The sequence below is a fragment of the Mauremys reevesii genome, linkage group 1 (genome assembly GCF_016161935.1).
Source record: "Mauremys reevesii isolate NIE-2019 linkage group 1, ASM1616193v1, whole genome shotgun sequence".
Taxonomy (NCBI): Eukaryota; Metazoa; Chordata; order Testudines; family Geoemydidae; genus Mauremys; species Mauremys reevesii.
This window is the reverse complement of record NC_052623.1, coordinates 59595793-59739971: the sequence shown is the minus strand read 5'-3', so window position 1 is coordinate 59739971 and position 144179 is coordinate 59595793. Positions and strand designations below refer to the sequence as shown.

The 144179-nt window shown below is 42.3% G+C and overlaps 1 protein-coding gene across 1 annotated transcript; it reads left to right on the top strand.

Moving 5' to 3' along the window:
- Positions 1-26678: 26678 nt before the first annotated feature.
- On the top strand, positions 26679-113958 carry FOXO1 (forkhead box O1). The gene is made up of 3 exons (XM_039510171.1): positions 26679-27814; positions 110757-112113; positions 112528-113958. The coding sequence occupies exons 1-2, from the start codon at positions 27203-27205 to the stop codon at positions 112098-112100; spliced, it is 1956 nt and encodes a 651-aa protein (XP_039366105.1). The 5' UTR covers positions 26679-27202; the 3' UTR covers positions 112101-112113; positions 112528-113958.
- The last annotated feature ends 30221 nt before the right edge of the window (positions 113959-144179 follow it).

Below are 144179 nucleotides of genomic sequence, written 5' to 3'. Positions count from 1 at the left end.
GGTAAGAAGGCAGGAGGGAAAGCACAAACGAAATCTTCAGGACAAATGAAATTCAAATGCCAAAACCAATGAGTTTAGCTTTGTTGCAAAAGCAAACGCATTTATCTGTAGCATAGCTTCTGTAGGACTGACAGAAGCAAAAACTTTTGTCTGTTAAATGAACAGAGAAGTAGTTCAAAACAAATTTGAATTCCTTGCTAGACTTCAAAATATTTTCCAGCAGGATGACTAGCTAGTGCTGTGTTGTAGTGAGCAGGCCTTTCACTGCTGGAATGGCATGTTTAAATTTGGCACAGGGGAGCAAATGAAATGGGGTTTGATGGGCGAAGCTTAGCCTACAGTTAACAGTAGCCTGCATCATTAAACCACACACGCACATATTGACACATATACAATTTTGGCTCGGCTGGCAGCTTTACAGAAAGAAGCCCATGAATGACTGAGCACTAAGTCTCAGTTACCCGCCTGTTCCCCAGGGGCTGATCACTTCAGGTCAGGCATGCAGTTTGCTTTTGGAATGTCATAGGGAAGCTTGCCTTGAGCTTTTCTGTCCCGCTTCCCAGCACTGTGAATAAACAGAGAGCTTCAGTCCGCCTCCACAGTTACATCAGTCTCCTCAAGCTCCTGCGGCTTCTAAACGCCTGACCCTGAATTTTAACAAAATAACTTTTTGTTAAAATAAACTTTTTCAAGTTTAAATTTAGATCGTAACATTATTTTGGGGTTTAAAATGTGCTCATTCTCATGTCTCAATTAGTTTATGTTGGTAACAATTCATTTTCTCCTTCCCTTCCCCCAGAATACGTCCCCAAAACAGATATGTTTATTCAATTATTCAGTTCAAATGGAGTGGGCACAGAGCTCTGACCTGCATTACCACCACTGCTTTGGTATTTTAAAATAATTTCCTTAAGGAAAAAAACACCAAACATTCTTTCAGCAATCTGTGGGCCGTCTCCTGCTCCCATTGAAGTTAATTATAGAAGTCCCACCACTTTAATAGGAGCAGGATTGGGCCCTATTTCAATCTGGTGTTCTCCGTTCCAGTTCTCCTTGCAATTTTTCTCTTTATTAAGTGTATTTGTTCCTACTCAGTCCTCCTCTGAGAGTCACACCCCAGTGTGACATCCCAATTGGTTGCTGTGGAAATGATTAGATGACAGAGATTTATGACACCACGTGAGGAATAAACACCAGAAGTAGATACACTCTAAAGAAACAAAAGTTTAGTGTTCATGCAAATAAAAATAGGAATGAAAATAAATTATATCAACCGAGAGCTGCCCGTTTAGAAACAATTCTGTGTTTTCCATGAAATAGCTGCAAAGACCGCTTTTGTGATCCACAAAACCCAGGAAGCATATGGAAGTGATTATGTGACAAGCCCAAATGTACTATAGGACTTTGGAATCTGCTTCTTGATGAGGCCCTGATTTAACAAGGAACATTAGCATGTGCCTAATTTGAAGCAGGTAAGTAGTTAAGGGGGTTATTCTTGGGTTTACTTAGGTACATACTTAGGTACCTGGCTGAATCGGGTTTGAGAGCCTCGACACCCAGCTCACTGTGCCTCATGTTAGGTGCAGTTGGCAGAGCTAGCAGAGTGAAGACCAGTGTTGTCTCTACTGTCCGACTCTGGGAAAACAGTGAGACCTGTTAACCAAGCCTTCTCTAGCCTGAGAGAAAGGGGAAGGGAAAATCTGCTACTCTCCTTTTCCAGCCTTGGTGGAAAAAACCACAATTTACTTTCCACTTTCTCACAACCAAAATCAGAAGAGCAAAGAGGATGTGGTGAGAGAAGATAGGAGAAGTTGAGGAGATGGGGTCTCCATGAATAATTATGTTGGGGTCTACTGAAACCATAAAAACAGCCCAGGCATTGGCTGCTTGCAGCATGGTACTCGTGTTTGTAAGTAAGGATGGTATTTACTTGGTTATACTGTAAATATACTGGGCTAAACTGAATTAAATGGGTTTACCCAGCTGCAACTGAGAGAAATGTGGCCCATTGGCTGTTATAAAAGGACATTGTCAAATGTGATTTATAATATTATTATTATTATTACTTCCATTGTTCCTGATAGAGCCATATTCAATACACCATCCTCACTCATGACACAGGCAAAGCTCCCAGTGAGTAAAGAAGGCTAAATCCATCTTGGAAAATGGAGGGTTTTTTTCCTTGCCAGTTTTGGTTTCTCCATTTAGCAAACGTTGCTATTCCCTTCCAACCCTGTTTTGAATGGAGCCAACGGCAGCCATATTGGCTTCCACTTCATTACAAACACCAGAGGATAGGGGAGGGGTTAATGTATGCCAAATAGAGAATGTCAAAACTGGTAGGAGGAAAAAATTACGCCCCCAAATCTGTGTCAATAGCTGCTAATACGAGCTATGATGCCAGCAGACAGATCTTGGAACAGTGAATATTAGCTATCTGAGGGAAACAACACCAACAAGGGGAGTTCACACATTGATTATTCATGGCTATTTATTTTTAGTGGCAAGTGTCTTCTGGGGGAAAAAAAGTCTTTTCTACCCAGAGCTGGTGTCAGATTCTGGGACACATGGGTAATGGAGAAGAATACTTCCAGTTGAAGGTCTAAAACTAATAATACATCATGACACATGGGTCATATTTACTGAGTGTACAAAAAAGGAGAATATACTGACAAGAGAACCAACCCTAGACTGATGAATTTGACTGACCTGGGGTGTGAGTGGGACAAAGAACTTGGTTGTTGAATTTGACTGGTCTGCGTTAGTTTCATGTGCATGTATCCATTCTACAGTTACAATCTCTAAACGTAGAATCTTTGGGGTGAGGAAGGGGGACTTTAGGATATCTGTCAGAGAAGCGCTGCCGTGGGAAAGTGACATTCCTTCTGGGCAGTGGCTAATTGGCTCCAGCACTGTCATGTTAATATCAGATGTGCCAGCAGCAACACTTTCAGGAATGACACTAAATAAGAGGGCAATAGCCATTAGTGCAAGGTACTTTGGGTAGGCAAAGTACCTGGCCTCTCTAGGGGGCTCTGATAAGGTTGCCAATGTTGGTTGGACATATTCCTGAAGGTTTCTTTGCATGCCATAATCTTTAATTAAAGATTAATCTTTAATTCCTGGAGACCCCAGGCTAACCCTGGAGGATTGGCAACCGTAGGCTCTGAATACTGAAAAGTATGGAGCTCACTGCTTGGAACTGAACCTTTCTGCTTTGTCTCAGATGTTAGCATTACATTTGACAACATGTTCCAGTGTTCCAAAACTACATTCACTGCAGGTAGCAAACGGCTTGTGGGGTTAAGTGGCCTATATTTTTTAATGTATGTAACCTGCACCCATGTGGTGTCATGCTTTGTCCCCCTCTAATGGGGGCTGGAGCACCTAGAGAGGCTGATGAGCTTTTGACAGCCTCAGCTAACAGGGAGGGAACTTTTGGCTCAGGCAGGAGAGGCTCATAGACTGAAAAATTTCAGCTTCAATAGCTGCTGCTGACAACTGACCCAGGGGCAAGGAGTTATGCTTATAAATAACTGAGCATGACAATCACAGACACGATGTGAACATCCCTACCTGCTCTTTGGGATCCTCTATGTTCCTCACAGAGACCTGATAGAACTCATATCCCCCTGCTTTAATCACTGCTACCCCTGAGACTAGAGTCTTCTAGATGAGGAAGATTAGAATGGACTCCTTTCAAAGCCAATCAGTGCTGCTCCCTAATTGCTGGTGGGGGAGGGGAGCAATGCATGACACAAGGCATACCTACCTTCTCTCTCAGTTATCAGTGCAGAGCACTAACAATAGGCTACTGGGCTGGCCACGCTGATCACATCTCTATTATTGTAAAATTCTATTAACTGCATGCTTTCCAAGGAATCACTAACTGGTAATGCTCTTTCATTTACCACTCAGCATCAGCCTGTGTTTGTAGTGAGAGAAAGGTGTGAGCACGCGTGGGAGCCAGAAACTCCTCTGAGTGCTAACGGTGACTCCTGCCAGGGCTTTGGGAAGGTCGCAGCGGAGCTGCCTCAACTTCCCCACCTGTTACAATAAGGATAAGGATGTTGACTTCTACCTCACAGGTGTAATGTGAGGATTACTCAGACAGGCCTTGGAAGGTGAAAAGCATTATATAGGTGCTAAGTACAAACTCCCACTTCTGCTTGGTCAGACATGCATCACGTGATTCATGACGGTCTGCTCATGATGAGGCTCTGGTTGGCTGCTACGAGAAACAATGACAGTTTTGCACATTCAGATAGCGCTAGGGTTGCTGGGTGTCCAGTTTTCAATTGGAACACCCGGTCGAAAAGGGACCCTGGCAGCTCTGGTCAGCACAGCTGATCGGGCCATTAAAAGGCCAGTTGGTGTGGGGCGGGCAGGCTCCCTACCTGGCTCCACACGGCTCCCCAGAAGTGGCAACATGTCCCTTGGCTCCTAGGTAGAGGAAAGGCCATGGGGGCTCCATGCGCTGCCCCCACCCCGCCCTGAGTGACGGCTCTGCAGCTCCCATTGGCCAGGAACTGTGACCAATGGGAGCTGCGGGGGCAGTGCCTGCAGGGGGAGGCAGTATGCAGACCTGCCTGGCCGTGCCTCCGCCTAGCTGCTGAGGGACATGTCGCCGCTTCCAGGAGCCTTCTGAGGTTAGCGCTGCCTGGAGTCTGCACCCTGAAACTCCTCCTGTGCCCCAACCCCCTGCCCCAGCTCCAAGCCCCCTCCCACATCCAAACTCCTTCCCAGACCCTGCACCCCGAACCCACTCCTGTGCCCCAACCCCTTGCCTCAAGCCCCCTCCTGCACCCAAATGCCTTCCCAGAGCCTGCACCCTGAACCCCGTCCTGCACCCAACCCCCTGACCCAGTTCGGAACCCCCTCCTGCACTCTGAACCTCTCGGCTCCAGCCTGGAGCCCCCTCATACGCCCCAAACTCCTCATCCCCAGAGCCCACACCCCCAGCTGGAGCCCTCAGCCTCCCTGCACCCCAACTCCCTACCACATCCTGGATCCTCCTGCACCCTGAACCCCTCATTTCTGGCCCCATCCCAGATCCTGCACCCCCATCACAGAGCCTGTATTGCCTCCCACACCCCAACCTTCTGCCTCAGCATGGAGCCCCCTCCCACATGTGGAACCCCTGAGCCTCACCCCTGAGCCCCCTCCGGCACCTGAAATGCCTCATCTCTGGCCCCACCCCAGAGACTGCACCCCCAGCTGATACCCTCACCCCATCCTGCCCAGCCCCAGCCTGGTGAAAATGAGTGAGTGAGGGTGGGGGAGAGTGAGCAACAGAGGGAGGGAGGATGGAGTGAACAGGGGCAGAGCAATTTGTGCAATTAGAGAGTTGGCAACCTTCGATAGTGCCTTTGCATTAGCTTCTACAATGATATGCTAAGTTATGAAAAAACAAATTCCTGACTGCATTGCATTGTTTCTTACAGTGCAGAATCATAGGCTATCAGGGTTGGAGGGGACCTCAGGAGGCCATCTAGTCTAACCCCCTGCTCAAAGCAGGACCAATCTCTAACTAAATCCCCAAATTGCCCCCTCAAGGATTGGGCTCACAACCCTGCGTTTAGCAGGCCAGTGCTCAAACCACTGAGCTATCCCTCCCCTGCAACAGACAAACATGAATGAGGAGTAAGTGCCCAGATGTGGAGGTAAGGTCACAATAATTACGCACGTGTGCACTGGCTGATATAGCAATGGGAAGATCTGGCTTTGCAAAAGCCAGAATAGTGGTTGGGGTTAGGCTTCATTGACAGTATAGGGCCTGAGTATCTCCTTCCTTACACCAGTTTTACACTGGTGTAATGCCTTTAATTCGATGGAGTTATTTCTTGCGTACGCTGGGGCAACTGCAGGCAGAATCAAACTTACAGGGTAGTCCTATATACAAAACATAAATTCACACGATGGCTTTCCTCTGGACTTTTTTATTTCCAGATCCACCAAAAGTAAGACCAAACGGGTATAGGTGCACTTCCCCTCCCACCTTTCATTTCTCTCTAATTCACATTTTGAAGAGAGAGGGCCTGATTTGCTGTTGTCCTGTACCTTGGTAGTGATTTACACAGGAATAAGGTGGGTAAAATGCTAGCTTTCTGTTTTTGTAGCATCTGATATCCATTCCACACTGGGGATAATGATTACAGAAGTTGTGGGTGCAACAAAAAACCTAGCACACTAAGTCTTAACACGCTTCTCACTTTGATACTCATAATTAGGCAGTATAGAGCAGTGACTAATTTAAATTGTTTCTGTGGCTCTCCTCAGAGAGGCTTTGTAGCATTGTGACTAGACTTATTGCTTATTTTAATTTGGCTGTGGAAAGCCATGGCTCCCCTTTGTGGCATTTGACAGAATTCTTTAACCCAACAAATGCAGACATGATTTTACTATGAACAAATCAAGAATAACAAATCAAGGGATAACCACTGATATCTGATACTTCAGGTGACACATATGAATTGCCTGGTTAGAGCAAACCGAAATCTATATGAAGAGACCTGAATCCTTTTTAACTGTGAAACTGAATTGTACGTGTAAAATAAAATGGCACGGCCCCTGCTTTTAACAGGAATAGAAATAAAGCAATGAATCCAGACTCTCTAGGAGAAATTCTGCTCTGTGTTATGGCAGTGTAAATATGGAGTAACTCCACTGTTGAAGTCAAGAGTAACTGAGTTCTGAATTTACTAAAATTGTTCTGTAAAAGATATGAAAATAAAAGGCTCTCTTACTCTTTTTTTCTAGGTATTAATTTACCTCAATTAGGCTATCAGAATAGTATTATCTAATACAAATTGCATACAAATTTAGGACAGAGTTAATTAAACTTAATTTGTACATAACTATGTACACTAATTGTTAAAAGTATCTTACAGTTTACTAGATAACATTTTTATCTGTTAACTTCCAAGCTGCTAGTACTAACACCAGCTACTCATGAAATGAGTCAGCTAACTTTCCTTTTAACCGTTTGTTTCTGCTCCCTAAAGGTGTTATGAAAGTTATGTGATGACAAGCTGATTGAGGTTTATTCTTTTAAAGCTTGTGTAGCAATTTTATAGTTGCAGTAGGTGCTTAAAAAATGGGTCAGAGTTATTCAGCAATTGGGTTAAATAATACACAATGGTTACCACTCAAATTTGATGACCTGTTTAAAAAAATTGACTTGGTTTAAAAAAAATGCTAGAAAAATTATCTTTACAATATTTTGAAGCAGGCAGATTTTGCTTTTTGTTTAACTTGATTTTTAAAAAATCTCATTGATACCAGAATTATCCCGAAACAGTCAAGGCAGATGTATATTTAAGCTAAGACAGACTATGAAAAAATATAGTAAATTATTAATTCTAATCAAACAAATCTGAATCATTAAAGGGCTGACAACATTCCCTAAAGGAATTGCATTAAAAGGCTGTTACAATTCTCATTTCTGTTCCACCAAAAAAGTAGAAATTTGGAACTGTGAACCAAGTACAGATTTCTTCTCTCATGTCAGCACAACGGGTTTCTGCTCTGATAGTTAGCTCTCACTTCCTGGGTGAAACTGCCATAGATGTCAATGGGACTTTCACCTACGAAGAGAGAACACAATAGTAATAGACTTAAAAACTACTCTGTAGATCCCATGGCACTTTTCAAAAGAGAATGTTAAGCCTAGTGACTGGGTCAAATTCCAACTCAGATAAAACTACATCCTGGCTACCTAACTTACCTCTTACATTTTCAAATGTATGTGGTATTCTTCTTTACTTCCTGTACCTAACCGTTGGGTAGTATTATTGCTATGCACAGTTGAACAGTTACTACATTTCATACACTATCCCCTCCGCACACCCTGTGAGGTATGAAAAGGAAATATAAATTTTAAAATGTATATAATCGTCTCTTCGTACCTCACAAGGATGGTTTTGCTTTGGTGTTTACAATGTGTTTGTAGATCATTGGATGAAAAGTGCTGTTAAAGCGGAAAGCATTAAGCATTGATATTTTTTCTAGTGCACTGTGATTTAATTATTCCTCTATCTGTAGTTTTGCATCAGATTCTTTATTTGTAAATATAAAAACAAAGCCATTAATTGTATCATTATCAGAGGCCATTTTGGCTAGAATGTTGGGACTTTTGCTTCACTGGTAAGTCAGGAACCAGAAACAAAATGAAACTTTCCGGGGAAGCATAACAACTACTGAAGGATGCCCCAGAACAGATAATTTATTAATCTGCTCAGGTATGTTAGAGAGGCTGTCACAGCTGATGGGAAGACTATAAATTTGAGCCATCCTAGGGCTGGCTACTCCACTGAAGGATGGGGAACTGCATCTAGTTACATCAGCTGTGATTTTGGCCCATGAAATAGACACTGCGTGTATTGTATCAGTTGAAGCATATTGCTTTAGTGTTACATACCTGAGCCAAAGCCTTTAAAGATGATCTCTTTTTATGAATTAGACCCAGACTGCATGATATTTTCTAATATTTTTCTTTTTGTTGTAAACGGCTTCTTTCAGGGCTGCTCATCTTAAATCTTTAATCCACAGTGTAATTAGGTTTACCACCCACTGGAATCCTTTGTTTGTCACCAGCATCATCATCAGATATACAAAGTTCTTATAGGCTATATGCTACATTGTCCTCTCCCTCAGAGAAATCAGTAGGAGGATGGGGACAGTGGCCAGGAAACTCTGTGAAATTAAACTGATGGAGTTTCAGGGCAATTATCTCCTGAGGTGGGAAGAGTCTTGGGTATTGGGGATTTGAGAAGAAAGGAAATACAGGATGAGTCATCTGTGTAGCTTTGCTGGCTCCACCCACCCTCCTTAGCATGGCTGCTCCTGCAAAAGCACTGCAATTAGCTGGGTCTCCTTTGCAGCAGCTCAACTCAAAGCAGCATCAACTCCCAATTGGATTTCCACGTAGAAATCCATGGAGCCAGTAGAAGACAATACTGGGAACAGTAGCTCGTCCACTGCCCTACCCAATCTTGCCCCGACTCCAGAATCCTGCAGTACACTGCCTCCACATTCAGAGGTGGATTAAGATTTATTGGAGCCCTGGGCACAAAGACCATTTGGGCCCTGCACACCCTGGGTGCCCAGGGGTGCCAGAACTGAGAGGACCAGGCCCGCCCACTTTATAACATGGGCATAGTAGCCTCAGTCAGGCACAGAGCGGCAGCAGCATGGGTGTAGTTTGAGGGGGGAGACGACATTACCACCCCCCCCCCAAACTGCAAGCCTCGGGCCAGAGGCGACAGGAGGAGTGTTGCCGCATGTGGTTGCTGCCTTGGGCACCAAGCCCAGGCGCCAGCGGTGGGAGCCTGTCCCTGGGAGCAGGAGGGACCTGGTGGGGGCAGCCTGGCAGTGGGAACTGGGCTCAGGCACAGAGCGAGCCCAGGTGGAGTGCGGCGGAAGCTGAGGCCCAGCCAGCAGCAGTTGGAGCTGCACTAGAGGAGCCCTCCCTGCCTGGCTCCTCACTGCCTGTGACCTTCCCAGGGCTTCCCGCCACCTCCCAGGCCAAGGCAGGGCCACCTCTCCCTGCAAAGCATGTCTGCAGGTCCTGGGAAGGGGGCATGAGGTGAGACCAGAGCCCCTGGCCCTGGGTCCCACCGGCAGCGGCGTGCCCCGGGGGGTGGAGACATGGCCGGGGGCTGCTCTCAGGCCCCCTGACCCCCGCCTAGGGCAGGTGGAGAGTCTAGGGCTCCCCACAGCGGCCCGAGCTCCCTAGGTAGCTCTTGCCATGGCCTGGCTCTGGCTTCTGTCCTGGCCAGGGGGTGGGGCTCTAGGGGAAGAGGTGGGGCCACAGTTCCAAGGCTGGTGGCCCCTCACTTCTACCCAGGTTCTGGTGCTCCTGCGGGGGGGGTCCAAATTGGCTAGGGCCCTTGGGCATGGGCCCCATGGGCACATAAGTTAATCTGCCACTGTCCACATTCCTCCAGCGTAGGAGTTTTCCCAAGGTCCATAAGCAGTGGGTATAAGAGGCCAAGGGAGGCTAAGCCTCCCCAAACAGCCGGCCCACCACCTTTGGAGCATGCCACCGCCGAAAGGGTGGGTGCCCCGGCTCCGTGGCCCTGCCTGTGCTCTGCCCTGAGGCCTCGCTTCCATTCCTCCTCTTCCCCCTGAGGCTCCACCTCTTCCCAGCTCCACTCTGCCCACATGGGGGCCTTGTGGAAGAGGGCAATGAGGCGCGTGTGAGTGGTGAGGGGCCGGCTGGCTAGGGGGCAAAGAGGTGCAAGTGGTGGGCGGGGGGGCCTCAGGGAGGAGGCCGAATGTGCGGGGGGTGGAGCATGGGTGGGGATTCGGGGGGAGGAGGCTGAGTGGGGGCGGGACCTCGGGTGGGGCTGCACTCCGAGAGTGCACAGCTTCCCCAAATGGAGGCTTCACATGTCGCCCATGCCAAGGTCCCAGGTAAGGTGGAAAAGCTGCCATGGGTCTGGAATGTGGATGGGTTGACAAATGGGCACTCCCCAGATTCTGGCATAGTTGCAGCCATCTTTTTTCCATCCATTTTCTCTCTCACTTTTCTGTCTGCTCTTTTTTCCCTCCTTCTTGGCATCTTTTCCTTTCTGTGAATTCTTATAATCCTTTACCACCTCTTTTTCTTTTTGCTCACCTTTCCTCTTCCTACCCCTTTTCCTGTTTCCCCTTCTCTGCTAGCTCTGATCCTTCCCATTCTGCCACTCTGCAGAAAGCTACAGATGAAGGGAATCCATTAGTGCAACCCACAGCTGAACTGAGGGCCCTTGGAGAACAGAAGAGAAACTCGAGTAGGCTGGCTGCTGCCTGACCGCTTTTGCAGACCGCTACATTAGTAGCAGCAAAGAATCCTGTGGCACCTTATAGACTAACAGATGTTTTGCAGCATGAGCTTTCATGGGTGAATACCACGAAAGCTCATGCTGCAAAACATCTGTTAGTCTATAAGGTGCCACAGGATTCTTTGCTGCTTCTACAGAACCAGACTAACACGGCTACCCCTCTGATACGCTACATTAGTGGCCACCATGGGGGCAGAGAGGGAAGGTGGGTGGTTTTTCAAGGAGCCACCAGCTGCATTATCTCAGATCCAGCAGCACTTTTGCAGTGTGCATGGCTGAATGGATCTGAATGGTTCTGCAACTTTCTCCATCAATACTGATCCCTTCCTTTGCCCCAGGTCTCCCTAAGCCAGTTTGGTGATTCCCACCTCCCTCTCCCAGGCTGGGAAACACCACCACACTTTTGCTTTTACTTCATCCCATGAGAGACCCAAAACCTTATGTCAATATTTTCTTTATAGGGCTGCTGTTAATTTTCCTTTAATATAATTTTAAAAGATAAATTCCAGTCATAATCTCCTGATAAATGTAAAACATTTAGTCTTTTTTCACGGACTTAGGGCTTGTCCACATGGAGATTTAGTGCATGGCAAGCTGTGATATAAATCTACAGCACACTAGCTTGCCTTGCACTAACTGGCTTCGTGGACACTGCTACTATGCACGAAATGTTTTGTAGCATGCTCTGATGTACTGCTGCTGGAAATTTTAGTGCACAGTAGCAGGGTCCAGACAGCCAGCTAGTGTGCTGTAATTTACCCCCCAGCTTGCCACGCACTAAGTTTCCATGTAGACAGGCCCTTATATGGGATGTGTTCCTAATGCAAGTTAGTGGAAAACCTTGATGCAGGCCTAATGTCAGGACACTACTGCCAGGTAAGTCAGTGGAGAGGCACTCAGGGCTAGATTCACAAGTGAAACTTAGGTGCCTAACTACCTCTTTAGGCACCTAAAGCCAACATTTAGGTGCCACTGGCATTCACAAAACCACTACTCAGCTGCTACTGACCCTGCAGGTGCCTAAGATTTTACTGATAAAGTTCTCTAAATATCTGCTGCTGGGCATGCATACATCTGCCTACATCCTGACATCACTGAATAGTTTGGTGCCTAACTCATGCCTAAGCCCTAGAGGAATGCACAAACTAGGTGTCGCCCTGCCTATCCCACCTGCAGGCTGCCTATGAGCCTGCCTACCAGTTTGGGCCTCACACAAAACACAGCCGAGGAAGGGAGTAGTCGTATGCTTCCTTTATGCCCAATAGCTCAGTGATAAGAGCACTCACGCAGGATGTGGGAGACCTGATGTCAAATCCCCATTCTTCCTGATGTGGAGCAAGGATTTAAACCCAGGTCTCCTCCCTCCCACTGGGCTATAGGCTATTCTGGGACAGGTTTCTCTCAAGGTCTCCTGTTGAAGCTGGTCCATGCCTCCTCCTTGGTTTTTCTTAAGAAAGGGCTGAACTGTTTTAGGTGCCTAACTTCGGGATAGGATCCATGGCTATGAATTCCAAGTGGTGGTAGGGTGACCAGGTGTCCTGATTTTATAGGGACAGTCCCGATTTTTGGGTCTTTTTCTTATATAGGCTCCTATTACCCCCCACCCCCTGTCCCGATTTTTCACATTTGCTGTCTGGTCACCCTACGTGGAGGGAGGCACCTCCCTCTGGTCCAGAGTTAGGTGCTTAATTCCCTTTGAAAGACAAGGCTTAGGCCACAACTGTCTCCTCAGCATTTGCTACTGGCTCGCTTAGGCAGCTCAGCATGATGCTTTCTGTGAATCCCATTCTTAAGTGCCGAACTCTCTCCATGCATTGTATAGGGAGCCTGATGCCTAACTTGGGGATGTGAATGTCACTAGGCAGTAGTACACATAAAAGTTAGGCGCTGCAATGCTCAGTGTTGTAATGTCTAGGTCTCCCTCCTGAATCTAACCTCACAGCAGGGGCGCCAAGACGGGGGGAGTGGAAGGGGGGACCAAGGGGCCATGGCCCTCCCGCTTCTTGAAAGTGGACGGGCCTGTCCTGTCCACTTTTTGACCGAGCCCAGCTCCCTGCCCCTTCTCTTCCTCCCTGAGGCCCTTTCCCCCCCGACCAGGCCAGAAGCTGGAGCCTGGAGCCTTGCCCAGGTAAGAGTGGCCCAGGGAGCTGTGGGGAGACGCAGACCCTCCACCTGCCCGGGGTGAGGGGGGCCCCCAGAACAGTCCCAGCCCATGACCCCACCCCCGGCCCCTTGGCCAGGGGGGATGGCGGGTCTGTGGCTCCTCACAGCTGTCCAGGCGGCTCTTCGGTCCCCGAGGTCCTGCCCCCCAGGCCAGGCTGGAAGCCGGAGCCAGGTCGAAGTAAGAGCCATGTGGGCAGCTGTGGGGGGCTGCAGATACTCCACCTGCCCTTGGCGGGGCGCCCGGGGCAGGGACATAGGCTGGGGGCTGCTCTTGGGCCCCCCCACCCTGGGGAGATGGAGGGGCCTGGGTTCTCCAGCCAGGATCCGGCTTGCAGCTTGGCAGGGGGCAGGGCCTCAGAGGGAAGGGGGGATAGGGGCAGGGCCAGAAACGGGGCAGGGCCTTGTGGCCCCCACACTTTTAGGCAAAATCTGTTGCCCCTGCTTCACAGACTCCTTCAAACGGGGCATCATAAACAGATACTACTGTGCATGTCAGGGGGTTCTTTTTAATATTAATTTCATTATTTCAAAATTATATGAAGAAAATCCCCAGAGGTAATTCATATGAATGAAAGCAGAAAGCAATTAAGCCTAAGGGCCAAATTCAGTGGAACTACTAGCAGAGTGAGTACTGCTAAAACTAAGGCCGGTCCACACTAAAAGTTAGGTTGATGCAGCTACATCACTGAGGGCTTGGGGCTATAAATATCCACATCTTTGAGTGACGTAATTAAGGCAACCTAACCCTGGTCAATTTTTGAAAAGATAACCTGTATTACATCACAGGCCTCTATGTTGACTTTGGGTATAAAATTCTTCTTCTTCAAACAGACATGTAGAAAACATTTTTTTTCAATGAAGTAAAGAGAAAAAGTAAAAACTAATTATCAAGCACTGCATTGGATTAAATCATGAAGCCTCCTCAGGATAAAAGCAACTAGAACCCCCGGATTATAGTGTAACTGTCAAATGACCTGTTTTTAGTTTATTGCTTAAACCTACTATTATTTAATATACAAATGCTATCATGTGATGCAAGTCAATTTTTCCTCCAGCAATATATCAGGGAAAAAACAAATGATGAATTCACTTAAAATGTTGAATGTAATATGTGAGAGAATATTATAATGGCTCATATATACGACAAAACAGAAACATGATACCCTGGAAAATACACACACTATTCATAGTATGTTTACTCCTGGGCAGATTGGCCTTTGCATATGGGTGGACCGTATGATTCTGTCAAAACTGAAACCTGATAAACTCTTACCTCCTGCTTTTACACTGAGTCAATGATTGCACATGACACATTAAAAAGGGATATAACTATGCAGGCATTACTTTTGTTGTTTATTTTATTGGTCCATAGTAAACAACATATGTAATTACTATGTATTTTTAGCATTTTTTCATATATTTTTTAAATGTTTGATATTGAGTTCAGATTATAATGGTTTATAGTAGAGCTGAGAGAATAATTTATGGCAATTTATTTGGTTGATTTACCTTCTTTTTCTGCTCATGACATGCATATGAGCAGATTGTGATTTCCTCAAATATATTCATCATATGAGTTCATTCAATGAATATCCTTTTAGTTTTTTTACTCAAATAATTGTTTATGTATAGTGGAAATCTGAGTTGTGTTAGTCACAATCAGTCATGTTATTGTTTCTCATCCCTGACTGGTATGAATACCTATATGTGTGAACTTAACATTTGGTTCCTGTGGGTATCAAAGGTGCAACTTTGAAATTTTCTTCCCATAAAATTTTGTTGCCTGTAAAATGTATTTGTTTGAATTGTTTGCAGAAATGGAATACAAATAAGTTATGAACATTGCTAAGGTGAATTCATCAACAAATATTTGCCAAACTTTTTTTTTTTTTTGCATTATTTCCCTAGCTCTAGGTTATAGTGATACCTGTCTCCAAACATTTCAAGCATGCTCTGCAGCTAGTACTAATTTAGTATTCAGGAAATGTCAGTGGACCAGGTAATTCAGATTGCAGTTATACTGGTGTAAATCCAGGGTGGTGTCACTGTCTTTAACAGATTCATTCTGGATTTACACCAGTGTAACAGAGAGCAGAATTTTTTGTCCTTCATGTCTAAGTTCTGTGCCTTTTGGTGTTGTTTCCTATGTATTTGTACAGTGTCTAATGCCGTGACCTGATCTCAGCTGGGACATCTAGGTGCTGCTGTAAATAATAAACACATTTTTTAAAATTAAACCAAATATTAGTCTTAATGGGCCAAACTCTGCCTGTTTTACTTCCACAATACTCCCACTTAAGTCAAACTTCAGTGTTCAGACCACTTCAACACTGATGGCTCAGAGACCATAGGTACTGGAACTAAGGGTGCAGGGAATGCTGTAGCACCCTCGGGTTGAAGTAGTTTCCATAATTCCATTATATACAGGGTTACAGTTTGGTTCAATGGCTCTCAGCACTCCCACTATGAAAATTGTTCCAGCACCTCTGGCTCATACCGACACCATAGTGTAGCTTACACCTAGCCCCCTCACAATCTTGGGGATGGGAGAAGGGAATAATGTATTACACATTTCCTAAGTGACATAAATGCTTTGTTTTGATGTTCTGCTCATGTATTGTACATAAAGGGCTGATTTCAGCCCTGGATTACACTGGCTCCTGCTAGTATAATTAAAACCCAGGGCCCGCGCCTGTGAAAAGGTAATCTGAATGGGAGTTGTAATGACAGAGGACATCTGCAAACCTTGCACTGTTAAGAGGTCTTCAGTCAGCCAGGGGAGAAGCCAAAGTGGATGGCACTGGCTGGATTATTTAAACAGACAGGTAAGCATTGAATCCGCATCTCTGCTGCCCAGGCTCCCATAGATCCTTGATCACAAACTGAAGCTACTCTCCTCTGACAGAAACTTGAGGGGGGGGGAGGAGGGGGAAAGAGGGAGAGCAGTGCAAAATGCACCTGGCCTTCCTCCAGAAATGAATCCCTTTTGTAGCACCGCAGCACTTATGATACCTGGCATTGTCTCTATTTTCTGTCTTTTATTAAAATAACTCTTTTTAAAATACATATACAAAAAGTGAGCTATGCACTGTATACAGTGCTTTCCATTGAATATAATCCTTACTTATCTGATGAAAACTTCAGAAAGTAAATTATATGTACAGTATTAAAAAGAATGCTGCTTCGACCCTTAATTTTGGTTGCCTCAAACAGGTGTCACTGCATAATTGAGTGTTCAGCATGTGACTAGAAGACTATGCTTTATGCCACTGTGGGCCCCCAAAATGACAATACAAAACAATCTTCAGCCATTTGTTCTGGGAAAAATATGAGATGATGCTGTGGATGATAAAGGAGAATGGTTGGGAATGGAATGTGTAGGACTAGAAAATGAATTGTGGTGCACCCATCACCATTTAGGGCATTGTGGGAGATGGGATGAACCTGGTACTGTAACGTCTCATGTTATGCAGTCTCTCTGTTAAACTGTATTGGGACAAAGAACAAGGCTGCACCTTTAGTAGAACCAAAAGAGGCTGTTTAGATGGTGGGAGAGTTTCCCTGAAAGTATTCAGTAATGTTGTAAAACTGGGGTTAGAGGCTAACATTATTTATTGTTTTGTGTCACAATGGTACTTGGATTCTTAAATTGGTGAATGTGAAGGGGCCAGACCCTCCAATTTTTTTTAGGCTGTGATTCGGAAAGCACTCATATTCAGGAAAGCACTTGTGCACCTGCTTAAATGCTTTTCTAAACTGGGGCCTCTCATAAGTAATTCTTATTTAGACAGCTCACACGGTTGAAGCCAGTAAGATTACTTGCATAAGTAAGGATTACTCATTTGAGGAAAGTATATAGGATTGGCCCATAGGTCTTTATTCTCTTAATAAAGATCTGTGGGGATGGAGTGGAATTTAGAGTATGCAATATGTCCAACGCCCATTGGTTTTAATGATGCAGTATTTGGTCTTATGTGTTCCTCGTGTCTATTCCTTGAATTGTCAATACAATGCAGCATTTTGGAAATTGGAATTTTTGTTTCTTGGTGTCTGCGTTGGCCATACTTCAACAATCCCACTAACAACAGGCAGCACAAACTATTTGATATTTATGTTCACTGATAAGAACTGACCAAGAAGTGAGTGTGTCAATGACAAGTGGCACAAACATGACAAAAGAATCTGACAGAAGAGGAGGTAAACAATATCAACAATGTAACTGCTTTCCTAATAGGAAAATGCAATGTTAATCCTGTAAAATGACCAAGGTAGAAAGATCAACACAGAAGTAAGCTTGGCAGAATTCAATTTTTTTATAATTTTGATGGATAATTTTTTATTTTAAAGCTTTTTTATATTTTTATTGATTTATATTTTCATAGTTGCATAGAATGATGGAGTCAGAAAATAATTATTTAATGAGTAGATGCTGAGATTCAAAAAGTTAAAGATTTATAACTGTTAAAACACAAATTGTCAACATCACATCTCAAAATACACAAAGTAAATATTCTTCAATTATACGCGAATAAGTTCTAAAGTAGCATTTCCCCCCTGCTTTGCCTATTTGTAAATTTCAATTATCTTCAATGGAAATATTTTTTCATTGGTTTAGTATGTATGGTGCAACTGACACTTACCTACATTTATTTATAAAAATCTAATCCTTCCAAGACTACTAATAAATTATTACTGTAAAATTCTAGTAATCACTTTCTATATGGGCCAGGGAATATTTTTTTTTAATATCAATTAGTGTAGGATTTTAGAATTCTTAAATGATACTCTGGTTTATAAAACCATTTGCTTTAACAGGATGAGTGCTACCTCGGTTCTTCAACCTCTTTCCAAACACCTGTGGAAGGAAAGAGAAAATGTTCAAATTTTCTCAACCACACCTTTTTTGACTCCCTGCTAAACATGTCCAGTTCAGTTGCTGTTTCTTAGGGTACGTCTACACTACGGGATTATTCCGATTTTACAAAAAACGTTTTTTTAAAACAGATTGTATAAAGTCGAGTGCACGCGGCCACACTAAGCACAGTAATTCGGCGGTGTGCGTCCATGTACCGAGGCTAGCGTCGATTTCCGGAGCGTTGCACTGTGGGTAGCTATCCCATAGTTCCCGCAGTCTCCTCCGCCCATTGGAATGCTGGGTTGAGATCCCAGTGCCTGATGGGGCAAAAAACATTGCCGCTGGTGCTTCTGGGTACAGCCTCACCCCTCCCTCCGTGAAAGCAGCAGCAGACAACCATTTCGCGCCTTTTTTCCTGGGTGAACTGTGCAGACGCCATACCACGGCAAGCATGGACCCTGCTGAGCTCAAGACAGCAATCATGGACGTTTTAAACACCTCGCGCATTCTCGTGCAGTCTATGCTGAACCGGGACCTGCAAAGCCAGGTGAGGAGGAGGCGGCTACGGCAGAGCGTCAACGAGAGTGATGAGGACATGGACACAGAATTCTCTCAAACTGCGGGCCCCTGCGCTTTGGAGATCCTGCTGGTAATGGGGAAGGTTCTAGCCATTGAACGCCGATTTTGGGCCTGGGAAACAAGCAGAGACTGGTGGGACCGCATAGTTTTGCAGGTGTGGGACGATTCGCAGTGTCTGCGAAACTTTCGCATGCAGAAGGGCACTTTCATGGAACTTTGTGACTTGCTTTCCCCTGCCCTGAAACGCCAGAATACCAAGATGAGAGCAGCCCTCACAGTTGAGAAGCGAGTGGCAATAGCCCTCTGGAAGCTTGCAACACCAGACAGCTACCGGTCAGTCGGGAATCAATTTGGAGTGGGCAAATCTACTGTGGGGGCTGCTGTGATGCAAGTAGCCAAAGCAATCACTAAGCTGCTGCTACGAAAGGTTGTGACTCTGGGAAATGTACAGGTCATAGTGGATGGCTTTGCTGCAATGGGATTCCCTAACTGTGGAGGGGCGATAGATGGAACCCATATCCCTATCTTGGCACCGGAGCACCAGGGCACCCACTACATAAACCCGCAAGGGGTACTTTTCCATGGTGCTGCAAGCACTGGTGGATCACAAGGGACGTTTCACTAACATACACGTGGGATGGCCGGGAAGGGTTCACGACACTCGCGTCTTCAGGAACACTACTCTGTTTAAACGGCTGCAGCAAGGGAATTACTTCCCAGACCAGAAAATAACAGTTGGGGATGTTGAAATGCCTATAGTTATCCTGGGGGACCCAGCCTACCCCTTGATGCCATGGCGCATGAAGCCATACACAGGTAGCCTGGACAGTAGTCAGGAGCTGTTCAACTACAGGCTGAGCAAGTGCAGAATGGTGGTAGAATGTGCATTTGGCCGTTTAAAGGCGCGCTGGCGCACATTACTGACTCGCTCAGACCTCAGCCAAACCAATGTCCCCATTGTTATTGCTGCTTGCTGTATTCTCCACAATCTCTGTGAGAGTAAGGGGGAGACCTTTATGGCGGGGTGGGAGGCTGAGGCAAAACACCTGGCCACTGATTACGCACAGCCAGACACCAGGGTGATTAGAAGAGCACACCAGGAAGCGGTGTGCATTAGAGAAGCTTTGAAAACCAGTTTCATCACTGGCCAGGGTACAGTGTGACTGTTGTGTTTGTTTCTCCTTGATGAAACCCACCCTTCCTTGAGTGACTCATTCCCTGTAATCCACCCACCCCTTCGATCACAGCTTGCTTTCTAAGGAAATAAAGTCACTCTTGTTTAAAAATCATGTATTCTTTATTACTTAATTATAAAAAGAGGGAGAGAACTGACAAGGTAGCCTGGGTGGGGTTTGGGAGGAGGATAGGAGGGAAGGAAAAGGCCACTAAAAATTTTTCATAATAATGACAGCCTTTTGGTTGGGCTGTCCACTGGGGTGGAGTGGGCGGCTGCACGGAGACTACTCCCACGAGTTATTACTCGTCTGGCAGGTGAGGAGGCAAAGGAACATGGTGAGGGGGGACGGTGGTTATACAGGGGCTGCAGCGGCACTCTAACATCCTGGTGCCGTTCTTGAAGCTCCACCATACGCCGGAGCATGTCAGTTTGATCACGCAGCAGCCCCAGAGTTGCATCTCGCTGCCGCTGATCTTCCTGCCGCCACCTCTCATCGCGAGCATCTCTCCTCTCATCTCGAGCGTCTCTCCTGTCCTCACGTTCGTCCCTCCTGTCCTCATGGTCACTGGCATCTTTCCTGTACTTTGCTACCACATCCTTCCACTCATTCAGATGAGCTCTTTCATTGCGGGTCACTTCCTTGATTTCCGAAAACATTTCTTCTCATGTCTTTTTTTTCCGCCGCCTTATCTGAGATAGCCTTCGGGATGGAGTAGGGAGGCTTAAAAAATTTGCAGCTGAATGAGGGAGGGGAAAAAAGGGAGAGAAGTATTTAAAAAAATACATTTTAGAGAACAATGGTCATACTCTTTCACGGTGAACAACACTATTCACCTTACATAGCACATGTGTTTTCACTACAAGGTCGCATTTTGCATCTTAATATTGAGTGCCTGCGGCTTTGGTGTTACAGATCACAGACGCAGGTCTGGGCGGCAGAATTTGGCTTGCATGCGGCCATGGTAAGCCATTGTCTTTCGTCTTCTGCAGCCTTCATATATCCAGCGTCCTCCTTTCCCAAATAGCAAGCAAAGCCCGTTGAGTGCTGCTTCTTTTCTGTTAACGTGCAGCAGCAGAAACCACCTCCCCTTCTAATTCTCTGGGATGATCGCTTTACCCCTCCCCCCACCGCGTGGCTGGTATCATGGAAGATCACTGCTAAACACCCCCCTTTCCCCCCCCCACACACCGCATGGCTGGTAGCAGGGAAGATCCCTGATAGCCAAACGCGGAAAAGCTCATCGCCAATTGCCCCCCCACACACACACTTGGCTACCTGCAGGGAAGGATTTCTTTTAAGCCACAGGCAAACAGCCCAGTAGGAATGGCCATCTCTGTCCCCTTACTTAAATTCCTGAATTTCAACCAGGTTACCATGAACGATATCACTCTCCTGAGGATAACACAGCGAGATAAAGAAGGGATGTTGCTTGAATGCCAGCAAACACCGGGACCATACACAGCTAGGCTTTGTCATGCAATGATACCAGATTACTTGCTACATGCATGGCGTGCTCAAGTGTCCTACCATGGAGGACGGAATAAAGCAGCGCTGCCCAGAAACCTTCTGCAAAGGCTTTTGGAGTACCTCCAGGAGAGCTTCATGGAGATGTCCCTGGAGGATTTCCGCTCCATCCCCAGACATGTTAACAGATTTTTCTGTAACTGTACTGGCCGCGAATGCATCCCAAGTCCTCAGGGCAAATTAATCATTAAAAAATGCTTGCTTTTAAACCAATTTTTATATTTACAAGGTACACTCACCAGAGGTCCCTTCCATGGCTTCATTGTCTGAGATAGTGGCTTGGGAGGGCTGGGAGGGTAATTCCGTCAGGGTGAGAAAAAGCTCCTGGCTGTTGGGGAGAACAGAGTGCTGTGTGCTCTCTGCAAGCTCGTCCTCCTCTTCCTCCTCATCTTCCTTGTCCACAGAATCCTCAGCCATGGCTGAGATTACCACCCCCACCTCAGAATCCATGGACAGGGGTGGGGTAGTGGTGGTGGACCCCCCTAGAGTTGCATGCAGCTCAGAGTAGAAGCGACATGTTTTCAGCCCTGCCCCTGACTTTCTGTTTGCTTCTTTGGTTTTCTGGTAGGCTTGTCTGAGCTCCTTAACTTTCACACAGCACTGTACTGAGTCCCTGTTGTGGCCTCTCTGCATCATGGCCTTGGAAATTTTTTCAAATGTTTTTTCATTTCGTCTTTTGGAACGGAGTTCTGTTAGTACGGAATCCTCTCCTCATACAGCGATCAGATCCAATACCTCCTGTGCGGTCCATGCTGGAGCTCTTTTTCGATTCTCAGGAGACTGCATTGTTACCTGTGCTGATGAGCTCTGCGTGGTCACCTGTGCTGGTGAGCTCTCCACGCTGGCCAAACAGGAAATGAAATTCAAAAGTTCGCGGGGCTTTTCCTGGCTACCTGGCCAGTGCATCCGAGTTCAGATGGCTTTCCAGAGCGGTCAAAATGGTTCACTGTGGAATAGCTCCCGGAGGCCAATACCATCGAATTGCGGCCACACTAACCCTAATTTGACATGGCAATACCGATTTGAGCGCTACTCCCCTCGTCGGGGAGGAGTACAGATATCGATATTAAGAGCCCTTTATATTGAAGTAATGGGCTTTGTTGTGTGGATGGGTACAGGGTTAATTCGGTTTAATGCTGCTAAATTCGGTATAAACGTGTAGTGTAGACCAGGCCGTACACACAGCACTGTAGTTTTCCTCTCTTTTCATTATGTCATCTTTGCTTCTTTAAATCTGGGTGCTCTCTCTTACTACAGGAAACCACTGTAATGTTGTGTAACACTGCTAAATAACTCTTTTCCAAAATGAAACGTGGCATGGAAGGTTTTAGGCTGAGGTGGGACTATTTTTCTTTCTATAGAATTAAAACAAATATTTTAAAATGTACTGGTTTTATGTAAATATAATTCAGAAATGACAACTTAAAAACAAATAAACCCTGAAATTTGACAGCCAGCCAGCCTATAATAAGGTTTAATCACCTTTGTCATTCTGGAAAATAAACATGACACATACTGTTGCAAATTGGATTGGATTTCTCACTTCTCACCATACATTTTGAAAAGTTTTTAAACTATAGACATTTATATGTGAATGTATGGTATATTGTACAAATTATACATGGTGGGCCTAAATTTTGTCTTATACTGGTTTTACCTCACTGTTATCATAGAATAGCATGGTTAGAAGGGATTTCAGGAGGTCATCTAGTCTAATCCTGTGCTCAAAGCAGGACCAATCCCCAGACTGATTATTGCCCCAGATCCCTAAAGGGCCCCCTCAAGGATTGAGCTTACAACCCTAGGTCTAGAAGGCCCATGCTCAAACCACTGAGCTATCTCAGTGTAGTTGTGAGGTAGATACACCCCATCATGGAGTGTTCTATCACGTGTGACAAATAATGGGTTCCAGCTCAAATTGCTAGAGTAGGTATTGCTATCCTAACCTACAAAGCGGGGCAGTGCTGCCTAGTAGTAGCCAGAGTCCTTGGGGCTGCCCTTGCTCTCAGGGGAGCGTGGCCTAATAGCCACAATCCTTGAGCAGTATATGTGTAGGGCATGGTAGGGGGACCTGGGCCCACCCTTCTCCAATGGCTCCTGACCCAGGGCCCTGTGAAACCAGTGATCCATGATTTGGCTCAGTTTCCTATTTTAACAGTCACTTTCCCTGGGTTCCTGCTTTGTCAGTTCTCCTGGGGGTGTCACTCATTGGCTCACTCTTGTCCTCCAGGGTCAGCAGGGGTTCTGCTGTTGATCCCACTGGCTTGGCCTCCACAGTCTGTAACTCCAGCCACTCCTTGGCAGGAGCTAGCAATATGTATCCACTCTCCTCCTCAGACAGGATAAACTGAGCTGGGCCACACCCTTTTATAGCCTGTCTTCAGGTCGAGTATGCCTAGCAGGGGCAAGGGGGCATGGCCTCTTCAGCCCACAGTGTGCAGTTGACCCCAGCTGGGTCAGTGCCAGGTAGATACACCCCACTGCACCCAGCTTAACTCTACTGACTTCATTATTGTTTTTCCTGATCAAAATCTATTTTTATAGGAGCAATGAGTTACATTTAAACATTGCCCGCCTTGATTTAAAGATAAGGGCAACAGCAACATATCTACTGGCTGGAAGGTGAAAGCAACCCTGCCTCAGTGGGCTCCTTGAGATTCAACACTGAGTGGTTGGGTTAGTAATGTTTTAAGTGTCTAGCTTTGTACTGTATTACATCTAATCATTTATTTAGAAAAAACACAGTTGGAAAGAAACAAGAAGCCACAATGCTCAACTACCTATTTAGGTACTTATATACCTCCCTTACTACAGTATTCAGTGTCTGAGGGATGGGTGAAGGGCAGCAATGCTGGCAAGGTAATTTTTTAGACTAAGCTCACACTCTTTCAATATATAAACATAAAATTATAAGAATTAAGGATGAACTGTCAGATGCTACTGGTGAACGTTGTGATTTATTATTCCATGTCAAAAGTACATTATTAAATGTACTGCTGCTAGTAAGGACAAACGGGATCTTCTAAAATTTGGAGTTGCCAATTTGTAGGCAGTGTTGAAATGCAGTCATGCATCAGCCTTTGTGATCTTTTCTCTATAAGAAAACATCTTTATTTTAATTTTAAATAGAACTTAAACTTCTATGTTCCCTGGAACATACTGGCCTTTGTATGTACATCCTGGAACCGATGTCTTATTGGGAGGGGAAAGTAAAGCCCTACTAAGTTATGTGGCCTTAGGGTTGGCTGAGAAAAGGAATACTAAATGTGTTAATTGTTAATTTAAAAATGTAATTATCTCAAAGTCATGTTCTGGCACACAATATAAAATATATATTCTGCAAAAACAGAGGCAACGTAAGTCAATGTTCACATCTCCTGGCAAAGTACACTGGCCAAAAGGGAAGATGGTGAAGTTACATCAGCAATCACTTTGGTCCTCACTTCTCCCAGGCTGCTTTTACTACTGAGCAACAACTGGCTGTCAGGAAGAACAGACCGTCTGCCTGTGTTAGAAGAACTGTCTTTTAATTTATCCCATAGATTTTGTGTGCAGGAGGAAAAGACATTGCATCATGCTTTTGTATGTTCTAAAATCTAAATCAAGGGCTGGCTCAGACTGACAAGACTGCAAAGAGTCTCTTATGCTCATGTTGACTGTTCTGTGTATGTCAGGTGGGTGGGTGGAGTAGTTCAATGGCCTTGTTGCTGCTTACAGCTGTCAGTCAGCAAGTAGTCTGGATCTCCATGTGGTCAGGGAGAAATCCAAAGCCAGGATAGACGGTGGTAGTAACAGAAGCTGACTGTGTGCATCAGATCAGACATTGCATAGTCCAGGGGTCGGCAACCTTTCAGAAGTGGTGTGCCGAGTCTTCATTTATTCACTGTAAGTTAAGGTTTCGCATGCCAGTAATACATTTTAATGTTTTTAGAAGGTCTCTTTCTATAAGCCTATAATATATAACTAAACTATTGTTGTATGTAAAGTAAATAACATTTTAAAAATGTTTAAGAAGCTTCATTTAAAATTAAATTAAAATGCAGAGCCCCCCGGACCAGTGGCCAGGATCCGACCAGTGTGAGTGACACTAAAAATCAGCTCGCGTGCCGCCTTCGTCATGTGTGCCATAGGTTGCCTACCTCTGGCATAGTCCAACACTGCTGGCAGAAATTCTCTCTCTGAGGGAGTTGGATGCTGGTTCTTACCAACCCTAAAACCAATTGTCCATTAAGGAGCTCTCCCTTTCAAAATAAAGCCAGACAATAAAGTCCCTCACATGTTAAGCGAAAGTAAGAGCTACCATACATAGCAGATTGATTTGATAGAAAATAAATGCCACTGACGGAGAGAGGATGTGCGTGCTTACATTTGCATGTCTTTCTCTATCTACCTTAGGTACTTGTATAGCTCCCATTACCATGAATACCTCACAATCCTTAAAGAGACGAGGTGGGTATTTTTTATTAGACCAACTTCTGTTGATAGTTTTTTTGTGTTTCCTACATGATGTCTAGGTAAGTTTCCTGGTTGTTTTCTTCCAATAGGCAGGTGCATGTGATGATTTCCTGTCTGAGATGGTCCATTCTGGAGTACATGAGGTGCGCTAAATGGTTCTTCAGTTTTTCACCAACCTAGTCTCTCTAATATCCTTGGACCAACACAGCTCCACCCCCCGCATATCACAGTCCTTAATGTATTACTGTAATCCTCACAACACACCTCCGAGGCAGGGAACCACTGCTACGTCCATTTTACACAGAGGGAAGCAGGGGTGCTGGAACCATTTGTTCAGCGGGGGTGCTAACAGCCACTGAACCAAACCGTAAACCCTGTACATGATGGAAACTCCTTCAAGCCAGGGGGTGCAGCATATATAGGGGGAACCCAGACACCGCCAGATAAGTGATTTGCAGCAACTCTAGGTTTGTGACAGAGCAGGGAATCAAATCCAGGTCTGGCGAGCCCTGGTCGAACTCCCTAACCTAGACCATCCTTCCTGTCATTTAGTTTTATTACCCGAGTGATAGGGGAAACACCCAGAGAACCGATTGCACGCAATAAATGGAATACCTTGCAGTGATAATTGCCACTTAATGACTACAGGGCAGCAGTCCAAGGGAAGCCCGCCTAGGAATCAGTGCAATGTGCATACAGAGCTGAAAACAAACTCTTGCAGCCAGAAGCAACAAAGAATCCTGTGGCACCTTATAGACTAACAGACGTTTTGCAGCATGAGCTTTCGTGGGTGAATACCCACTGTGGGTATTCACCCACGAAAGCTCATGCTGCAAAACGTCTGTTAGTCTATAAGGTGCCACAGGATTCTTTGTTGCTTCTACAGAACCAGACTAACACGGCTACCCCTCTGATTCTTGCAGCCAGGCGAGTCCCGCTGCTGCAAAACCCTGGAGCAAACTCCAAAGCTTCTTCTCTGCTCATTTTGTAGTAAACAAACCCTGCTGCTGCCTGCTCCAGCTACAGGCTCCGCACCACCGAGCCAGGCTCACGCAAACACTCTCCCCTCAGTGACTTACCAGCAGCCACACACACGAAACCCTCATGGAAAATTGGCCTCTGCATAATACGACAGGCAAATCGTTTCCTAAACGGCGTGGGGCGCCCATTGGCTCGGGCGGGCCCGTCAATCACACGGCGAAGGAGGGGGGAGGAGGCGGGCCCTGCCGCGGCTGCGGGGCGGGCGGGAGTTCCAGTAAGTCCCCGCCGGGCCGCCGCTGAGTCGCTGCTGCCACGGCCGCGTCCCGTACACTCAACAGGCAGCTGCGCGACCAGGGGGAGCGAGCCAGGCTGCAGCCGGCGGCCGCGCTGAGCCCTGCGGACCCCACGGCCGCGCAGCGCCGACCCTCCCCGGGAGCCTTGATGAAGTGGCGGAGCTAAGTGTCCTTCTCCCTCCCTCTTCTCCGGGCTCCTGCCCCGGGGCTCCCGCCCCCCCTCTCCGCTCGCCCCGGGAGCGCTGCGCTCCCCCCAGCCCCGCTCCGCTCCTCCCTGCGGGCTCTCTGCCGGCAGCCTCCCCGGCTGCCCAGCGGGCTCCCCCGTGCCGTCCCCTCCCCGCCACCACCATGGCTGAAGCGCCCCAGCTCGTGGACATCGACCCCGATTTCGAGCCGCTGCCCCGGCCCCGCTCCTGCACCTGGCCCCTGCCCAGACCGGAGTTCAACCCGTCCAGCTCGGCCACCTCCAGCCCGGCGCCGTCCTGCGGGGGGCAGCCCGACGGGGCCGCCTCTGCCTCGGCAGTCAGCGTCGATTTCATCGGCAACCTGAGGCTGCTGGAGGAGAGCGAGGACTTCGAGCCGCCGCCGCCGCTGCCCCCGGCCGCCGCGGGGGCAGCAGAAGGGGCCGCTCCCGGTGGCGGCTGCCTGTGCGGGGACTTCCAGTGCCAGGAGGCCGGCTGCCTCCACCAGCAGCAGCAGCAGCCCGGACCGCCGCTCCCGCAGCAGCAGCACCCGCCGGTGTCTGCCCTGTCCGCGGGTCCCATCCCCGGCCAGCCCCGCAAGAGCAGCTCGGCCCGCCGCAACGCCTGGGGCAACCTGTCCTACGCCGACCTGATCACCAAGGCCATCGAGAGCGCCCCGGAGAAGCGGCTCACCCTGTCCCAGATCTACGAGTGGATGGTCAAGAGCGTCCCCTACTTCAAGGATAAGGGCGACAGCAACAGCTCGGCCGGCTGGAAGGTGAGGCGGCGGGGCGTGGGGAGAGCTGGCCGGCCCGGGGCCCCGGGAGGAGCGGGGACACTTGCCTCTTCCCACCTCGCTTCTTTCAGAGGAGGCAGGAAGCTTCTTCCAGGGCGGTGCAGCGCACGCCCGGCCCCTCGCTAGTGGGGTGCGTGCCTGGGTTTAGGGTGCACTGGGGTTTGCGGAGCATTGCAACCCCCTAGTGATCGGGGAGCTGGAGGGGAAGCAGGGCGGTTGCAGAGCGCTGCAAATTCTGCTCCCTTGCCCCTGTAGGTGAAGTGCACGAAGTTAGAGGGCAGCGTAGTGATTTGCAGCCTGCTCGCTGCCTGTTCACTGACGCTGGGGTGGCCGGAGTTTAGGCAAGTTGGCTCGGTTTGCAATGTGGCTGAATACTTAAAAAAGTGCCTCCCCCCCGAGAGTTGGTAAGAGATAGGAGGACGCGGCTTAAGGGGGAGATGCAGGGGTTACGCTGTCACAGGTTGCATGTGTCTGCGGCTGTCCCCGGGGGCGAGGGGGTTCCTGCCACTTTCCCCGTTGCCTAAAAGGGCAGCCGAAGTTGCTTGTGCCGGGTTTGTAACTTAGCAGCCAGCCGGCTGCGGAGACTCGCTGTGTCATTTCCCTTTGCAGAGTTGGGACGAACTTAAAGTGACAGAGATTCAAGGGCTAGCCGAGAGCTAGAGAAGCGCAGTGTTAGGGTGCCACGTGCTGGGGGCGACAGGGCAGCAGACACTAGCTCATTTTGCCTGTACTGTGCCTGGTGTGGAGCTAAAGTTCAAGCCTGTCAGTGTGTGCAATGCATTTAAAGGGCCGGTGCTTCGTGCTTCAGATCCAGTCCTAAGACACATGGCAGCGCCCTTCACCCACTTTGTGAGACCTTCCCCTGTAAGTAAGTAGGGGAGTACAGAGTCCTTTCCAACACAAACTTTAATTGCAGTTAATCTTATTGAGGGAATTTGCCATTTTTTAAAGGTAGCTTAGCTGGAGCTAGTAGCGCTAGTGCTATTTCAGGTCTAAGATATAAAATCACCTTTTCATCCCATTGTTTATTATGTGCTCAGGCATTTGATATATGCTTCACCGAAGCAAATAGACAAGTCCTTGCCCCAAGGAATTTACAATCTAAATTCAGACATGACCCAATAAATAGGGGAGGGGGTCATAAACTAAAATGGGGAAGGGACATAGGCAGGACAAGGGTTATAGTAACACTGCATGTTTACCTAGTGTGCTGTGTGTTCATTGTAATGGCTTTGTTAAATTTAGTTTATAGGTTTTTTTAATTAGCGGGACACTCTTTCCCTCAGAATGAAGTCTGTCTGTCTAGGAGTAGCAGACTGCTAGGTGACCTGTTGATCATAGGATTTGCTACTCTGCCTTGTACAGACTGGAATGGGGTAGCAAGTACACACTAGCTGTGCATCAAGTCCTGATTCCGGCTTCAGGGTGGGAGTGATGATAATAACAAACAGCCAAGAGTTCTGGTCTTTCAGACTTCTAACACTGTTCAACAGTGGACATGTTCTCCTTAGCAAGTGACTTGACCTTTCTGTCACTTCACACATCACCAGCAGCTCTAAAAGTCAGCCATTAGCTGTAGTGATGGCTAGACATCCTGCTATATTTATCAGTTACATCTCTTCTAAGACTGGCTATTTGAATTGGTTTACAAAGTGCCACTTGTCTGAATACACTGATTATTAATGCACCGCCCTGTCCCATAGTCTTTACTGGGGACAATATTTAAACTGTTAATTTACTTCAAAGAAGTTAACCTTTGGTTTGATGCTGTATAAAGCATGCTTTGTATACTCTCATGACAGAGGTATATAGGGTTTTGTCACTACCTACCAGATTATTGTTAGAAGACGTCTTCTGTTTTTTTTTGCCTCTGTAAAGGGAGAAAAATCCCCCACACAGTGGATTACATCACAGTAATTAATTTAATACTGCCACAGTATTTTACAAGTTTTAGTGTTTTCTGCTGGCTGGATCATAATATAATTTCAGTCAGTATTAGTTAAACTTTGCAATGTTGTAGATTTATCAGTTTTTCCAAATACATTGTACTTGGGTTTCTAGTTTAGATAATACTTAAGGCTTTTTACGTATTGGGGTAGTTGTCCATCCAAACAATGTCTTTTAAATCCCCCCCCCCCACCTCGGGATATGGTATTAGGAAAGGTACATTTTTTGTTTTGTTTTTATAGGTAGACAGCATCCTGCAGAGTTCTTGTAGTATAAAATTACAAAAACAAAAGGACAGTACTTAGCTAAATTTACCGCTAGGAGCTAAGAAACCTAAAGGTTGATGTGTGTGAAGAAATTTGAATGATAAAGCTTTAACAGAAAGACCAACATTTTAAAATGAGATCTTTCAGGTGGTTGTGCAGTCTGTTGGTACAGATTGTGATTATGTCAAGTGCATTTTCAGTTTGAGTAAAGCAGTATTTAAAAAACTAGAAAGCCTAAAAAGAATGTCACTGACTAATTACTTTGTATTCTATTACTTATCTTTTGGTGGTGCATTGTTTTAACAAGCTGTACAAAGCTTCAGCTCTCAAATTAAGACTTTCCTGTTGCCAGCATTTGTTTATAGACTAAAAAACTGCTGCTGTTACTTTATTGGATGTGGAATGTTTGGGGTTTTTTGGGGCTGTCATAGTCTATGAACCCCTGTTTACGTATGGCTTTTTTAATGTTTGTTGTACTGTCTCCTTGGGCATAAGTCACTGTGATTCCTTTTTCTCCTCCTTGTGCATATTTTTGATGGGGTGGTAGGAAAGTTGTTAACCACTTATACACCCAGTCATTCCTAATTTCTTGCTTAGGTAGTAGCTGGAGGCTTTTTTACAACCCCCCCCCCCACACACTACAGGGTTAGTTATCTAAGTCCTGTTGAACTGAAAACCCTCATGCAGTCTTAACTATTGTCTTTCTACTGCTCCACCATAATATGTTCTAAGATATTCTGCTTTTAACCAGTTTTATAGCTGAGGTGACTGAGGCACAAGGAGTTCAAGTCACTTGCCTCATTTAATGTGATGAATCAGTGGCTCAGCTTGAATAAGGGTCTGTTTGGCTCAGGATCTGTTATTTTAGTACTATATTGTAATCAGTAGACTTCTTTAGGTGTAATTAAAACATTCTAAATTTCAGTCAGTTATGGGCCCTGAAAAAGGAGTGTTACTTGGAAAGTTGAATAGAGATTAGAGGGTAAACTTTTGCTGACAGGATACATAATGGTCTTGGGTCCATTTATTTATGGCCTGCAATACACAGTGTAGTATAGTTGCCTCTTTCTCAATTGGATTGCATGTCTTATTTGGGTAAAATGTCTGAAAAAAACTTTTCATATTGTTATAATTAGAGTTTAGATGCTTTTACAGTTATAAACCTAATGTAGTGAGCTGTCAAATTGCACACCTTGTTTTGAGTAGAAATTCAGAATGAAATGTTTAAACAAGATCTAATTTCCAATGTCTTCAACCTTAATTATGATATTCTGCATTGGTAACTGATTATTTAGGTCACTGAATATGTCTCCTCAGTTTCAAGTGTCTGTGATTCTGTAACTACCAAATTGTAATTTCAGTTGTTAAACTGCATTTTTCACTAAAAGGAATTTTAACTACGTCAACTTTATCTATCAGGTACTGAAAATAAACAGAGTCCAGGTCCAGTCTGGTGTATTTCTTAATTGCTAAAACTTCATCTCCATATTGTGAATAAAAGGAATGTGAAAGCCAAAGGCAATATAATTTTACATTACACAGAAATTGTACTTAAGTACATACACCTCTACCCCGATATAATGCGGCTTGATACAACAGGAATTCAGATATAATGCGGTAAAGCAGTGCTCGGGGGGGGGGGGCTGCGCACTCTGGAGGATCAAAGCAAGTTCGATATAACGCGGTTTCACCTATAATGCAGTAAGATTTTTTGGCTCCCGAGGACAGTGTTATATCGGGGTAGAGGTGTACTTAAGTAATGTTTACTAAAGCAGGTAAAATTGAACTCAGTTATATGTGTACATAGTCTGCTCTAGAGTTCCTGAGAATTTCTAGTCTGAAATGTAAACTCTGCCAGCCCCCCTCAAAAAACCAGTGCCCACATGCTTATCAACTCCTCTGAATGAATCATGCAACAAAGGAAGAGCCTAAACATTCTTTACCAAACCCTTTTGTACTATTGAACGCTAACAAGCACTGTTGATAACCATATTTGCTTAAAAAGAATTGTAGAAAGACCAAGATCTGTTGTAGTGATAACAAGAAAGTTACTGAGTGTGTTGTGAAGAAGCACAAAGATTTATGGTACTATTCCAGTCAAAACAATCTGTTACCCAAGTTATGCGGATAAGGGTAGAATGTGGTTAAGAAATGGAGTCTGTTGTGGTGGCAGTGGACTTACCTCTGAGGGAAATAAGTATGGGTAACTTTTTTCCTTATATAAGTCTGATGATTTTTGGTTAGATATCCTATATAAACTCAAACACCTGGTGTGCGCACACTGCATGATGTACAGCATTGGTTTACTTCAGAAAAGTTGTGAGATTAATTATAAAGAACATCTATCACATCCCCTCTTTCAGCACTTGCTGCTCTAGTTCTTTTATTCAGCCTTTGAAAATGGAATAAAGCCAAAAGTTGACCCTACCAACATTCAGATATCCTCAGAGTAATTCTTTAGACAGAATGTTCCGTTGAAACAGAAAATACTACTAACTTTGGATGGCTTTCTCTGATTATTGGGTATATTATTTAAGTCTTGTGGAGATTAAGATTGCATCACTGGTTACACCTTCTTGACTTCTGGCTTAGTGAAGGCTTGATCACCTAGATTTACCTGTTGTCCTGGCTATAGGAATGAGACTAGATGATAGCAAGTTGCAGAAGTATGAGTGGAAGTATGCCTGATAGGGTGAGTCCAAAGCATATGCTGAGTTGAATGTCTTTGTCCATAAGAATTGTTGTAGTGGTCATGACTAACTCATCATTGAATAAGTGTCTATACAAAGATGATTCTAGGGTGTGGTATTGATTCAAAAGGGACATAACACAATTTTAAATATTTCAAAAGCCTTTTGCAAATAGAGTACAGAGCACATTACAAAAATTAGAAAAACCTTAATTTGCTATCTGAATAACTGAAATAACAAAAATACATTCCACGCTGAAGTATTTAAAATAGGTTTTATCAAACGTGTTTTTTTTTTTTTTTAAATATGGAAGGTGATAGGATACTAGTTGATGGACACTGAATTTACTCTGCAGAATTGCTACATGCTCAAACAGTCATGATGCAAGAAGTGTAGGGATCTAACTTTGCGATAGAAATTGATACTTTCCTAACTGATTCGTTGCTATATGTCTTTAACTTTCAGTGAGAAGGGACAATGCCAACTTAAAACATATTGTAAATAAACATATTTGGTCTGATGTCAAAATAAATCTTTCATAGCCATAAATGTCTGTCCATTGCCACCTCATTTCACACAAGCCACTAAATAGCTCTCAGTAGTTATTTTCACTATCTTTAATAGGCAAGATTCATACCAGTGACTCAAGTGAGAGGCTCTGTATAGAAGAGTGCCTGCATTCTTATTTATGTGCTGAGATGTTATGATCAGGAAAATAAAGCCAGTTTTGGCAATTAGTACTTGTGGCAAACTTACGTGGCAAAGAGCATATTTGTTTTAAAGGGACGTATATGTATCTCAGATGCACAGGTTAGTTTAATGTAATATTGAAACAATTCTGGCAACTTGAAAGCTAGTTAGTTTGGTTTAAAAAAATAATTAAGTGACTTCAGGTCTGGGATCTCCTTACAACTTCTGTGGCTTTATAAACTCATTTTCCTATTCTGTTTCAGATAACAGAAGACAACAATATTTTTAAAGGCCCACACAGATAGGTGCAAAACTGACTATTTTGGGGCAACAGTGAAATTAATGGACAGAAAATGCTGTCAAATGCACATGAAAGATCTTTTCCATCTTTTAGTTATACCAGCTGTAACAGTAGTAGATTTAAAAACCTCTCCCTTCTGTATGATTTAAAAAAAATAATTACCAGGCCACTGTAGGTTGCACACAATTAAAGTAGCAGGAAGCCAGGAAATGTGAAAATTAAAAATTCAGACAGTAATGTTAATTTGATCATACTACAAATTCTATATATTTTAAATTTTACCCTTATGACATATATATGAATGTAATATTAAGGTATATGATTAAGCAAAAAACAAATCAAGACTGGAACATAATATGTATGTCCAAGGTGGCTTGAGTTAGTGTTTCCGATTAAATCTTGAATTAGAACTTACAATGTGCAGAATACTGTGGAATGCAACAAAATTGCATACAGTCTAAGATCACAATTTCTCTTCTTGATAAAGCAGATTGTTTTTGGTGTGGATTTTCCTATGTGTGTTTTATTAATGCTTATAATCTTCCTTATACAAACTGTTAATGCAGCAGCAGCCAATGTCCGTGTGCAAGTCCCCTCCTAAGACTGGGCAGTTTGAACATGCATTTCGTATCCTAAAAGGGAACATACTTTCATTAGCATCTATTAACAATCAGAGATGAACATTGAGCATGCTCTTAAGTGATTTTTTTTAAAAAGCGCTTTAACATTTTTATTTATTTCCTACCTTACTTGTCTCCTCCCCACCCCCATGCCCATGTACTCTGTGGTAAGATGGACCTAGGTTTTGTGGTAAAAGCCCTGGATTCTGTCACCCTCTCATGGTGAAATAAAATTAGGCAATCTGTATGTTAGCCATTGTGGTGTTTGCTTTTATAATACATTCAGTTTGGTTATGTCTTTTTCTGATTTTTTTTTCTTTTATAAACTATGCTCCAGATTTTTGTATTAACTGCATTGTAGAAGTTGTCAGGGGAGCTGGAGATTTTGGTAGCTATGGCTTTTGGCACACGGGACCGTATAGGAGAGGCAATCTGAGACAGTGGGATAAAGCTTCTAGTTGGATGTTTCTGATAAAATAACCCACAGTAAAATAATTGGCAGTGTTTTCTAGGTTTGAGTCAACACTATTGAGATAAATTGGGCAGTTCACGCCTTTATGAACTATTGTATCAGGCTGTCTGCAGATTCAAGATGACACTGCCTTGTTATTTTACGGACCATGAATGCTAGACACCCTTTTTTAAATGAATTCTTTGAGAGCATAATTGCTGACAAATTCCATGGCAATGGAATTGCAAAATACACAGGACACTGGTTATGACCATGCTGAGCTTCAGTCTTCAGCCACCTTTTTGTTTTGGGGAAAAAATGTGAAAACAGCGAATTCTAATGGAAGTGATTTTGTAACTCTGAGTATAGCAGGTACTGACCCAGCTAATTCATGCAAAGACATACCAAATCTTTCTTTCTGTCTTTCTTCTATACAATAGAGACTCTGAGCTGATGATAGGCATCTGTTTGAAGTCAGGAGGAAACCTCAGGTTAAGTCATACATGCAGCAGTTAACTGTGACTTTCTTAGCATTTGCTAGTTTACACTAGAGTAGTGATGAGTTGTGTAGAAATTTTATTTATGGATTAAAATGCAGGGCAGTTGAATTTGATGTGGTATTGTAAGAATTCTGTCCTTTACCACACTAGCCTGAACTTCTTAAATCTAAAATGCACAAGGGAACAATCATGCATGTATTGGAGAACTGCATTTATGCTTCTGCATATAGAATTTCATTAGTTTGGACTATTTAAATATTGTTTACTGCACTTTACCTACTGCAAAGAATATATTTGCTGAATTTATTCATGTGTCTTCATCCAGCAAAGTTGCTGTGTAGCTGTCTTTTAGGCTTGTAATGTGCATCTATCATATGTTAGCCCTGATGCAATGTAACATGACTGCTCTTGCAGTAGCTTTCAATTAGGTCATAAATGAGGATACAGTGAATGAAATCAAATGCTAAGATTGCACTGGAGACTGCTTCAGATTTTTCATTTCACTAGTCTTGGTGTCTATTTTAGATCTGTATATGAATATTGAAGAAACTACATGTCATGAAGTTGCTTAAAATCTGAGATGCTTAAGGGGCGAGTTTATTTGCTCCATTTGAAACACTGTTGCAATAGTTGCTAAAGATTTTGAAGTACTTTACTATTTGTGGATACATCAGGGGACAAGAGGCTCAGTTTGAAAAGTGTTTGCTGAAAATCTGCTGGAACTGTGTGCATCACTGCGTGGAGTGGAGTAGTCCTAGGATTTTGATGTGCAGAGGAAAACTGTTAAGGCTTATTGCTGAATAATGTGGGAGTTAAAAATGAGATTCAACAGAGGTAGTGAGAAGACCTGGCTATGTTTCAGTACTCCTTAAACTTGTGTTGGTTCTGGACTTGCAACTTACAAAGAGAATAGCTAAGTGGTTGTTGGCATATCATACCTGTGCTGCTGCTGCTTTGTATTGAGAAGGTTTCCTTATTCTAAGGCCAAGGCTAGTGACATTTAGGGCTGAAACTTCTCTGAAATCTTTTCTGAAATATTTGTTCTTGGTCTAAAAATTAATTTTTGGGCAAGCTAGAAAATCCATTCAGCTGTTTGGTTTGCAACAGCACAGAGTAATGTTTTCAGTGTTTATTGTGGCTGTCTTGTGCTCACATAATTCAAGCAGTTTAAGTTCCAAATTTCACATGCATGTACTGAATATAGTATATTGGGCGTGTGCAGTAAATTTTCCTTACATGAGTACTTATCCAGACTTGTATTTTGAGAACCCCATAATCTGCCTTATAAGCTAAAGATGGCCCCTTTCCTGCAGAGTATAGAAACTAAATTATATCTGTGCACTGTAATACATAGAAGCACTTGATTAAGTGATTAGATGTTGAAATACGTGAAGACAGTATATTACTCAGAAGTCCTCCCATATTAGACCTTCCCAGTGCTGGCAAATGTGAAAGGACTGTGTAAATCCCACTGCCACTGCCCTTTTCTGTCTCTCTCTCTTTTGAAAGGTATTAAAAGCTCAAAAACACTATTAAAGCTGTGCAAAAACTGAGATTTTAATTGCCCACCAAAAAAAAGGGGGAAGGAATTGAAAGCTGTTGTTCCCACAACAACCAGAGCTCTGTCATAATGGATGTAGAAAGCATTGGGGGAAATCAGATATACAGTAATGAAATATTTATATGTGCAAGCAGCCATTTTATTCTCCATGTAAACTATAACTTTGTAGAAAGTTAGAACTTTTATTTAAGGGGGCCAGATGGCGCAGTGCAGCTACTTTGCTTCACATAGCCTAAAGTAACTGGTGTGGGGAGATCACTCCAATGTAAAGCTGATCCTCTGCTGACATAGGCAATATGCGGCTCTGATGGCACTCCCTCTCCCTGTTGCCCCATTTTCTGTAATACAGAAGCATGCATGGGGGAAGGTGGTATGCCTGAAAAGCAATTATACCCTGTTATTTCTCAGCTGTGTTTTCTGTCCCATGCAGCTGGTCTAAATTTGATCAGTTCTTCAGTCCTTATGTTGCTCTAACCCAGCACACAGGCTCTTTTACAGAACGGCAGCTGGATCAGGGAGAGGTGACATGATCCTTAAGCAACCTTTTCATCCCTCCCACTTTGTACTCTACTGATCAGCTGGACTGTTGGATCTGGCCTAGTCTCAGTCTTAACGCTGCATTCATATAGGTTTTATGAAGTACGTAGAATTTTTCTTTTTTTATTTATAGTGAATTCAGCAGGGTTTTATTATTTAGACTGCCTTACTGCTAGACCACTTGTGACAGTCCTTATTTAACCTCTTGTAAAGTAACTTTTCCCATGGTCGTACATTCTGGGCTTTGTGAGTGTCTTAGGAGTGCTGAGGTGCAAGAATTGGTTAGATAAAAGAGTAGTTAAAATACAGATTACATCGACTTTTCAAATAGGTAATAGAACTACATAGATCTGATCAGATTTTGGGTTTACCATTGATACAGTCTGAACAATATTAGATAGTGCTAATTTGTGATTCCATATTACAACAAAAGTTAGCAAATTCTTTAATTCTCTCAGGTTTGACTCCAGAAATTATCACATGGGTGGAGTTTCACTTACCCATCACCATTTAAGCTAGGCAGTTAAATAAGATTGAACTGAAGCAACTTGTTCTAAATATGGTGACTTGTAAGCTCATTTGCATAAAAAATGCAGTCTAACATCTTGCAAGATCAGCAGAAATGTTTAAGGTTTTCTTAAAGGGAAGTGGATTAAATTAGGTGATTTTAATTACATGAATTGCATACCTATCAGTAATGAGATTAAGGTATTGGATTTGTTACCCACTGCGCTATAGAAGGCTGTCTTCCTATGCCCATAAGGTGAATAAGATAATTGCAAGTGGTGATTGAGCTAAAGCCACCTCAAATTTCATTTGCAAATTTTGTTGCCATTGAAGTACGTTTTGAGTCAGACATCACTTCTCTGCTAGTCCAGAAAGCAAATTTTGGCCTATTTTAAACAGCTGAAGGGAGAAAGAGAACACTTACAATGGTGCTACTTCAGAGTAAAACTGAAGTAATGCAGTAATGAATCACGGCTGAAGATTCCTAGTTTGTCTGCAGTGGGTGCAATTTGTATATGCCAGATTAAATCAATCCCTTAAATAAAGTGTGTTTTTTGCAAACTCAGTGAATTAATATATTAAAATTTCTCTAGTGTTTGGGACCCAGTTTCACTACTCTTAGAGGGGTTGCTTTAGAATGATTGTGTTATGGAATTACTGTAGTTCTAGGTCTCTCTTAAATTAGTGCTTTTAATTTCCATTCAAGGTATCTGATTTTTGGGTAAAGAGGAACTTTTAATTCTTTTTTAAAAATCAATAGCTGCAAGAATGAACTTTTTTTCTTCTCTGAAATATCAACAGAGTTTGACTGCTACAGGTCTATCATTACTAGCTCTGATTTGTTGAATGTAGTCTGGAGCAGCCATCAATAATTCCCCCTTGAATCGTTGTCAAATTCAAACCTTGGAAGAAGGAAAAACAGTTGGGAGATGCTTGTACCAGGGTGAACCTAAATCTTTTCACTCTAAGGAGACTTGAGATTGGCCACTAAAATATTAGTTAATTGAATAGCAATAGGCCAGTTCACCAATTCCTTTTAGTTAAGAGTTTGAATTATGAGCTAATAGCCCTTTTACGTCAGGATTTCAAGCTGGCTGGAGTCTTCTCAAAGACTTACTTTTAGTTCTTAGATTAGCTTGCAAATACTCTGGCAGTTCATGTGTATCTGGCACTGATATACTGTAGGTAACAGGAAGGAATAAGACTTCCTGTTATGTATTACAGGGAGTATGTTAATCATTTAGTGATAAATATATACCAGTTAAGACTATTTAAAGTAGAATATTTATGGTGGCTAGTCTTAAAAATATTGTGCTTTTGGTTGATTTCTGTTTCTGTTCTTTCAATAAAGCATTTTGTTTTTTTCTGATTGATCCAGCAAGGAAAGTAAATAGTTGAGGTAGAGTGGAAGATTCATGATAAAGAAGCAGTTCAGAAAGAGGTTTCTTGGTTAGGTTCCTTAATGTGAAATCTGGAGTTGGTCGGCTGTCCTGATAACAGAATGCTTTTTAAAAAATAAATAAATTGCCATGAATTTGATGATAATGAACATGAAGGATTAATCTGCTAGAGACAGATATGGTGCAGGTACTGGATTCTCTGCACAGCTTAGTCTCCAACTATTTCAGATTGCCTCATCTCTGTTAATCTAGACCTGGGCCTTTTGAACCAAGACTTCCTTGTGTAAAAATGGAGACTTTGGCTAGACCAGGGGTGGGCAAACTTTTTTTGGCCTGAGGGCCACATCAGGGTTCCGAAACTGTATGGAGGGCCAGGTAGGGAAGGCTGTGCCTCCCCAAACAGCCTGGCTCCCGCCCCCATCCACCCCTCCTACTTCCTGCCCTCTGACTGCCCCCCTCAGAACCCCTGACCCATCCAACCCCCTCTGCTCCTTGTCCCCTGCCCCCCAACCCCTAACTGCCCACTGGGACCCCACCCCCTATCCAGCCCCCCTGTCCCCTGACTGACCCAATCCCTGTCCACACCCCTGCCCCCTGACAGGCCCCCCAGGACTGCCACACCTATCCAATCCCCCGTCCCCTGTCCACCCTTCCTCGAACCTCTGCCCCATCCAACCGCTCCCTGTCCCCTGACTGCCTCCCGGGACCCCTTTCCCCTTATCCAGCCCTCCTGCTCCCCACCCCCTTACCATGCCAGTCAGAGCAGCAGGACTGGCAGCCGTGCCGTCCAGCCAGAGCCAGCTGCACCACCGTGCATCCTGGCAGGAGCTCGCAGCCCTGCTGCCCAGAGGACTGGCAGCACAGCGAGCTGAGGCTGCAGGAAAGGGGTGACAGCAGGGGAGGGGCTGGGGGACAGCCTCCCCAGCCGGGACCTCAAGGGCCCGGCAGCACAGTCCTACAGGCTGTAGTGTGCCCACCTCTGGGCTAGACCAATGTCCAGGAAAGTTTAGGGCGAGAACACAAATTTGTTTTAACCTAATCAAATTGAACTTGGATCCTTTGATTCAAACTTGATTTGAACCTAGATCTTAAGAGTTCATAGGGAAGAGGAAAAAAAACCCCCTTTTTTGAAGGGTGGGGGGAACCCAAAATGTAATTAGATGCCTAATTAGAGGCCACTTTGCTTTCTTTCCATTCATTAGGATGGCTTTGTGAAGCCATTCTAATCGAGGTCAGAGGTGTATAAATGTTGTTACAGAGGCTGTGTCTACACTAGAGAGCTTACAGTGGTGCAGCTGCACCGCTGCAAGCTCTCTAGTGTAGCTGCTCTAAACAGACGGGAGCGAGCTGTCCCCTTGGCTTAAATACTCCAGCCCCTGCAAGTGGTGGTAGCTATGTCCTTGGGAGAAGCTCTCCCGCCAACATAGCGCTGTCCACACCAACACTTAAGTTGGCATAAGTTATATCACTCAGGGGGTGGCTAATTCATGCCCCAAAGCGACATTACTTATGTTGACTTAAGTTGTAGCGTAGCCATAGCCAGAGTTATAATAAATTATTACATTTCAAATACAGACATAATCTGACTGCAAAAACTGCATGTCCTCCTTTATCACTTGCATGATAAGATGAACTTTTGAGCCCTAGTTTGAAATTAAAAACCTCAACATTCACCTATCTTCCCTCCTCATCCCCACCTCTCCTTTTTCCTTGAACATGTATATCCACATTTATCACTATAATAGACTTGTCCTCAAATTTCTACCACCAAGTAATCTGTGCTACAAGAACTGAACAGTTCTCTGCCAAAATTAAGGGTATTCATATTCTAACAGATGTGAATTGCCTCCAAGTGATTGCACAATAAGTATTCTATTAGCCTGACTGCATAATAGTAGTATGCACGTGCATAGAAATAGCATTTTTTGGTGGGAGGGGGAGAATATTTAGCAAAGAGAGCTAACGCATTCTTTACAACAGCTGGGATAGCAGTATTACTGGTTTTAGCCATTGATCAGACAGCCTCCAAAGATAAAGAATACAAGAAAAGACCATTTTTACTTGAGCAATAACAAATGCAAAAATCAGTTCATGAGGACTGGCCCTCTGGGAGGAGTTTTTAGTCTGAGGCACAGTGTCTAGGCAGTTTAGTCATCTATCTAAAGAAAATGTCCTGAGGTGTGGCAATTACTACTATGAGAATAAAACAAAGAAAAAAGCATTGCATAGAGATATTTTTAATAAATGATCGTTTCAGTTGAATGCACTGTGCGCTAGCCCATCAGATCAGTATATGAATGTTCAACATTCCATTCAACTTGTAACTTGTAACTTCCTACATTGTATTGTATTTCTCTGGAAGACAGTGCCACTGACTCTTCCCCTTTGTGGTCAGGAAAGCACAACTTTATTGCTTCTTTCATTTGGGCAGGTAAGTAGGTTTGATGGGGAAGGTGTTTATTAAAGTTACATGATGCAGACAGTCAACTTTTTCACTTCTTCTGACTTTGAAGCTTCACTTTGACATACCAACAATGGAGATATTGCTGTTTGGAAATATTGTATCTCCGTATTATATTGTCAGAATATCGATATTTTATTGTCAAGCAATGGAGAATACTACTTGGGTATCTGAATAGAAATCTGTTAAGCATGTTCAAGCTAGATCTTTTTCTGTGGGTTATTTCTGTGGAAATCCCACAATGGTCAATCCTGAGGAATTAAGAGAATAAAATCCCTAACTGAGTTCTGACTTGTAAATACTAGCATCAGTGCCATAAATAGTGAGTTGGGACATGCCTTCCACTCCGTTTAAGCCTCATGGTAAGTTATATAATAGGAATAATCGCTAAGAGTATGGGGGGGTGGCTCTTGTATCCCTTAGTAAAACAGCGGCAAGGCAACTTCTTAATCTTCTCTTGCAGTTTAGATATGACCTGTATAATGTAGCTGTACAGTATCTCAAATGCTTTTTTTCACGTCTTTACTTTTGGAGGTTTATAGTTAGCAACTGAGGCTGTAAAAAAGACTGAAGGCTGTTCTTGCACATGCACCACACAGTCAATAAAAACTGAGGTTTAGCTGTAACCATCCAAAATTGGCTGGGTCTTAGCTGATGTTGCACTTAGACTCTTTGCTTAACTTATAGTATTTACAAATTTTTGGCGCAATACTGTGTGTTATTTCTGTTGTCCCCATTCTTTGCTCCTGTCCATATTAATCCTGGCAATAGGAGTAAATGAAAGCTGATGTCTTCATATTTGCTGGGTGTTTGAGATTAAAAGAACAACTAAACTGCTTTTCAGAAGGCAGCACATATGAAAACACCTTCTACAGTGCAACATATTGTTTCCAGGCCACATTATGGCGGAATGTGACCAGCACACTGCACTGTGATCATCTTTTTAACAGGATCTCCAAAATGGTATGCTTCCAACTTCAAGGCTTCTAGGTTCTTCATATTCAAGTGCCTAAAGAAGTAAAATTACTTACATTTTGTGGGTCTGATCTGCTCCTTGGCTACATCTATCCAACCCCATTAAAACTAGTGGGGTTACAAAAGTATAACTGAGTGCAGAATTTAGCCTAGTAGTCTTTAAACCAGTGGTCTCCAACCTTTTTATGCACAAGATCATTTTCTGAATTTAAGTGCAACCCAGGATCTTCCCTGCCCTGCTCACTCCATTCCAATTCCCTCCATTGCTTGCTCTCCTCCACCTTCACTCATTTTCACTGGGTTGGCGTTTGGGAGGGGATGTGGGCTCTGGGCGGGGGCTGAGGGTTTTGGAGTGTGGGAGGGGCTCCAGGCTGAGCCTGGGGCAGCGGGTTGGGGTACAGGAGGGGGTGAGGGTTGCAAGCTCTGGGAGTGAGTTTGGGTGCAGGAGGGGGTTCTGGCCTGGGACAGTGTTGGGGTGCAGGAGGGAGTTTGGGGTGCTGGCTCTGGGAGGGGGTTCAGGGCTGAGGCAAAGGCTCAGGGTGCAGGAAGGGATATGGGGTAGTAGCTCTGCGAGGGGGCTCAGGGCTGGGGCAGTTGGTTGGGGTACAGGAGGGGGTACGGGGTGCTGGCTCTGGGAGGGGGGTGGAGGTTGGGGTGCGAGAAGGGTACGGGCTCCCACCGGGTGGCACTTACCTTGGGTGGCTCCCGGTTAGCAGCGCAGCAGGGCTAAGGCAGGCTCCACGCCACTCTCGGAAGCGGCCATCATGTCCCTGTGGCCTGGGGGGGGGAGGGGCGGAAATATGGCTCTGCACGCTGCCCCTGCCTGCAGGCACTGCCCCCGCAGCTCCCATTGGCCGCAGTTCCCCATTTCTGGCCAGTGGGACCTGCGGGGGCAGTGCTTGCAGGCAGGAGCAGTGCGTGGAAACCCTTGTCCCTCCTCCCCTGGGGCCTCGGGTGTCCTGGGCACTTCCGGGAGCAGCGTGGGGCCAGGGCAGGCAGGGAGCCTGCCTTAGCCCCAGTGCGCTGCCGGACTTTTAGCGGTGCAGGGGTGAATGCCCATTATAACATACCCATATAGCAGAGTGTTTAAAGCACTGGTCACTAACCAGGAGATCACGATCAACTGGCAGAGGCTCCAGGATCAACCAGTCGATGGCGATCTTCTGGTTGGTGATCACTGCTTTAAACACTTTGCTGTATGGATATGTTACGGTGGGAATTCACTCCAGAGTGCCCTGGTGTGGAAACACAATTGGATCTGTGCCTCAGTTTCCCTTAGTGGGCTTTCAGAATACTCAATGAGGCTTGTATACAGTGAACAGTGCCCCTTCATGGGGTCTAGCTTGTTTAATTAACTGCCAAACATATGTAAACAAGCCTTCTCCTTCTGCTGTAAGTCCCCAGGCTTCTTGACTGTCTGGATCTTTGCTCTCTCTCATATGCTGACTCATGGTGTCTCCCAGGCCTCCCTTCCTGGGGAGTTGTGTAGTCTGTCTTCTCTTGAGCTTTCTCTCTGTGTTCTGAGGCTATTCCTCTCTCTCTGGAAGCTTCTGCTCTCTAGGGAGATGCCCCTGGGTGTAGCTTCCTACCCAGTTTTCCTGAGAAGCTCTCTCCTTGGGAGCGTCCTCTGTGTTCTGGGCTCCTGTCTGAGTCCTCGTAACCCTTTAGGGCCCTGGGAGTTCCTTAACTAACTGCTGCTCAGCCATGTATCCAGTTAACTGTGCACAGGTGGATCTGGACTGGCTGGTTCTCCTTAGAAGAGACTTAACTGGGGGCTAGCCCTGGTGACAGAGTACTAGTCAGTTACTGTTATAGGAGAAGGTAATGCCATCTGGGTAGTGTTTCTCACAGGCAAAGAGTAATGAATACATTGTAGTTTATGAAAGTGCTGGTTAAGACATTACATTTTTTTGACTATACCAGTAGTTCTCATTTTGTACTGGTGATGCCTTTCACGTAGCAAGCCTCTGATTGCGAACACCCCCTCCTTATAAATTAAAAACACCTTTTAATATATTTAACACCATTATAAATGCTGGATGCAAAGCGGGGTTTGGGGTGGAGGCTGACAGCTCGCGAGCCCCCATGTAATAACCTTGTGACCCCCTGAGTGGTCATGACCCCCTGTTTGAGAACCTCTGGACTATACTGTTGTGCGTCCATCCCAATTTTTGCTTAATTTTCTTCAGGATACTGAAGCTGTGCTGAAAATTATGTGAAGTAAAGCTAACAGGCTTCAATCAATCAATAAAGCCCTTCAAAAAACCCTCAGTATTTTAAATATTTCTGTCTTGGAGAAACAACATTGACATTCTGTTAAAACTCTAAATAGTAAGATATTGGGGTAATTTTAAGGGTTAATTGCTTTTTTGATGATGGTAAATTTAAGACTGAGATTGTTCAATTGAGATTCTCATGTAATTGGGCCTATGTTATCTATTCTGCTAGTGAGTTAAAATGAAACGTTGCAAAATACTTGTTTTAAAATATAAGCTAAGCATTGATTCTTCTAGATTGGGATTTTAAATTTCTTTAATCCTTTTGGTTGTTGAATTCAGTTTAATATGCCAAAAGGATAAATAGAAGTCTGTGTAGGTTCGTTCTAACTTAGAACTTTTTTAACCTGTTTGGGAAACCACTTCTGAAGTGAGTTCTGTATATTTATTCTAATATGCTAGTACATGCAGTTACTTAAATATTGATTATCATTTTATTGGCCATACCTTTCCCCAAAGCCAGTAAATTGCAGATTTTCTTCAGAATGCCTCTCTTATACAAAGTACGTACAGCTTTTCAAATTGAATTGCCAGTTCATTTTTTCTCACAGCTACACATCGTATGTATCATGATACATGTTACTTCCTATGTTTTATGCTGTTTGGAGGTAGCAGACATCCAGGCACAGAATGTTTCAATGAACAGCCAGTCTTGTGGTGCTATAGATGCTACTCATGGTTGGAAGAGCTAAGTTTTACACAGTCTCTGGAACCAAAATTGCAAGTTGAAGTTGCTGAATGTCTGAGAAAGTATGGATTCATAACTGTGAGGAGTCTTGGGAAGTGATTTCCCTTCTCTCTGGATGTTCTAGTAATTGTTCTTTGTGACACTAGCAGTTTTCTCAGAGAAAACTGCATATAATATCAGTCCTTTAAATACTTTTTAAAAATACTGGCTAAGTGAATTTTCATGTAATATTTTAAACTTTTCCCCCTCACTTTCATTTTCTCAAAGCTCTAATTTCCTTATAAATAGACTTAACCTAATGCCTTTCTTTATACATATGTGAAAATACTAATAAAGGTCACTTTATGTTTTACTGACATTTTAACCTTTTAATAGAGATTTTTAGCTACACACTGTTTGATGTACCTCAAAACCATATTTAAAAACTATTGTTTAACACCTCACTCTAAACACCAGCACATACCAGTGGAGTGTACAGCTACATACAGAGTACATACTTGGGCTGGAGAAACCCAAAAAATTAATTCTGGCAAAGCTTATAAAACTCTGGCAGCTGTGTTTTCTTCTCCCAAACAAGATCATTTTAATTACCAAGAATGAAAAGCTAAGATTTTGTCCATTTGTAAAAGTTGTGCTATAGATAAAACTGAGACATGGGGAAAGCTCTACTTCCCGTAGCTGATGATGAATTTATGCTCTGAAGAAAATGGATTATTAACACTTGTAATTTTCACTAGTGTAACAGCAGATGCTGTTGTTCATAAAAATATCAAATTGATTTTTAATCACAAACTATTCGCCTCAAATTTATCCTACAGCCCTGGGTTCCACAGGTTAATTTCATGTTTTGTAAAACATTTACATTTTTTCTTTTGTATTTGTTATATTTTAGTTTTGAGTGCCTTTGTCATAAATATAAAGGGAAGGGTAACCACCTTTCTGTATACAGTACTATAAAATCCCTCCTGGCCAGAGGCACAAAATCCTTTTACCTGTAAAGGGTTAAGAAGCTCAGGTAACGTAGCTGGCACCTGACCAAAAGGACCAATAAGGGGACAAGATGCCTTCAAATCTGGGGACCGGGGAAAAGGCTTTGTTTTGTCTGTCTGTCTGTTCTGTGTCCTTGCTGGAGACAGACCAAGAAGGCAAGCAATCCAACTCAATTAGAATTAGCAAGTAATAATAAGGAAATGCATTAGCTTACTTTTATTTTGGCTTGTGATTTTCCTTGTCTAGAGGGAGGTTTATCCCTGGATTTGTAACTTTAAGGTTTTGCCTAGAGGGGAGATCCTCTATGTTCTTGAGTCTTTTGTTATTCTGTAAAGTACTTACCATCCTGATTTTACAGAGGTAATTCTTTATCTTTTCTTTAATTCTTCTTTTAAGAACCTGATTGTTCTTTTTTTCCTTGCTTTAAGATCCAAGGCTTTGGATCTGTGTTCACCTGTACCAATTTGTGAGGATATTATTGTCAAGGCTCCCCAGGAAAGGGGATATAGGAGGTTGGGGGATTATTCTCAAGCCTGCCCAGGAAAAGGGGTGTAGGGGCTTGGGGGATATTTGGGGAAGGTAGGGCTCCAAGTGGCCCTCCCTAAATGTTTGTTTAAATCACTTGGTGGTGGCAGTGTTACTTAATCCAAGGAATAGGGGAATTTTTAACCTAAACTGGTAGAAATAATCTTAGGGGGTCTTCATGCGGGTCCCCACGTCTGTACCCTAAAGTTCAGAATCGGGAGGGAACCCTGACAGCTTTGTATTATGGATTGGGGTAAATGGGAGCAAATGACTAGCCATTCTCTGTTCGAAGGGCTGAAACAGGAGTCAGACAAAACTCAAATTTAATTAGACCATTACAATTAATTTGTGCTCCTTCAACAATGTGACCGTACATATGAGTGTGGATTTATCATGGAAGTGAAATTAAGCATATTTTGTGAAACTGTTCCTTTTTTTGCAAAATTTGTTATGAATTACATCTTCAAACTGAAAAACATTTCACACTTAAATATTCATATGTAGTTTGGTGAGCCCAGTCTTAGCAGCAGTGTGGTGGTGGTGTAACAACCTGTAAGTGAAACAGCCTGTGAATGACATTTGAAACCTGATTAGTGAAATGCATGTTTTTTAAAAAATAAAGATAGAGTGAAAGTTCTTTAAATTTTCATTTTGTAATCTAAACTGAAATATAGGTAAGGAATCTTAGAAAAATTGTATTTAAATAATTTGTGGGGGTAGGCTTTTTTTGGTTAATAAATGTTAAATTTATCCCAAATTATGGACAGGTAATTACATTCTTCATTCTATTTCCCCATGTTAATTTTTCCCGTATTGTTACTTACACCTTCTTGTAGACTGTTTGAAATGGGCCATCCTGATTATCACTACAAAAGTTTTTTTTTCTCCTGCTGATAATAGCCCACCTTAATTGATTAGTCTCGTTAGAGTTGGTATGGCAACCCCCATTTTTTTCATGTTCTCTGTATATATCTATCTTCCTACTGTATTTTCCACTGCATGCATCTGATGAAGTGGGTTTAGCCCACAAAAGCTTATATCCAAATAAATTTGTTCATCTCTAAGGTGCCACAAGTACTCCTTGTTCTTATTCTTCATACTAGTGTCCACAGATCCGTTACTTCAGCCTGCTTGCAGCTGAGGGCAGAAGCAGACCTGTCTTGTCCCACCAACTGAAGGTCCCTCCATTTTTTTTTTCTTATCCCCTCAGTGGTAGGCAACTCAGCCAAAGCTCTTCGTTCAGAGTTGTTTGGAGGGAAATTCCAAAGTTCACTTCACAGTTTTAGATTAAGAGTTTCGTTCAGTAATATGACTAATTCCCAGCCAGGGACATCATCTCCTCAGCTCCACTTCTCCTTCTGAGGCATTTGTAGGGGCTGGTGCTCCTGCATTTTTCAGGGAGTGAGCAAGCTAGGCTGAGAGAGGCCAGAGGCAAAAAGAACGGTCTGTGTATTCTGCTCTCCACCCTATGACTCATTTTTGGGGGTGGGGGTGAGGAGGCTCAGCTGGCAGGTTGCAATTTCCCCCCTCACAGTAGATTTGAGTTATCCTGGCTGTGGAAGTTCTCAACTGGATGGAACTTCAGGATGTGGGGCATTCCACTGCTGCTGGTGCCTGACAGATCTGATTCTGCTTCCATCCTGCAAACAGGCTGTATTACCCATTGTAACGGATTTGTGAACTTTATTACTCAAAGAATGAAGTTTTCACATAAGCAGGAATACATTTTCCTATTGTTTAATGATTGGGACCTCCTTTCCCAACACATACAACATTTGCATTAGTGTTGTTCAACTAGGATAGTAGCACTAAGGGAAGTAGGCAAATTCTTGGCCACTTAAGATTTCCCTGTTGTATCATTTGCCTACTTAAAGAGCATCACTATAAAGCTGATGGAATTCTTTGTGCATGAGTACAGCTAGGTTTTGAAAATCTGTTTTCTGACCTCGGAGAGGCACAAAAGGAGAAGGGGCAGCCTTGTTTGTCACTGTAAAGTGAGCTGGTGTGTGAACCTCTGTCCTCTTCCAAACAGAGTGTAAGATCTGCTCTAGTGTTTTTCTTCTGCTGGTTCAACTAGCAGAGCAGTTTCTTTTACTTCACTAACTGTTGTATTTGGAAATCATTCAGCCTGTTCAGCATGCCTCTTGCTGTGGTGAGAGATGCTCTTGGTTAAGAGGGGATGGGAATGAAAATGGACATGAAGTCCTGGGTGTTTTATAAATTAAACATATAGAGATTCAGGAAATAGTGAAGAATAATCAAACTTCTGTACAAAATAACAGTGCTACTTTCAGGTCTGTAGTCCAGAGCTTGCAGGACTAACAATATGTCTATACAGTTCCTGGAGGACTGTGTGCACAATCTGTTAACTTTTAGATTAAGCAATTCATACTTTAAAATGATCATAACCTCAAAACTGATACAATTCTCAGATTGCTTTCATATCTCCATTACCAGGCTAATGGAGCAAAAAAACCCAAACCACTAAAATTTATGCTCTGTCACAGAATTGCAAAATGCTTATTTAGTCACATGTGCATGCTTTGTATGGACATTAACCACCAGGCATTTGTTTGAATCCAGAGATTGTCATGACAGCTGTTAGTTGCAACTTTTCCTGCTCTCAGAACAGGTGTGAGGAATGTACTTAACTGTAAATTATTTGGTGCTAGTTAGGAAGCCTAAAAGGCTGAATATTTTAAGTATTAGAACAAAGGAACTAAGAGTGCAGTCTTCTGGTAATCTGAAAATATTTCACGGACAAAAATCCCTCCCCCCAACTTGGAGGTGTGGCTTTTAAAAATGAAAGCAAAATTTTTTTTCTTGGCAAATGTAGTGGAGGAAGTGAGAAATAATTTTGAAATATGTTGAGCTAAACAGTGACTGGCATGTTATATCATATAGACAAGCAGAACATAAGGTATATGATGTTGGGGGCTTTTTGGTCAGTTTTAGCTTAGTAAGACCCTATTCTATGTCACTGTAAGCAAGAAAGTAAAATTTTCTTGTAAAGAACAAGTGTGTGTGTGTCAGGAGGAACATTTTAAAGACGTGTAATTTGTTACATAATGGAAAATAGTTTTGGAAAAGAAACTGTTGGAAATCCTATAGGTTTTACTCACTATTTTTTAAAGACAGACTTTACCTACAACCATAAAATCTTCAATAGTATGTTTTAAATGCACTTGAGAGTGAAAGAACAAAGTGTGAGTATTAAACAATTTCAAAATAAAAAGTAATCTAATCTTATGCAATTTTTGTTAAGGAAATGTCTGTGTAGTAAGTGTTCTAATACTAATTATTTTAAAATAAATATACATACTTCAGTTTGGGCCAGGGGTGAAAGTAACTTATCAGGGGAATCTTGAGTCCTGGACAGGGTCGGGGAGGGGGGGGCAGTGGCTCTGGGCCCCTGGAAGGGGCAGGCCCTCTGGTGGAAGGGGCGGGGCTGGGGCCTGACTCCCCCAGCCAGCCCTTTAGTGATTTAAAGGCTCCGGCAGTGATTTAAAGGGCCAAGGGCTCTGGTCACTGCCAGGATCCCCGGGCCCTTTTAAATCGCTGGGCCCCGCGGCAGCTGCCTCTTTTGTCTCTCTCTCCCCCTTCTACTCCCCAATCATCAGCCCTGCCGGTATGGTCAGCTGTGTACCGGCAGCCACTTTCTGCTTGCTTTCACCCCTGGTCTGGGGCAAAAATAGATTTAGAACTCCAATAGCAACTGGAGAGCAGCAGGCTTTTGTTTTAAGAGTTAAAATAAGACTTGCCATCTGTAGTGTTGCAATATGTCTGCTTATATTTGTGCTAGCCAGCATTAAAAATCTGTAAATTGGTGGACAGACTAAAACATAAATACACGTCTTGACTCTGAAATAATTGTGTAGTAGGGGAGATTTGAAGAATGGAGTGGTAAATGTTTGGCTAAAAGTGAATTGGCATGTATCTGCACTGGGCTTGCAAAGTTTCATACTCTAAATTTCTCTCCATTATGAACACTGGCTATTTTTTCTTCACTTTCTGTAGATCTTTCTTTGATTTATGACCCCTTTAAAGTGTGACTCTAGTATGAAAAGTGGCTTTAAAGTGACACTGGAATTCCTTGATTACAGTCTATGCCTTCCACATAAAATTTTACTCATTTTAGAAATACAAAAATCTCTTCATGAACCAGAAGCCAGAAATGAATGCAGCTCGATTTCTCATAGCAATGTGGTAATGCTATAGCTAACAGGAGTAAGAAGTAGTGAAAACTTATTTGTTTTGTTGGAGCAGTACGTTTCTATAACTAAGAATAAACAAAAGGAGCAGATCTCCTGAGTGAGGTACCATTTTTACATAGTCATTCTAATGTTCTACACAATTTGTGTTGATAAATTTCAGCAGAATGAAATACTTTTTTTGCATTTGGATAGTTTTTCTATCAGTGTCACACTTTAATATTTTCACTTATTTTGGCTTGTATGTAGTGTATGAATAGTGACTTAGTGTATGAGTAAGTGATACTTTGAATGTCTCAAAAGACCTCTGTGTGCTTTACAAAAATTAGTTTATCCTGAACACCCCTCTGAGTTAGATGTATTCCTATCCCCATTTTTACAGATGGGGAAACTGAGGCACTGAGGTAAAGTAAGTCTCCCAAGGTCATAAGGACTTTGTGGTAGAGCCAGGAATAGAACTAAATAAATCCAGTGACTTTACTGCAAGATCATCTTTCCTTCTGAATGGGTGCTTTAGAGTTAATAGGTTGCCATGGCTTAACAGGGGGAGATAGAGAACACCAGAACTGTTAATTATTTTTTTTTTTCAGCTAAAAGGCAGCAGGGGATAGAAACCAAAACAAAATGACTTGTCAACAAGCTATGGCACAGGGGTGTGTGTGTGTGTGTCAGCCCTGCAGCAATTGTGGCTCTCTGTCTTGATCAGTGAGACCCAAAAGATCAGTGGTCATGGTAAATTTGAGCTCTTATTAAACAATGTTTAAAGAACTGAAGAAACTTTATTCAAGCAATTGAAAATAATGCCTTTCTGAAGCTTTAAGAATGTCAATTTACAAGCTGCTGTTGGCCAAGAGGAGCTGCAGAACTTGAAAAGAAAAGCAGGAGAATATAACAGTTGCATCTATATTTTGAATACAGTATTGGACGTTGTTCCTAAATACCTTTATCTAATAGTTATGGAGTGAGTACATGACTCTCTCCTGCATGCAAAGTTGATTGTAGTCTGAATGGAAGGTTTGTTCTATACTACAGACTTTTGCTGATGTAGCTTTGTTGGCTAGAGGTGTGAAAAAAGTCACATCCCTAACTGATGTAGGTGGGTGTTGTGTAATGTTACAAACTGCTGACTGTCAGAATTTGTGCTTTGCTGGTACCAAGCATGCTCAGTAACATCTGTTGAAGCTGTTGCCCTGACTCTGTTCTTCCTGGGGTTATCAATGTGCTCCCTGCTGCTCACAGGAGCTGCAGGGGCCAGACTGAATGCACAGGAGGATCTAACAATGGGAGACGGGGAAAGAGGAGAGAGGGGCTAAATCAGGGATGGGTAGGAGCTGGTGTTGAGAATGGAGTTGAAGCTTTGCCAGATAGCAGCAAAGGGGAAATCCATGGGATGGGGAGGGGCAGAGGGGGTAACAATTACCCCAGGTGGGACGTACCATCTTTAGTGCCTGCAAAAATGGGGTGTTGGGGTGGGGGGGCAGAGAGACTTTTTCCCCCCTTGAGGGATGGTTCATCTCATCATGCGCTTCCCAGGGCTGTGATCTTAAAGGCACAATTCATCCCAGTGTCTGGACAAGTCAACGAACATTATTAGTTTGTGTCTGTATTAAAGGCTCATTGCAGTTCACAGTTTTGTTTTATCTGCTGTTCTGATTTCCTGAAGGGTACTGCCCTTTTCTTGCAAGCCACTGTAAATGGAGTGTCACTCCTTTAATTTATTTAGTTTTTTAAAATGTTATTTTTAATACTCTTAGCATTTCATTTATGTTCGTTAACAACGTGCAGATAGATGTCATTATGCTATTTAATTGATATTTTTATAGCAATAATCCTTGAAAATATTCATGGCTGCTAGTAGCATCAGCAATCACATTTCAGCCTTTCTAGTGTACCGACATAGTATTTAATTCTAAATTTTTGCTTTTTCATTTTTTGTAATGCACAAGTTTATTCTTTGGGATCATATGACATCAAGACTGACTGACTTTCCTGGGTTGATGACAAAAATGCTTCAGTTTCCTATAATCTACCAACGGGGATTGCCTTTGTCAACTATTACTTTGCCTCTCTGTCCGACACCCTTGTCCTTTTTCACATGTCACCACTTGTGGGTAGAACTTGGCTCCCAAATAGTCACTGCAGGCCAGATTTTTTAAAGGTTGAAAGAGTCAAGATGCTTTTGAAAATCCCACTAGTCACCCACATTCCTTTAAAAATCTGGCCTTATACTATCTTGTATGAAATCTTTCTCAAAGGTAAAGATTGACAACCACAAATATTCAAAGACCATGACTTATGAACCTAAAAGTCTTGAAATTAAAATAAATAAATACAGTTCTTTTAATTTGGCATTTTGTTTTTGAGCCTTTAGGGCACACTAACTTCATACTTTTTGTTACCTCTCCCAAAGAATCCATATACCTAAAACGGTTGTACATTCCTGTACCATTCAGTACTATTTTGGACTTCCAGTAACATATTATTTCCCCATACCTTTGTAATTGAAAATTTATTAACAATCCTTTTTTCTATAATTCTCCATCCTACAAACACTGAAGTGCAGTTTATTTTTCTATTGCTTCATTTGTTCATAAATGATTTTTCCTACTGAATTGTTTATACTTCTATTTGCATATTTTAATTTAATAGCCTTTTATGTATGCTATGTATTTTGTTATGATAGTTTTCAGTCATGTTCTTCATTCTGACAAGCTTACTGTACTGTACTACCAAAATCAAGGATTTTCTTTTTAAGATGAATTACCGGTACTCTGTTACTCCTTTGCATTGGTTGCCTTTTGGAGACACTAAAGTGCCTTGTCTCCATTGTGTTTTTACAGGGCTAATGCATATAAAGTGGTGGCACTCTTGTCCCATTAGAATTAATCAATCAAACCATGTTTTTGATGCTTAAACTGTAAAAATTCCTCTTTGATCACAGCATCTGCCTGTTTGCTAACCACACTTGATATAAACCTTATTTTGTACTAAGTATGTGCTCCCCGGAAAATGTAACTTACAAACACAACATTTGTTGTGTTTACACTTTTCTTACATGATGAGGGTAATATTAATGAGTCTGTTATTGCAATATCCATAAAGGTGTGAGGAGACAGTATGATAGGCTGAAACAAAAAATATTTTCAACGTACTTGAAACATTGTGATGATGTGCCTCAGCTGAGACACATCACCTGACCCGGAAACATCCATAAATATGGTGCATCAGTTACTAGACAGGATCTGTCTTTGTTTCTGAAGCTGCATGGGATATTTCCATTGTAGGCCAGCACTTGGCAGGTCGCTCTCTGTTTCCTCACCTTATAGCTGAGCTAATCAAAGCTCAAGAAGGGGAAATGGTATAAATATATCTGCTGAAGACAGCCCTGTGACATCAGTGGCTGATCATTGCAAGAACATGCACAATGTATGCCTGAAAGGCACTTCGAGAAGTCATCAAGTCCAGTCCCCTGGGCTGAGGTGGGACCAACTAACCCCCTAGACCATCCCTGACATGTATTTATTTAACCTGTTCTTAAAAAATTCCAACAGTGCGGATTCCACAACCTCTGTTGGAAGCCTGTTCCAAAGCCTAACTACCCTTATACTCAGCTTTTTTTCCCCAATCTCTAATCTAAATATCCCTTACTGCAGATTAAGCCCATTACTTCTTGTCCCACCTTCTGTGAAAATGGAGAACTGATGACCATCTTCTTTATAACCGCCCGTAACATGTTGAAAGAAAGCTCAGGGGAGACCCATTAACAATCTTTTCTCAAGACTAAACAGACAGTTTTTTAAATCTTTCCTCATGGGTCAGGTTTTCTGAACTGTTAATTATTTTTGTTGTTCTCCTCTGGACTCCTGTTAATACATCCCAGAGTGGTATTAGCTTTTTTCACAGTTGGATCATGTTGTTAACTCTTATTCAAGCTGTGATCCACTATAACCCCCAGTTCCATTTCATTACTACTGCCTAGACAGTTATTCCCCATTTTGTAGTTATGCAGAGGAAAGGAAGTACTTTGCACTTGTCTCTATTGAATTTCATCTTGTTGAATTCAGACCAATCCACCAATTTGTCAAGGTCCTTGAATTCTAGTCCTGTCCAAAGTGCTTATAACCCCTCCCAGCTTGGTGTCATCTTCAGATTTTTATAAGCACACTCTCCACTCCGTTATCCAAGTCATTAATGAAAATATTGACTAGTACTGGACCCAGGACTGAGCTGTGCAGGACCCCACTAGAAATATCCTCCCAGTTTGACAGTGAACCTAGTTTTACTATAGCTGGTGGTTAGGACATTCTGGTAGTAAATGGTGATGGGAGTACCCCCCCCCCCAACCACCAGAACTTATTACCGCCTGCATCAGGAGATGGGGAAAGGTGAGAGCTAGCAAATTGTGATAGGCGTGCCTCCATTCATCTCAACTTGCTACCCCTGGACCAGAACTACTACTGGTAGCAAATTGTAATGGTAGCAGTTTGTAACATTACACTGCTGTTGCCAGCATATGATGCATCTCCAGTAGGGTGCTTTGCTGACATTATTACATAGCAAAGACTCGGTAGTGTAGACGAGCCCTAAGCCATTTCTCAGTGAGCATTATAAATGTAATATCATATGGTGTGAAGTTTATACAGTCATAGATATTAGAGATAGCAATTCAATGCTAGATTGTTGGCTATTGTACACTGACCTAAATGTAAGTGTATTTTAAGTATGCAGAGCTATGGAGTTTACATTGAGCCTAGAGTTTACTTTCCTTTTACCTTTCATCATATTGCTGGTATTTATGCAGTACCTCTTTTCACTATGCTAAATATTTTCACCCCCTCCTTGGTATATGCACGCTTCATATATGTTTCAACTTAAAATGTTTGGTATGCACTGTAGAAGTGCATTAAGTCTGACAAATAAAAGATGTCCCCACCCCAAGCAAGGAACTTAAATTCAGATTTTGAGACAAGGTACATGCGTGATGTGTGGACAAACATGTAGGGGAAATGAGGGCTGTAGAAATAAGATGAGGTTGTTGAAAATACTGATGTTTGCATCTTGATGTATAACCTGTGGGACTGTTCTTTGTAGACACTGGCCCCAACCTTGAGTTGTCACTTAAGCAAGTTGTGATTTACTTATTCTGTATTTAATCTTTATTCATATCAGTCCCTTCAGCCCCTTAACCGTTTACTTGTTTGTTTTCCTCTGAACTCCCTCAAACTTGTCATCTTGGTGAGAAAGTGTCCAGGACTAAACTTGGTATTCCAGTTGCAGTCACATTAGAGCAGCGTGCAGCGGGATGAATACCTCTAGGATGTGATGCCCCAATATATGCAGCCTAAAATTCCATTGGCCCTTCTTTTATAGGGCCACATCCTATTGCAAACTGATATATTTGCTTATATATATAATGCTCACTTGGCATTGCTGCTTTCTGCATTTCCCTCTCCACCTTCCCCATCTCAAACAGATTTTGTTTGCTCATATTTTTCCCCAAAGATGAATGTCTCCATTTTTTGCCCATGTTTCTAATCTCTGTGTCTCTTTGTGATGGTATATCTGATGTACTCAGAACTCCTCCCAATTAAGTATTCTCGGTATGTTTCATTAGTGGGCTATTTATTCTGTCACTAATGGAGACAGGACTTAACAGATACTTACTGTACCCTACTAGATGCCTCTGCCTCTGCTTTGAGAACTTCCAGTTTACCAGCCAACTTCCAAAATTCTGTCCACTCAATAGAGACAAGCCTCTTAGGATTCCCCAACTACCTTCCATACTAGTGGATTGTAATCCATCCTCCAGGGTGGAAAAATTTAAATAATCAAGTGGAAAGTCTCAAATTTAAATAGTTGATTTTAGTCCCTTTTCCGTTTTGTACTTTGGTAATTTTCTACAGAAAACTGCATTTTCATTAACTGTTACAACCATTAAAATATACTGATTTAAACTAAATAAACCTTTGCATTAGATTTGATATATTTTTGCTGGCTAGGAGGGTACACTACAACTGAAGCAAGTATGTAGCTTAATATTTTCAGATTCTTAAGTGTACATTTTTACTATGTTAGAAAATGGTAAATGATATATTGCTTATATAATACAATTAACTTTTTGCTCATGATTTGTGTCAAGCTGCATTAAGATGGTAACTGGAATTTAATTAAACATACAGAACAGCATATAATTTTTTTGCTTATTAAATAAAACAAACCCCTAATACAGTACATGAGCTGTTGTGCCACATTTATAAAGCTTGACCTGAAAGTTAGTATCTGGGGGAAAACATCTTTCATTAAATAGAAAAGCAGACTTAACTCAGTTTTTAATAGAAGTTCATGGATTCAGCATAATTATTTCTTGTTTAAATATTTTAAGAGATTGTAATAGTTTAGGCCATAACATATTTTGTATTAAATTCAGATTTCATTTTAAACAGGTTTATTTTTAAAAAGAAAAAGAAATAATCAAATCCAATTTAAACAAAAAAAATCTGATTTTTTTCTTAAAAAAAATCTGATTTTTTTCTTTAAAAAAATCCCAAACCACCCCATCAGACTCCACTTACTAGATTTTAAAAACCATCATAATTTAATTTCTCTAAGCTAATATTGTAGATTTATGTGTAATGATTAGGGTTGGGAGAGCTGAGGAAAAGCAACTGTCTAGATATTAGCTATTGAAATAAAATATTACATGATCCTTTTTATTTAGCTCCACACACATTATTCTACAAACATTTTTTAAATACAGTATGAGATAAATCTACATATTTGTATCTTCACATGAATGCTGTATTTTCACAATGGAATAAAAGCAACTGTAGTATGTACATTGTAGGTTTAAAAAAAAGTTCTATATTGCAGGTAATTGTACCATAGAAAAAGTATAGATTCCATATTTTAAAAAAATGATATGGAGGGGAGGGTGGTTAAGAACCTAAGAACAGCCATACTGGATCAGACCAATGGTCCATTTAGCTCAGTATCTTGTCTCTCACAGTGGCTCGTCCCAGAGCTTCAGTGAGAGTGTACAAAACCAGGCAGTTGGAACAGTATACCCCATTCTTCCCCTTCTGGCCTCTGGCAATCAGAGGTTTAGGCTTTCCCTGAATATATGGATTCATCCCTGCCCATCTTTGGCTAATAGCAATTGATGGACCTTCCTCCATGAACATACCTATTTCTTTTTAGAATTCAGTTATGCTTTTGGGCATCACAGCATCCCATGGCAATGAGTTTCACAAGTTAACTGTGTGTTGTGTGAAAAAGTACTTCCTCTTGTTTGTATTAAACATGCTGCCTATTAATTTAATCAGGTAACCCCTGGTGGTTGTATTGTGGGAAGGGGTAAATAACACTTCTATTCACTGTTTCTGCACCATTCATGATTTTATAGACCTCTGCATATCCTCCTTTAGTTGTCTCTGTTCTAAACTTTAATCTTTTTAGTTTCTCCTCATATGGGAAGCTGTTCCATACCCTTGGTTGTCATTGTTGCCCTTCTCTGAACCTTGTCCAGTTCCCCCATATCCTTTTTGGGATGGGATGACCAGCACTGAACATGGTATTCAATGTTTGGGTGCAAAATAGTTATATAGTGACATTATATTTTCCATCTTCTTTTCTATCTTTTTCCTCCTAATAGTTCCTAACATTCTGTTAGCCTTTTTGACTGCTGCTATGCATTGAGCTGAAGTTTATAGAGAAATATCCACAGTGACTCCAAGATGTATCTTGAGTGGTAGCTAATTTAGAACCCATCATTATGTATGTGTAGTTGGGATTATTTTTTCCAATGTGAATTGCTTTGCACTTTTCAGTGTTGAATTTCATCTGCCATTTTGTTTCCGAGTCACCCAGTTTTGTTAGATTCTCCCTCTAGCTCTTCGTGGTCAGCTTTGGACATCACGATCTTGAATAATTTTGTCATCTGCAAACTTCACTGCTCACTTCCTTTTTCAGACAAATATGTTGAACAGCCCAGGTCTCTGCACAGATCTTTGGGGGACCCGACTGTTTACCTCTCTCCATTGTAAAAACTGGCCATTTATTTCTACTCTTCTGTTTCCTATCTTTTAACCAGTTACTGATCTATGAATTACTGATCTTATCCCATGACTACTTACTTTGCTTAAGAGCCTTTGGTGAGGATACTTGTCAAAAGTTTTCTGAAAATCCAAGTACACTGTTTCAACTGGGTCACCCTTATTCACAGGCTTGTTGACCCCCTCAAAGAATTCTAATAGATTGGTGAGGCATGACTTCCCTCTACAAAAGCCATGTTGACTCTTCCCCGACAAATTGTGTTTATGTATTTCTCTGATAATGTTGTTCTTTACTATAATTTCTAACAGTTTGCCTGGTACTGATGTTAGGGTCACTAACCTATAATTGCCTGGATTGCCTCTGAAGCCCTTTTTTAAAATTTGGCATTACATTACCTACATTCCAGTCATCTGGTACTACATTTAAGTAGTTCTACAGTTTCATATTTGAGTTCCTTCAGAACTCTTGGGTGAATACCATCTGGGCCTGGTGACTTATTGCTGTTAAATTTATCAATTTGTTCTAAAGCCCCCCTCTGCCCCCGCTTCTTGCTTTTGTCGTTAAAGCATAGGACAGACCCTTGGAGATCTGAATTCAGCTCATGGCTCAGTCACTGATTTCCTGTGTGACCTTGAGCAAATCAGCTAATCTCGGTGCCTTAGTTCTCTGCCTGTAAAATGATGATGCTTACTTTCTCCTTCCCTTTGTCTATCTTGTCTGTATAGACTGTAAACTCTTTGGGGCAGGGACTGTCAGGTCTCTATTCAGATCCTTGCACAATCCTTTCTATTGTAATTGGAGTCTATAGGTACAAGTGGTACTACTACTGCTAATATATATGTTAGCTATATATGCTTCTGTAGTAAATTGGAGACCAATTTTTAGTGCCTGGTCCAGTTTCCCTTCTATATGTGAGAAACTCTGTAAATTTCTCTGGGAATCTCTGCACCAGGAGTTGTTGCTGAACATGTACATTTCAGGTAGCACCCAAAGGTCCCAGACAGGATTCGGGTTATTTTATGCTGTGCCCTGCATGAACACCTAGCAACAGGCATTTCCTTGCCCTGAGGAACTTGCAGTCATGGGCCCTGATTCTGCAAACATTTAATTGAGTAACTTTTTAACATGTATTTATTTCATCAAGGCCTAGGAAAGAGAAAAAGAGAGAGCAACTCCTTTGAGTAAAAGGTTGCAGGATCAGGTCTTATGTTTTCCCTTCAAATGAAGTAGTCAGTTGTTTACACTGGTTGACTAGTTTAGTCATTTTGGCAGAAGAGGGTGTTTATCACAGACTTAATATTCTTGACTGTTTATGCTATTTGCTCTTCTACAGTTTTTCTTGGATATTGTTTTGTGGACCATATTGAAAACGTGCCTTTTCTGTTCTAATTTGATTGTAGTAAGGGCTTTGTTAATCAAAAATAAGAGCAGTAAGGCAGAATGAGTTAGTTATTTTTACATTTTCCTGTAAAAAACAGGCTCTGTAAGTGAGCCACAATGAGCCGTGATGTATTTCCTCCATCAGGATGGAAAATAAGCCACTTATTATTTCAGCTCTGACTCACAGTGATCCTGCTGACACTGAGACCTTTTGAAATCATAATCATAAGGAACAGGTTAGGGCAGCAACTTGGACGCCAGGCTAGGATTACCTACTTATTACGGGGTTTTACAACCTGGATGCTTTAGATTTTCTGCCAGAATGTCCTAAACACCACCTTGTTATTGTACAAGTACTGCTTGCAGGTTTTACTATAGGTGGTGCCAAATAGAAAGTTGCCTTCATTACAGGTTTTTTTACTATATGAAAAGATTTCATCCTTTTAATCCATACATATTTTACTGTTCTTAAAAGTGGCACCAGTAGATATACTTCCGGCTATACTGTCTTGTGCTGTGTTCTTAAACTAATCTGGGTTGGGCCTGATCAGTATGTAAATGGGAGATCTCCAAGGAAAACCCAGATTCTACAGGAAGAGGTACTGATGACACAGTAGATGGCACCCAGTGGTCACTGCAAGATCCCTTGGCACGTTTTGTAAGAACACAGCCTTAACCCCGGTATCCTGGTCTAATTCCAATTACATAATTACATTCTGCTTGCCTAGGTTCCCCCTGTAGCTTCAACTGGAGAAATTAAGCTTCGTTTCCATTCTTATAAATGGTCATGTAGTATTAGTGAAGAATGACTACTACCTTACACCTTGGACAGAGCTGTATTTCAGTGGTGGGCAAGTAATTGGATCCCCTTTTAAATATAGTCTGTAAAGAACTTTGGTAACTTTCTGGATAATAGGTGCTATATTTATTTCTTCAGATTTGTGTGTCTGTCCTGTTGCTTTACGTATTTGTACAAGTAAGTTTAAAATATGTGTACTGAGGATAAAAATGCCTAGAACACGAGTACTTGACAGGCCAATCCACTCTTCTCCCGCCCCTTCCCTTCCCCCCCCCCGGCCCAGTAAATGATGCACCTTTTACAATGTGCAATCTCTCGCCTAATTACCTCAGATATTCTTATTGCACCTTCTTAAAAACCACCTGAGGCTACTGATGACTTTCAGGCCATCTGCAAGGTTCAGCAAATGTAGGTTCTGTTGGAAACGGTATGGAGATTGAGAAAGGGACCGAGTTCCATATTGGAGGATGTCACAGAACACTCTTCCCAGGTTGCTGTTGACTAAAGCACCATTGCTGATCTATCTTTTGGCATCTCATAGAGATGGAGATATATTACTTGGTGCCCCCAGCATACTCAAGTCTATGCCTTCTAATGGACTCAAACACATTGAACAGGAGAAGTAGCTAGACAGAACTTGGTAGTATCCCTCATGAGAGATTCTTCAAGGCAACTGAATATAGCTCTGAGCACTCTCCGAAAGAAATGTAGTGGCTCAGGCCATTTTATTTCTCTCTCTTGGGCGTCCTTCATGTGTCATTAAATAAAAGGCATGATAGTACTGACTACATTCAGATGTAGTGCAGAAAGGTACTGTACCAGCTTTCACAGGTAGAGTAGCTCTGCCAGTATTTCCTTATTCCTTCCTGCAACAACAGTGCAATTCCAATTTTTCTGAGAGGATATGGCTAAATAGTCCAGAAATTGCTTGGTCCAGGTGATCTCCTTTAACTTGCCACCCAATCTAATTTGTCCCCAGGTTCCACAACTGAAGGGCTATTTTGTGTGTGTGTGTGTGTGTGTATACACACACAGTATGTTGAGTAGATTATATATAATCTACTCAACATAGTGTGTGTGTGTATATATATGTGTATATATGTGTGTGTGTATATATATATATATATATATATATATATATATATATATATTTATTTAACAAAATCACATAAAGGACAAAAATAATGGATGACAAATGGAGCTTGATTCATATGCAGCTGTGTACTTTTTAAAACAAAAGATTAAAGTTACTCACAGGAAACAGACTGAAGATGGAAGAATTGATTGACACTTCTGAAGACTATAGACCACTTTAATTTCATGATAGAGTTTATATTCGCAAGATTCAGGAATATCTGTGTGAGGAAGATTGCACAGGGTCAGATTCTCACTTTCTGAGAATTAAATTTGTTCTCAGATTTGTGCAGGGGAAAAACCCAAACACAGTTATTTCTCTGAATATTGAATAGTATAAACTAGCTCTCCTGGTGAATTGCCAGGTGTCATTCTGCTCTTAAACGGAAAATATTAGATTTAAAATCAGTAAAACTTTGTGCATATATATAATAGCTATCTTCTTGTCATCTGCCTTCTTAAACAGGTTAGGCCCTGTAGAATCAACTTATACTATACCTTTTGCTTTCATGGCCACTGTGCAACCACTGTCTACTTCATTAGAGGACTAAGCAGATTTTTTTGTGCGTTTGTGTAACACTATTCTTTAATTAGCTATAGAGTCCACTATTAATCAGTGTATCTTATTTCTTTTCTTTCTCTACCCCTGCCCACGTGAGTTGAGAGCGCTGTTCTCACAGCATTCCTACAGCCTGCCAACATTGGGGCCAAAGTAATTGATTTCTTAATCAAATGCAGATTTCCCATTAAGCCATCTAGAGTAACACAGTTAGGCCAGCAAGAAGAGTCCTTCAGTAGGTCCACTTTGTAAATTCTGTATGTTTGAGATCTTTGTATTAAAATCTCTGCTATGGGGTAGATGGCGACCAACACTTTCTTTGCCACATTTTAATTCGCATGCCTTTTAGTGCTGGTTTTGGCAATCTTAGTTCCTCAGGCTCTTCAGAAATGAAGAAAATGTGTGTGAGTATGCTTTCAGAACAGCACCTTCTAAAGAATTTTTAGTGAATATGTACTGCTGTTAAGCTGAAATCTGTGGGTCAACATCAGAGATAGATAAGTAATTTTGCCCTTCATGTTGAGTGGTAGTATTCCCTTTGCCTTTTCTTTCTTTGTACCCTTTCTGTCTCTTGGGTCATCTATGATACTACTTCAGTGATGGTGTGTCTACAAAGGTAAACAGTCAGTCTTGACGTATTTGATTGTATGCCATTGTCACAAATCTAATGTGGTGCCACCTCGTTGGTCACCCAGTAGATTGCAGTTAGGGGAATCCAAGCGATTAGCTCATAGCTTTTTACAATATAAAACTATATATCCAAGCCTCTGGATCCTGGGGTGTCTTAAATCTCTGGGGCCTGAATGGAGACCAGCCACTGCTCTAAATTTGGGGTCCCTTAGAACACTCTTTGGGTGCAGACCCATTGTCTGGCACCCCCTTTGGAGAGCTGGAACCTGCTGCCCAACTGCCTAATCCCTCTGGGCACAGGGCTGACGCTTCAGACGCTCCCTTACGTAAACACACCCTGTCCCAGAACTCTACCTTAAAGGTGTGAAGCCTTCTGGTTTACTCTCTTTGAAGCCATGCAGTAGTTGTGAAGCATTTAGCACATGGAGAAACTTTGCTCAAGTATAACATATTCTTGCTCTTTTAATTTATCATAGAAAGCACCAGAGAGAGTACAGATCATATAAAACATAAACATCCTAAATACAGTGCCCCTTAATACCGCCACCCCTTGCCTTGCTGAGGGGAGGGAGATGGGGACATCTGTGTTCAGAAAGGGAAGCAGGGTCTCATGCTGCATTGCTTCTCTTTCCTCTCTTGCTAGACATAAAATGGTCAAAGACCCAGATAAATCAGCTCCTCTCTGTTTATAACTTTTAACTACTTTTGTCAGGTGACATCCTACTCAGCCTCGTCAGGTGATCAGAAAACCTGTTATCCTGGTTGGGAGCCAGTCTTTTGTTCAGAGCTATTCCCTTGCAATGGAAGAGCCCTTAACTTCAAAACTACATTGTTTTCTTTTGCCACCAGCCTTTGGAATTTCAGCCCAATATGAAGGCAAACAGAGAAAGCAGAAGGCTGCCCATTCAAAAAGGAGTTTGTAGTTTGACAGAGTTCATAATCTCTCACAGGATTTATAAATCCTATCTACAGATTACCAAATAATCACAACCACATGTTTACACCACAGACTACTTTTCTTTTTTCTAGTTTTTCTGGGTGTCTTATAAAACCTCCCATGGCATTATGCAGGAATTTATTCATATTGTGCCATAGGTATATCTGGACCTTCCTAGATCATTAGGAAACATTACATTCTAGGTTAGATACTCCATGATGTAGGAAAACAATTAGTGAAACAAGTGAGATGGAAGGAAGGCTGGACGTGAAGGAAGCTTACAGAGTCAGAGATTGAGTTACCAGCTCTTGTCGTGTACAGCATGTTAGTTACTGTGATAGGGCAGGCCTCACCTGGAGTGCCCTTCAGTGAAAGGCCACAGCACAACAAATGCACCTGTCTCAGTTTCCCCTCTGAGACCCATGAAGAGGAATATTGTGTCTTCAAACCTTTTTGTTTGAATATAAAGTTCCACAGATCCCTTGTAGTAAAAACAATTGTTCTAAAATCCCCAGAGTAAAACAAGGTTGTAACAGAGCAACTCTTCAATCCCACTTAAAAGTCACCATTACCAGATCAAGTTATTAACCACTCTATCACAGTTCTTTTAGCCCACTTTCCAGGGCTCCTCCCTGAGATTTCCAAAATCTGCTCATCTCCCATGAGATAATAAATAAATAAATGTTTCTTCTAGAAAGATATCCTATATGTTTAAAACAGGAGTGCAAATAATTGCCTTACACACAAGTTAAGATATTGGTTTGATATGTTGCTTGTGTGTTAAATTTTTGGCATATATTTTACAATCGGGAGAACTTTGTGTTGCAGAGACCAAATTCTAGGTATTTAAATAGTCTAGTTACGGTACTAAAACCAATTTCTATAAAGGTGGTATAATGCATGATGAAGAGGAACAAATCTGACATTTATCGAACAGGAATCTGCTGATGATACTTCGTTCTACTGTACATGTGCTCAGCATATATCCAATTAGTCTTCAATGTGATTACCTCATAGCTTTTTACAATATAAAACTATATTTTATCACATTTTAATGCTTTAATATAACATTCTTTTAAATTTTAAATGCGGTTTAAAAACTAGATTTTTGGGGTAGAATTTTTAGAGGATGATCAGTATCCATTCTAAGCCATTTGCTTTGTGGTACAGTTTCTAAGAAAACTAGTGGACCTTTTGGGTACATGCAGATTAATGTTACTCTTCATTCTCCGAGCACTTCATGACTTTCAGATTTAGGCAGTTTTCATTTACACCACAAGAACTAACTTATCTAACATACCTTCTTTTTAATTTGTCATGGTTCAGGAAATAAACAGATGGCCTAAGGAATATTAAACAGAGGAGCCTACTGTTGGGGGAACAATATATTTATATTAGCACTAAACATAGATGATATGTTACTCTGAGTGATCTCTCTAGGAAGAATGTTTTCAACTACATCTCTACCCCGATATAATGCGACCCAATATAACACGAATTCAGAAATAGCGCAGTAAAGCAGTGCTCCGGCAGATCAAAGCAAGTTCGATATAACGTGGTTTCACCTATAACATGGTAAGATTTTTTAGCTCCCGAGGACAGCATTATATTGGGGTAGAGGTGTAAAAGGTATTCTACAACAACGATGTCAGCCCATCGTGGTTCAGAAAAAGCAAATATCTTTTCACAAACCATACCAAAATACATATTGACTCTGTCCGGTCACACTACTACTTTGAGCAATTAATTACTTTGTGAACCTGCCTTTGAACTTAAGCCTTTCCCCTAAAATGACATCCCTGGAAAATCAGAGAAGGTGGCAACAGCACAGAACTATTAAACTCACATAGCCATAAATCAGTGGTTTTTAAAATCTTTTTTGTTCTGTGGCATAAGGATAACATTCTGACATTGGATGTATGTTCACAATTAACAGCTTCTTGGATTCTCTAAAGATTTGACTGACTTCAGGATTTGACTATTGGCAGAAGCTGTCTCTTGTTGTTGTAGAACACATTTCTCGGCTACAGGGGCGCTTTTTTTTTTTAAAGAAAAGGCTAAATGTGCCTCATTAATTTTATAATAGGTTAGTTTGTAGATCCATTCAAAAAGTCTGTTTTTTAGGATCATAATTGGTGGAAAAACGAAGGGAAAATGTGTTTTGAATAAATTACTTCAATAAATTATTTTTCAAAATGTTTACTATGTGCGTTCACATATGGCTACAGATATTAGTCATATGGATTTGGAGCTTGTTTGAATTAGTAGTTGATATCGGACTGCTAATGTGAAAAAGAAATGATCTTCTGAATAAATTATATAGAAATGTGGGTTGCATGCCATGCCTTCTGTTACTTCAGGTAATTGATCTTGCTAGTTTTTATGGCTTTGAGACTTTGGCCTCTATCACATATGTCAACAGGAAGGTGGTACCAGGCCAGAACTTCTGAAAGACGCATTTATTTTGCTAGGCTGAATTGAAAACCACCCTCCCTGTCACTGGTTGGAGTAACCCACTGAGTCAGCCATAAAACATCAAAAAGTAACTATCAAAACGTATGAGAACATACTCATCTAGAGCCATGATATTGCACTCAGAGAAGGGAACGGGGAGAAGAGGTCAGTGACTAAAATACTGTAGAGAAACTTATGAGAGTGCAACTTCGTATTTGAAGTTAGAACTATGGAGCAAATTTCTTCTGCCTCCATGAGCAGTGGGTTCCAGATTTGGTGAAACTGATACAGGTGTGCAACCTCTGCTGCATCATCCCTCCCTTTCCACATGCCAATCCCTCCCAGGAATCTAATGAGGCATAGCTACTCTGACACATCCTCTCCCAGACAAACCTGCAGGAAATACAAGATTGTGCTGCTTGGATCAGTATTAGTTTGCTCCTTTTCCTCACTACCACCCGGGTGCTCTAAAACAACCTCAAGCCGGGGCACTGGAACAGTTTGTATAGTAGAGGAGTACTGAGATCCATTGACCCAAACTGTAAACCTTGTATATAATAGAAACCACTTCAAGCCGGGGGGTGCAGTAGGAGCCCCAGCACCTCTAGTTCCAGCCCCTATGATCTCAAGGGAAGATTTGGTGGCAGCAGTCACAGTGAGGATGCCTGTGACAGCTTGGCTATGGAGTTGTTACCATAGAGATACTGGGATAGATGTTGGGACAGGATGCAGTATTGAAACGCAGCTCTGGCCCCCCAGTGGATGTGCCAAAAATCCATGCGTTTCGTGGGTGGAAGGGGAGGGAAGAATCCCATATCCCCTAGAGGGAACTGACAGGAACTTCATGAGTGGGAGAAAGGAAAAAAATATGAAGGGGATGATCTGGAGTGATGCTCTGTTTTTAAATTTCAAATCAGAAGAATGATGAAACGAGGTGCTCTTGTGCACATTCTGCAGGCTATACTGAAGCACTGTACATTTGGTGATGAGGATTTGTGGCATGTTAGATGCCTTGCATTTCTGAGCAAGTTAAAATGATGTAACAATGATCTTTTTGAATACATTATCTCAAATCCTAAAATAAAAAAAAGTATAAGATGACTGACTGGCTTGTGCAAATATATAATACGTACACATACCACAAACAGGACAAAGTTCACATATAATCAGCAAACTGGCCTGTGAGTACAAATTGTAAAATGCATATGATTACTGTATACCTAAAGCTTCATGTTAGGTTATGGCATGCATGACATGCAAAAAGCAGCTTAAAACATATATTTAAGTAGTCTATTTTAAATTTTGTTTTAATTTGAATTAATTAGTTTTAATTTGAATCATTTAGATTGATGAAAGTCACTTGACTGGATTTCACCACCCCACTTTCTCCTTTACCCTCTTTAAAAAACAAACAAAAAACCCCAATCCCAATTAGAGATTACTAGCTGCTGTATGAGTAAGTTTCTTCAGGCCTTGAAAAGTGTGATCTGAAACCATGCTAAAATGAAGTCCTTGGGGAAATATAAAAGTAGCCACTCATTATTTTGCTGAGAAGTTAGTTTGCTATATAATCTTGGTGTTGCTACAAAGGAAGAAATGTTAACCATGTATAGTGCTTTTAAGACATTTAACATCTTCAGAGTGCTATACAACTCCTACTAAAACTCCTTTTCCAGAGATTCATTCAAAGATTCAGAGGCTCTCAGAAGGGTCCACTCTGATCATCTTGTCTAACAGGCCATAATTTTTTTTTCCAGAAATTGGATTAAAACATGTTTTTAAAAAAGATATCTAATTTCTTATCTTAAAAATACATGTTTAAAGACTCCAAGCGATGGTGAGTCCACTACCTCCCCTAGTGGGTGGTTCCAATATTTAATGACCTTTTACCGGTAGGCAGCTGCGGTACGGTTGCCAAATTCAAGGTTGAATTTGTCCAACTTCATCTTCCAGCCATTGGATCATGTTATGTCTTTGTCAGCAAGGTTGAAAAGCCCCCCACTATCAGATATTTTTCCCATGTATAAGTAACTACACAGTGATCAAGTCACATCTGTCTTCACTTTGATAAGATGAATAGATTGAACTCCTTAAGCCTCACATCATAAGACTTGTTTACTATCCTTGAATAATTTTTGTGGCCCTACTTTGAACTCTCTCAGCATGCCCCCATCCTCCTTGAAGTGTGCAGACCAGAACTGGACACAGTATTCTAGTAGTCTTATCAGTGCTGTGTACAGAGGCAATATCCCTTCCCTGTTTTTACTTATTTAGTTTTGTATATGTCCAGGGATAGCATTAGCTCTGTTAATGCCCGAGAATTCATATGGAGGCAATTATCTACAATGACCTCTAGGTCCTTTTCTTAGTCACTGCTTTCCAAAACAGTCTTCCATCTTGTTGGTATAGTCTGCATTCTTTGTTTCCAGATGGTATTACCTTGCATTTGGCTATAACCATTTACACAGGCAGTTCAGATCACTCTAACAGTAACTCAGTCCTCATTAATTACTACCCCACCAATCTTTGTCATCTGCAAACTTATCATCTAGATCATTGATAAAAATATTGAACAGTATTGTACCAAGAACCAATCCCTGAGGGACTCCTTTAACAGCCACACTCAGTGATAGCTTAACTACAATTAGAGATATGTCAGTGAGCAGTTTTTAATCCATCTAGTATATGCCCAGTTAATTCAATATAATGGAAGGTTTTTAGTCAAGATGTCATATGATACTAAGGCAAACACCGTGGAGAAATCCAAGTGGTACCATATCAATACAGTTCCTTTATCAACTGCCCAAAATCTTGTTTTTTGAAAAAAGATAACGGGTTTGTTTGGCAGTACCTACATTCCATGAAACCAAGCTGACTGGTATTAATTATATTTTTAGCCTCTGAATTTTTTGTTGATAGAGTGAATTAACTGTTTGCTTAGTGTGCCCAGAATTGATATCAGGATAACCAATATATAGTTCTGAGTCGTCCTTTTACCCCTTTCAAAATACTGAAATTAGGTTGGCAGTCCTAATATCCTTTGGAGTTTCCTCAGTTTTCCAAGATTTGGTAAAAATTAACATTAGTGGTTCAGAGAACTCCTCAGCTGCTTCCTTTATGACTTTTAGGTGTAACTGTGATCTGGGCCTGTTGAGTTGAAAATATTCAGACCTGGGTAACTTCAGCCTAGGGGACACTTGCTGGATATCTCATGTGGCCAATAGCAAAACTTCCTTAGAATTTCTAAAAATAATTGATTTTTCGTAACACAAAATCCTACACACAACACAGAGTAACTCAACATTGGACCTAGTTCTAATGGACAAAGAGTTAATTACTGAACTAAAAATTAGCAGTTGCTTAAGTACCCGTGGTTCTGGTCTTGTTACACTTTCTTTGTCCAAACAGAATATGGAACCTGCTAGTAACATGTGTACTTGAAACTTGAAAAGGGCCAATTTCCCCAAGCTTAAACCAATTTTTGGCATAACTAACAGGGAACAAACTTAAAGTGGAAAGTATTAAAAAAAAAATCTGGGACTTGTTCAAGGACATCCTGCTGGATGTCCCAAAAGCCAGGATTCCACAAAAAGTTACACTGGTCAAAAGACCATCCTGGCGAAAAGACGATGATGTGAAAGCAGAAATAAAACGTTAAAAAAAAAATCTCTGTATAAAGAATGGAAAAAAGGAGAAGTTAATGGCAATGAATGTTACAATTTTTTTAAAAAGTAAGTGTCTGATAGGGGAAGCTAAAGGAATCAATGAAATATTAGAGGCAAATAAGGTTAAAGACAATAAAAATATTTTAATAGCATTAAGAACAAAAAGAACCCTAAGTCAGGCAGAGATCCATTGTTTGATGCAGATGGTAACATCAAATAGTGATGCAGAAAAGGTGGAAATGTTCAATAGATATTTGTTCTGTATTTAGAATGAAGCAGGAGGATATATCCATCCCATATGATGATGTGGCTGGAATAGAAGGCTCTGAAATAAAGGATGTGAGGCAGCATCTGCTAAAATTAAACACCACTTTGAGGTAGCTAAGCAAGTATTCCCATTTTGCAGATGGATACACTGAGGCAAAGGGGTTCTCTGATTTTCCCTAGACTAGATAGTGAATCGGGGAGGTCCCAGGCCAGGAGGGCCATTCTGTGAGAGACCACTCCTCCTTTTCCATAATACTACACCTGAGATCTGCAGAGGTTCTTTAATGCTGTATGACTGTTGGATTAGGGTTCTCTGCTAATTTCCTCTTCCCTGTCTGCAGTAGCCCAGGTCAGCCTCTCTGTAGGCCAACCTTGTCAAGGCCAGCCATTGTAGGAGAGTTTTCAGGGTGGGAAATGCTGTTTGACGGATGATAAAACAGATCATCCCATTCTCATCTCATCATCTGCAGTGTACGTTTTATGTTTTTATTATAATTTGTGGGGTTGCTGCTTGCTCTTTTATTAATTGTACTTTAATTGTCAACGGTCCTACAATGTAAAATAGGCACCCATGTGGCTTAAAAATGTTGAAATAGGTCATGGAGCACTTCACTCATAGTCTTGTGCTCAGTCCTATAGCAGTTTCTGCTACATTAAATTGTAGTGCTTGTATTCACATTTCATTCTGCATTTAAGAGTATTGGGGTGTTCTGGGAACAAAATGGTTTGTATAAGGCAAAAAAAAAAAATCTCATTGGATGCTTCACCATAAATAATATTCAGCTGTAAGCTTCCATGCAAAACAGTCTGAATTATTATGAATAGTAGTTTAAAATTCAACTGCACGGCATGCATGTGAAAATGGCTTGCTGTGCTTTTGAAGAATTTTTGCAGGAAACAGAACTGATATGGGTACTGTAGTTAATCTCCTTTAACTGTTTATTCCCAAAAGGCCAATTTCCACTAGCAAAATTCTTGCCATCAGTGTATAACTTTCTATACTTGGATGTCTTTCTAATATACAGTGAAATTATGAACTACAGAAGATAAACTGTTGAACTCTTTCCATAAACCTATTTGTGTTCTCTTAGACAGCACTGAAAGGTGGTGTGTAAATCCTTTCTCAAGACTCACTGCTGATGTAATCTCTTGCAAGAAATCTCTCTGTTTAATGGCTAGGCTAAGGAGCAGTTGGGGGAAAACTTGGTTTGTTAGAGAGAGAGAGAGAGAGTGTGTGTGTGTGTGTGTGTGTGTATATATATATATATATATTTTTTTTTCATAGAATCTTCCCATCCGTCATGCATTGCTTGTCTCATTAGAGTGGTGTGTGTGTGGGTTTTGTTTTTGTTTTTGTTTTTTGGATCAGTGACCCTGTGTACTTCAGTGCCTCTTAAATACCTGGTACAACAAGGCCCCTTTTGATCAATGCCCATGGGTGCTACTGCAATATAAATAATAAACTCACAACAGCCTTATCAAGATGTTGTTTAATTGTTAGTTCAGCCATATGCCAAGTATTTTAGTTTAACAAATGTTCAAACTGGCTGTTACACAAAATGTGAAGACTTCTATGGAAGAACCAGGTGGTCATGTTTACCATCTAGTAGTACGTAGGTACGGCCTGGCTTTTCTTGCAAACAAAATGTGCATGAAGTGATTTTATTTAATAGCAGTTTGAAAATTTGTGGGCTTGATAAGTTTGAGACAGCAGGAATCTGATTATTTTATATCTAAGATGTAAAACATAGATTTGCAGGAGATTTAGAATTAACTATGCATTTGTGTGGTCTACAGGAAAGCAATTGTTAAAAATTATTTTAAAAATCACTTTTGGCAGTGAAGGAATGAATTAAGGTTTAATACAAATTTTCTTTCAGAGGAATTAGAAGAAGAAAAGCCTTCAACCATACTTCTTGACTTTTTTTTTTTAAATCTGAATTACTTTTTATTGTTCAATATTTGCCACTTCTCTTGGTAAGCATCTAGGAAAATCCAGATGTTCTTCCAGCCAAACTTTTTTTACTCTTTACTCCACCTTTTCCAGACCGGTTTGTTTGTTTGTTCCATATTAATTCTTGGTATATATGAGCACTAATACCATCCATTATCAAGCAATGAAAACTTGTAATGAAAGGCAATGATTGAGTTTCTAGCAACCTCTAAAGTTATACACAGGAGATATACAAAAGGATACTACTAAACTCCTTGCACTCTTCCATTTAAAAAAAAAATCAGAGACAAGGTGGGTGAGATAATACTGTATTTATTATTGGACCAACTTTTGTTGGTGAGAGAGACAAGCTTTTGTGTTTATACAGAGCTGTTCTTATCTGTTTCCACTAATGACACTTGAATAATCCACAGTTTGAATGGAATATTATCAGTCATATAATTAACTAAAATAGCTATTGAATACATTTATTTTCCTATTTTTTTATAATCAAATAATCATAGATTGTATTCTAGTGTCTATACATAATAATTTGAAGTGAAAGCATAATAACTATGGGGAAATGCTACAGAGTGTCAGTAGTTCTAAAAACTGATACGATTTTCTCTCTCAAATGTAGAATAGTAGTTTCTACACTTATGTTCCTCAAAGATGAAGAATGATGCTAATCAAAATGATATATAACTTTTTTCTAAACTTGAGTGACACAATTGACTATCGTGTGCTCAAGTGAAAATATAGTGAGAGTTGCTGCTGTTTTCAGCGTTGAATGGATTTTTTTTCTTCAAAGGTCTCCTTGCTAGAAAATGAGTTCATGGAAGATGCTTTTATAATTGCTACTTCCCTTTTCTTCATTATGGGCTATATTCTGTTGCCAAAGCCATTCTAGCTAGTGGGAATTGCTCCATGCTTTTCTAAGAGTAGAATTTGTCCCAAACTATTTTTTAATGATAAACTCAAGAAGGAGATGGAAATACTACTTCCTCCTATCTAGCAGCATCAGCACATAAATGTGAACACATCAAGGAAAAAATGAGATTAAAAATAGACCTTTCTTATGACCTTTTAGTATCAAATATTGAATTATTCTTTGTTAGGCAGAGACATCATTACAAAGGGTTATGCTGTCTTAAGAATTTGCATCCGATTGTCATGTGTTTCTTTAGCCAGTGGTGGTTGTTTCTATTATGCTTTTACTTTCCTGTCAGAATATTTTGGAAAGATTTTTTTTTTCAGTTTTCATATAGCTTTTTAGTTTGTTCACAAGACAGTTATTCTGGCAATGTTAATATTTGTGTCCTTCCTGTACAGTTTTATAGTGACCCTTCTCTCTTATCTGAAAAATCAGTTGATTTGTCTACTGCTTCAATATTTTTCTGTCATATAAACCATTTTTCTGTTGCAGTCTTATGTGGGGTGTTGCGCACACACTCACTCACTCACTCACTCACTCACTCACTTGTCCTGCAGCCACAGGTTAATAGGAATAGTATTACTCAGCAGGCAGTCTCTTCTTAGCACATTCCTTTCAGGTTGGAGACTGAAGTACTAGATGTTCTGATTATTAACATACCTCAAAACTCTTTCAAAAGACTCTTTCAGATGTTGGAAGTTTCTGTGGGCACGGAGAGAGAGGACCTCTAACATTTCTGAACAGAGCACCTCAGATACATATTCATAGCTGTTTGGGTCTTCTATGGTAACTTAAGTCTTATCCACACAATAGTTGAAATAGTGGAAACTGCTAGAACAGTACTAGCAATGACTATCTGTTGTTTTCTCAGTTTCAGACCTTGCATACATAAGAACCTAAATTACTTGGCCTTGAAAGGCTCAGGCAATTGTGAATTAATATTTGAGGAATGGTTCAGAGGCCATATCTTGGAGCCTGATCCTATTTCTGTTGTTGTAATTGGAAGCCTTGTTCCAAGTGATTAGGAAATTGTGAGACTCCAGTTTCTACAGCATCCTGTCCCATGACCATTCCAGCAGGGGTACAGAGGATGCTCAAATCAGGTTGTCATTTAAGATAGGGATATAAGTATATTCCTTATAGATGAACTCTGACTATCAGAATTATCAGGATCTTAATGGAGACCAAGGGGCAGATGACAACCTGAAGGAGAGAAGACAAACTGGTAATGCTGATCACCCAAGGGGAAGAAGGGAAAGTGCCAGTGGTCCAGGTGGATGGGGACATGAAGGTAGATGTCCCATAGTTTAGTTAAGAAACAAAAATCACTCTGGGAAAAGGACATGAGACTAGACTTACAGGTGTTTCCATTTGAAATTTGCATTAGCAAAAATCAGGGGACGAAAGACCCCATGCATTTTCATCCTCCTCTCTAGCCTTGATAAATGCAACCTTGCCCCTCTCATAATGATTCAGAATGTTGTTGCAAAAACCATTTCCCTAGCCTTTCATTTTGACCCTATCACCTCTCTCTTTGCCTTTCTCCACTGGCTCTCCCTCTCTGTCACCTCAAATATAAGCTACTTGTCTTCACTTCCAAAGTCCTTTAATTCCTGCCCCCATTCTACCTAACAACTCTCATTCACTATTGAGATACTGACTCCCACCTCAGATCAGCCCATGATGCCAGCCGCAATCACCCATTTACTAATTTTTCAACCAAGTACCTTTGTGCTTTCTCCCATGGTGCTCCTCATGCTTGAGAGGAGCTGTCTGTAAACTTCTGCAAAACTAACACATCCTTCTTCAGAAACTTCCTTAAAACGCTCCTCTTCCATGATGCCTATAAAAAAACTGAATAACAGGTAGGCTTCTGGTGTGCTGAGACCACTGTCTATATCATGCTGACCAATCTTGTCTCATGGTTTCCTTGTATTCCCCTTTTGTTTGTATCCATCTCTTGCCTTAGCTTGCAATCTGAGGATTTCTGAGTGAGGCAAGGATGGTCTGTTGGTTCTGTGTTTGTACAGCACCTAGTACTAGGGCTCTGGTCTATGGCTAGGGCTAGTAGGCACCATGGTAGTACAGATAATAATTAATGGTAAATCCTTGACCCCTCTCACCTAGAGGGTGGGAGACTGAGCAAATGGCTCCCTTGTCCAGAAGATCCTGACTTTCAAAGGGCAAATGCTGGTGTTAAGGGACCTGGAGGAACTTGGTGTAGTAACCCTCTTTGGCAATCTTTTTTACCCAGAGGATGTGGTCCAAATCCCTGCAAATTGCTACAACTAAGCTCCGATTTGAGAAGGGAACAGTGGCTGGGGTGGCCTGATTTCAATATGGCTGATTACTTTACTTTATTATTTTTATTAATTGTGTGCAGCATTCAGTGGGACATCAAACAAATATTGAGGCCAACAGGAGAGAAAATAGTATGATTATTCGTAATATATATTGGAATAAATCTGTTGTGTATTTAGTCCTGCTGTTAATCTGATTATATTTATAAAATGAAAACAAAGCTCCTAGCTGCTGCCACTCTAATACTAGATCTAGCAGTAGTAAAGGTTATAGTAGCTTTTTTTGTGTATTAATTTCAATATGTGCAACATTACTCTCTCCATATCTACAAATACGTGTATATGATAATTACAAGCCAAAATAAAAATACTAAGAGATGATGTTCTTACACTGCACCCAGCACCTTGTTAGCTTCCTGTCACAAGCTAAAAGCAGAAATGCACAAATTTTCTAACGTTCTTGTGAGAATTGAAGTGTCCAAAAGTTTAATGGAATTAATAGTGTTGGCAAACGAATATTTTTTTTAAAGTTGTTTTTGAAAGCACATTTTGCATTTGAAAGCAAAAAGATTAATCATTACCACGGTGTGTAGGAGTTTTATTAGCAATAAACCAAATTCCATGTTACTGTAGTGATCAGATATAGTCAGTTTTCCTTTAATATATTAAATATTGCTTTTGAACATGAGTTATTTCTGACTGACCATTTTCCTCCATGTTATGTTATACAGTTCTGATTTAACAGTGTCATTGGCTTCCTAGATTACTAATGGCTCTTCATCATCACGGCTACTGATACACTGAAGGCTCAGAAATGACTGTTTTAATGTTCTTAAGTATTCTTAATAGTTGAGAATTACAAAGAAAAATTTAGTTGTGATATTTTTCTAAGTGTACTTTACAAGAGCAAAATTGAGATTAAACTTTGTTCTGTAAAATAAACAGAGTATGAGGTAATTTCTATTTATTTAAACAGTTAAGAATGGCCTGAGACTGCCCCAGCAGCAGCCAGTGCAGCCCCCCCGGGCCAGCCACACTGGTTGCTGCAGAAGTCATGGAGGTCCCAGAAAGTCATGGAATCAGTGACCTCCGTGACAAACTTGCAGCCAGGGGCAGCTCTACACATTTCGCCGCCCCAAGCACGGCGTCATGCCGCGGGGGGCGCTCTGCCGCTCGCTGGTCCCGCGGCTCCGGTGGACCTCCCGCAGGCGTGCCTGTGGAGGGTCTGCTGGTCCTGCGGCTTCAGCCTGCGGGAGGTCCACCGAAGCTGTGGGACCAGCGGACCCTTCGCAGGCATGCTGCCGAAGGCACCCTGCCTGCCGCCCTCCCGGCGACCGGCAGAGCACCCCCTGCGGCATGCCTTAATCATGCTTGGCGTGCTGGGGCCTGGAGCCACCCCTGCTTGCAGCCTTAATCATAATTCACTTCATTGTCACCAGGTATTTTCCTGCTCTCTAACCTGAGTGTATGTAAGCATGCTTTTGTTCTCCTTTCTACCACCCAGAATGCTTATAGCACAGTTAACATAAAAATGAATTATTCTTAAATGAGCGATGCTAGCTTATTAGCTTGTTTTATTGAAGTACTGGCAAAGAAAAATAGTGACTCAGTGCCACAGCTCTTATCACATACATATAATATGTTTAGTAGTGCTGTGTTAATCAGGGTCCTCAACATAAATTGAGAACATAAGAACGGCCATACTGTGCCAGACCAATGGTCCATCTAGCCCACTATCTTGTCTTCTGACAGAGGCCAATTCCAGGTGCTTCAGAGGGAATGAACAGAACAGGCAGTCATCAAGTGAGCCATCCCCTGTCGTCCACTCCCGGCTTCTGGTAATCAAAGGCTAGGGACACTTGGAGCATAGGATTGTATCCCTGACCATCTTGGCTAATAGCCATTGATGGATCTATCTTCCATTAACTTATCTAGTTCTTTTTTGAACACCGCTATAGTTTTGGCCTTCACTACATCCCCTGGTGGCAATGAGTTCCACAGGTGCAGGGGTCAAATTTGGAGAATCCTTGGTGTTTTGGGTTGTTGCTTCTGTGGTAGGAATGGATGATATCAGTAATTTTTATATAAACCTAAGACTTAATTTTGACAAATTTTAAGTCTCCAAGTAAGGGTAAATACATATATAAAGTATTACACCCATAGATGTATTGCAGGTTTGGCTTTTGTTCCTGTTATTTCTTTCCCTTGGGCTCTGTTGAATGCAACCAAATCTTTAGCCTGTATGCTGCCTGTGATCATCTCACATCTCATAGGCTAAATAAAGTTTGACCAGGTCAATATTGAGACAAAACCTACAAGGGAAAAATGGCATATAGTTAACATCTGTGCCTCAGACTGTAATGCTCTTCCTATCAAGAAATCTCATTCTGCAGTTCTTGTTTCACTTCTCCTTCCATCTCATCATATTTTGTTTTTAAAAGTCTATATGCAAAATGTAACATGACAGTTATTTAGACGTGAATATGAAAATTTTGGTTTAAGTGCCAAGCTTGAAAATTTTGGTCATAGCTTTTTCGTAGAATCCTAGAATGGGAATCTCCTGTAAGTTTCCTAGACCATTCCTTGATCAATCCATGACTGTTTCCTACAGTATATTTTCTAGTGTTGTGTAAATTATTTTTTGCTAATAATAATAATGTATACAAAAGTTGGCTGCTGTCAAGCACAACTATTACTGGAATAAGATGTACTTAAGGTAAGAATTCATATATATTGGGAGTCTGGCATGTATTTAATATGTTTTTGTTTTAAAATACAATCTTCTGCTCTCTTGCTATTTGTTTCAACATATCTTGGAATCCCCTTCGATTCAGTAGCTTTGCAAACAAAAATTGGAATTAGGTAAGGTTGGCATATTGCATATGTAAAATTTAGTAGTTAAAAAAAACAAACGACCAACACAAAACAGATCTAATCTATGAACCAAGTAGCAAAATTCTAGATGAATTATTCAAAGACTTTCCACTATATTTTCTAAATGAGACTTTAAAAGCTTGCCTGTACAGTTCTGCTAGTCTTGGACCCTGAAAACGGTCTACAAGAACTTGCTTAAACATCTGTGTTTAGTCTTCAGTCATGCTCTGGTGACCAGCCCTAGAACTGTGACATGTTTTCATGCCTCAGCTCATATGATGCACTGTTGATGTAAAACTATTAATTAAAGGAACACAAAGATTATACATATGAACATGCAGGATTGAGGAAATTGGGAAAGTTAAGACTTCTATGGTTATAAAAACTTAGACTTAGCACATGCATAGCCTTTTGCTGCTTGTCTGCAGAGTAGTTGTGTGCTAGCACAGAACTCCGCATGCACGGACATCCAGAAGTGAGAGGCGCAATGGGTACCAGCACAAACTGTCACTTTCTGTTGCTCTGCCTGTCCACCCACATGCTCAGGAGACATCCTGTGTGGTGCCTGTCATAGCCAATTTTTGTCACCTTTGTTCAGTTTGTATGTGAAATCACGCTGAGAATTTATTTGGTGGCATGGTCCATGTGAAAATTGTACCTGGTCCCACAGAATGAAATGTCAAGATCAGGAATGACCAGTTTGGGGGCTCTCATGATATCTGACAGAGATTACAATGAGGGTAAAATAGCTACCTGATATTTAGTGTAGACTTTCTGTTTGTTCTTTTGTTTTGTGATTTTTGTTTCTGGTGGGTGGCTGGATTAAATTGCTTTCCTGTGTGTCTTGTATTTAGCTTTAATTAAGAGCTCAGAGGCTTGTGGTTAGCAAGAGCACTGTGTGCGTGTGGAGGGGGGATTGGAGGGGAAATTGTAGCACCACGTTAAATGAACATTCAGTTTGTTTGGATTAAATATTTATATTTGGAACTGAGAGTGGGTTATTCTTGGATGCTAATTTTTCAGAAATCCATCTGTGATATGTTGCCAGAATTTCTGGTACAAATATTTTGTCATATGCTCTTGAGACAATCTGGAATTTCAGTCCTGGGTGAAGTTTTCTGAAATGCTGCTTGAGATGTCATGGAAATATCTTTAGTTAAAATCACTAAGTACCGTATTTTCCGGCGTATAGGGCGACGGGGCGTATAAAACGACCCCCTAATTTTAGAGTTAAAATATAGGTTTTTGGGCTATACTCGCCCTATAAGACGACCCCCCCTTCCTAGGTCATCTTTTAAATCCCAGCCGCGGCGGGGAGTCAGAGGGTCTGGGCTGCCCGCTGCGGCGGGGAGCCCAGATCCTTTTAAATCCCAGCCGTGGCTGGGAGTCAGAGGGCTCTGGGCTGCCCGCTGCGGCGGGGAGCCCAGAGCCTTTTAAATCCCAGCTGCGGCTGGGAGTCAGAGGGCTCTGGGCTGCCCACTGCGGCGGGGAGCCCAGAGCCTTTTAAATCCCAGCCACGGCTGGGAATCAGAGGGCTCTGGGCTGCCCGCTGCGGCGGGGAGCCCAGAGCCTTTTAAATCCCAGCCGCCCGCTGTTATACCCGGCGTATAAGACGACTTCCGATTTTGGGGGGTTGTTTTTTAATATAGAAAGTTGTCTTATACGCCGGAATATACGGTAGTATTTCTAGTAGAAACTAAATACAGTCTTTAAACCTAAGCGGTAAACAAAATCTAAACAGTTCATTTTTGTAGTACCCATTGTGCTGCACCAATTTGAATACTTAGATATAGGTTGTTCTGTCTGTTCTCCTAGGGAGTAATCCAGGACTCAAACATTTGGTGTTCAGTTACTCCACCCTTTTTTTGTTGCTTTCTGTTCTTGTTGGCATTGTGATGAGAGCTTTTTTCCATCATCAGACTTCGTTCTCCTTCATCCTCTCTGAGAATGGACAAAGGTGACAAAAGTCCAGCATCTGTCAGGCAATGATATTGTAATATATAGCTTGATATAATTGCCTTGTATATAACCCTTTGCATTTAAAGAAGCATATTGAGAGTCTTAACACAGGGGTTGTAAACCTAGTTTTGCAACTGACTTGTGTGATATTAAGCAAGTCTCTGCTTCAGTTTCCCCATATAAAATGGAGACAATACGTACGTCCACTTGGTGGTTGTACAGCTTAACTGTAAATTGCTTTGACAACGCTGGATGAATTGCTCTAATCAGAAATCTAAACTTGTATTCACTCAAGCTTTGCTACATACAGTTTGTCATTCACATCCAGTTTTACATTAACAACTCTGTGGTTGTCACATTCATGAAGTGGATGGTGTAGGCAGTAATTGCTAGTAGTAATCCCACCAGTATCATGTTGTTCATTGGTTACTGCTGAAGTTCCACTGGACTGTTTTGAGGAGTCATTTCTTTCTTGAAAGTTTTTGGTTCTGCCAAGGCCTCTTAATGTAACTCAGGCATCCCACTCGAGTTTATGGTGAAGGTAGAATATATGTTAATTTAAAAGTAAAGTTTATATTTATGCATATTTTGATGGATTGAAAGTGCATCTCCATTGTGTGAGATGTTCTTACAATTATTAGATATATAAAATATAAAAATCCAAAGTGCAGGCATAAAAATAAACTAAGTTTTTGTGCATCTCCAACTGAACATCGTGAAACAGGATAGCCACCTAACAGAAGTGATGACAGGAAAACTGTTTGCTACTGGTGAAAATAAACACGCTCTTCTTGGTTAGTTTAGGACAGGGGTCAGCAACCTCTAGCACGCAGCTTGCCAGGGTAAGCATCCTGGCGGGCCGGGCCAGTTTGTTTACCTGCCGTATTGGCAGGTTCAGCAGACCGCGGCTCCCACTGGCCACGGTTTGCTGTCCCAGGCCAGTGGGGGTGGCGGGAAGCGGGGTAGGCGAGGGATGTGCGGCCGCGGCTTCCCGCCACCCCCATTGACCTGGGATGGCGAACTGTGGCCAGTGGGAGCCGCGATCGGCCAAACCTGCTGTTGCGGCAGGTAAACAAACTGGCCTGGCCTGCCAGGGTGCTTACCCTGGCGAGCCGCGTGCCAGAGGTTGCCGACCCCTGGTATAGGAGTTTACCTGTTCTCTTGGTTCTTCTGTTTAACTGACAGGGTCTGAAAATCCACTCCCAAGTTAGAGGGCAGGGGAAGGGTGAAGCCGTCAATATGTGCAAAATTTAATATTTCAGATATGTGAAACATTCATAACCCTGCAAGGTAACGTTCCAGCTGTTTGCAGATTCAGGGAGATGTCACTGCATAAGCTGACAGCTCCAATATCTGTCACTGCTCACAGCTTTCTCCAGCAGCAGCTTGAAATTAAGAAGCCTTTGGTCGGTTTCACATGTCTGGGAAAGCTATGAACAGCAGCAATAGAAACCCACTGAAGTTATTAATGGAGAAGAGAGAACTGGAAAAAAACATGGAACGTGAGTAAAATATCATCAAGACTTAAGGACAAAGAGATGCATAGAGAGCCCCTTCCAGAAGCCAGAGGGTGTTCAGGTGTGGCAGGGAGGACTTCAAATGTTCTATTCACATCCATTATCCATAAATTAATATGAAATATGGAGCCCTCATGTAAGTTCCATTGCGAGAACGTCTCGAGGAAGCCCCTCTCCTCCTCCTTTCCAGTAGCTGGGCCTGGCAGCTGGACAGCTGAGCTTCTCACCAGGTATTACCCATGGTCCTGACTGGTGCCCTCCAGTCAGTCTCTTGGTTTTGATCTCTGGATATCATGTCTGGCAAGTTGTCAAGCCCTGTTTAACTCCAATGCCAGGAGAGTTGTGAAGGATTTACAGTGCATAGTTTTGCTAGTCTTAACTTTCACTGATCCTTTTTTTTTTTTTAATTGACATGTTGAAGGGGAAAAGCAGGGGAGGAAAAATGCCAGGAAATTAAAAAATGAAGCTACTTGCTCCTCAACTAATATTTTTTGTGTTATTTGTTCTCTTCAAACTCACCCCATTATTTGATTCCCTTAGCTATTAGACCTACTATTGTTTTATTCACATATCCTTTGCTTGCATTTGGTATACATTTCTGTTAGTAACAAGTACACTTTATATGCCTAGATTGTGAGCATTCTTGGGCAGGGTCTGTCTTTATTAGTGTAGTGCCTATTAAAATAGTGCACTCATCCTTGTTTGAGGTCCTCAGGTACTGCTTCATTAATACTTACTAATCATGTGGTATAATAACAATAAACATATATTCATGCCTGTTAACCAAAATTATGGAGCTTGAATTTTTACTTTGTCCCTTTTAGTTTAAAAAACTGTACAGTGTTCAATACTTAAGAACATGGAAGTCCAGTGTCTAGAACATAATTTCTTACAATTAATCAATTTAATCTTATTTTTATTTATTATAAAGTGTAAGGGGGGCTGTTCATGTTTTGCTGAACAGGTGAAAGTGAGATTCGTAATATAAAACAGGAAGCAGATGGGTACTAATTAAAGTCCTGTTACTGATGAAAGGGTGACTGAGTTTGAAACAGCTGCTTTCCTAACTTAAACCTATTTTTGTGCATTTTCTATAAGGACAGACCTCCCTACATTTCATTGTTTTCTTAAAGCTGGAGGAAGTTGCTTGCAAATCTTGAACTCCTCTCCCCAGATTATTGAAAAAGGTGCATTTTTAGTGTTTGACAAAGGTGCCAGACTATTCCTCTCTCTCCCTATGTCACAGAGCAGGTACCGTTCACACATCCATGTTTAGCAATGAGTGGTAGATGAGATCAAGCTTCTCCATGCTACTGTCCAACATTTCTTAATGCAGTGATGTGGAAGAGATGTTTCTAGCAGTGATATGCAAGCTCCATTTCTCTGATTCCTTAATCACTATGCAGAATTTGCCAAACTTGCTAGCTAAGTGTCCACTCTTCTCTATGCATGATACATCATAATTAAGGCTAAGGTTTAGTCATGGGTATTTTTAGTAAAAGTCATGGACAGGTCACAGGCAGTAAACAAAAATTCATGGCCTGTAACCTGTCCATGACCTGTGTGGCTAAATCTTAGGAGGGGCGGCCCAGGGGTGCCACGGGTGCTCAGGGGGTGGGGGTTGGTGAAGCCAGCAAGCTCCCTACCCGGCTCCTCATGGCTCCCCCGGAAGTGGTGGCATGTCCCCCTCTCTCAGCTACTAGCTCTGTGCACTGCCCCTGCCCCAGGTGGCAGCTCCGCAGCTCCCATTGGCTGGGAACTGCGTCCAGTGGGAGTTGTGGGGGTGGTACCTGTGGGCGGAGGCAGGGCGTTGGAGGTAGGAGCTGAGAGGGAGGGACATATTGCCTCTTCAGGAGAGCCTCCCAAGGTAAGCACTGCCCAGAGCCCTCACCCTCTCCCGCACCTCAACCCACAGCCCCCTCCCACACACACACAAACTCCTGCGGCTGCTGTGGGGGAGGTTTGAGGGGAGTGGTGGCTCGAGACTGCCCCAGCAGTGGCTGGTGCGTCTGGCCCAGGGGCTGCCCGAGCTCCTCAGGCAGCCCCCGGACTAGCTGCACCGGCTGCCACAGAAGTCACGGAGATCCCAGTAAGTCACAGAATCCGTGACCTCCGTGACAAACTCGCAGTCTTAATCATAATTGACTTCCTGGTCACCAGGTATTTTCTTACTCTCTAACCTGAGTGTACGTAAGCATACTTTTGTACTCCTTTCTGCCACCCGGAATGCTCATAGTACAGTTAACATAAAAATGAATTCTTCTTAAATGAGAGATGCTAGCTTAACTGGTTTTATTGAAGTACTGGCAAAGAAAAATTATGACTCAATGCCGCAGCCCTTACTGCGTACATATATGTTTAGTGTTAATCATATGTCCTAAACACAGAGAACATAAGAATGGCCATACTGTATCAGACCACTGGTCCATCTAGCTCAGTGTGCTGTCTGCCGACAGCCGGCACCAGATGGAATGAACAGAACTGAGCATTTACCAAGTGAACCATCCCCAGTTGTTCACTCCCAGCTTCTAGCAGTCAGAAGTTTAGGGATACCAAGAGCATGGGGTTCTGTTCCTGCCCATCCTGTCTAATAACCATTGATGGACCTATCTTCCAGGAACTTATCTAATTCTTTTTTTAACCCACTTATACTTTTGGCCTTGACAATATCCCCTAGCAACCAGTTCCACAGGTTGACTCTGTATTGTGTGAAGTACTTCCTTATGTTTGTTTTAAACCTGCTGCGTATTAATTTCATTGAATGACCCCTGGTTCTTGTGTTATGTGATGTGGTAAATAACACTTCCTTATTCTTTCTCCACACCATTTATGCTTTTATCGACCTCTGTCATATCCCCCCTTAGTTTTCTTTCTATGCTAAACAGTCCCAATCTTTTTAATCTCTCCTCACATGGAAACTATTCCATACATCTAATCATTTTTGTTGTCATTCTCAGTACTTTTTCCAGTTCTAATATACCCTTTTTTTGAAAGGGGTTGACCAAAACTGCATGCAGTGTTCCAGGTTTGGATTTATATAATGGCATTATGAGATTTTTCTGTTTATCTATCCCTTTCCTAGTGGATCCTAACATTTAGTTTTTTTGACTACCGCTGCACCTTGAGCAGATGTTTTCAGAGAACTATCCATAATGACTCCAAGATCTTTCTTGAGTGGTAATTGCTAATTAAGATCTCCTGATTTTTGTATGTGTAGTTGGGATTGTTTTTCAACGTGCATTACTTTGCATTTATGAACCCTGAATTTCGTCTGCCATTGTGTTGCCCGCCCAGTCAGTCATAGAATCATAGAATTCGAGATCAGAAGGGACCATTATGATCATCTAGTCTGACCTCCTGCAAGATGCAGGCCACATAAGCCGATCCACCCACTCCTTAAGCAAGCGACCCCTGCCCCATGCTTCAGAGGAAGGCGAAAAACCTCCAGGGCCACTGCCAATCTACCCTGGAGGAAAATTCCTTCCCGACCCCAAATATGGCGGTCAGCTGAACCCCGAGCATGCGGGCAAGACTCTCCAGCCAGACCCTCTGGAAAAAGGCTAACAATATCCTGTCATTGACCCATTGTACTAATTCCCACTGTTTCCTTCGGTAGGCTGTTCCAGAATTGCACTCCTCTGATGGTTAGAAACCTTCGTCTAATTTCAAGCCTAAATTTCCTGACTGACAATTTATATCCGTTTGTCCTCGTGTCCACATTAGCACTGAGCTGAAATAATTCCTCTCCTTCCCTGGTGTTTATCCCTCTGATATATTTAAAGAGTGCAATCATATCTCCTCTTATCCTTCTTTTGGTTAAGGAAAACAAACCGAGCTCCTCAAGTCTCCTTTCATATGACAGGCTTTCCATTCCTCGGATCATTCTAGTAGCCCTTCTTTGTACCCGTTCCAGTTTGAATTCATCCTTCTTAAACACGGGAGACCAAAACTGCACACAATATTCCAAATGAAGTCTCACCAGCGCCTTATATAACGGGACTAGCACCTCCTTATCCCTACTAGAAATACCTCGCCTAATGCATCCCAAGACCGCATTAGCTTTTTTAACAGCCACATCACATTGCCTACTCATAGTCATCCTACGATCAACCAGGACTCCTAGGTCCTTCTCCTCCTCCGTTACTTCCAACTGGTGCGTCCCCAGCTTATAACTGAAGTTCTTGTTAGTCATCCCTAAATGCATAACCTTACACTTCTCACTATTGAATTTCATCCTGTTACTAATACTCCAGTTTACAAGGTCATCCAAATCTCCCTGGAGGATATCCCAATCCTTTTCCGAATTTGCAATACCTCCCAACTTGGTGTCATCCGCAGACTTTATCAGCCCACTCCTACTCTTGGTTCCCAGGTCAGCGATAAATAGATTGAATAAAATCGGACCCAAAACCGAACCTTGAGGAACTCCACTGGTAACCCCCCTCCAACCCGACAGTTCCCCCTTCAATACGACCCTCTGCAGTCTCCCCTTTAACCAGCTCCTTATCCACCTCTGGATTTTCATTTTGATCCCCATCTTTTCCAATTTAACCAGTAATTCCTCATGCGGTACCGTATCAAACGCCTTACTGAAATCAAGATATATTAGATCCACCGCATTTCCCTTGTCTAAAAAATCTGTTACTTTCTCAAAGAAGGAGATCAGGTTGGTTTGGCACGATCTACCTTTTGTAAATCCATGCTGTAATTTGTCCCAGTTGCCATCGGCCTCATGCTCCGTAACCACTCTCTCCTTTAAAATTTTTTCCATGATTGTGCATACTACAGATGTTAAACTAACAGGCCTGTAGTTACCCGGGTCACTTTTTTTCCCCTTCTTGAATATAGGAACTACATTAGCTAATCTCCAGTCAAACGGTACAATCCCCGAGTTTAGAGATTTATTAAAAATCATCGCTAACGGGCTTGCAATTTCACTCGCCAAGTCAGTTTAGTGAGATCTCTTTGTAACCTCTTTGCAGTCAATTTTGGTTTGAACTTGAGTATTTTATTATCTTTTGTAAACTGTCACATCACTGTTTACCCTCTTTCCCTGATCATTTATGAATATGTAGAACAGCACTGCACTCATTACAGATCCTTGAGGAACCCTGCTAGTTTCCTTTCTCCACTGTGGAAAACTAACCATGTATTCATAACTTTTGTTTCCTATCTTTTAACCAGTTACCAATCCATGAGAGGACCTTCCCTCTTATCCCATGATTGCATATTTTTCTTAAGAGCCTTTGGTGAGGGACCTTGTCAGAGGCTTTCTGAAGTCCAAGTACACAGTATTGATTGGATCACCCTTGTCCACATGTTTGTTGACACCCTAAAAGAATTCTAATAGAATGGTCAGGCATGACTGCCCTTTACAAAAGCTGGGTTGGGAGAGGGCTCAGGGCTGGTTTGAGGTTCTGGCTCTGGGAGGGGGCTCAGGGCTGGGGTTTGGGGTGTGGCCTCCTGCCGGGCAGCACTTCCCTCTGGCGGCTCCTGGTTGGTAGTGTGGCATGGCTGCTGCTAAGGCAGGCTCCCTGCCCCACGCCTTTCCCAGAAGGGGCCAAAGTGCCCCTGTGGCCCCTGGTGTGTGGGTGTGGGTGTGTGTGTGGGGGGGGAGTGGCACATGGCTCTGCACGCTGCCCCTCTCTGCAAGCACCGCCCCTGCAGCTCCCATTGGCCACAGATCCCCATTCCTGGCCAATGGGAGCTGCGGGAGTGATGCTTGCAGGCAAGAGCAGTGTGTGAAGGGAGACCCCTGTCCCCAGGTTCGCGCTGGCCACTTCCAGGAGCAGCATGCAGGCAGGGAGCCTGTCTTAGCGGCAGCCCCGCTGCGCCACCAGAGATCGCAATCAACTGGGAGATCCTCTAGGATCAACCAGTCGATTGCAATCGACTGATTGGAGACCACTGCTTTAGCACCTTGATGACCTAGTGGACCCGCAGATTTGGTTTGGCGGGCTTCCTGCTTTTGAAGTACTTAACTTTTTTTCTGTTAGTTTGTGTCTTACTAGTGGCTCTTCAAAATTTTTTTGGTCTACCTAATTATACTTGTGCACTTGACTTGTCAGAGGTTTTTATGCTCCTTTTCAATTTTCCTCACTAGGATTTGACTTCCAATTTTTAAAGGATGTCTTTGTCTCTAACCACCTGTTTTACTCTTTGTTTAGCCATGGTAGCATTTTTGGGGTCTTTTTAATTCAGGTATACATATAGTTTGAGCAATGGTAGTATTATGGTATTTTAAAAAAGTTCCCATGCAGCTTGTAGGTATTTCATTCTTGTGACTGTTTCTTTTAATTTCAGTTTAGTTAGCCTCCTTATTGTTATGTAGATCTCCTCCTTTTTTAAATTAAATGCTAGTGTGGTGGGTTTCTTTGGTGTTTCCCTCCCTACAAAGATATTGCATTTAATTACATTATGGTTTCTATTACCTAGTGGTTCAGCTATATTCACCTCTTGGACCAGATCCTGTGTGCCATGTAGAGACTAAATCAAGAACTGCTTTTACTCCTCCCTTGTGGGTTCCAGGACTAGCTGCTCCAAGCAGCAGTCATCAGTGGTGTCTAGAAATTTTATCCCTGCATCCCATCATGAGGTGACATGTTCCCAGTCAATACTGCAACTGTTTCCATTCCCCGTTGTTATTGGGTTTTCTGTTTTTATAACCTCTTTAATTTCCCTGATTATTTCAGTCATGGTCACTGTCCTCGTCAGGTATCAGAGGGGTAGCCGTGTTAGTCTGGTTCTGTAGAAGCAGCAAAGAATCCTGTGGCACCTTATAGACTAACAGATGTTTTGCAGCATGAGCTTTCGTGGGTGAATACCCACTTCTTCGGATGCAAGCAAGTGTCCTCGTCAGGTGGTCAGTTGTATATTCCTACTGCTATACTCTTTATTAGTCAAGCATGGAATTTCTATCTGTAGAGATTCTGTGGTACAGATTGGAGATTTTTACTATAGTTGACTCTGCTTTCTTTCACAGAGTGCCACTCCTTCACCAGTTTGACCTATTGTGTCATTCCTATGTATTTTGTACCCTGGTATTACTGTGTCCCACTGGTTGTCATTGTTCCAAGTTTCTGTGATTCCAATTATACCAATATCCTCATTTAATACCAAGCACTCAAGTTCACCCATCTTAGTATTTAGACTTTTAGCATCTGTATCCAAGCACTTACAACAGTTGGCAGTATTTTAGTAGTCCGCCTTCATGTAATATAAGTGAATGGAACTTTTTTGTTTGATTGTTTCTCTTCAGTTCCTACCTGTACTTATTAATGTCTATCCTCTCCTCTTTCATAGGATATAGAGGAACTCCTTTAATAAATCCTCCCCATAGGATATGTCCGTCTGAACCGTGTGCTTCTCTGCACCTGTCAGCTTTCCCCCAGCCCCTAGTTTAAAAACTTCTCTACAATCTTTTTAATTTTACATGCCAGCAACCTGGTTCAGTTTTGGTTTAGGTGGAACCCATCCTTCCTTTATAGGCTCCTCCTTTCTCAAAAGGTTCCCCAGTTTGTAATAAACCTAAATCCCTCCTCCCTACACCATTGTCTCATACATGCATTGAGACCTCGTAGATAAGCAAGTAAATGGTAAAACTCCTATGGACTTCAGTGTGGCCAATATTTTGCCCAGAATCTATTATAAAATTATTTAAGAATTATTTTATCATATGCTGTCACTAGCCAAGCAATCTGTATGAGCTTTCATTTATGCTGCTACTTACCCTGGAAAGTGTTTGCTTTTCAGCGTTGATGTAGAATCAACAGTCATTACAGTAAAATTTAAGTAAACGTGGCAAATATGTAAATTGGGATAACGTTTCATCAGACATTGGTTTGAGACATTATGAAAGGGGAATGAGCTTGAAAACTTAATTGGCTAGTTGTAACTGCAGGTGTAAGAAAAGTATGTTTTCCTACAGAGAGATATATGGGCAAAAACTTGAATTTCTCTGCCCTGTACTGATTGACTGTTTGCTCCAACTTTCTCCCTTCTCCCCCCTTCAGTCTTTTCACCTGTAATTCCATACCTGCTCCCTTTACCTTCTTCTCCCCTTCCTTGTCACTTCACCCTCTTTCCCTTATCTCCTCCTACCAAAAACCACCCCTTCAAAAAAAGAAATAAGTGAACGTTGTTTATTCTGCTTGTGATGTTCGTCTTCCCTGACCCCATGCCTATGTTTTTCAATTTAGATTGTAAGATATTTTGGCCAGGGTACTCTCTGCTACTCAGTGTTTGTATGGTGCCTAGCCCAATTCTTTGGCTATCCTTAGACTCTACGGCAGTAAACATAATTAATAACTAAAAATATTCCAATCTTAATTTCCAACTCAATGAAGCTCCTGATAGAGAGAAACCCAGATGTCTTTTGTCAAGAAGAAATAGCCCTTCAGTGTCAAAGCCACTACAGTGGGTGTAAATGCCTAGTTTGCTGCTCTTTAGTAGAACAAGTAGGAACAATGGTCTGGGTTCTTACCGCCTCACAAGTTAAGCAGCATTATTGCCTGGTCAGTAACTGAATGGTAAGTCAAGGAAAAACTCCACGTGTCCCAGGAAATGGTATTTGATTGAGAAGACAGCACTCTTTCCTTTCCATCATTATGGAACTAATGCCACAGTAAGGCATAAGTATGCAATGTGCTTCTGATACGATTTAAAACAGTCTAGAACAGTGTTTCTCAACCTTTTTGATACCATGGACTGGTCATTGAGAAACACTGGTCTAGAACATATCTGTTCCAATTCTGTGAGACTACTTGAAAGAAAAGAAGTGTTAACACTGGTCTTGGCCAAATTTGAAGGTGGGTTATTATAATTCAGCCTACCTGGAACACACTCTGTACGTTTAATTGGATATGCTAATCTTTGCTTCTTGTCCTAAATTGTTAAGCACTGCTTTGTGCAGTTAAATCTTGTGGTGATGGCATTTTTAATGGTTGGAAAATAATTTTATTCAATGGCAGCTTTCAAACTACAGTATACAGTAAGTTGTTGATAAATGTTCTGAATAATTTTGAGTTAATGCTATCTGTGGTTGAAAGGATTTGTTCAGCATGTTTTTCCTTTCCTCATTTTTACTACTTTTTAAATATAATTTATCACTGTTTTTCTAGATTTTTATTGGTAATACCTTTTTTAAATTAAAAACACCACACAAATAATAAAGTATTGTGTGATTGAAGCCATAATACCACTTCTTTAACACTGCGAGTATCATGCACATACTCTAATTGCATTACTATCTGCATTATCTGAATAATTTTAAACTGGTAGCATATGAAAGGTTCTTTAGTGTATAGTGCTGTTAGAATACATTTTGAATTTTAGTTAGTAGATAATCCTATAATATTTATATCTTTAGACTGTTCTGGCTGGAATTACTTACACTAAGTTTGACAGCATGTTAAAAGGTCAGATTTACCTTTGGACAATGTAGTCATTGACAATGAAGGCCTTGAATATGAAAATACCTATATTTGTTCAGGAACAAGGTCAAAGGTATTGACAATTGGACATGTAATTAAAGCTATATTTTTTTCCTTGTATAAAAGTACCTTTTTCATAGGGCATATTGATGTATTTAATGGGTAACATAAATTTTAATAAATATCAATGTTAATGCATATGTGAACCAAACAGTTTATAAGATGCTAGAAATATTTTGGAACAGAGCTGAGAAATAAATTTACCCACATTTGTTAAGTTGCTGGGCTTTATGTTGAAAAATTCCTAGAATCAAAAGATAACTTATTATACCATGGTCAAAAATTCAACATATCAGTAGTCAAAATTATTTAAAACTACGGCTGTAGCAAAAGTGAATTTTAAGATTGCTTCAACGTAGGAATACTGAAGTTGGTTATACACACTAGCACTGAGTGGCATGTTCTCAGATGTTAATACTTACAAATTAAAAGGCCGCCTTCTTGTTGCTTTGTTACATTGCTTTTATATCAAGCACCTCTTTCACAGTCGCCTGTCTTCCATGGAGCAGGTTGTAGCAAAATTGAGCTTTTCCTCTCTAAGATGGAGCGAGGCGTCTTGATGGCTATCACATGCAGCTTTTCTTTATAAACAATTGGAATATTTTGTAGTGTGAGACATTAAAATTTGCCAGGAATATTTCCTAATTTAGAATCTGCCTTTGTCTGCTGTGACACTTTATAGCAGTGGTCTGCAACCTTTTTATGCCCAAAATCACTTTTTTGAATTTAAGGGCAACCCAGGATCTGCCCTGCCCCTTCCCCAAAGCCCCACTCAGTGCATTCCCCCCTCCCTCCATCGCTCGCTCTCCCCCACCCTCAGTCACTTTCACCGGGCTGGGGCAGGGGGTTGGGGTTCGGGAGGTGGTGCGGGCTCTGGGCTGTGGCTGAGGGTTTCGCAGTGTGGGAGGGGGCTCTGGGCTGAGCCTGGGGCAGGGGGTTGGTGGTGCAGAGGGCGTGTGGGCTCTGGGAGGGCGTGTGGGCTCTGGGAGGGAGTTTGGGTGCAAGAGGGGGTACAGGGTGCTGGCTCTGGGAAGGGGGTCAGGGCTGAGGCGGGGGGTTGGGGTTGGGGTGCTGACTCCGGTGGGGGGGGGTCACGGCTGGGGCAGAGTGTTGGGTTGCAGGAGTAGTTCTGGGGTGCTGGCTCCAGGAGGGGGGCTCAGAGCTGGGGGTTGGGATGTGGCCTCCTGCCGGGCATACCTCCAGCAACTCCTGGTTGGTGGTGTAGCATGGCTGCCGCTAAGGCAGGCTCCCTGCCTATCCTGGCTCCATACCACTCCTAGAAGGGGCCAGTGCGCCCCTGGGGCCTTTTGGGGGGGGGTGGCAAGTGGCTCCGCGCGCTGCCCCTCTGTAAGCACTGCCCCCTGTTCCCGACCAATGGGAGCGGTGGGGGCGGTGCTTGCAGGCAGGAGCAACATGTGGAGGGAGACCCCTGCCCCCCTTACTTCCAGGAGCAGCGTGGGGCCAGGGCAGGCAGGGAGCCTGTCTTAGCGGCAGCCACGCTGCGCCACCTGAGATCGCGATCGACTGGGAGGTGACCACTGCTTTACAGTATCTCAGACTTTAAAGTCTATCAAGCGTCTCTACAGAAACTGCTCTAGCCATAGATTTGCCTGCCCTGAGTGGGGAATGAAGCCTTTCAGAAGTGAGAAGGAGGAGAGGAGTTTAGGAGAATGGGTCTGTGCCTTGACCCTACCAAAGCAGTATTGTTTGCTAGTTGTTAGTATGTTCTCTAAGCTGTCCCTTTCTAAATTTAAGTGTTTACTTCTCAATTTTTGAATGGTTTCATCCCTTTGAGGCAGCTGTAACAAGGACCCTGCCCTGCAGACTAGATCACAGAGAACAGGACTAGGAAGAGGGGAACAAGAAACAACAAGAATTTGGGAGGAAGGGAACAGGTTTTTTTCTCTTTTCTAAACTAGGAAAATAGTGTTTTTATTTGAGGAAAGCTGGGTTCCTTTTCTCTTAAGCCAAGTCTGAGAGTCCCAGCCAGTGCTCCATTCTCTATCTCCAGAACGCTCATCCATTCCTCAGCAAGCTCAGTCACTGCATCACTTCTGCTTTCCTCTGTGCATGTTCAGTAAACAGACAAAAATTCACAAGCTGGAAAGTTTGTTTTAAATTTTTAGTAAAACTATTTGTTTTTTCATGGCAAATGGTCCTCTTCACTTTTTTTTGTGAATCTCGTGACAGACCGCTTTTACTGAAAGTTAAATGTCCTCAACAGTGCAGGCACAGTAAAATGTTCTCAAATGCACATTTGCACACTTCCGATGCACCTTCTCTAGTGCTAGACTCTTAATTAAACTTTTTTGCTTTATTTTTTGACATACTCTGTAACAGTTTTCAAGTATCTGTTGATAGGCGACTCACTGCTACGTTGACATCTTAATGCAGCAGTGCTCACTGAAATAAATCTGGTTTAAGCTTGTTTTCCCACACTGACCCTTTAGCAAAGTTTGGGAATAGTGTTCAAATGTAGTGTAAACATGGTTCTTGCTGTACTGGTTTCTAGTGTAAAGAAGAAAAAATGTGGATGAAGTCAAATGGTTAAAACCATTCTGTAGCCTCTAAGCTAGAGGGGTGTTGAAGGGATGTCTGTACTGCTTAAAAACAGTTGTCAGATGGACTAATTAAAACACGATAGTTCACATGCACGTTTAAGACCCTTTTTTCATAGTATATAGTACCAAAGTTGGATAAACTCAGGCAGTAACACAAGTTGAAGGGCCATTTAAAAATTAGGTCTCAGCTGCATTACAAGGTTGATTTATACCTTTCATCATATTAGGAGACAAGCATATTGTCACTGGGTCTCTGAGAAGTTTATTCATAAGGCGAAAGGAATCTAAATTTGGTTTAAACATGGCTTTGCATCATCCACAATAGTCAGCCAAACAATACAGAAATTGATTTAACTGGAACAATATTTAAACTGAGATTAAACACTTCTCCAAAACTCTCCCAAAGGCTGAATGTGTAGCCTTAAGTTTCATTCTTATCACGTGCTTTCTTTTAAATGATCCTTGAAGGATTCTCCAATTGAAAGAGGTTAGCAAAAATTGACCAAAATGGGTGAGATGCTGATGTTTCTAGCTTTTAGTTTAAAATATGTTTTTGAAATAAGATATCTTCCACTGTTGTTTGCAGCGTTGTTGTAGACATGTGTGTCCCAGGATATGAGAGAGACAAGGTGGGTGAAGGAATATCTTTTATTGGATCAGCTGCTGGTAGTGAAAGAGACGTGCTTTTGAGTTTCACGGACCTGAAGAAGAGACCTGAGTGAAGCTCACCATTAGAAGCTGGTCCAATAAAAGATATTTCCTTATCTCTCTTTGAAATAAGCCCTACAGCAGGGATTGCTTCTGATAGATCAGCCTTCTGTATTCTTAGTCAGCAGAGTTAATGTCGGGAAGCTAAAATTCTCCTTAGAAAATCATTCAGATGTCCTTCCGGAACAAGGTTTTTAACAAACTTTGACCCTGATACCTCAAGGCCTCCTTATGTGATGTCTGGCTTTAAGTTTAATGCTGCTTTTCCCCTCCCTCAAACCAACTGTACAGGGGCCCCTGATGCTCTCTGTCTGTCGTCTGCCTTCCTTGAGAAGCCCTAAGCAATGTTACCAGTTTCCATGATGGTAGTGTGAGCCTAACAATGTTTTGTCAGGTGTTTTTCCTAAATCCCCAGCTCCTGAAATCATTTGACTATATGAGAATTTCACTTTCATTGTAATAAAGTAAATTTCTAGACCTGGTCATAGCAGAGAAAAGTTTGTAAACACAATTCATAAAAGCTCAAAAAACAGAATGCAAGTAACCCCCCCATCTATTATTTTTTAAAATATGATTTTTGAATGGTTGGGGTTGGCAATATGGATATGTGTGGTTCTGGATTTGATGGTACAGGAGCAATAATCAGAGAGAAGCAGGAGGGGGAGCTAAGCTCCTCCATTCTAAGTGCCTCATTTGAGGCAGAGGATGGAGAGGCTGGCAAAGAGGAAGGCAGACAGAGGTGTAAATTTAGTCTCCCCCACCCTGAAGGTATCTGTGCACAGTGAATCTACTGTGTAAAAAGGTAAGTCAGACACAAGAAGCAAGTGCAACAATAAACTTTAAAAGTTAAAGCTAGATTTGAATGCTGCTGTATTTTGGCACAACACTCAAGTGTTGTTGTAATACTGACAGATCCAAGTCTTTGGTGGGCAGGATTGAACCTGGGACCTCTGAAGCTTAGTGTGTGAGCCTCTACTGCCTGAGCTGAAAGCCAACTGGCTGTTAGCTAAGGCTGTAGAGCAAACTCATTAATCTCTCTGTCTCTGTGGTCTCAGTGCCATTAGATGGAACAGACCACCACACCCAGAAGGTGTGTGGGCTACATTATCATTTGGCATTTTTACACTATTAAAAGGCAACATGGCTTCTTTTGTGGTAACTTGTAGTACGGAATGGCTAAGCCTTTGGCTCACAGATTCCATGTCCTTATTTAAATCAGCCTTCCCACAGCCTTTTGAAAGACTGAATCTTTAAAAATAGCTCTTCTACAGGACCCATCTCACAAGATTGTTATTCTCGTAGTTTTTCCATGAAATTTCAAATCAGACAGTTGAGATAATGAAGAGCATTCAGTTACGTTGGATCGACGATTTAAGTATTTTTTTAAGCTGGAGATAAACTTTCATGCGTCAGAGCATAAAACAACCACTAACTGATGAGACTTAGGAGTAATACTTCCCCTGTGGACAAAAGATTACTCCATGATTATCCACCATGGTGTTTTTAGTACTTTTAAAGCATCTGATACTGGCTGTGTCAGTCACAGGATACTTGAACTAGTTCCTAAGATTCTTCTAATGCGGCTCTCTCCAGTTTAATATGCCTAGAAAATTGGGGCAGGGCAGAGCAGAGGCAAAGATGGATGTTAGAACTATCCTATATAGCCCCAGAAAACCTCATGAATAGATGCAGGTGACAATATCCATAGGAAAACTTATTCCCCTGTTGCTAATAATTTGACCCAGTCAAATCTCTGATCACTAGTTATTAGAGGTTATATAACATCATAAAATTTAGAGCTGGAAAAGATTTATTATATCTTCTAATTAATCTGCATGCAAGGGATTGCACCCTCAAATAGGTTTTCCATTGTTTTAGCTAGTTAACTTCTTGCATTTTTTATAACAAGTCTTTATGCTGTCTGCTGTGCCAAAAGTATTAGGCAGATGAATTGAGCAAGCTAGTTGAATGTGTTCCAGTTCCAAAAGAAGGGTATTTTTTGATATCCATACTCTGCTGTGATTGAATCAGTAGATTTTTTTTTAAAAGTTCATTTTGGCAGTCTATAGAGTCCTTCAATTTGGGATGTCAAACAAAATAGCAGAAAAACCTGTTTCTTCCCAGCAAATGGGTATTTTGAGGCTCACATTAGGATGATCCAAACGTAAGTATTTTTTTTTTAAATCAGGATCTTTACATCTTGTTCTCTTAACCAAAAAAACCAGGTTACTGTACCTTAGATGAAACTAGTGTCTTGCATTCTTCTGGCTGTGTGGCCTCTTAAATGATGATGATTGCTTTAAAATTATTTTGGAACTGATTCCTATGAGTTTTGGAGAAATCTTGCTTCCCCAAAAACTGACTAAATCAAAGCATTTAATGAAACTGGAGGGTTCTTCCCCATTATTTTGTATTCTCATGACTGGTCTGCTCGGAGGGGTGGCGGGGTGGGGTGGAACTCTCTCATGTTTTTGAACAAGGTTGTAAATCTGACTCTCTTTAGAATGGAAGGCTATCCCTCTCTTTATTGATGATTTTCCAGTCTTTGTCCCTCTTGCTGTTTCATAATCAAACTGCAGAAAAAGCTGGAAACTATCAGTGTCTCCTTCCTTTAAACACCCCACAAAAAGTCAGACACATGGAGTTTTTAGACTGCCATCTTGATGGCCTGTCTAGCTGGACTTACCTACATGAATGATTTGAGTATTTATCCTTGAAAATAGTAACTAAATTGGGAAAGCTCTTTATTCTGCAAATCCACAATGAAACCCATATGCAACGATATTTTTGCCCTAAAACTGACCTACAGATTTTCTGTAGTATGAACAACTATTTAGCAGCAGTGGATGTGAACACCATAACTTTAGGAATAGTATACTGGTAGGCATACCTATCAATTCCAACTTGACCAATAAGAAGACAGTTATTTCCAGTGATACCAAAGCACAGTTTACTCAGCTATATCCAGTTGTTTTTTTGTACTTTGATTTTTAAAAAAACAGATCTAGAGTACATAATTATTTTGTTCTCCGGTGTTAATAGAAAGTGCCTGTTGTTATAATACCATCTTTGGGAGCCAAGTAATAAAAAAAACAAATGGCTTTAAACTGTTTAGTTGGTGCAAAAGAAGGTAGTGGGAAGTAGAGTGGAGATGTGTCTGCAAAGCAGCATTGCATTAAGACAATGACTTCACCGGCTTGAACATTGTTAAAGGTACATGTGCAGTACATGTAGATGCATGCATACATATATTCTGTGTGTACTGTGTATTAAAAATATTTCTTAGAGCTCTGCCTTCTTAGTGTTACAAACTGACACTTTCTAGTTAATATTACTATCTTCACCCTTGTTCCTGTTGAATAGGCATTGCATTGCTGCTTAGCCACTAGGTTATATCCCACTGTAAAAACATTCAGATATTGCTTATTTCCTTTTTTGCTGTTCAAAACAACCTCAGAGATGTTATGACCAGGCCTAAACAATAACCTAAAGGAACAAAAATAAACATTTTAAATCAGAAAAGGTATGGCCTGCCAAATACTGTGAATAATTTATGAATGTATGAATGATCAACAAACAAAATGTTTGAAAACACTCTACATTCCTTGGGGGGGGAGAGGGGCTTTTCTTTTTTTATTTTTAAAGCAAGACAAATTTGGAAACATGCCCCAAATCTTTGAAACTAAAAATAATAAAATAAGCAAAGCATGGACCTTAATATATGGTCCTTTTTCTTTCAGCTGTTCAATGAATGCTTGGATATGAACTTGTTTGTAAACATTGTGCACGGGTAAACTAATGATACAGTAGTGGAAAATTGCTACAGTAACTCTATAAACAGCAGTTTACCTTTTAGATGTGATTGTTTAATATTAAAAACAAAACCTACAGAAAACTTGCATTCCTTTTTTTTCTTTCAAGTTTATTTTTAGGAGACTCATCTAGGCCTTAAAATATCCTCCAGTATCTTGGAAGCTGATAATCTGAAGTTTTAAATTTTAAAAATGAGTGTATCCCATTCCAAACGAATGTGCATGAATTGTCTCATTGAAGAGATCTTATGTGTCACCATTTGGCTATCTTTTAAACTCTGTATTAAATATCTAGCTTAAGTATGCAAAAGAGAAAAACAAAATTGGAATCCTTAAAATAATTAGCTGTCAGAAGGAGATGAATAGTTGTAAGGCCTTGACACTTGTGCCTTTATACTTAAAAAAACAAAAAACCAGCTAGTCTTTTGGGTCGTTAGGATGCCTTTTAACTGTCTGTCTGTCAGTATTTCCATTAAAACTGTTTCAGAAATGTATAATTTGCTGGTTTAAATGGTAAGGGGGAAAATATTTTGCTCAAGGCTCAAACGTGGCAGTTGGAATATGAATCTTACAGCAAAGTACACAGTTTGTTTTAAAGGATAGAATGTTGTCATGTATATGTTTTAAATAGGTAAACAGAAAAAAGCATAGATTTAACAGCTGGTACTTTGGGCTGAAAGAATGTCCATGGTTTGTATCCATACCACCTTGGGGTTAGGCCCAGTCATTAACTTTATGGGAGATCTTCCAGAGAAATGCACAAAGCTGCAGGTTGCAGTGTTGGTGTTTTGAGTAAGGTGGCTGTCTTTGCTTTGAATCACTGCTCCAGTCGGGTGTTGGATTCTACACCGTTGGAGATGCTTTCTTTTAGATGAAGGTGAAGACTGATATCCTGACTACCTCCGGATATTAAACATGCTGTGGTGGTTTTTGCAAAAATAGGGTGTTGGCCCGTGTCCTGGTTATATACCTGTTTCTGTTCAGTCTGTTTCCTCTTGCAGATTCAGTTGCATAAAGCAGTGTTCTCTTCCTGTCTTAGAATGAGGTGGTGATGGTCCAACAGTGCCTAGGATTCTCAGTCTTAGACTAGGGCCCCACTGTGCTAGGCACTGTACAAATGCAACAGAAACACAGCGCCTGCTTTGAGGAGATGACAATCTAAATACAAGATAAAAGAAAATAGATGGATACATAAATGGACAAGGGGAGCATAAAGAAATAACGAGATAACACTGGTCAGCATGAAAAGCAGTGGTCACAGCACACCATTGTCAAGATTTTTTTGGTAGGCCTAGAGTTGCTGTAGGCTGTTCAACAGCTGCTGTAGTTGCATTTCATTCCAGAGGTGGGTGAAGTGATACCTGTGTGTATGGGTGGCATATGCATGTGTGTACTGTTCTCCTGCACCTGTGTGCACACATTCAAGAAATGCAAAAGTAAAGGAATCCAGGCCACATTAGCTTTGTCCAGCTTGAGTGCCCATAGTATTGTATGTTACCGTTTGCAATTATTCATAGTTTTATCAGTTAAGTTGCATTTTAATTAATGTTGTGAGATCCTTGAGCACCCTGGGAGGGAGGGGGAGGAGCAGGGGTGGGAAGCACTGGGAGGGGAGAAGGAGGTGAGGAGGGGGGAGCGTGGCTGCCAGTGGTTGTGGAGCACCCACTAATTTTGCCCCGTGGGTGCTCCAGCCCTGGAGCACCCATGGAGTCGGCGCCTATGCCTCTCAGTAACCTGAATGCTGCAGTAGACAGGCTACAAAGGATCCGCAGCGTTCACCAATGTAACCTCACATTTGGTCACCCTACCTAAGGAACCTTATCATTGTTAGTAAAGGAAAGAGCAATCCCTATGATTTTCCTTTCCTGAAAGCCCTCCCAGTGTTAACTTAGCCTAACGTAATAAAGACAAGGTAATGACATTTTATTTTCATATTTCAATATATTTCTCATTTTATGGGCATACATTAAGATTAGACTCCCACTCTCTTGCATCTTCCGGGTGGGAGGGTGTTTCTAGTATTTTAAGAGTCCCCTGTAGTCAAATAGAATTGATATTTAGTTCACATGAGAACTTCTGCATGTTAATTGGAGCTAAAACACTTCAGTTAAGCTGCCTTAAAAAAAAAAAAACTTTTCTGTAAACAGTGCCACACTCTCTATTTGTGATGACTTGGGTGTAACTGGAGAGAGTGGCAAAGGTGAAATAGGCTGTCTGTTAAACAGGAAATTAGTGATTAACATTTTTGTCTGAGTGATCGTAATAATTCCTGCTGTCTGGAAAAACAAAACAAAAAAGCCACACCCATTAGTCTCCCATAATAGTCGTGGAATAATATTTTTAAATGATTTCCAGGGATTCTGGCACTGGATCATTATTCTGCTACTTTATTAATATATAGTGTCATCCTTCACAGCTAATCTGCAAATCTCAGAATCTTTTGTAGTCTGTTTTTATTTATATCATAGTTCAATATTTTATGAATCTCAATTCTAAGCAAAGTCTGTTTATATAAAGTATCCACTTAAGATACTACATCCGATCAAAGATTAATTTTCTTTAACTGAATCTTCAACAGTCACCACTCTGTAGTATTTGTTGGTATTTTCCCCATGTAGTTGTGTTGATGGTAGCTGTTATAAAGCTGTGTACAAAATTTTTAATTTTAAATCTTAATGTAGGCTGAATTTTTTTAATGGAGGGACTGCCTTTCTATATCTCACAAATGTCTCTAGCGATCATTACTGTGCTTTTACTGCAAATAATTCTGATTGTCCTATGTTACATTCCCTCCAGCGCAGTCTTATTCTTATTAAAAGTAAAACGATATATTAGCAAATGTTCATGTACATAGTGTACAATATATTCATATTACACTTAGTATGAAGCTGGGAATCCTTTTTATACAAAGAGTAGTTATAAAGGTTTAATTTGCACTAATTTGGATGATCTACATAAATCGCTATAGAAATACGTGTGACATGATAGCGGGGTTGTATCAGCATGAGTTTGGAATGGATGCATTACTATTCCTTTCTCTGTATTTGCATGGTGTGTACTTTCCATATCATTACTATTATACTTAATGCTTATATAATGTTTTACAGTTCTAGCGTGTTTGCATTGATCCTTTCCTCATCCCCTGTGAGGCAAATAAGAAAATGTTATCAATCCAGTTTTACAAATGGGAAAGCTGGAGATAGAGAGGTTTCTGTGTTACCTGCTCAATGCTCTCCAATGAGTTAGTGGCAGATGTGGAATTAGAAATCTGAAGCTCTTTGTAGAGTGTCGATGTGGATCCTGCTGTAGGTGCACGTGCATGCGAGATCAGTCTTTTGAAGAGCCATGCCCTTTGGGGTGTTCATGCACTCTCTGCCTCCTTGTGCTTCTGTGGGAGGGCCTAACGAGGAGGGCAGCTGTGACCCTCAGTTCCTTCTTACTAACCACGGCAGCCACACAGAAGCCAGCGAGTGTCCAACCTGCTAGTCTGTAGCCTCAACTACATCTTCCCAAACTCCTTCAAAACTCTTTTGTTTCATCTGTGAAGAACTGCTGCGAATGAATTTGATCTGTCTGGACTAAAAATTATGTGGTCAGGCTCCCCCACTCTTCCATAAGACTTTCGCTATAAGACACCTCGACATGGCAAATTGTGAACATGTGGGCTACAAGCCCTGCCTTCCTGTGACAGATTAATTCCACTGAAAAACGAGCTCAGCAGATGCCTCTTTTGTCCAGGAGCGTCTCATATAATAAGTAGAAGCTCAGTATGCCTGTTGTTCATAGTGAGAATGTGTAAGTCACAAGATGTGAGGTTGACACAAGGCTGCTGGAACTAGGGGTGATGACGGCAGCACTGCCCAGACTTGAAGTGGTTTCCATCGTATGCAGGGTTTACAGTTTGATTCAATGGCTCTCAGCACAATCATTATAAAAATTGTTCCAGTGCCACCAAAAACTTTAATCTCCTGGAACAATTTATGAGGTTTCTTCACATGGAGAAGAGAAAGTCACCAGAGGTTTGGTACTGGACAAACTAGCTTTGTCTAGCTTCCACGCTGGCAAACATGACACCTAAGACGAGCATTAGCATTGATACCAGCACCAAAGCAGAACCCACCAGCAGAGAAGACAACACCAGCACCAAACAGATGCTGATAGCTCCACTACTGAATTCCAGCACCACTGTGAACACAGAGGCAGAGAATCCAGGTGTGTCTCAGTGCCTTCACACATGGTCAGTCTCCTTAAGGCCTCATGAAAGAGAACCACTAAGCCCCAGGTGGCATGGAGAGCTGGTGATACTGAGCGGTCTGCAGGACAGAAGAATGCCTGCAACACCAACCCCAGTGCCAGTAATCCAAGGATGCAGCATCGATGCCTACACCTGAACCAAGGCTACTTGATATGCCCCTACAAGAACCAGGATTGTGTTTTGATACAGAAGCACTTAATGGTACCAGTGAAGATCCTGGTACTGAGAGCACCATATACCTTAGTGCCACCTCAAAAGGAAATCTACTCTTTTCATCACCAAGGCAAATGTACTCACCTCCTTTGAGCAAATAACCCTCTCATCTGAGATCCATAGGCGACACCACTGAAAGACCCATGGGCTCTCCCTGCGGGGCTCTGCTGCTGCTCCATTAGGAATGGCATTGACTAGCTAATATCAAACAAGTCTGCCACATCCTTATGGCATGTTGCTGGGGCCCTGTAGGATGTATTGGGGTTTGCCCTTCACATTCTTCTTGCAGCCGATCTCCAGTACACTCTAGGAACAGAAAGAGATCACTCTCCCCAGCAACATTCCTGTCCAGGCCACTGCCAGTTGTGTGGGGAACTGAGGAATGATTGTGGCTGCCTCACCATTTATGGACTCGTAAGATATCACGAGGAGGCAGAGGACGCATGCACAACTCTAATGGGCAGTGCTATTCAAAACACTTCGATCTTATGCACATGAGGTGCACACATAGCTATAGTGGGATGCACATTGACAACATCTTGAAGAACCATAGTTCTTGTCAGGTAAGTTACCTGTCTTTCCTACTTCTCAGTCCCATGTTTGCATCATCTTTCGGTATGGAGAAAATAAAACCAACCTAATTGTACGTGTTTCTCTTAAGCTTGTAGGCTTGTTGCTGTCCATATTTATTAATCCGGATATACTGCAGAGGAGATGTTTTAGATGTCCCTTGCTCCACCCAGTTAACAAAAAGTATGGCTTCAGAGAACAGTTTACTTTGTAAACAATGTGAAATCTACCAAAAAGAAGGGAGGGGAGATTGAGAGATTTTTCACCTCATTTTAAAATTAGTTGAAATAAATTATAGCTGAAAAATTTGTGCACTGACAGAAACAAATAGCTTCCATGAGTCCTCCTAAATTTTATTAGCTGCTATTTGCTCATTACAAAGTCAGTACTGTATTGTTAATTACAGTTGTACACTTTGACTCTCAAATAAGTAAATAATGGCAAGCACAGTCATAAACCATAGTCTGTACTGAAATACAACATAGCCAGTTTCCCCCCCCCTCCCCAAAGGTCAAATAGAACTGGAGACTTCATTAACTTTCTTTTAGGGTCACAGATATAGAATCAATCCCAAGGAGCACCCCACAGGTGGCAGCAGTCCTACCATAGTCATAATTAGCTTTTGATAAAATTCCAGTTTGTATGCTTTGAAATTTAACTGGCATACTTAGCTTTTGAACAGAAAATCAGTTTAAATACAATTTCCATTTCATGTCTTTCAAATCAAGTTTAAAGGTTTGACTTCAAATTAAATTTTAAAAAACAGTGTTTAAGTGATCCGCAGCAAAATAGCTATACATAGGAGCTTGGCTGGTGGTCAGAAATGAATGCCTCTGAATCTTGACAACCACACTTGCTCATCTTGCTGCCAAGTTCCATTGCTGAAACTATACTTTTATCAGTCATGTTTGTGTCTGGCAAAGGTCTGTAGACACAACATCATTTAACAGCAGTGCATATTTTCACAAGAGTTACCTCTTCAACACTTTTTCCAAGTTAGTAAATCATAGCTTCTTTAATGTCCTGCTGGCTGTGTGAAAAACAGGAATTTATGTAACAAGCTCTGTGCTGCAAACTTTTTCCTGTTAGGAAAATTTTTTTTATTGTTGGCAAAGTTAGGAGACAGCTCTGTTACTCAAAGAGTGACCTCAAATGTCCTCAGTACAATAATACCAGTTTATAACATTTTTGATGACTAAGGAATTGCAGTAATTTCTTAAATATTTAACACTTTTTTTTTTTAGGGAAGGAGGAGTTAAATGTTGCTGCATTTCTATGGCCTAGTGTTTTATGTGTTTGATACTTTTTTTTTTTTAAGTAAACACTAAAGCTGTGCCAAGATGGAGTATGTTTACAAAATACAATAAAAATGAACTAATGCAGGAGACTTTTAATCAACAGACTTGCAAAATAATTTTCTTTTAACATTTCTAAATCTGTAATTTTATCAGCTTTTAATTCAACTACATCTCAAAAGTGGTAACAAAGGACTGAGTTTGTCTGGATTTTCTAGGAGATCCAGATACTTGAAATGTGGTCTCCCATGTGGCAACAGAGAGTCTACCCTCTTGACGTTGAGTTGTTGCTACTCAAGAGTGCTTCAGATGCAGTGAGTTCAGCCTGTGGAAGGGGCAACAGTGAAATTTATGGTTGACCAAAGAGTGATATTTGGACTGCCAAAGGAGTTGTGTTTGGCCCTCATTGGCTTATAGCCAGTAGATAAGATGTGAGGTGTGGTGAAGAGAAGGGCATTCGGTCTGGGTCCAGCAAAGATGATGGTGGTTAAGAGGTACACAGCATCGACAGGCAGTATTATCACCTAGCAGGGTTGGGCCCTTATATGAGAACAAAAAATGGTGATTCCCCACTGTTCTAACTAGAATACATATCCTCGGATCAGAGATGAAAGATGTAGTATGCCAAAGAAAGGCATATCCTTATTCTAACCATTTCATATTAGAGAGCCCATTTAAAACGAACAAACAAAAACATCCCCTTCACAATGGAGGGTGGAACTTCAGGCATTAATATTGATATGTATTTTTAATTGGATTACTTAAAAAAAATTTTTTTTTTTAAAGTATAAACTTTTTTTGTTTCTAAAATTCTTCTAGATTCCCTGCAGCAGTGAGGCGGCTCACATTTGCAGCAGAGCCTTTGGCAGCTTACTGCTAGCTTTGTTTTGAAATCTTGAAGATCTTCAGTGTAACTGACCCTGAAAGCATCTCCAGCAGTTAACGTGGGAGAGGAGCCTGCCGCTGCTGACTCGCTGGCAGGCGTGTAGGTCTGCCTCTGCCGCTGTTGCATGGAAAAAGAGGGACAGTGTGCCTCTTGAGATGCCCCAAGTTGCTAGAGCCATTGCCAGGAAGGTATTGCTGCCCTTGCTGGCTTCTGTCTTTCTCCTTCAGACAGAACCAGAGAACAGACCACCCTCCTTAAACTGTTTTCTTTGGCCTCAGGAGCTGGAATAAAAAGAGAGTGGTGTTGAAGAGCTGGGAAATCAATATTTGCTCATCTCCACATGTGGTAGAGCCCCTCTCCACAAAGAGAATCCTCTGGCAGGTTCCATAGCAGCTAGAGACTTCAGAGGATTGAGAGACAATACTCAAGTTGCTTTCTGTGGTCTCAACTAAGTCAGCAAGCTAACTCTTCCATCTGGGTGTTGCTACAGGCAGTGAGATGTACTCATTAGCTGAGTGATGGTAACTTTTGAGGAAAGGGTGGTTGTATTAATTTCAGAGGAATAAGTGGGCCCAAAGAGGCAAAATGCTAACGTGGCCCTGTCAGTGTATAACACTAAGCACTTTAAAAGTCTCAGGGTTTTGAGTACATAGACCTCAGTCTGGTTAGTCTCCTGGCAAACACTTTAGAAATGTCACACCAGAATTTAGAAATGTATTGATTAGACTATGAGAGAGAGAGAGAGAGAATAAAAAATGAAACATAAAGCATTTCGGAAATGAAGTTGTTTGGCATAACCACTCAGTGTGATTAATTGTGATTAAAAGTTCCTTTTTCAGAGAGAAGATATTGGTGGTTCTCTTATTTTGTCAAATAATCCTTTGTGGGGAAGATAGGGTTAGTTCTCCTGTAAAATTTTGAGTTGACCCTGTGACTGGTGTTTCTGGTTTGTCAAAGGCAGGAAAAGTAACCAAGGGGAAAAGAAGAGCTAGTAAAGGTGGAGGACTGTGACTCTTTGTTGATGTTCTCATGACTCGTGGTGGCTGGTCAGTCACAGGCAGATGCTTTGAGCTGTCAGGCCACTTGTGACAGCTCTTCCTCTAGACCCTGGCTTGCTTCCCTGCTGTGGGATGTCATCTGGCTGCCTCGGTCAGGTTCCTCTTTCACCAGACCTTCTTGGGCTGGATGGGCCATCTTACTCCATTGTGCTGGTGCAGTTGAAAGGAGAGAGAAGATAGGAGGACAGGAAGGAACACACAAGAGAAGGAAGGACAGAGAAGAATCTCACATATATCAATCCGTGGTTCTCGCTGGTCCAGCAGTGGTGGTCAGGTGTCCCAGTTGGTGTCTTGAGGTCTGAGTGTCAAAATGACCCTTGCGGCTCACCAGAGAAGGGCACAATCTCTGGAGTGAAGCAGAGCCTGCCAGCCTTTCCTGAGGAATCCTCAAGGAGTCCATTTTGCCATTTTAATTCCTAAAGCCTCTCTTTAAGTACCTCAAAAGGGGGTGATGGGTGGAATAAGCCATCTTCTCAGGTCTTATTTTGCCCACCAATTAGGCCTAATTTCCAGCACACCAATTTTGATCCGTTCTTTTCCAGTTCCATTCTCCTGTTTAAAAGTCATGACAGTTCTTGGGTCTGATTGATAGGCCCTCTAATTTGCACTAATCCAGTCTTTCTGCATCTCTTCATACCCTTTCTGTCAATACTCACTGTTTTAGGTGGTGTAACATTTTGAGCTTTTACCTAGTTTATGGCCATTGCGCCCACAACTGGGGCTAGGCCGACTAGACAACAATTGTAACAGGGCCGTGGCCCTGCAGCAGCGTATGGAGTGGGGAAAAAGGTCTCTGGGTTGGGCAGGACTGGAGACAGTGCATCTGGAGACTTGTCTGTCCTCCACCTATCAGTGTCTGGGCTGCCAGATGGCCTTAGCATGAGGATGGTCTTTTGGGGATGCTGTCCCCTATTCCTCATGTGGGATCCTCAGTTATTGGGTTCCTGCCTGATGCTTCGTCCCCCTGTTGATCTTGGCTCATGTACTTGAGCAAGAATACCAGGAACATTTAGGTAGACACGCTGCCCCTTTTTTGCCTTCAGCAGGAATAGGGGCCTTGGGCGAGGCTATGCAAAATTGCTTATCAACGGCATGAGATTTTAGTGTGTTCTCTGGTTGGCTGTGGATCTCCTGGGTTCAGTGGCTTTTCTGAAGCTATTCATGTCTCAGAAGGTGACTAGAAGCTCTAGTGAAGATATCAGCAGTTTCTTCTCTTTGCAGAAGTACAGTCATCCTTCAGGGCTGCCCGGGGGGAGGGGCAAGTGGGGCAATTTGCCCCAGGCCCAGCAGGGGCCCCGTGAGCCCTGGCCCGGCGGCAGTCTGGGTCTTCGGTGGCATTTCGGGGGGGGGGGGCATTCAGTGCTGCCAAAGACACGGCGCGACAGAAGGGCCCCCCGCCACCAAAATGCCACCAAAGACCCGGACCGCCGCCGGGTGAGTACAAGTGCCACAGCTCCCCCACTTTTCCCCAGGCTCCCTGAATCCTCTGGGCGGCCCTGTCATCCTTTAACTCTTTGTGCCTTTGGGTATTAGAATAGTTAATTTCACATACTAAAATGTTCAAGGAGAAAAGATGGTTTTAAGGATGAAGTTTAACTCTCCATGAGTCATGTTTCCTCTCTGCTGTTTGTCTTCCCTCCTTCCTCATTGTTTAGCAATTGCAATTTTTATCTGTTTAACTTGGGACCTTATCCTGAAATTACTTATGCACGTGAATAGATTCTGAGAGTTCAACGAGGACTACTTGTGTGTGTTTGAAGGTTGGGGCTTACATGATTGTATTGTTGAGGCTGGGTCATGCTTTAGCTTTAAAGTTCTATCCACAACATTGATATTAATAAACTCTGGAATTCCTTGTAGTTGCTATTTTACAGCAATCCCATGTTTCTAGCATAATTTGAGTTTTATTTAAAATAAAAACATATTACAGAAAAATAGGTTTTTACTACTTGATTGTAATGAATCCAGTCTCATATGAGGCCCTGCATTTAGGCGTTTTTGTAAAGGGTAAATTTTTGAACCGGTGAATAAACGGTTTGTGTTAATTTGTATTTTGTCACAAAAGTATAATTATTCAAATCTTCTTTGTTTAGGAGTAACCCTCCTGAAGCTGATATATTACTGCAGGGTAGTATGTGTGATGAGAGGGGTAGATGGATAGAAAGGAAACAGTTGCTCATGTACGGGTTTAAAAATTTTATTTGTTTAATAAAATTTGCCCAAATGCAGGCTACACATTAGTGGGGACTTGTACAATCAAGTTGAGAACCAGTTCTTCAGTAAAACAACAAGGAGTCTGGTGGGACCTTAAAGACTAACAGATTTATTTGGGCATAAGCTTTCGTGGGTAAAAAACCAAAATGAGGTTTTTTTTACCCACAAAAGCTTATGCCCAAATAAATCTGTTAGTCTTTAAGGTGCCACCAGACTCCTTGTTGTTTTTGTGGATACAGACTAACACGGCTACCTCCTGATACTTGACACCATGCAGAATTCTTGAGTGAATTTTTCTGATTTTGGTGTCCTCTTATCATGTTTCAAATTGATGCCTTTGGCACATGCCAAATTCTTCTTCTTTTTATCATGTCAAATGCAATTAAAACATATGAAAATTATATGACAAAACATCACTAACTTGTTTAAGCCAGTTTTGAACCAATATGTATATTTCTAAACTAGCACCCTTCCAAGCTTTACTATAACACTTAGGTTTTCAAACTAAATGAAACATTGAAGGGATTTTTCTTTTCTCCTATGGAGGAGTTAAAATAATTTAAATAAGGATTTCTAGCAGAACCTGCTCATAGTGCCACGGGTTGTGTTTTAAGGAGATTTGATGCACAAAATGTTTTGAAATATAGGTTACATTAAGGGTATTAAGCAAAATATTCCTTTTCTAAAAAAAGATACTGGGTACATCAGTTAAGTTGAGTGTTTTGGAAACTTGAGTTTTGTACAGTAATTCAGTCAGTTATTTTTATAGCATCTTTCACACAAGTAGCATCAGAATGGTTTGCTCATTTAAGTGTTACATGCTGAGATAAAGAGAACTGGCCCTTTTCTTATCCCATATTTTATCTTTCAGAATTCAATTCGTCATAACCTGTCACTGCACAGCAAGTTTATAAGGGTGCAGAATGAGGGAACAGGAAAAAGTTCTTGGTGGATGCTCAACCCTGAAGGAGGAAAGAGTGGAAAGTCACCTAGGAGAAGAGCCGCATCCATGGACAACAACAGCAAGTTTGCGAAAAGCAGAGGAAGAGCTGCCAAGAAAAAGGCAGCCCTTCAGTCAGGCCAAGAAGGAAATGGAGACAGTCCAGGATCACAGTTTTCAAAGTGGCCTGCAAGCCCCAGCTCTCACAGTAATGATGACTTTGATAACTGGAGTACCTTTAGACCTAGAACTAGCTCTAATGCTAGTACAATTAGTGGAAGGCTTTCTCCAATCTTGCCAGAACAAGATGACCTTGGAGATGGGGATGTGCACTCTATGGTATATCCTTCATCAGCAACCAAAATGGCTTCTACTCTACCCAGCCTTTCAGAGATGAGCAATTCCGAAAATATGGAGAATCTTTTGGATAATCTCAACCTCTTGTCACCTAGTACATCACTGACCGTATCGACCCAGTCTTCACCAGCTACAATGATGCAGCAAACACCAGGTTATTCATTTGCATCACCAACCACAAGTATAGGTTCACCAAATCCAGACTACCGAAAATTTACATATGCTCAAGCTAGCATGAACTCTTTGCCCCAGATGCCTATGCAAACTCTTCAAGACAGTAAATCAAGCTATGGAACGATCAGCCAATATAACTGTCCTGCAGGACTCCTGAAGGAGTTACTAACTTCTGATTCTCCGCCGCACAATGATATCTTGACATCAGTAGATACTGGTGTTTCTCAGCCTAGTGGTAGAGTATTGGGCCAAAATGTGCTGATGGTCACAGATTCAGTGATATCAACATATGGTAATCAACCATCCCACAACAAAATGATGTCTCCCAGTGCCCACCCACACCAAGGACGTAATCAGCCAACAGTTGCAGTTAATGGTCGTGCCTTGTCACACACTGTGAACACCATGTCACATACTTCAGGTTTAAATCGTTTGTCCACAGTGAAAACTTCATTACAAGTGCCTATGAGTCACCCAATGCATATGAACACAATGAACCCTTATGCTGCTGTTAACAGTTGCAATGGCTATGGAAGAGTGGGAATTGTTTCTCTCCACCAGGAGAAGCTTCCCAGTGATTTAGATGACATGTTAATTGAACGGTTGGACTGTGACATGGAGTCAATTATTCGTAATGACCTTATGGATGGAGAAACATTAGATTTTAACTTTGACAGTGTGTTGCCTAACCAAAGTTTTCCACACAGTGTAAAGACCACCACTCACAGCTGGGTGTCGGGCTAGGAGTTAGCGCAAGGTAAATTCTCATACTATTTAAAAAAAAAATCTGAAAATGAATTTAAAGGAAAAGTACAGCCTTTAACAGATTTGGAAATGCTTAAAGTTCTAATGGTTTCCAGTGTCATGTGCCTGCATCTACCATCACTTTGTTGTCTAACTTGCTAGCTTTTTAAATGGGTTGCAAATTACATTAGACTTACGCATATGCAATGAGGATACCTAATACAGACTTCTAGTATTTGTTTCTACAGGTAGAGTAGTAGTTTTGGACATCTAGCCAGTAGTATTAAAATAAATATATATAATAACAATAGAGTGGAAGTTTTCATTATTGTCTGACTTAGAGCTATTTGGAGCACGTATTTTATATCTTTTGCTTATTTATGAACATTAATTTTGTTTCATTGTGTTTTTTCTGTTTTTTTCCTAGGCTACAGTTTAAAGCTCTTCGGACTTGTCTGACAACAGGAACTGAGAAAAGTAGTCCAAAGATGTCCTTCGCCCTTCTTTTAGTTTTCTTGATAAAACTGTTCTCATTTTTTCCTTTTGTCAGAATTGGCAGCAAACAGACTTTTCCTGTACAGGATGTTTGCCCAGTGTTTGCAGGTTATGTGCTGCTGTAGATAAGAACTGTGCCATTGGAAATTTTATTACTCTGAAGTGCCAAATTCACTACACCATATAATCACAGAAAATACTTTTGCATCATGTTGTGCTTTCGGTTTTTGTACAGTATGAGCTGTAGATGTTCTTTTTAAAAATATCTGTTTGGTCCAAAAAAAACCCTATAAACTTCTTGTAATACTGTGGTGGTCTCATGCCCTAAGTAAGTTTAACTTTTATTGAAGTTACCTGTGTTCTGCTGAACTGATGAATTGAGATAACTGTGGACTTTGTTTTGCAGCTATATGAACTGCCTTGTATTTGTTAAAATTGATACACATTTCATATGAGAAAAGAGCAGCCTGGTAAATAAGATCCAGCTAAGCTAATTGAATAGTCAAATGTTCAAAACAAACAATAGATTAAATGGCAATTGGTATGTTACTGATCTTTTCATTATGTAAATTTATGCAAAAATATTTGTGGGTCTGATTTCCAGATTAATGAATGTTATTATTGGACTTGAGAGAATATTTGGAATAGTTATAAAGCTATTTTGTTCTTATAATTAAAGTCTACTTTGTTATATAGCCTACCTAAAAATTTACATAATCTAAAATCTGGCAGCATTCATAACCTTCATTTATACAGTATTTTAACTGGATGAAGTGAACATTTTTATATATTTGCTTAGCACCTTAGAGTGCTACTAAAGAAAGACAAAAGCTTAATGAGTACCTTGAATACAAAACATTTCTGTCCCATATTTTTTGGCAGAAGAGTGATGTGTATAGACAGACATTTTCCGTTTCATGTTTAGGAAATATTTAATCGGTTTTATATATGCATTTTTAGAAACTTCATCAGCTTCTATTACCATTTTAACCCTGACTACCACAAAGTGTTAAGTATTCATTGTTAGATGCTTGTGCTGTGCTTCATGTTGTATTTATTTCATGGAGGTCTCATAATGTTTGTGGACTCAAAAGCAGGATCTTTGTTTTAAGAACATTCACATTTTGGTAAAGTTAATGACAGAATTTCCATTAGCATTAGTTTTTAGGGTCTGTCAGCATTTTTATCATCGCACCCTATTTTAGTGGGGTTGAAAGTTCTACTATAAAACTACATGGGGGATAAATCTTCCATTATATAACATTTCAGGGCAAGGACATATTTGTTCTCCATTTCTGGGAGTGGGGAAGATTAATGAAATAGCAAAGTTACATAAGCGCAAGAGTTTTAAGGAGAAGGGATAGCTTTAAGGCTTGGCTACACTTGCATTTCAAAGCGCTGCCATGGCAGCGCTTTGAAGCGCTAAGTGTGTAAAGCGCCAGCGCATTAGTTACTAAGGCTTTGGTCCTGCAAACCTTTACCTTTAGGTGATTAGGCCCATTGACAGCTATTTGAGGGTTTATAGGATTGGGCCTTTACTTGGTAAATATTTGCTGTATTTACATAGTTAAATTGTGTTTTGAGGGATGAACGGGGAGGTAAACCTGCCTGCCTGCCACTGATTACTGCACATCGTTTGTATTAAAAAAAAAACAAAAACAAACCAAAAAACCAAGGATTTTTATTCTGCACTTACAATATTTGTAACTTTTACAATAGGTCTAGAGATGAAAATGAATTTTTCTGCTGTACTATTTTCAAGTGATCCATAACTGGAAAGTGATTATAATCCTATTTTAACTCACATCTTCTCCATCGTCATTCTCCATGATCATTTGTGGGACGTGCCAGGAGAGAGAAGATTAAGAAAATATAAAAAAGTCTATGGTATTAATTACAGTGTGCGCTCAGTGCTGGCAGTTCACTAAAACAGCCTGCATTTGTCTAATATCTTCCCTATCAAATTAATTATATTTGAAATGTAATCACAGCTCTTGGCCATGGCATGAGCAGAAGACTCTGTGGGACCAGTTTCCAAAAAGCCTCCTTTTTGGTGCATGTGCAATCCAATGGCAGTTGACTAGAGTAAGTGAAGTACTGAGTCATATAATTATTTGACTTTTATGTGCCAATTTTGTGTGCAAAAAGAGGGACCCTTTGAAATTCGACCCTCTGGCACAGGAGCTGAACATGCTACGTTTAACAATTTACCTCTTATAATTTTATTGCTACTGTATAACTTACAAATATATTCTTTTTTTTATAGCTATGATGAACTTGAATGCAACGGTTCTTTAATTAAAATAGGCTGCAGGAAGTCCTGTTTGATCATTATCAGAATAGATACTTATAGATGGTGGGAATTTTGGTTCTGCATTTTCTTTTTATTTTGTTTGTGTGTCAAAGTTCTAATATTTTTGCTTGTAACTGTGGGATACTGTGAAATCTAATGAAGGGTAGGTTGTCTGTCTTGAAAGCAAACATTATGTGACCTCTAGTAATAAATTCTTTTAAGTAAAAGTACTGAACTTTTGGAGTAAATTAGTTTGTCAGAATTATTGTAAATGATTGCTTTGTGAATTGTGCAGATAATCTTACCTATGCAGCTTTGGTTTTGACTTTTCTCTGGTTTGTACTGTTATTAAAAGTATATTGTATTATAGAGCTGTTCAGATATTTTAAATATAAAGATGTATTGTTTCCATAATATAGCTATATGATATATGTTTAGGTAGTAGGTGCATTAATTGGAAAGCTCTGCTTTGATAAACTGACAAATTGCCTACATTTATAAGCAAAAGTTGTACTGCTTATTATTGGCTTAAGTCAACAGAGCATCCCTAAGAAGAGGAGAGAACTTAAAATTGGACCAATTCTAAAATAGTATAAATTTTGCACTTGTTAAACCACTGGATGTATGTTAGTACTTTTTTATTTTTTTACTGATTTGAAGTTCATATTTTCATTATGAAATTGCTAGGATTCTTAATTTATAACTGATTTTTAGATAAGATGTTGTCATGTTTTTTGTAATCATTACATAAAAATGCAGCGTGGTTTATGCAAACAAAAAAAACTTGGCATTAAAACTAGCCTCCTTTTTGAGGGTTGTTCCACAAACCAGCAATATCACCAGAGAATGGCTTGTAAATATGGCTAATTTTACTCGTGGGTGGTGTAACAGCACTTCTGTGTTCCACTGCTCTTATTCAGTAACATCGCAGAATTAAAGTTCATATTTGGATATTTTCAGAGAAGTGCCTGATGTACTTACAGACACAAGAACAATCCTTTACTGTTGTATAAAGCCATAAATGTATATAAATTATGTTTAAAAGGTTTTGTGTCCTTTCTTGTATACTGGAAATGAGATTTGTACCAGGATTCTACTTGTGATTAGCAGTTATCATATTCAAACACTGTAGTAATTACATTCCTTACCGCCTAATATTTTTAATAATGATAATCCCATTTTGACAATCTTGTTGGCATTAGCAATTTTATGTGGAAAAATACCTCATGGTACCAAGTCTTGGAGTTCAGCAAGATGATACCATATTAATAAGCAAACACTAACTGCAAAATAGCTAACAGATTTTCCAGTACTTTGTGTAAGGGGAATTATCTTTTGGAATTTCTTCTGGAATTGGAACTGTATCAGGTACAGTAACTTAATAGGGCTGTGTTAAGTATTTTATCACAACCTATTGTGATAAAACTAACTTGTTTATAACTCTTTGGGACTAAACACAAGAAGAATCCATGACTGAGTTGACAAGATATATTGTGTAGAGATACTTTGTTGCTGGAAGCTGCTTTACACAGCTCAAGCATTGTTGCCATTGGTTCAACAAGCCTAGTTCAGAGAAAATTGCAAAAATTCCTGAAATCCCTTCAGAATGCATATTTGTAAGTATAAGCTTTTAATAAAATTGCTATGACATGAGATGGTGATTAATGTATTAGAACATTATGTAATACATTTAGAAAATGTGAAACAAAAACTTACAGGAAGGAATTACTCTTAAATTAGCACATGTTACAGATTAGATCCTAAAATCATTAGATGTGGGAAGGGGAACAGGTTTTGGAGGGGGTGTGAGTGGGGTGGCAGCAGAACCTTTTTTTTAAAAAGATGGAACACATTATTATAACCTGAAGGTGCTTAATCCAGAAATAACCCATGTGGCTGAATAAATTTTGAAATGGAAGAGGAGGTGTTTTGTAGCAATTTTCTGAAGCCAAAGATCTGAAGTTTATTAGTCTGGGACATGGTGGTTCCAGGTGAACAGCTTCAAGTCTCTGCTATGCTTAAATGTTTAATTATTCAAATTTCCCTGCTGAAGAATTAAAAAAAAATCTATTGATCCTGTTTTTCCCTACTCTTATCTCTCCCTCCTCTTCCTCTTCATTTCCATCTTTTCACTTCTCCCCACCCCCCACAGGTCAGCAGTGCTTTCCCTCCCATAATAGCTGCAATTCATAGGCCAAATTGTATGGTTGACTTATTATGCAAATAGTCTTGTTATAATCAATGGGGGGCAACTCCCATGAATAAAGAGAGCCAGATTTGACCCTACTTCTTGTTAGGTTATGTTTCCAAACAGAACTGAGAGGGTCCGACTCCCAGTTTTATTAATAACTCCCTCTTTCCCCCTACAAACCAAGTAACACGTTTCTCAGAGCCCTGCAAAGGGAGGGGAGAGAGAAAGAGATTACACAAGGCTAAATTCAGCTTCTGTTCAAGTCACTGGCAAAAATACCCATTGACCTTAAAGCGAGCAGCACTGGACCCGAAGAAGAGAAAGAGAGACTAGTTTTCGCTTTCCTACATTTTGCAGTCCCATATTTCTGGGCCTTCCCTGTGTTGCTCCTGCACTTTTCAGGTAAATAGTGGTGCCTCCCTTACCCCCCCCCCCCCCGCCCCATTTAGCTTCATAATAAAGATGTTGTTTAAGTACCTCATTTTAACAGTTTGGAAATGCTGAGTTCTGGAGCAGAAGGATTATAGTAACCAATGAGTCAAGTGATTTGCTTATTCATAACAGTGCTGGAAAGAATTGTGCAGTTTATGCAAATTCTTGACTAGTAATGGCTGTCAGCCAGTTGCAGTGGACAGGTAGTTACAAACTATGACACTGAGAAATAACTCTACAGTGATTATACAGATCTGACAGCAAAGCCAATCAGAATACAGGGACTAGACTAACCGGGGAAGGAAAACTACTGTATAGGTCAGAAGCTGTGCAGCATCCTTGTACTCTAAGAAGGCAATTCTATTTCAGTACAATACATTTTGCAGAAATGCCGGCTAGATTCTTAGATTCAAATATTCTAATTGCAAGTACAAATAATGGCAACATTCATTTACAGCTGGTGGTGAAATAATACACATTTTGCAATAACTCCTTAAGGAAAATTAATTTGCAATGAAAATTGCCTTTATGCAACCCTCCTTTTTGAGTCATCTGTCACTCCCTGACCATTAAAAACAGTGTTACCTTATCTGGGGTCATGCTCTCAGACCCATGTGCCAAAGTGACACCTAAAAAAAGTAGGCCCAGAGGAATCTCCTTCCCCCTTTGTTACCATTGTTTCACCAATTTTGGACCGCGGGGGCCTTTGATGCGTTAAATTTATTGTTACTAGTTTTTGGTTTGAGTGCTTGTCAGGTCATGCAATCCTCTCTTGGTTGTGTGGGAAATGCACCGAAAGAACGTTGCCCTCACAGTAGCATGCGCTGTTCTGCCTGTGGTTGGGGTGGAGCAAGGCTTGGTTTGCCCGGACCAAAAGAAACTACCAACTGCTATTTGTTGGTAGTGAGTTTCCCTGTCTTGGTGATTCAAAGGGTTAAAAAGAAATCCTGAGAGCTATGGTACGGCCGATGCTCTGAGCTGCTCCTCAACCGAAGGTGTCAGTGTTTTGGGGTTGCTATGAAGCCCAATCAGTAAATGTCTTGGGGGTTACTGGTGATGATATTAAGTCCTTACTGTTACTGAACCACACTGCCACCTCTGATCAGTGTTACTGACAAGAGCTACTCTTTCCACAAGGAGTCGGCTTCCTCATTGTTTCTCAGTATCAGTGGAGGGTCCCCCAGAGAAACAAGAATTCACTGCCTAGGAAAGGATATGTTGTGGCCACCTCTGAGAGCTGCTGACAATTACTGATGATGATAAACTTCTTCCACTTCATATATACATCTGTTGAGTTAATCATCTTCCTCTGATACAATCTACCACAGTTGACCTTGACACATTGTGGTGCTTTGGGGGTTCATCCAGACAAATAAGGGGTTGTGCCTCCTCTAAGCCTGGATATGTCTGTGCTATGCAGCTTTGACTCGGAGCCCTGGTTACGTCTTACAGGGTGGCACTACAGCCCTTCTCAACCCAAGTCTCTGCCAAACCACCTCCCCTGCAGCATCCAGTCCCTCTCACTGGATCCTCACAGCAGTTGTCATGTTCACTGCCTCAAAAGAGCCAGATTGCTGAAGATCCACACAGTGACACAGCCCTTGGTAATAAAGCAAGAGTAAGTTTGCTAATAACACAGGTTTAAGTGATTTGCAGTGAGAGTGAAAGAGAAAAGAATGGTTACGAACAAAACACATTTTCTGGTGCCTCAAACTTAAAAACAAGTTACAATCTTTGCCAAAGCAGTTACCTTACTTACACCAAGTTATCAGCAGCCTTAATCCTCCAGACCTGGGGACTCAACTTTCATAGGGCTCGAAGGGTGCTGTGCCCCATTGTCCCCTCAGGGATGGATAATAAAATGGCACTTTGCCTTTGCTTGTATCTTCCTAAAGTTCACTGACTCTGTGTTTGAAGAGGCAGAAAGGCTTCCTGGGGGGTGCAGTCTCCAGCCCTCATCAAAATTCTTAACTCGTAATTTTCTCCCCCTTGCTCACCTGATTGCTTTGTTTACCTTCTGTGTAAAAGTGATTTTTTTCCTTGGCTTTGGTCTCACCGTATCTAATGTACACTGGAGACACAGTCAAGCCTGCAAACCAGTGTTGCTTTGTGTAGGACAGGCTGGGCTTAGGCACACATCTATAATTCTTTGTACACCTTCCATACGTGCATAATGTTTGCATATGACACCTGACCTGACACCTTTTAGATATAGATGATGACAACCGCGAGTTGGGGCTATGAATGTGCCAGGGCTGATGAGAGTTATGAGATGGTGTGCCCTCTGCCAGTTGGCATTAATGGGCTCTCTGGGTCTTTTTTTACTCTCTCTCTCTGTGGTTCTTTATTTTCCTGAGTGGGAGGGTTCAGTATCTCTCTGCCTCTTCGATCGCACCTCAAGTCCCTTTTGTGCTTATTCCTGTGTCTTTCCCTACTGAGTGGTCAAGGAGATTCCAGCTCCATCTCTGGAGCGGTCTGGACACACTCCAACCTCTGTCTGCCTGAGGAATTCCATCTGCGTGAGGAAGAAATTAGTTTTCCTTCCTTTTGTGAAGAAATATCTAATGTGGTTCCAGACCCAACTCCTGACCTCAGTTCTTACAAAGAGCTCATTCATAAGTTGGCTGTGAACTTTCAAAGTTCCTTTCTTCATGGTCATCTATGCAGTGTTTCTCAACAGCCAATCTGTGGACTGGGGCCGGTCCCCAAGATCTCCCGGACACAGTTTAGGAAAGCAGCAAGCTGGTACCTGGTATCAAAAAGGTTGACAAACACTGATCTATAATACCCCCTGCAGCCCATGAACAAGGTGTCCCCTCCAAACAGTCATGTTTACTCTTCAGCACAGTAGACAAGTTACGTGACGGGGCATTCAACCTGATGCTTTGGGCAGATAATGCGTTTCATTGAACTCTGATGCCACTAAGGCATTGCATGGCAATGTATAAATTGCTTATGAAATCATTACACAAGCTTCAGTTGTATTGAAAGCTTAGGAGGGTATAGCAAAATGAAAATATATTACAAAAATGGATGTCTTTGCACAGTAACAAGGTTATCACCCTTTTAGGACTAAACGTGCTGTAGGAGGGGAGCCTTTTTGGTCTGTGGCTGGCTGGGAAACCAAGGCAAACAGCAGCTTGAGAATCAAAAAAGGCTTTAGCTCTTTTTTGGGGGAGGCAGAACTAAGCCAGAGCAGAAGTTACCTTCTGTTAGATTTTAAAGTTGCATGCAGCAGTTGTCTTCTGCTATGGCACAATGTCCTTAGCTTTTCAGGAGCTGTTTGCTGCTGAGGTGGCCTGCCAGCAGAAGATGGTTACTAGGAGAAGCTATTAGACCTTGCAGGAGTTGAATTCTCAGCTTATGAGCCTAAATAAGTTCCCACCTCCTGCTGCCCCGTTCAAGATAGAGTGCTTCAGATGCCTTTTCAGAGATGGCCTTGTTGGGCAAGTTACTGTACTTGGTAAGTTGAATCATGAAATGGCCTGTCAGATTGCCTTCTGTGCCCTTTTAAGGGTAGGAATTGATAACCCACCAAACTTCTTGTGGAACACAGACATGAAAAAGGAAGCCCAGATGCTGAGCAGATAAGCTGGAAGATGGCAGGAAAATTGCCATTTTTGTAGAGCAAGGTGACATGTGAGGGGCTTTGGACAAAAGATAAATATTCGGAGCAGCTCCATGACTCCTTAATTACATTTATAGACAGGATTCTGCTTCCTAATAATGAAAGTCAGATCTGGGAAAAGACAACTCTGGACAGAGCTGGAACAGCAGCTGGTTGAAAATGTGCCAGGTTCTTTTAAGGCCTGAAATGGGACTGTCAACATTAAAGGTTATTTTCCCCATTGAGTGAGCTTTTAATTCATTAGAGGTGTAAGCCAGAAACCCCTCAGTCATTCCATTCCAATGAGGATTCCAAGTGAAACTCTTTGAGGGGGACGGGCTATTGATCCTTGATCCTTTCTGTGTGGGTTGCTCTCAAGTAGTTCTCACCTGAGAACCTGTGCAAAAAGATGCTTACAACCCCACAACTCTTGCTAAAGCCAGGTGCAACGCGGACAGATCCTGGTTTTCAGTGGGCGGGATTGAACCTGGGAAGCTCTGGAGTTAAATGCATGAGTTTCTACTGCAGGAGCTAAAAGCCACCTACCTCTTAGCTAAGGCTGTAGCAGACTCATTAATCGCTAAGTGGTCTCCATACCACTAGAGGGGACAGAACACCATACCCAGGAGGTGAGTGGGTTACACAGTCAGACAGTTGGTTTAGTAACTGAAGGTGTTAGACCTCTCTCAAACACTCCTTTCCCTATCCCTGTCTCTCTCTCAAAAAAAATCACCCCTATTAATCTTGCAGTCTTGCACTGAAGGAACTTCCACACTAATGTATTAAGAAGGTTTTTGTTTAATGCAGCCACCTCCCTCCATTATGCAGTGACGGTAAAAATGCATCCAATGTGGGTTACTTGTTTCCAGGGTGGACACAGTAAGAGCTACAGCTCTATAGTCTTTAGAATCTTCAAGTATCTGCCTGTCTTTCTTTTAGTGATTCTAGAGTGTGGATATAGGCAGTCAAATTGGCAGCACTACTTCTGTTCATTTTTTTCCTGTAGGGTGGGGAATGGACATAGCCAGAGCTGTTTGCCATAAATCATTTGAGACAAGGTGATAGAGCCTCAAGTCTTCTCTCCAATTTTCAGGCTGTGATAATGAACTCTTACTTTTTGTATTTTACTTGCTGCTAGAGGTACCACTTGAGTTCAGAATCACATTGTGGTAGAAGGCATTTAAAAAAACACACAGTAAAAGCCAGTTCCTGCCCCGCCAACCCTACATCTAAACAGCCAAGACAAACAAAGGGTAGGAGAAAGGAAGTATTTGTTTTTCCAACTAGCTGTACCAAGGATACAATGGGTACAATGAGGAGATGGAGTTCCACATTTTACATATCGAAAAACCTGGTGAAGAGCATCTGGCTCTGACATCTTGCAGAATGTTAAAGTCACTGTCTCAGATATACTGGGGCCTTGGAAAGAATGTGATCCAAGCTACTGAACAGTTAGCTGGTGAGAGAAGTTCTGGAGTTAATTGTATGTTTGTGGTGGCAGCTCCCATAGCACTGATAGTCCAGCTCAGCAAGAGCAGAGTCTTCAGGACAATGAACTATGCAACTTTACCTAGTATTTTAATGATGTGGATGCATGAAGGATGGGATGGAGTTTGATTTTTGGATCCTTTGTTCAAGCCCTTGTATTTTTAACAAGATCATGCTGGAGCTGAACCAGCTGGTTGATAAATACTGAAATAAAGATACAAGGGGGAAAAGCCCCATTATCCAGTCCTTAGCCTGTCATGAAATTTAAAGTGTGAGGAACTACTGAAGAAAGATCAGACCTGACTCTTGGACTCTAACAGTGATCAATGCTGCTGGGACTAAACCTGCACTGTTGCTCACCAGGCCTATGCACAGGAAACCACAAGAGCTCACTAAAGGAGTGAAAATACAGTGCTAATGAACTCCCGCATATATTGCAAACTTGGCTTTCTTTGCCCGGATCTCTGCCCAGTGCTGCTTCCTCTGTGAGGCATTTCCACTGCGCTCAGATGTGATAGCTGATCAATGCTGGCTTTTGCTTAAAAACACAAAGGATTTTTATATATTTTTAAATTTCATCAGTCCATGCTCTATAACCCCAAGAGCAACATGCTTGTGAAAGGTACTTTCTTAGCTATAGCTTTCTTTACTACCATAGGTGGAAAGTTAGAGTCTTAGCAGCTGGAAACATGGTGTGTAAGTTTTAGAACCTCCACTATATTGTTTGTTGTTGTTAGTTTCTAGGAGTGTCTTCATTGTGCTAGGCACTTCCAAACATCATAGAAAATATTTTCCTAAAAGGGTTTACAATCCACAATGCTTGTGTATCCCTTGTGAAGTTTGGGCGTGGGGTATATTTGTTTCCTCCCAGTTTTACAGAGCTTGCATGTGCACCACCTTACAGATACATCAGGCATCTGCATATACTTTTAGTCTAGGCAAATACTGAGCTGGAAACCAGGAGCTGATGTGCAACATCTTTCGCTGCTATTTCTATTTCTGTGCGGTTCCTACTTCTTATTGAGCAAAGCCTCCTATACCCTCACTTAAGCAGCAGTTGAGTATCAATCCTTTGCAACCTTTTATAGGTAAGTTAACTGAGAGTCATAGCTGGCAGAGATGGGACTAGAACCATTGGCTCTAAGTACCCATCACATGGCCTTTCAGAATGAATGTACCGAATTGACAGGCTTGGCGCTGCTAAGTGTAACCGCTAGAACATAACTCCCACCCACAGTAAGGGGCAACAGTTACTCCTGTCTAACAAATAGTGATCTAACCCACTAGCAAAGTATGTGCCACATCTACCTCTAAAGGCTGCACAACAAAGAAACTAATAGTTACTCCTTCTGTTCAATTGGTAGCAGTCTGTGTTCAGATCCTCCTGATGGGGATGTGTGGTTGCATGTGACAGAATTTCTGATTTTATCCAGTTTTCTTTATGAAATAATAATTTATTTGACTTCCCCAGAGGGAAAATATCCTTTAAAACAAGTGTTACAGTTTTAAAACATCGTAATTGGTCAGTTATGAGTGACACACAACAAAACAGATGGGTCACATTTCAGTCACTTATCACACGTGAATGGTTGTTACTCATAAGCAGGCTTGAAGGCTGAGAGGTGTGATGGGAATGGCTAGATTCACAAAGGGATGAAGACATCTAACTGCCTCTTAGGTGCATAAGTCCAACATTTAGATGCCACTGACATTCCGAAAACCCCTGTTCAGCTGCTGCCTCACCCTCTAGGCTCCTAAATCCCCCTAGGTGTCTACATTTCTGCTGGAAGCTATGGGCAAAACTGATCAAACTCTGATGCTACCTCACAGCTAATAAACTGCTCTGAGCCCTCCTTCATGCTTAAGCCCCAGCAGGATTCTCAAACTCTGTGTTCCCCCACCTATCTCACCTGTGGTACCTGCTCCTGTAGGCATGGTCAAAAGGTGACTGGGATGAGTAGGTCCACACAGGGAATGTATGAGTCACAGTCTAGTGGTTAGGCTGCTCACCTGAGAGGTAGAAGACTTGGGTTTAAATCCTCTTCTTCCTGATTTGGAACAGGGATTTGAACTCAGCTCTCCCATATCCCTGGGGAGTACCCTAGCCAATGGGCTATAGCATCACTCTTTCTTTGGTCTAAGGATATATAAACAGGTTTGCCACATCCCAGGTGATTGCTCTACCCACTTGGCTTTTGGGTATAATGAGGCAGCAGCTCTATTTCTGTGGGGTTTTTTATGAGAGAGGGACAACCTGGCTTAGGTGCCTAACTCCAGGAGAAGGTTTATGGCTGAGAATACTGAGAGGAGATAGGTGTTTACGGCCCTGATCAATGGGAATTAGACACCGAACTACAAGGGCTGTCAAGCAATTAAAAAAATTAATCGCGATTAATCGCACTGTTAATAATAGAATACCATTTATTTAAATATTTTTGGATGTCTTCTACATTTTCAAATATATTGATTTCAATTACAACACAGAATACAAAGTATACAGTGCTCACTTCATATTTATTTTTTGATTACAAGTATTTGCACTGTAAAAAAACAAGAAATAGTATTTTTCAATTCACCTAATACAAGTACCATAATGCCATCTCTTTATCATGAAAGTTGAACTTACAAATGTAGAATTATGTAAAAAAATAAATAAAACCATTCAAAAATAAAACGTAAAATTTTAGAACCTGCAAGTCCACTCAGTCCTACTTCTTGTACAGCCAATCGCTCAGACAAACAAGTTTGTTTACATTTGCAGGAGATAAATCTGCCTGCTTCTTGTTTACAATGTCACCTGAAAGTGAGAACAGGCATTCTCGTGGCACTGTTGTAGTCGGTGTCACAAGATATTTACGTGCCAGATACACTAAAGATTCACATGTCCCTTCATGCTTCAACCACCATTCCAGGGGACATGCGTCCATGCTGATGATGGGTTCTGCTCGATAACAATCCAAAGCAGTGCAGACCAATGCATGTTCATTTTCATTATCTGAGTCAGATGCCACCAGCAGAAGGTTGATTTTCTTTTTTGGTGGTTCAGGTTCTGTAGTTTCCGCATCAGCAGGGGCGGCTCTACAAATTTGGCCGCCCCAAGCAATCATGCCCGGGAGGCGCCCCGCGGAGCGCGCGAGGACCTCCCGCGGGCATGACTGCGGGAGGGTCCTGTCGCTACTCTTCTTTTTGGTGGTTCAGGTTCTGTAGTTTCCGCATCGGAGTGTTGGTCTTTTAAGACTTCTGAAAGCAAGCTCCACACCTTGTCCCCCTCAGATTTTGGAAGGCACTTCTGATTCTTAAACCTTAAATCTCACATTGGTACCTTCACATTTTGTCAAATCTGCAGTGAAAGTGTTCTTAAAATGAACATGTCATCATCCGAGACTGCTACAACAAGAAATATATGGCAAAATGCGCGGTTTAAACAGAACAGGGGACATACAATTCTGCCTTATGAAGTTCAGTCAGAAATTTAATTAATGCTTATTTTTTTAATGAGCGTCATCAGCATGGGAGCATGTCCCCTGGAATAGTGGCTGAAGCATGAAGGGGCATATGGATGTTCAGCATATCTGGCATGTAAATACCTTGCAATGACAGCTACAAAAGTGCCATGCGAACGCCTGTTCTTAGTTTCAGGTGACATTATAAATAAGAAGAGGGCAGCATTATCTCCCTTAAATGTAAACAAACTTGTTTGTCTTAGCGATTGGCTGCACAAGAAGTAGGACTGAGTGGACTTGCAGGCTCTAAAGTTTTACATTGTTTTTGTTTTTGAGTTCAGTCACGTAACAAAAAAAAATCTACATTTGTAAGTTTCACTTTCACGACAGGAGATTGCACTACAGTACATGTCTGAGGTGAATTTAAAAATACTATCTTTTGTTTAGCATTTTTACAGTGCAAATATTTGTAATAAAAATATATACTTTGATTTCAATTGCAACACAGAATACAATATATATGAAAATGTAGAAAAACATCCAAAATATTTAATAAATTTCAATTTGTATTCTATTATTTAACAGCGCAATAATCTGCGATTAATCACTATTAATTTTTTTGAGTTAATCACATGAGTTAACTGCGATTAATTGACAGCCCTACTAACTACCTTTGTGGATCTGGGCCCTAAGCCTCACCTCTTTCCTCTGCATTTCTGTCTTGGCTCATTTAAGTGGCTCCCCATTCAGCAAGCTGACTTCTAAGAATCCTTTTCTTAGGTGCCTAACTCTCCCCATCCAATGCATGGGAAGCCAGGATGAGTTATTACACAGATTGAATCTATTTCCCCATGTTAAGTATCCTCACACCTCTTGTCAACTGTCTGAAATGGGCCTTCTTGATTATCACTACCAACGTTTTTTTCTCCTGATAATTGCTCATCTTAATTAATTAGCCTCTTAGAGTTGATGTGGCTACTCCCACTTTTTCATGTTCTGTATGTGTGTGTGTGTGTATGTATGTATATATATATATATATATATATATATATATATATATAGCTCCTTACTATATGTTCCATTCTATGCATCTAAAGAAGTGGGCTGTAGCCCACAAAAGCTTATGCTCAAATAAATGTTAGTCTCTAAGGTGCCACAAGTACTCCTGTTCTTTTTGCAGATACAGACTAACATGGCTGCTACTCTGTAACTCAGGACTGTGAATTCCACTGGGTGGCAGGGTATCCAGGCACTGGGTGTTGCAACACCTAAGTTTTCTTTGTGAATCTAGCCCTTAGTGAAAAAGTGGCCATCTTCCCTGATGGTAGTTGATGGCGTTAGTGCTATCTGAATTATTGGGAGATGGCAGCCATCTTTACTAGGGGCAGGCTTCCTTTTTACATGGTAAAACTAGTGAAATGGCAGCCAGCTTCCTTAAGAGAAATCTCATCCCTGTAGGAATGGTTTTTGAGGTTCTCAGAAGCATGGCTTTAGTATCAAGGTTTATATGTAATGTGTCAAAATGCTAGAAATCATGCTAGTATCTCTACAGCAACTGAGCTGAAATGAAGCAAGGTTTTTGCTTCTGGCTGTTTGATGTGGCTGCATCAGGAGCTCTTTAATGAGCTGAAAATCCAAAAAGGAAGCTTACAAAAAGTGGAAACATGGAGAGATTGTTAAGGATAAGTTCAAAAGAATGACCAAGCATGAAAGGACTAAATCAGAAAGGCGAAGGCACAAAATTAGTTGCACCTAGCAAGAGTATAAAAGGCAATAATAATAGGTTCTATAAATATATGAAGGGCAACAGAACAACAAAGGAAAGTATAAATCCACCATTTAGTGGGGAAGGAGAACTAATGATAGACAACACCAAGAAAGCAGAAGTGTTTGATGGCTACTTTGTCAGTCTTCACTTAAAAAATTAACTGTGGATGGCTGCTTAATACAATTGGTATTAACAGCAAAGAGGAGGGAACAGGTTAAAGGATATTTTGATATGTTAAATGTATTCAAGTCAGCAGGGCCTGACAAAATTCAACCTTGGTTACTCAAAGAAGTAGCTGAAAGCAATCTTAGAACCCTTAGCGATTATCTTTGAGAGCTCATGCAGGAAGAGTGAGGTCCCAAAAAATTGCAGAAGGGGAAATATAGTATTTATCTTTAAAAAGGGAGAACAAAGAAGACCTGGATAATAACATACTAGTCAACCTAACTTCAATTCCTGGAAAGATGCTGGGACACATTATTAAACAATCAATTTGTTAGCACCTAAAGGATAATACGGTGATAAGGAATAGGTAACATGGATTTGTCAAGAACAAATCATACCAACCAGGCGCTGATGCGCTGCGCCACCTTTCGAGGCGGGTCCCATTTGGCTCGGTTGAGCTCCGCGGCATGCCAGCGGCAGATCCACGGAGCCGGGACGAGCGGACTTGCCGCAGGCAAGACTGCGGCGGAGCTCAACCGAGCGGGAAGAGGGGACCCGCCGCAGTCATGCCTGTGGCAGGTCCGCTTGTCCCGGGCTCCGGTGGACCTGCCGGCATGCCGGCGGAGCTCAACCGAGCCAAGATGCCGCCCCGAAAGGAGCGGCACACGCGCCTGCTTGGCGCTGGGGTCTAGAGCCGCCCCTGAATACGGTGATAAGGAATAGGCAACATGGATTTATCAAGAACAAATCATACCAACCCAACCTAATTTCCTTCTTTGATTGGGTTACTGGAGGGAAGTGGGGAGCCATAGACATGATATATCTTGATTTTAGTAAGTCTTTAGACAGTGTCCCATATAATATGCTCATAAGCTAATTAAGGAAATGTAAAGATGAAATTACTAGAAGATGGGTGCAAAACTGATTGTAAAACCATACTCAAAGAGTAGTTAGCAATGTTTCACTGAGAGGACATGTCTAGTGGGATCCCACAGGGGTTAGTCCTGGGTCCAGTACTGTTCAATATTTTCAGTAATGCCTTGGATAATGGAGTGGAGAGAATGGTTATAAAATTCACAGATGACACCAAACTGGGTGAGGTTGCCAGCCTTTTGGAGGACAGGATCGGAATTCAGATGACCTTGATAAATTGGAGAATTGGTCTGAAATCAATAAGATGACATTCAAGGAAGACAAGTGCAAAGTACTACACATAGGAAAACAAAAATCAAACGCACAAATACAAAATGGGAAATAACTGGCTAGGCAGTAGTACTGCAGAAAAGGATCTGCGGGTTATAGTGGACCACAAATTGAATCTGAGCCAACACTGTGATGCAGTTGCAAAAAAGGCTAATATCAGTTTGGGCTGTATTAACAAGAATGTCGTCCGTAAGACTCAGGAGGAAATTGTCCAGCTCTACTCTGCATTGGTGAGGTGTCAGATGGAATATTGTGTCCAGTTTTGAGTGTCTCCTTTTAAGGATATGGACAAACTGGAAAGAGTCCAGAGGAGAACCACAAAAATGATATAAGGAAAAGATATGGAAAACCTGACCTATAAAGAAAGGTTAAAACAACTGGACATGTTTAGTTTTGAGGAAAAAAGAACAAGGGGGAACTGATAATTTTCAAACATGGGAAGAGCTGTTATAAAGAGGATGGTGATCAATTGTTCTTCTTGCCCAATGACGGTAGGACAAGATGCAGATTTTAAAAATAATTGCTCTAGTCAGAGACTTCAACAAGCAGATGTTTGGAATATGCAGCAGAATCCGGGCAGTGTTCTGGCTGTTAGATTAATGAGGAGAAATTGTTATGTTGGCAGTTTGACCCAGTGATACATAGAGAAGTATTTTGAAAAATGGATCAGAACAAATATAAACCCTATTTGTGTGTGGTGAAGAGAGAGAGCGCATTAGAAATTTTGGGGAATTATGTGAAGTGTGATAACTCTATTAGAAGTACTAAAGAACTGATGCCTGATGATTGTAAGTGAGAGTTCTTGGTTATTTATATTGTTCCTGGGTAGAGCTGCTGGGCTCCAACACTCATCTATTTAATCTCTTACAAAACTGCATGTATATTTTGCGTTCGGTACATGCCTAGAATGTTTGGTGTATCTACACTTGATCTATAAAACTATGGATTATATACTTATGTGATCCTCGGTGAATAAATACATTTGTAGATTGGTTAAGATTAACTAAGTGGCCTGATTTGAAAAATAGATAAAGTAGGCCGGGAAAGAACCTAGTGGTAAAATTAGTAAGGTAATGCTCCCTGGATTCAATACAAAGAGATTTCCTAATGAAATTCCAATCAGATACTGGTGATAATGCTTATCCAATTGGCAAATCTCATTTGGTAGATTTCAGTTTTCACATCTAACTAGCACCTCAGAAAATTCATATCTTCTATAACCCACACACCTCCTGGGTCTGGTGCTCTGTCCTGTCTAGTGGCACCGCGACCACTTAGAGAGAGAGATTAATGAGTCTGTTCTACAGCTTTAGCTAATAGTCATGCAGTAGAGGCACATGCATTTAGCTCCAGAGATCCCAGATTTGGTCCTGTCCGCCGACAAGCAGGGTCTGGAGGAGATTGGCCGATGGGGTCTCCTGTGACTGTGGGGCCTATTTCCGATCCTCTGTCTGTTCATGCATCCGGGCAGAGTTCCTCCTTGATGCCTTTGAGGAGCAGTGGGCGCTGTCCGACGTTCTCTGCTCAGTGTCCCAGTCAGGTTCCCTTTGTTTGACCCTTGACCGCACTCCTGTTCCTGTTATTTCATTAGTTGTCCCCCGGAATCATTTGGTTTCCAGGCCCAGTGGATCTCCCCCCGCCTTAGGCTGTGGGGAGGTCCTTTAGCAGTGGGCGGGTGGAGGATCCCAATAGGACAAGCAGGGTCTGTCGGCGTTACACTTACATAATTGAATAGCAATAACAAAGTCCCGACCAGACTTTTTGGAGTCTCTGGCACTTCTCTCTTTTCGGGATAAAAACTCGGCTTCCAGAAGAGTGAGAGTTTTTTTTTTTAGACCATCTTAATTTCCTTTGACACCCCTCCTACCTAATGAACCTCTAATAGTGTTGTCACTCGGACTATGCTTGCTGTGCACTAGATCTCATTTTCAGAGAATGCCAGCCTTCAGCACAACAGTCTAGTGGTATGTGGCCAGGTGCAGCAAGTTATAGTTTCCCATCTAATGACCAGTTCAAACATAGTTTTGCGGTAAGGCGTGATCATGCCCGCAACACATGATACTTGGACTAGGTCATTGTTGGGATATTTTGCTCTGTTTTATTAAACTGTCCTTAATTTGAACTGGCTGGTTAGAGCAATAAAACTCAGCACCTGTGAGAAGTATATCAGATGCTGAGGGGACCTTTGTGCTTAGGTTAAGCCTGATATCTTGGGTCTGGGATTTACAGCCTTGGAGAGTTGAAGCTATAATACTGCATTTGTTGGAAAAATTAAAGCTGCTAAATCCATTAACGCTCCAGTTTTAAGGTATCAAATTCAGCATTTTTTTTAGTTTCCAGCCCAATTCATTTCCAACAGAAATACATTTTTAAAGAATCCGCGTAGTTTTCCTACAGTCTGTGGCTATAATACCTACTTCGTAGAAGGGTTTGGAAGCTTAATTAATTTGTTTGTTAGACATTTGTAAGGAGCTTTGAGATTTTTGGATGAAAGGCACAATGTATGTGCAAATTATTATTACAAAGGCCCTCTTATTTAAAATGCCAACGTTTTCCCTCTCCTCTCTGTGAAGACAATGGAGAGTAGGTCTGTTTGGTACAAGTTTTTTAGACAGGAGAACTGAAGGAGCCGATCAGCCAATTGATGAGATTTTTTTTTCAGAAGTTAAACTTACAAACGTAGTGCGTGTTTGCCAGTCAGGAATTTTGGGTTCAGCCTGCCCTGTGCCTGTGAGCAGTGAAAGGAAAAAACTGGTTGAAAACATCATGTAATGACAAGCTACAATTTTCTGTCACCAGGAGGTACAGAAAGCAGCCAGAAGTCTTCTGTTCCTAGCAACTTTTCTTAGTAACACTGTCCTATGCCTGTGGGGGCTTTTATGTGGCAGCTCAGCCACTTGTTAGTGGATTGGATTCTTGGCTGGCGGCTGCTCTTAGATGATATAATGGTGATCCAAGTTCTTTGAGTTATGTGGTATATTGCACAATATATTTCATGCAGTTGTTTGAAAATAATCATGTAATCTCTTTAGGGTACTTCTTTTTTTTCATACCTTTTAAACCACATTGTCATTCCTTGGGACTCCTACTGCTTCAGTATCCGATTCCTAAAGTGTTTTGGAGACAGGATAAACTTACATTTGTCTTCTGGTCAGCCATGGAACTTTAATAGCCTTTAGACTAGTTTTAGAATGCTGAGGTGCAATTCTGTGGCATTTCAACCCAGGTGAAACAATCAGATTGTTTACAATAGTGACAGTGAATGTTTCCTTCCATAGAGTCATGTTAAGACAAGTAAAATAGCCTATCTAACTTCTCTTTCTCATTCTCCTTCAGTTTCTTACCGAGATGGAATCTCGAGAGCTGAGAAGTAAGTAACCTGAGTGAGTGTTGTTTGTATAGATTAAAAAAACCCATTCCTGGTAAGTATCCTTTTTAAAATCTCAGTTTTACCAGGAGCATGGACAAATTTCTCAGAAACGCCAGCAAGACCTTATCTCCCTCTGGTTGTACCTTTTCTAGCTAGTGAGTGTAGAACATCGATGCTTCTGAAGCTTTTTGAATAGTTTCCCAAAGATACTTCTTGGAATCAGCCTGTGCAGCTCATAAAACTCCATTATGAGGCAGAGTGTTGTCACTTCACAGGTAAGACAGTGTAAATAAATAGTAAATAAATTCTCTAGTGCAGTGATTCTCTCCCCGCCCCACATTTTGATTTAAATTTTTTTGTGGACCCCCAAGCTCCCCTCTCCACCCCTTCCCCTAAGGCTCCACCCCTACCCCACCTCTTCCTGCCCTCACTCCACCCTGCCCCTCCTTTCCCTGCCTCTTTCCACCCCCTCCCCCGAGTGCACCTTGTCCCTGCTCTTCCCTCTCCCTCCCAGTGCCTCCTGCACACCTCTGAGCAGCAATTCCCTTGTGTGCAGGAGGCGCTGGGAGGGAGGGGGAGGAGTTGATCAGCGGGGCCCACAGACTCCCTGGAGTACCCTCACAGACGCCCAGGGGTCCGCGGACACCAGTTTGAGACATGTTGCCCTAGTGTAAATAAAACCTATCCCTTTGTCTTTCAGTGTAAGTCAAGAAACTCAAAAGTATTTGCAGTTGCAGATCTCTTGCTGGAATATTGTTAGGCTGAAGTGAGTGCTGCTAGCTTATCAAGCAGGCCAAGCGCTTGTTTCCAATGTACCAGGCTGAAGCATTCACACATTGCTGCTCAAGATCCAGCATATGCAAGGAAGAATTTGAAAGGTTGCTTTACTTCTGTTTCTACCCGATATGGTATTGCCTCCTCTGTAGAATAGCAAATGCACCAAGATCCACAATATACAGTATAAGTAAATGTATTATCAGTATGTGCAGAATTAAAGATACATTACCAGAAACCTAGCCAAGTGTATTGAGGCAGTTCTGCTTTTAATACCTCTAGGAACTGTCTTTTCAGAATGAGTGAAGGTCATACATGAAGGCACAGTTAAAGGGGGAAAGAGAATGGGGTGGGGGGGTGATCCATCCCTATTAACTGTGAAAAACAATAATGTTCTGATTGTAGCTACTCTGTATATGGCAGACTATGGTTCCTGTAAACTTAAGCATTTGTGAATCTGTTAGAGCATCTTAGTTTAAATCTAACTCATTTTCCATATCTCACAGAATTGCCTCTTCTAATGTAGAAAATGTAGCCTTTAGCCATAAACTCTTGACCCACAAACCCACTGAAAAGGATTCTGCTCTTCTGAGAACTGGAACTTGAATATTGACAAAACGTTGTTCACCTGGATGGCTATGAGGATAAATAAGTTTGGCAAAAGCTTAACATTTACATGGCTTTTTTGGTGTCATTAACTCATGGAACTAAAATTTGTTTAGAATGTTTGCTTTTGACACCCCTGGGACTTGGACGATGAGCTCTGAAGAGGAAGGAGTAAAGTATAACATTAGCTCCCTGCAGCAGGTGGACACTGCACAAATCAAGCCGCCTTATCTGAGACTAGCCATGAGAGGCATCAGGCAGGGCAAAGGTTTTGAAGTGTGCTGCTGTCTGTTGTAAGAAATGAGGCAGACCAGAACATGTTGCTAGATGTTTAGAGAAGTAAGGGAGATGGCATCTAAAATTTCAGTGATCCGTTTCTGCTAGGTACAACCATTGCCACAGGCCAGACAGTAGGAACAGAGGGACTCATCAGTATTAGTGAATTAATGCAGTTGATAGGTTGTCTTACAGTCAAAGCCTTTGCAAAGGAGGTTAATGCGGTTATAAATATTGGATGACCACTTGAATGTTTTCACGATTAGAGTGTACCAGGACACAGTACTTTCGGAGACACAGGAGGAAGGCTAAGGACCTATCTGACAGTCTGATTGTGAAGGCACAATAGCTACCTAAATGAAAATATCCTTCTAAGGATATTTCATGCTGGAAGTGGAGTTCTTGTGTGGGAGGAAATGGATATTATCCGGTGGAAGCTATTGCCAAGATCCTTCCATTATTCACAGGATCAACATACTCTGAGCTCTGGGGAGAGGCACTTCAGCAAACAGGGTTGTAGTCCAGAAGTTATTTCACTATCAGCCTCTGGCACAATGGGTCATTCAGAAGACTTCAGGAGACTGTGAATGGAATATTCACTGTCCAGTACTGTGTTGGGAACTACTGGGGCACTCTACCAGGGAAGTTTGATGTCTGTGAGAATAGAAGCCAGGACTAAGGTCTGGAAAACCCTCCCACCTACAACAGGTTGCTTTATAAATTGGGCGTTTGAAGCCTGGGCCTTTGAGGATGTAGCCGTTGAAAGTGGTTATCAATCCCATGCATGAATTTAGCAGCATAACAGCCCTGTTTAGCGCCCTGTGAAGAGAAGCAGTTCAGAGATTTCAAGAGAGCACAAACACTAACAAGAGAACTCCTTGCTGTACCCTCGTGATGACTTTAACAATGGAGACACCTTCCCCTCCCCCTCCCTCCCCAATCAATGTGCAGTTTAGAAACTCTCCTCAGCTCTCCAACTCAGGAGACCCCTAGGCAGGAGAACTTTAGAAAGTGGCTAAAAACAGGAGACAATGGGCCAAAATAGAATGTGTGATAGGTCTGAGTAGATTTAGTGGACCAAAGAATTTGGTTCGTAAACTGTGTCATCATTTGACAGCTAGCAATACGGACCTCTGGAGAGGGAAAATAAGGATGTCTTGAAGACTTATTCTTTTTAAAAAAGAGGTTAGGAATTGATGTAATTTTTGGAGCGAGAAAGTGAAAAGAGTCACTCCCCTTTCCCCCCCCCACTAAAAATCCAGGCTAGCTGGAGGGTATGAGGCAATGTTGTGAATTTCTGTGTGTGTGGTGTGTGTCTGCTTGTAGAGTAGAAGTAACAGGAAGCAAGGCTTTTAGAGCTTCTGCCAGAAAACCTCAAAGCTTTTGATGGTATTTTAAATGTCAAGTATATTTTAAAAATGAGGAAAGTAGCAGACTTTGTTCCGGAGAAGACAATAGAGACTTGATGGTATTACAGGAAGTCATGTGTGAAAATTACATAGAAGTTCGTGGTATAATACCCTGTAAAAAGCGAGTTCCTACCCCTTTAACTCACACCTCCTTAGGCGCATATTCCAAGGCACATAATAAAGAGTGTGTCATTCTGGTTAAATTGCAGAGTTTAGCATTGCTATTTAAAAAGCACTAAAAGAGAGTCCTTTTCTAAAAGCCTATGGCAGGATCTTCCACATGGCAAAGGTCTTTTTTTTTTTTTAATTAAGGTTGAACTTGTGCTTACTTGTGTGCACTTCACTTTGATTTACAATAAAATCAAGAAAGCTGGTGGGACAAGCCCATCATATCTAGCCTGGAAGATTCTCTGCACACTGGAGAACTAGTGAATGTGAAATAGCTATAGTTCCTATGCAGCAGGTGTACCAACAATTTCTTATCTGTGCACCTTTTGTGGCATTAGATGTACTTCAAAATAAGCAAGCAAATAAGAATTCCTACGGTGACTGCTATATCCTGGCAGTTTTCTTGGAGTGGTAAAAGCTTAGATTGCATGTTTAGATTGGATATACTGTAGGAAGCTTAGAATCCAAAATGACCCTGAGAATTCTACTTCAGCAAGCTGTCACTCCTTAACTGTTGGCCTTATACCAAACAACGATGATTCTATCTTGGCTGCATTCAAGCAGAACTTATTATAATCCACCCAAGACTAAATTGCATTCAGATAATTGGACAGCAGAGACACTGAATTAAAAAGTACAACTGTAACCCTGTTAGAGTATAAAAAATGTATCTAGGGGTCTTGAACTAGTGCCCCTACACACTTTATTCTGCAGCTTTTTAAGTATATTTTTTTGTCTTTGCAGAAAGGGTTGAGGAGAGAGTTTGAAGTGATCATGGACCTGCTCTAAAGTCCTGTTTTTAATTTTTTTCTTTAAAAATGTTATTCTTTTTCATAAGCATTGGAACAATGCATCACATTTTCATGCCCTGTAGTATTCTGAGGTTGAACAGGGAATACAAAGCTGATTGCATGTAATTTTCAAAATACGCTATCGTCTATCTAAACTAAAAGAGAGAATAACAAACTATCTTCAATACAAAAGACCACTGGGAATGGAGTCTTTGTTTTGTTGCTGGGAAGTATCTATCCTGTTCAAGATTTATGAGTCAGTAAATGGAGAAGGCATCCTGTGAACTTGATGCATGTCTTGCCCTCCTGAAAGTGTCCCATTATATGAATTGCAGAGAGAGGAAGGGAACACTGAAATCACCTTTTTTAAGTGCTCTCCTTTCCTCATTGAGCAGGCTGGAACATGCCAAGTTTCAGGAGTCACCAAATGTTGAAAACTTTATACAGAAGGAGGATGAAATTCCCTTCCATGCAGAGGGCCAGTACAAGGCTGAGGTGTCACTCCCCCCTTCTGCACAGCAGGACATTTCACCCAAAGAGCTGGCTCATATGGAGTGTTGAGCATCTTTAACACCCGTTAGCTTTATCAGGAAATGAAGGGCTTTGGCAACTCTCAGGATGAGGCTCTGAGCTTTTCCTGACAACTTTCTCCAAACTGGCTTAGTTCTTAAAAAAATTCGTTTGGGGCTTGATTCGTACATTCGAAGGCCAGGAAGGACCATTATGATCATCTAGTTTGATCTCCTGTATGACACAGGGCAGAGAACTTCCTATAATAATTTTAGAAAACATCCAATATTGATTTAAAAATACAGTGTTGGAGAACCCGCCACAATCCTTGGTCAATTGTTTCATGGGTTAATTATTTTCACTGTCAAAAATGTATGCCATATTACAAAGTTGATTGAAGTCAACAGGAAAATCCCAATGACAACACTGGCCTGAGGTCCTGATCCGGCAAAGTAATCCTGGGTCTGAGTAAAAAAGGAGTCAGGATTTCAAGATTTAGCCCATTTTTATCATTATTAGTTCAGTTTCACTTTCAGAATTTTGAAGATTATAAGAACCACCTGATCACAGATATTTGGATGCTGATATTATTTTTCTACATGCTGGAAAAAAGCTTATGGTGTTTTTGTCCCAGGGCAAAAAACTTGCAGGAAGTACGTTTCCCTTTCTCAAAATAAAGTTAGATAACGATCTGGGTTTTACAAACCATTTTCAGGTTGCTCAGTCCCTATTATGGGCCAGATTCTCTGCTAGTGTAAATCAGCATAGCTCCCACAGTCTTTGGTAATGCTAAATTGAATCTTGAAACCCAGCCATTTTCATGAATTAAAAGGACACAAACATTGTCTTGCAGACATGGCATTTTCAAAGAAGATTTGAATTGCTCTGCTTTCGTAGTGCAAAAACAGGCTCACTGAACCAGCTCACAAGCAAAACAGAAGAACCAAAAAGACAATATACCTTCCTTCCTCAGGGAGATATTTCAGGGGTTGGGGAAACACAGTTTCCTGTGTTCTCACACGGATTTTGATAATCTCTTGGGCTGTTTCAGAAAGAATAGAACACTAAATAACTGTTGAGAATAATGCTGTGTTATTGTGTAACGTGCAGTAGTATGAAACAACCAGCTGTAGTGGAAACTACTGAGTACATGTCCTACAAAACAAACATACACAGCATCCAGTCTGCCTTCAGTCCTTTAATAATACGATGGGACCGGGGAGGGAAGAGGCTGGGGAAGAGAGCAGAGAGAGAGATGTGTAGCAAGAATTATTATGAATGCGCGTGAAATGTTTAGGCAATTTTTATTCTTTAAAAATTCTTCTTCTTCTTCTTCAAGTGATTGCTCATGTCTATTCCACAGCAGGTGTGTGTGTTCGCCACGTTGCACCAGTGCTGGAAGTTTTTCCCTTAGCAGTATCCGTACTGGGGGAGCACTGTGGCGACCCCTGGAGTGGCTCCTGTATATCATGCTATAAGGGGAGCCACAGCTCCCCTGACCCTCAGTTCCTTCTTGCCACCAGTGAAGGTAGTCAGAACTTTGTGCACCAGCTCTGCTGCAGCTTTTTCTTCTCGACCTTAGTGATACTGTTCGTGGATTGTTTCTTCAGTTGTTAGAGGGGCTCGGGGCATGCCCCATGCCCCAGGATTCAATTTGTGCAGCTTCTGTTGTCATTCTATGCCTAGGAGTGACCTGCACACTGAGTGTCTCCGCTGCCTGGGTGAGACTCACATCAGCGACCGTTGTAAGATCTGCAGGTCGTTCAAGCCAAGGACTAAGAAGGAGAGAGACATTAGACTTTGAGCTCTCCTGATGGAGTTGGTGCTGGACTCGGCACCGGCCACCGTGTCGTTGGTGCATAGCGAGGTCCCTTCGACCAGTTGGCGCCGCTCTCCCTCCAAAAAGCAAGGGAAGGGCTCTGACTTGCAGTGGCACCGTGACAAGGAAAAGGGGGAGGCTGGTTCTGTGTTGGGCAGCCCTCGGTCCCCCTGGGCTCAAGACCTCTGACTCGTGTGGGGTGGAGCAGCCCGGCACCGTCGGCCTGTGCATCCCCACCGGTACGGATGCTCTCGACGCTGGAGGTGATGCAGGCTGCGAAGGACATTATGATCCTGCCAGTCCCGAGCATGCAGCTGGGCACGGGCCTCAGGTCTCATGGCAAGCCTCCATTGGGTGCCCACCAGACCTCTCCAGCCAGCTGCAGTTCCCACTCTGAGGATCGCTCCCCGCACCACTCGGCGCGCAGTGGCTGCTCGTCTGCCCACCCTTGATGCCGGCCAGACCATCCGGGTTGCCGTTGGGATGGGAGTCACGGGGACCTTCGACACCTCCTGCCAGTGAGCGTAGGCACCAAGAGAGGCATCGGGAATGCTCCCCTGCGTGGCATGGGTATAGCAGCTGCTCCCAACAGGATAGACGTTCCCGTTCCATCTCCTGATGAGCTAGACGTCGCGCTCAAGACACCCCCCCCGGCCGGGGTGCCTTCGCACCAGGGCACAGGACCTTGCATCGCCATCATGGGTACCAAAGTAGTTCTTCGGGTACCGTTCCCCGACATCGAGGTCCAAGTCCCAAGGGGAGACAGCATCACAGGCACCTTTCCTACCGCTCCTGGGGCACCGAGCATTTATCGGCAACCCCGGCCTTGGTACCTGGCCACCCATCCTTGGTTGACGCTGTTCAGCTGGGACAGTGCCATCGGGCTCTCAGCCGGGTCAATGGCAAGGGGCCCCATGGCAGGGACAGTGGTGCCAGTGGGCACCATGGCCACCGATGCCAGCAGGGACAGGGGTTTGTTCAGTCGCTGGAGCGTCTCAGGCTCCATCGGCCTCGTCCGGCTGCCTACGGGACAAGTCGGCCGGTCACGAGTTGGTGGATCTGCGCCCGGACTCTGATCTGGGGCTCGATGCCCCGGCACCGACTGAGGCTCTCGGCTCTGTGCAGGCCCTCTCCCCAGCACCGGACATCACCATATCGGCGCCTCCGCCATCAGTCCCACAGGAGGACTTCAAGGCGCACCAAGACCTGCTAAAGCGGGTGGCATCCAGCCTCCAGCTGCAGGCGAAGGAGATGGAGGGTCCGTCCGATTCCCTCTTCAACATTCTGTCTCCCTCGGCACCGGGCCACGTGATCCTGCCCCTGAACCAGGGTATTGCCAGCATCTTCAACACCCTGTGGCGAACCCCTGCCTCCTTGGCCCCTATCTCCAAGAAGGTGGAGAGGAAATACTTTGTGCTGGCCAAGGACCACAAATACCTCTATTCCCACCTGGTACTCAACTCGCTCATGGTGGAATTGGTAAACCACGGGGAGTGACAGGGCCAGCCCATACCCACCCCCAAAAATAAGGACACCAGACGGCTGGACTCCTTTGGGACAAAGCTTTATTCCTCTGCGAGTTTCCAGCTTAGGGTAGCCAACCACCAGGCCTTACTGAGCAGATATGACTAACCTTTGGGAGTCTCTGCCTAAGTTCGATCCCCTCCTCCCGGATCGGGATAGGAAGGACTTCAAGGTGCTGGTGGAAGAGGGGGCAGCGGTAGCTAAAGTGGCCCTGCAAGTGTCGTCATCGAATGCAGCTGACATTGCGGCCCACTCGATGGCTTCCGCGATTTCCATGCACAGGGTGTCGTGGCTCCTGTTGACGGAGGCCCAATCCCTGATGCAGGACCTCCCGTTATATGGGAAGGTGCTCTTTGCTGACGGACGTCAGGCTGCATGGGATGAAAGATTCCCACACTACCTTGCAGATCTTGGGCCTCTACATCCCTCCAGCTAAGGCCAAGGCCAGATTACTTCCGGTGGCTCAACCTGCAAGGACCATATACGAGCCCCTATGTAAAAGACCCAGAGGCCAGAAACGCCGGTCTCAGCGGCAGTCCCGCTCTGCCTTGCAGCCTGGGCCCTCCAAGGGCAAGAGGCAAGGAAGGAGGCAGTTTTGACTATTTGCAGGGGGGCACCGGGCCTATTGCCAGGGAGACCTCCTGTTTAATAAAGTTTGTGTTCTGCAACTGATTGTCTGCTTTCTGCAGGGCGTGGTCCTGCATAACATCGGATCAGTGGGTCCTCAGTACCATTTCCAAGGGCTACATATTGAAGTTCACCTCACTCCCGCCAAAGCACCCACCCTCCATGGTGGCCCCAGGGGACCTGGAGCATGTCTGCCTCCTGGGGCAGGAGGTGGACCAGCTACTGCAACTGGGGGCAGTGGAAAGGGTACCTGTAGAATTCCAGGGCAAAGGGTACTCCTGGTACTTCCTCATCCCGAAGGCCAAAGGCGGCCTCAGGTCCATCCTGGACCTGCGTGGCCTAAACCGATCTCTAGTCCGTTCCAAGTTCCGCATGGTGTCCCTGGCCTCTATTATCCCCTCCCTGGACCCGGGGGACTGGTACGCGGTCCTGGACCTTCAGGACGTGTATTTTCACATCCATATATTTGAGGGGCACAGGCGCTTCCTCTGCTTTCTGGTGGGGATGGACCACTACCAGTTTGAGGTCCTCCCATTTGGCCTATCCACGGCACCCAGGGTCTTTATGAAATGTATGGCTGTGGTAGCGGCCTATCTCAGGCGGGAGGGCATATAGATCTTTCCTTACCTGGATGACTGGCTCTTGAAGGGGGAGTCCCACTCTGAGGTAAAGACCCACGTGGAGCTGTTCCTATCGACATGCGCCGGTCTCGGCCAGTGCATAGAGTTCATTGGGGCCCTGCTGGACTTCTCGAGGGCCACAGCCTCTCTCCCCTTGGACAGGTTCGAGACCCTAAGGGATCTTATCGCCTCAGTCACGGCTTTCCCGGTGACCACGGCGAGGGCGTGCCTTCGAATTCTGGGGCACATGGCAGTGTGTACATACATGGTCCGCCACGCCAGACTCTGAGTGAGGCCCCTCCAGATCTGGCTAGCCTCCCAATTCTCTCAAGCTCGGGACGGCCTAGACAAGGTGCTCACGGTTCCGTCCCCGATACTGGCTTCCCTTCAGTGGTGGTCTTGCCTGAGCAATATGCTGCAAGGAGTTCCCTTTTGGGATGCCAGCCTGTCCATAGACCTGGTGTCCGACGCTTTGGACCTTGGCTGGGGAGCCCACACAGGGAACGTGCAGAGCCAGGGAACGTGGTCAACTCCAGACCTGTCCCTTCACATAAATTTCAAAGAGCTCAGGGCATTGCAGTTGGCGTGCGTGGCTTTCTACATGCACCTCTGCGGTAGGGTGGTCAGGGTCCTCACGGACAACACCGCCGCCATGCTCCTTAGCCCTCTGCCAGGAAGCCCTGAACCTATGGGAGTTCTGTATAGCCCATGATATCTCCCTGAGGCCGGCCCACCTCCCGGGCGTCCGCAACATGCAAGCAGACTGCCTCAGCAGGGTCTTCTCCCTGCAGTATGAGTGGTCGCTCCACTCAGAGGTCGCTCACCGGCTCTTCCAAGAGTGGGGAGTTCCCCATATCGACCTGTTCTCAACCCGCTAGAACTGGCATTGCCCCTGGTTCTGCTCCAGGGGAGGGGTGGGGAAGGGCGCGATCTCCGATGCGTTCCTCCTACGGTGGTCAGGCCAGCTCTTCTATGCCCCTTCCCCTGTCCCCCCTCATCGCCAAGGTCTTTCAGAAGATGAAGACGGACAAGGTGAGAGTCATTCTCATAGCCCCGGCATGGGCCCATCAACACTGGTATGGGCCCCTCCTACACCTCTTGGCAACCCCGCCGAGGGCACTGCTGCTCTGCTCAGACCTTCTTTCCCAGGACGAGGGCCGCCTCCTCCATCCCAATGTGGCCACACTCCACCTGACAGTGTGGCTGCTCCGTGGCTAAACAAGGAGAACAGGTGTTCAGAGCAGGTAAGGCGAGTCCTCCTGGAAAGCAGGAAGACATCCATGCATTGGACGTATGTGGCAAAGTGGTCCAGGTTCGCAAGGGGGGTGAGTGAGTGTGGGGTCTCCCCCTCCGCCGTGCCTCTTCAGCTTATCCTGGATGACATCCTATCCCTTAGGGCCCAAGGACTAGCACCTGCCTCGGTCAGGGTGCACCTGGTGGCCATATCGGCCTTCCACTCGCCGGTGCAAGGACATTCGGTCTTCTCCCACTCTGACCTCCTGTTTCCTGAAGGGCCTTGACTGTTCGTTCCCATATGCTAGACCCTCCATGCCACAATGGGACCTAAACCTGGTCTTGTCCTGACTCACGGGACCTCCCTTTGAACCCCTGGCCCACATGTTCCTGGTCTCACCTCTCATGGAAGGTGGCCTTCCTTGTAGCGATCACGTCGGCCCGACGTGTCTCGGAACTTAGGGCCTTAACCTTGGAACCCCCCTATACGATCTTCCACAGGGATACAGTCCAGCTCCACCCACACCTGGCGTGCCTCCTGAAGGTGGTCTCCACCTTCCATATGGAAAAGAGCATCTTTCTTCCATATGGAACTGAGCATCTTTCTTCTTTCTCTCCTAAGCCCCATTCCTCTAACGAGGACCGCAACCTTCACACGCTCGATGTGCACAGGTGCTGGCTTTTTATCTGGATCGGACCAAGCCATTCCAGAAATCCTCACAACTCTTTATTGCCTCGGCCGAGCAGGTGAAGGGGCAGCCTATCTCCACGCAGTGGCTTTCCCGCTGATCACTTCATGCATACGCACGTGCTATGATCGGGCAGGGGTGCCCCTGCCACAGATCATTAGGGTGCACTCTACGAGGGCTCAGGTTTCATCAGCGGCTTATGTAGCCATGTTCCTATCCAAGATATTTGTAGGGCGGCCACTTGGGCCTCAGTTCACACATTTACTTCGTATTACGTTATCTCCCAATCTAGGGATGACGCAGGTTCGGCAGGGCAGTACTTTGTCCCGAGCTAACGTGAACTCCTACCCACTTCCAGCAGATATTGCTTGGAATCACCTACTGTGGAATACACATGAGTAATCACTCGAAGAAGAAAGGACAGTTATCTCGAAGAACACCAGTTATGGAACAGGTGTGTTGCTCATGTCTATTCCACACCCCGCCCTCCTTCCCCTCTGTTGGAGTTGTCCGGCAAGAAGGAACCGAGGGTGGGGGGAGCCTGTGGCTCCCCTTATGGCGTGATATACAGGCACCAC

Bases quoted from the DNA above. Each gene is read 5' to 3' on its own strand.
- FOXO1 (XM_039510171.1), top strand. From the start codon at position 27,203: ATGGCTGAAGCGCCCCAGCTCGTGGACATCGACCCCGATTTCGAGCCG. The intron at 27,815-110,756 runs GTGAGGCGGCGG...TTTATCTTTCAG, and splicing joins ACAGCTCGGCCGGCTGGAAG to AATTCAATTCGTCATAACCT.